At 38.6% G+C, this 144,179-nt stretch overlaps 1 protein-coding gene across 1 annotated transcript; it reads right to left on the bottom strand.

Annotated features, from left to right (window-relative positions):
- Positions 1-32,973: 32,973 nt before the first annotated feature.
- On the bottom strand, positions 32,974-122,993 carry HHIP (hedgehog interacting protein). Its single transcript, XM_080797334.1, has 13 exons — positions 122,188-122,993; positions 116,259-116,451; positions 110,236-110,392; positions 109,351-109,552; positions 65,807-65,958; positions 65,257-65,430; positions 64,450-64,593; positions 60,864-60,985; positions 58,410-58,533; positions 57,316-57,446; positions 53,987-54,068; positions 38,129-38,277; positions 32,974-35,161 (listed from the first exon to the last, which is right to left on the bottom strand). Exons 1-13 carry the CDS (start codon positions 122,464-122,466, stop codon positions 34,968-34,970), a joined length of 2,103 nt encoding a protein of 700 aa, XP_080653460.1. The 5' UTR covers positions 122,467-122,993; the 3' UTR covers positions 32,974-34,967.
- Positions 122,994-144,179: the final 21,186 nt, after the last annotated feature.

Below are 144,179 nucleotides of genomic sequence, written 5' to 3'. Positions count from 1 at the left end.
CTCTCTCTGCCTGCCTCTCTGCCTCTTGTGATCTCTCTCTGTCAAATAAATAAATAAAAATCTTAAAAAAAAAAAAGAATATTGTCTTTAGTAGACTACCAGTTATCAGGGTTTGGGTTTTTAGGTATATTTCTTCTAAGTTTCAAGAAAACTTTGTAGCTTGTCATTGGGAGCTATATCTTTTCCCAGTGCCAACTATGTGCTTTTCTTTTTGGTAGCTCTTTATTATTCATTTTAAGGATTCTGTCTCAGAAACAAACATTTAAAAAATAAACTTACCGGGGTGCCTGGGCGGCTCAGTGGGTTGAGTGTATGACTCTTGGTTTTGGCTCAGGTCATGATCTCAGGGTCCTGGGATCCAGCCCCACATCCAGCTCCACAATTGGGGGGAGTCTGCTTAAAGAATCTCTCCCTCTGCCCGCCCCACCCTGCTCATGCACACTGTCTCTTTTCCTCTCTCTCTAAAATAAATAAATAAATCTCTAAAAAAATAAGTCTATTATTTTGGAGTAGCTTTAGAATTGTGGAAAAGTTGCCAAGACAGTATGAAGAGTCCCTAAACATCGATCACCCCATTTCCCCAGTGTTAATATCTGCAATGCAATGCACATTAGACAAAACTAAGAAATCAATATTGGTATGTTGCTATTAACTGAACTCTGGACTTTGTACGGATTTTACCTGTTTTTCCACTCATGTCCTTTTTCTGTTTCAGAATCTAATTCAGCATACCATGTTGCATTTAGCCGGCTATGTTTTCTATGGGCAAGCAGAAGGTTCCACAAATTCCTTTAAGAGGCATTGCCTTTTTTCTAGAGTTCCCCTCCATATTGTTCTAGATGTAGGGTTGCACAGTGCTTAGCTAGCCTCTGCTCTTCTGACCAAGTACCGATTGCCCCCGCCATGGCGTTGGCTGGTCCTCCTTGACAGTGCCACTTACAAAACTCTTCGGGGCACTCACTCATCAGGCCGTGCTGTAATCTCACTCACAGGTTGTGGGAGTCATTGAATGTCAAAGCTGTGTGTCAGCAGAGGAGCAACGCTGCACATTCAGGCAGAGCAGTGTGTTCCACATGGGTTTGGTGGTATCGAGTAAAGGAGTCCTGAGGTCTTTGTGTATAGCTAGTGTACCTAGACCCTAAACCTGTAAGCCCCATGGAGCAAGGGATTGGTTCTGTTTGGGTCACTACTGTCTTTCCAGGTCCACCTGTCGCCTGTCCCAAAGTAGGCTCTTACTAATATTTGTTGAATGAATGAAGGAAGGAATTCATAGGAAGGTGAGAAGCTGCAGGCCTGTAGGAGCAACAGCAGAGACAGGGAACACCACGGTTGGCAACGGAAGGGCATTTGGCTCTCTCCCTCCCCACCCAGGCTGCCTTGGCAGTGAGGAGGAAGGAATCCTCCCCAGTGGGGGGCGGTTTGGAGTTCTTCAGCTGTTCCTAGTTGGAACGCTCACTTCGCTACATCACACCTGGCTATATTTCAAAGATTAATGAACAGCATCTTGTCAAATTTAATATATTGCACTTGGGGAGTTTACTTTGACGATGTAATCATAAATTCCCCGAGCTGCGAATTACACCTTAAGGACTTAAATGAAGTTCTAGTGAGAACCCAAGAAATAGGAATCACCGTAAAATGTAAAAAGTGCCGGTTTTGAGAGAAAACTGTAAATTTTCTAGGACATTAGGTTTCAAAAGAAGGATTACACAGAGACTAAACAAAGTAGAAGTCATAAAAATTTAAAGACACCACAAAACATAACAAAAATAAGATCCTTTTTAGTTATGACAGAATTCTAAAAGGAAACTTACACCAAATTATGCCACCCAAGCAGAGCCATTAATTAACCTAATGAGAAAATATGTTCCATTTCCATGGCCAAAGCATGTCAGGAAGTCTTTGACATTTTAAAATAGGAAAGAAAGAAAGAGAGAGAGAGAAAGAGACAGAGGGAGAGAGAGAGAGGGAGAGAAAGAGAAAGAAAGAAAGAAAGCAAGAAAGAAAGAAAGAAAGAGAGAGAAAAGGAAGACACTTACACCATTCTAAAAAAGTTTTAAATATTAACTTATCAGTTCAGGAAATCTGAGGTACTTTCGATAACATCCTCAATGACCCCTTGGGGAAATTTTTGCAATTGTTGCATAAATAAAATGTGGATTACAAAAGCGGTATTGGGGAAAAAGAAGTTAGAGTCAAGGGAACAATCAGGAAACTAAGGATCAAAATCTTAAGTGTAAGCTTAGCCACTGACCCTTGGGCAGAACTTCACAAGATGAATTTGAGCAATGTGGAGAGATAAAGCAATAGCCTCCCTTCAACCCTGCTTCCCCCCAAACCTACACTGACCCATGTAAAAACTAAAACAGAGCGTGAAGAGAGAAAAATCTGTATTCTGAAGCACTAACAACAACATTTCCAAAAGCCAACCCTCTTTCTGTCGCCTAGTAATTCTGCTGGTTTCATGATGAATGTTGCTTACATTACAACCAAAGTTGTTTCCTCTCAGGATTACCTTTTTTTTTTTTTTTTAAATCCCCCTTCTTCCTGAGCCCCCTCAGTGACCCAAATCTCACTACCTGCTCTGAGCCTTGAGCCTAGTTAGGAGCTCAGAGTAAGGCCTGGGCAAGTCACAGACGCTCTTTTCTTTCTCATCTGAGGAATGGAGATGATAATATCTCTCATCTATTTCTCAGAGGTTGTTTCAACGAGTAGTGAGGTCATCTGAGCAGGGTGCTTTGAGGTCTTCAGAAGAAAAGGGCTATAGCAGTCTGACATATTATTAGTCAGCGTTATTCAATTGCTACAGGCTCTTGCACTACCACAGAGTCAAGAAGGCATTAGTCAGGGGTTTATGTATTTCTCCCCAAGATTACCCTTAAAACTGAAATTGCAAAGTGGTCCCAGTTGTGAAAGTTGAAACCAGAGTAGGTATGAAAGCTCTAGGCCTGATTCAGTGGCGTCCCGGGTGGTGCTATGTGGCCTGGACAGGCTCCAGGTTTCACCTTCTCTGGTGACCTGAGAGGTAACCTGCCCTTTCACACTCTTAGAGGTGATAGGCAGTTAACAGGGTCTTGGAAGCCCTGGAAATTTTGCCTCAAGGTCTGAGGTCAGAGATGTTTTTTCCAACCTATGCAAGGAGGGCAGTCTAATTCTTGCAAGCCTACTGATCCTGCCGATCATTTCAGGAGGTCCTCCATTTGGCCTTCTCTTGAATAGAACGAATGCCTCCAGTCCACCATTTTTCAGCCTGAGAGATCACTGAGCTGTCTTTTCACCTCTCTTCAGGGAAAACCACAAGGCCCCCTGGAAATGTCCAAAGATGTGCCTAGACTCCAAGAACTCCAGTGCCCCTTGGCTTGGTGTCCATACCTGGGCATTAAGAGACTGGCTTTTGGGATTTGGGACTTGTCCCAAGATCATATTATTGAAACCGAAGATATTTAAATGATTAATTTTTTTAAATGCAAAAAATGCTGTGGATTTTTATATGGAAGTTGCATCCTGATGATGATGAAACATTTTGAAATGAATTTCAACTCTAAACTCTAGATTTGTGTTAAGTACATCAAACTTGTTGATTTCTAGAGTTGTGGATTATTAGATCAAAGTTTGGAGATAGGGGCTCAAATTCTTATGTCTACCTGAGTGAAGGAATCTGGGTGGTGCCTCACACCCCTGGGTGCATCAGAATCCCCTGCATGCCCATTAACATACTAAGGGCTGAGCTTCCCTGCTGAGATTTCAGATCCAGTAGGTGAGGACTGAGAGTTTGCATTTTTATTAAGTTTAGGTGATGCTGCTGCTGCCGGTCTGGGGGCCGTGCTTTGGGAGCCACTTTCCTGAGGGAATGGGCTGTAGAATCTGGAGTCAAAACTAGAATCTGGAGTCTAGACTCTTCTACCCCAAGTATGGTCCTGGACAAGAGCACTGGCCTCATATGGAAGCTGTTAGAAATGCAGAGTTTCAGGTCCCACTCCAGACCTATTGTATCTGACTCTGCGTTTTATAAGATGCCCAAACAATTAGTATGGATGTGAAAATGTGAGAGGTGCCACTCTTGAGACCCCTGTACATTTGTTATTATCTCGTGTCCTATGAGTTGTTCTGGATTCTCAGAATGGAAAGCTCTCTGAGTCCCGTAACTTGCAATTTGAATACAGCTCTGATCGACTATGACTCCTGAGAATGAGCTTAGCTCAGTAAAGTCTAGGTTTTTCTTGTCTCTCACTCATGTCTCATCAACAAGTGAACTGAGACCTATAAAAACAGCCAATGAACAAAATCAAATGGCCTAAGTGTACTGACAAGCTTGCTTTTACCGCAGGCACTAAAAGCAGGAGTTGAGACTCTAGTCCTCCTGAATCACGAATGAGGTGATTCCTCTGGAGCCAGAATCCCATGAAGCAGACGGGAGCTCATGGGTGTCCAGGTTTTAGCCCCATTATACAATTCTGTGGAGCAGTGATGTCGATGCTGCTCTTGGCAGGGCTAACCACAGCTCTCCCTGTGTGAAGGCAGGTGTTCAACATCAAATAACACGCCCTGGACCTGAACAATCCAGAGAAAAATGTACGTGACACTAAACAGTTATGAGAAGAACCAGTCGACCACCCGGTCCACCCTGCTCAACTTCATCCTACTCCCCTCTACCTCCCTTGTTTGCTCACAGAACTCAAACGTCTGGGACTCTTTCTACATTCCTAATGCTGTTTAAAAAACAGACTCCACAGACTGCCGAAGTCGAGGCGGGTTTATTGAAGGCCCTTAGCACCGAGGACTTCATCCAGAAGAAACCATCAAGATAAGTTAAGGACAGGATTTTGCAAGGTTAAGAATGGGGTTCGCAGGCTGCCCTTCATTAACTGTGCCGATCTGACTACTACCTCGAACATGTGGAGTGTCTTTCATGGTTTTGCATTGTTCTAGTGAGTCATTCATGCAACAGGTCTGTACTCAGTAGTAGAGTCTGTGGGGAAATACAGAAAGGAAGTTCTTTGACCGGGAAATGAGTGTGAAGATTAAAAACTAGGGTGCAAGTCTGAGAGAGTTCGAGATCAGACATCTTGGTTGCTAGGAGACCCTGGAACAGAATTTAGGGTGTCAGTCTCTGAGAGAAAAAAGACATATGTCCCAGCAATATGAGAAGCCACTGGTGATTGAGAATGTGGATGTGCTGTCTATTGAAGCCACTAGTCTCAGTTTCCAAAGGATACTGAGGCCCAGTCTTTGGATTAATGATCATATAGCAAGGGAGTTCTGGCCTGGAGGGACAGCCTTGGAACTAAGGTATCTGGACTAATGGTTTGGACTGGTGTTAATTAGTGTCTTTAAATCACCCACAGGCTTTCCAGTGCACTTAAAACCCGTACTCTTTACCAAGTACCTACAAGACCTATCCTAATTGTCTCTAACTACATCCAACCTCATTCTTCCCTTCATTTCCAGTACTTCAGGCAGGCTGATACCCATGACTATGATGAGTCCTTTCCTCTTTCAAGGTCTTGGGTTTTGCTTCTGTCTGGGGTGTCCTTTTCCAGACTCTTCACATCCTTCTGTTGAGATGGGATTTCAGTGGCCTCACTATATCAAGTAGCTCTCACTCCCCATTACTCTCTGCCATCACCCTGTTCATTTCCTTTTTAACTGTTTATCAGTTACTGTGCAACAAATCACTCCAAAACTTAGTAGCTTGCAAATGGTTGCAAAAGCAACCATTCTATTATTATATCTCTAAGTTTCTTTGGGACAGGTATCAAGGAAAGGCTTGGCTGGGTGGCTTCTGCTCGGGGTTTCTCATCCAGTTGTAGTAAGGAAGTGACTGGAACTGGAACAGTGTGGGGCCAGAGCAGTGGGCGTGGCCGGTCATCACTCCCCTTCATGTAATCTCATGGTCTCTCTAGGAAGGCTAGTTTTAGCATCTTCGTAGCATGGCGGCCTCAGGGGAATCCAATTGCTTACGTGGTGGTTGAGGCTTCAAAAGGCAAGTGTTCCTGTGAGCAAAGTGGAAGTTGTATGACCTTTTAGTAGTGATATTGAAAGTCGTACAGCCTCATTTCTACTTATTGGCCCAGGTTCAAGGACGGGGACATAAATCTCCATATCTTGATGGAGAGATGACTCTAGGAAAGCATGTGGGATGGGAGATCTTGTTGCATGCAACCTTGGAAAATATGATCTTCTGTAACACCGTTTGTTACAATATGTAATTATACTGCTTATTGTTAATTTCTCTATTATGTCTCCCTCCTTAGAATGTACATCTTTGAGGCCTGGATCTTTGTCTGTCTTTGTTATCTATTATGTCTCCCTCCTTAGAATGTGCATCTTTGAGGCCTGGATCCTTGTCTGTACGTTGCCCAAAGTGGGCTTGCTGCAATTGTTGTTTAGCTGAATTTTGAATGAATGCCCAAATGTCAGGATAAACTGATGTTTTAACTCAATTTTTTTCATGAAACAAAACACATTATTTGTGCAATGTCTTTCCTCTTGACCCACCCAATTTCTAAAGGACACAGCAATAACTACACAGCAGCAGTAAGAAGCCCCTCCTATCCCTTCTTCCTCTTAAGTCGACATTTCTCCAATGCAGTTTAGTTCAAGTTTGGAAGACACAGACAGTCTGAGGCTCCCCTGGGTTCCTTGGGCTTCCTATCCCAGAAGCCCAAGACCTAGCCCCTCATCCCAGAGATGGAGGCTCTGCTATCAAGTACATTCTTTCCCTTTAGCCTTCCACCCTATCTAATCTTTCCAGTAGCACTCCAAGTCTTCCGAGGCAGTGCAGTGGGTATGTCAAGGGGATTCTCTGCTACGGATACTTCACTGACTGATCATTGGATTACATTTTACCCAGCCAGCTAGTAAGACATTTGGCCGTTGATTGGCTGGCTTTCCATATAATGTTTTATATCTGGGTAAGGAACTATTTGCTGAACCTTTTGGGCTCCCTTTAAGTTTTTCCCCTTAATCAACTCAACTCTCACTATATATGCTGCAAGTATTTTGTTAAATTGCTTGGAAAAGAATTTGGAGACAAGTAGAAGTGAGGTTGAATAGGTCCAACCAAAGTGTTCCCAGTAGATTTGGGCAGGGGGCAGATCTCATAGGCTGCTTTCTTTGTGCACAAAATGCACTTTGTCTCCCAAAGGAAGAGTAATGATGTATCTTCACATGGTGGTTTTCAGATGAGGATTCCTTGCAAATATTAGCATTGCTGTTTTCCTTCCCCGATGAGGTAAGAAGCAAATTAGATAATGAAGTAAGCCTGGCGGTACGAAGTTCTAATCTCAAGAAGCTCCATAATCTGGTTTCCCTTCTATAGAGCATTCAGGTCGCATCTTTTTGTTAGGAAATTTGACTTCATAGAACATTAACTAAATATATTATGTTTGGAGCAGTATGACAATGCCATGGTATTATTGGCCCAGGTTACCTGCCTGCAAATAAACTTTTCTGAGTCTGGGTATGTATTTTGTTGTGGCTGTCTCTGCTTCTAGTGAGGTCGCTCATAAACACAATAATGAAAGGAAGAGTATCCATCTCTAGCTGGACTTAAAGAGACAGGCCGATCAAAGAGGCTGGAAGCAGGAGCTTATGACAGTTATGGTAATGGTGGGAAGATTGTTTTGGCTGGCCCAGGAGTCTGGTCAGTCTGGATATGGGAATGGGAATAGCAGGGAACCTTAACAATGCCCAGGGTGACAAATGATGGTGGGCTCGTTTAATGGACTAAGTGAAAAATCTCATCTGGAATTTTAATTGTGGCACAAGATCTTACCCTTCTCTCTTGACCCAGGTCCCAAACACAGGCCTTAGGTAAATAACCAAAGTGGGTTGGATTTAAGCCAAAAAATTTGCTTTGCCAGGTAAGTACTTTGAGACACAAATAATGTTGTCTTTTATGTCTGGATATTGTCTCTCCTCCCACATTCTCAGCATTTTGAGAAAGAGAAACTTGCCTTTTCACCTTTGCCTTCCCAACAGGCTCTGGACTAGTCTTTGGTAATTATCAATTGGTGCCTGGCTGTAATGTTCTTAACACCATCCTGTGATGAAATCATCATTTCCTGGCCCTAATCTCAGGTTGTATCATATACATGCAAGAGAGAATGTATACCAAGGAGACCTCCAAATTTCTTCCTCTCTCTCTCTCTCCTTCCTTTCTTTTTCTCCCTCTTCTTTCCCTTCCTCTCTCCTACCCTCCTTCTTTGATTTTCTCTCATAGAAATGTGGGGCTGGGTTATATTGTTTTTGTTTTTCTAAAACTTTGGTGATCAAACTTCCTTTTCTCCTTTTACATTGTAGTAAGTATAATACATTGATTTTGTTGTTGTTGTTGTTATCTAGTATTGTAGAGGGGATCAATTAGGGGAAGCACATTAATATGAGATCCTAAGTCAAAACAAGTGGAAGCAAAATACTTTAAAATAAGCTTCTAAGAAGCTAACAGAAACAGATCAAATCATTTCTTACAATGAAACAAGGAAGTAAGTATAGAGGCTAGTCTGCACATATGCCTGCGGTGGGAGTGGGGGTTGAAAGTGGGTAAAAAATGTAAGTTCATGTCCAGAATGATATCACAACACTTTATGAGATAAATGCTAGAGACCCCCCACATAATTGCCATGTTTGATACTCCGCATGCCTTTGAAAAATCCTGTGGACTTTGTTTTTACCAAAGTTGGTAACATAGAGAGTCTGGCTAGATAATGAGCAAACTTACCAACAAAGTATGACTGCATTGTAGTGTATTAAACTCATCATCAGAAATAAATGTTTGAAAACAACACGAGAATAAATATTATCATGAATTTGGCAGTCACATTGCGGGAGGCAACACAAATACCTAGAAATTTATAGTAATTAAGTCATTGTAATCTTAATAACTTTTTTTTAAATAGATAGACAAATTTAAGTAAACTTCAAGCACCCTCCCCCTTTTCTCCTTACCAGAAAGAAAAACAAAACAGTATCGTCTATTATGCCAAAGAGATACTGGGACAGTTTTGTCTGTCAGACTTCAAATGAATTGTATTTTTATGGGTGGAACACTATTTTTGAAGCATTTTCACAATGTTACCTTGTTCCATGGTTGCAGAAATGTAGCAGTTATCCTTATATCTATTTTATCAAATATGAAATAAGTATAAGATCACGGTGTCTTCCAAATGTTAACATTCCAGTATCTCTTGAATATGACATCGGAAAGACCACTGATCAGAGATTTCTGACCTAATGTCCACTGCTGGTCCCACAATCACACCACCATGTCATAATTTATTCTAAGTTACCCTGGGCCTCAAACTAAGAACACAGATTAATCTATATAGTCATCGTTAATTCATAGATTTCCAGTTAGAATAGCACATGATCCTGAATTACATTCTGAAGTCAAAAGAATACAAGAAGATTTGCCATAGGGGCCCGTCCACCCCCATATTCTCTTGCTGAGAATTCTCTTGCTTCAGTATTCATTTGCACATATCTACGAGAGAGTGAAGGCAACATTTAGCTTAATCCAGTAGTTTTTTTAGTCTAACAATTTGGACGTTACTTTCTTTAAAAGATTTTATTTATTTATTTGACAGAGAGAGAGACACAGCGAGAGAGGGAACAGAAGCAGGCAGAGTGGGAGAGGGAGAAGCAGGCTACTGGCAGAGCAGGGAGCCCGATGTAGGACTTGATGCCAGGACCCTGGGATCATGACCTGAGCTGAAGGCAGATGCTTAATGACTGAGCCACCCAGGTGCCCCGGAGGTTACTTTTGAAAGAGTTGGAATGTTAAACAGAATTTCCTGAAATGTTGCTACTCAAAGAGGAGTCTATGGGGCAGCAACGTTGGAATCCAAGTCTGCTTAGAATTGTAGACTCTTGGGTTCCACTTCACACACCATCTGAAGTTGAAGAAATGAGCACATCCTTTCTGAGGTTTGGTGTTCTGGAGGTTTGGTGTTCTGGAGGTTTGGTATGTGATGCCTGCTGTTCAAGGTTTTTGGCACTAGAGGGTGACATTGGGCCACAAGGCAGAGCGAGCAAGGCCTCTCGCCAGGAAGCAAACGGACATCTTAAAATGAGGTACTATTAAACATTTTTGGTCGCATGTTAATTTTCTCTAGTTACCAAATAATGACTGACTTTATTTAACATGAACTATGTGGCAAGCACTGGGCCAGACCCTTCATGTGAATGGATTCATTTAATCCTCACAGGTGCTATTATTGCCCTACCTTAAAGACAAATTGGGCTTCAGGGGGTCAGGAAATACATTCATAGTCACACAGCTGAGAAGTGTCGAGAAGCGCTGGGTAAGGCTGAGTCTGTCTGACTGTGAGTCTGGGTTCTGATCCGCCACCTGTGCTCCCCTCTCTGCTTCTCTCGACAGCCCTGCAGGGCCTGCATAATGAAATAAACAACTGCGACTCTGTTAAATAATTAAAATAGAAGAACAGAGAATTAAGTTAAAATTCTTTACATTTTTAATGCACTTTCTTTGTGAGGCAGGAGAGCACAGAGGTTATATCTACAGTCGCTAAAGTTATTCTGATCAATATGGGAGCCACTGTATTGTTCAATAGCCATGCCTGGCTGATGAGCCCTTGAAATGTGGCTACTGTGACTGAAGAAATGAATGTTTAATGTGCTTAATCCTGACTAGGTTGCCATTAAAAACTGAGACTTGATTCAGTTTGGAAGCGTTTAAGTGTGCTTGGAATAACTTAGGTATGTGAATCTTTTTCTTTTCTTTTCTTTTTTTTTTATCTGAAAGTCTTCTCATTTGCCTTTATTTTTTTTATTTTTTTATTTTTTTTCTCATTTTTTAAAAAAAAATTTATAAACATATAATGTATTTTTATCCCCAGGGGTACAGGTCTGTGAATCGCCAGGTTTACACATTTCACAGCACTCACCATAGCACATACCCTCCCCAATGTCCATAACCCCACCCCCCTCTCCCGACCCCCCTCCCCCCAGCAACCCTCAGTTTGTTTTGTGAGATTAAGAGTCACTTATGGTTTGTCTCCCTCCCAATCCCATCTTGTTTCATTTATTCTTCTCCTACCCCGCAAAACCCCCATGTTGCATCTCCACTTCCTCATATCAGGGAGATCATATGATAGTTGTCTTTCTCCGATTGACTTATTTCACTAAGCATGATACCCTCTAGTTCCATCCACGTCATCGCAAATGGCAAGATTTCATTTCTTTTGATGGCTGCATAGTATTCCATTGTGTATATATACCACCTCTTCTTTATCCATTCATCTGATGATGGACATCTAGGTTCTTTCCATAGTTTGGCTATTGTAGGCATTGCTGCTATAAACATTCGGGTGCATGTGCCCCTTTGGATCACTACGTTTGTATCTTTAGGGTAAATACCCAGTAGTGCAATTGCTGGGTCATAGGGTAGTTCTATTTTCAACTTTTTGAGGAACCTCCATGCTATTTTCCAGAGTGGTTGCACCAGCTTGCATTCCCACCAACAGTGTAGGAGGGTACCCCTTTCTCCACATCCTCACCAGCATCTGTCATTTCCTGACTTGTTAATTTTAGCCATTCTGACTGATGTGAGGTGATATCTCATTGTGGTTTTGATTTGTATTTCCCTGATGCCGAGTGATGTGGAGCCCTTTTTCATGTGTCTGTTGGCCATCTGGATGTCTTCTTTGCAGAAATGTCTGTTCATGTCCTCTGCCCATTTCTTGATTGGATTATTTGTTCTTTGGGTGTTGAGTTTGCTAAGTTCTTTACAGATTTTGGACACTAGCCCTTTATCTGATATGTCATTTGCAAATATCTTCTCCCATTCTGTCAGTTGTCTTTTGGTTTTGTTAACTGTTTCCTTTGCTGTGCTGTGTTTCCTTTGCTCTGCAAAACCAGTATTTTGGTGAGAATTTTCACATCTGTGTTCATTAAGGATATTGGCCTATAATTCTCTTTTTCGATGGGATCCTTGTCTGGTTTTGGGATCAAGGTGATGCTGGCCTCATAAAATGAGTTTGGAAGTTTTCCTTCCATTTCTATTTTTTGGAACACTTTCAGGAGAATAGGAATTAGTTCTTCTTCTTCTTCTTCTTTTTTTTTTTTAAATTTATTTATTTGACAGAGATCACAAGTAGTCAGAGAGGCAGGCAGAGAGAGGGAGGAGGAAGCAGGCTCCCTGCCAAGCAGAGAGTCCGACGTGGGACTCTCTGAGCTAAAGGCAGAGGCTTTAACCCACTGAGCCACCCAGGTACCCCAGGAATTAGTTCTTCTTTAAATGTTTGGTAGAATTCCCCTGGGAAGCCGTCTGGCCCTGGGCTTTTGTTTGTTTGGAGATTTTTGATGACTATTTCAATCTTCTTACTGTTTATGGGTCTGTTCAGGTTTTCTATTTCCTCCTGGTTCAGTTGTGGTAGTTTATATGTTTCTAGGAATGCATCCATTTCTTCCAGATTGTCAAATTTGTTGGCGTAGAGTTGCTTATAGTATGTTCTTGTAATTGTTTGTATTTCTTTGGTGTTAGTTGTGATCTCTCCTCTTTCATTCATGATTTTATTTATTTAGGTCCTTTCTCTTTTCTTTTTGGTAAGTCTGGCCAGGGGTTTATCAATCTTATTAATTCTTTCAAAGAACCAGCTCCTAGTTTCGTTGATTTGTTCTATTGTTTTTTTGTTTTCTATTTCATTGATTTCTGCTCTGATCTTTATTATTTCTCTTCTCCTGCTGGGTTTAGGCTTTCTTTGTTGTTCTTTCTCCAGCTCCTTTAGGTGTAGGGTTAGGTTGTGTATTTGAGACCTTTCTTGTTTCTTGAGAAAGGCTTGTACCGCTATATATTTTCCTCTCAGGACTGCCTTTGCTGTGTCCCACAGATTTTGAACAGTTGTGTTTTTATTATCATTTGTTTCCATGAATTTTTTCAATTCTTCTTTAATTTCCTGGTTGACCCATTCATTCTTTAGAAGGATGCTGTTTAGTCTCCATGTATTTGGGTTCTTTCCAAATTTCCTCTTGTGATTGAGTTCTAGCTTCAGAGCATTGTGGTCTGAAAATATACAGGGAATGATCCAAATCTTTTGATACCAGTTGAGACCTGATTTATGACCCAGGTTGTGATATATTCTGGAGAACGTTCCATGTGCACTAGAGAAGAATGTGTATTCTGTTGCTTTGGGATGGAATGTTCTGAATATATCTGTGATGTCCCTCTGGTCCATTGTGTCATTTAAGACCTTTATTTCCTTGTTGATCTTTTGCTTGGATGATCTGTCCATTTCAGTGAGGGGAGTGTTAAAGTCCCCTACTATTATTGTATTATTGTTGATGTGTTTCTTTGATTTTGTTATTAATTGGTTTATATAGCTGGCTGCTCCCACGTTAGGGGCATAGATATTTAAAATTGTTAGATCTTCTTGTTGGACAGACCCTTTGAGTATGATATAGTGTCCTTCCTCATCTCTTATTATAGTCTTTGGCTTAAAATCTAATTGATCTGATATAAGGATTGCCACCCCAGCTTTCTTCTGATGTCCATTAGCATGGTAAATTGTTTTCCACCCCCTCACTTTAAATTTGGAGGTATCTTCGGGTCTAAAATGAGTTTCTTGTAGGCAACATATTGATGGTTTTGTTTTTTTTTTTTATCCATTCTGATACCCTGTGTCTTTTGATTAGGGCATTTAGCCCATTAACATTCAGGGTAACTATTGAGAGATACGAATTTAGTGCCATTGTATTGCCTGTAAGGTTACTGTTACTGTATATTGTCTCTGTTCTTTTCTGATCTACTACTTTTAGGGTCTCTCTTTGCTTAGAGGACCCCTTTCAATATTTGGTGTTTGTGAATTCTTTGAGTTTTTGTTTGTCCTGGAAGCTTTTTATCTCTCCTTCTATTTTCAATGATAGTCTAGCTGGATATAGTATTCTTGGCTGCATGTTTTTCTTGTTTAGTGCTCTGAATATATCATGCCAGTTCTTTCTGGCCTGCCAGGTCTCTGTGGATAAGTCCACTGCCAATCTAATGTTTTTACCATTGTATGTTACAGACTTCATTTCCCGGGCTGCTTTCAGGATTTTCTCTTTGTCACTAAGACTTGTAAATTTTACTATTAGGTGTTAGGATGTGGACCTATTCTTATTGATTTAGAGGGAGGTTCTCTGCACCTCCTGGATTTTGATGCTTGTTCCCTTTGCAATATTAGGGAAATTCTCTCCAATAATTCTCTCCAATATACCTTCTGCTCCCCTCTCTCTTTCTTCTTCTTCTGGAATCCCAATTATTCTAATGTTTCGTCTTATGGTGTCACTTATCTCTCGAATTCTCCCCTCGTGGTCCAGTAGCTGTTGGTCCCTCTTTTGCTCAGCTTCTTTATTCTCTGTCATTTGGTCTTCTATATCACTAATTCTTTCTTCTACCTCATTTATCCTAGCAGTAAGAGCCTCCATTTTTGATTGCACCTCATTAATAGCTTTTTTTAATTTCAACTTGGTTAGATTTTAGTTCTTTTATTTCTCCAGAAAGGGCTTTTATCTCTCCAGAGAGGGTTTCTCTAATATCTTCCATGCCTTTTTTGAGCCTGGCTAGAACCTTGAGAATCGTCATTCTGAACTCTAGATCTGACATATTTCCAGTGTCTGTATTGATTAGGTCCCTAGCCTTCAGTACTGCCTCTTGGTCTTTTTTTTCTGGTGAGTTTTTCCACCTTGTCATTTTGAAGGAGCAAATAAAATACTAAAAGGGTGGCAAAGACCCCAGGAAAATGTGCTTTAATGTGCTTTAACCAAATCAGAAAAAAAATAATAAAAAAAGAAAACAAATAAAGAAAAAATATAAAAAAGAAAAAAAAATATATATATAAGATAAACTAGTTAAAAAACGTTAAAAAAGAAAAGGGTAAAAGTTAAAAAAAAATTAGCAGAAGAAAAAAAATAAAATAAAAAAAAATTATATTAACCACAAGATTAAAGAATCATGGGGAGAAAGCCATAAGTTCCGTGTTTTGCTTTCTCCTCCTCTGGAATTCTGCTGCTCTCCTTGGTAGGTGAACTTGGTCTTGGCTGGATTTCTTGTTGATCTTCTGGGGGAGGGGTCTGTTGTAGTGATTCTCAAGTGTCTTTGCCCAAGGCGGAATTGCACGTCCCTTACCAGGGGCCGGGCTAAGTAATCTGCTTAGGTTCGCTTTTGGGAGCTTTTGTCCCCTGAACGCTTTCTGTAGAGTTCCGGAGGACGGGAATAAAAATGATGGCCTCCCAATCTCTGGCCCGGAGGAGCCGAGAGCTCGGGGCCCCACTCCTCAGTGCGCCCTCAGAGAAAAGAGCCCAATCACTCCTGTCTCCTTGGCCTCTGGCCACGCTCCAAGCTCACCCAGCCTGAGACAACCCCGAGCTGAGAGCTCACTCCTCGGCTCTGTCTCTGTAGCCGGCTTCCCCAGTCTAATACCTGCAAGCTCTGTGACACTCAGACACCCCCGATCCTTCTGTGACCCTGTGGGACCTGGGGCCACCTGGCCCCACGTGGGCTTCACCCCGGTTTAGCCTCTGGAGCGATGTCCGTCAGTGGAGCAGACTTTTAAAAGTCCTGATTTAGTGCTCCATTGCTCCACCGCTTGCTGGGAGCTGGCCCCTCCCCCCACAGTCTGTCTTCCTGTCGCTTTGGATTCACTTCTCCGCAGGTCCTACCTTTCAGAAAGTGATCGATTTTCTGTTTCTAGAATTTTCTGTTTCTAGAATTGTTGCTCTTCTTCTCTTCGATTTCCCGTTGGATTTGTAGGTGTTCACAATGGTTTGATAAGCTATCTAGCTGATCTCCTGCTACCTGATATAGTCTCAGCCTGCTACTTCTCCACCATCTTGACTCCTCCCCCGTATGTGAATCTTTTTCAACTGTCAAGTCGTTTTGATAAAAATTTCATATCTGAATTAAAATGTACCCAAAAGTGTAGAATACACATGGGTTTTCAAAGACTAAGTATAAAAAAGAATACAAATATTTCCTTAATAATTTATGTATTGATTACATGTTGAAATCATATTCTGGGTACATGGAGTTATATAAAATATATTATTAAAAATAGTTTCACCTGTTTCTTATTTTACTTTTTTATCATGGCTACTAGAAAGTGTTAAGTAACACACAGGGCTCATGTCATATTCCTGTTGGACAATGCCACTCCCGGAGTCCAATTTTTGGGTTCAAATTCTCACTGCACCATTTAATAGCTACAGGAATGCTGTGTCCCTCCATGTCCTCATTTGTGAAATGGCATAAGAATACCTGCTTTGCATGGTTGCTGAGAAGGTTAAGTGAGTTAATATTTGTGAAGTGCCCACTGGGTGACAATTCTTCATGGGTCTTTTGTGTTTCTGCACATTTTGTAAGGCAGAAGCCCTGAATGCCTTTGTTCTGAACTATCTTTTCAAGGATGCCTTGAACCAGCCTTGGAAAACAGAGTAGCTTCTCCCTCTAACTCAAATATCAGATAGGTTTGCATAGTGTCCATTATAAAAGAGTTGGTGCTCCTATGGTCAAAGTTCCTTTTCTGCAGCTCAACCCGCTGCGTGTGCAAGTACCCACCTGGCCCTTTCTGTGATACTTTATGAAATTTGGGGCTCGGAAAAGTAGGTGCTGGTTATGGCTATTGTTTTGAGTAATAAACTATCCTTTGTCTCTGAACCAGGAGTGTCATATCTTCTGCCCGCATTCATGAACTTGTGGCAGGCTAATCTGTTAGCTTCTAAGTAGAGTGAAATTCTCAGAAGCTTCATAATTCTTTTTTTTTTTTTAAGACTTTATTTATTTATTTGACAGACAGAGATCCCAAGTAGGCAGAGAGGCAGGCAGAGAGAAAGGCGGAAGCAGGGTCCCCGTGGAGCAGAGAGCCCGATGCAGGGCTCCATCCCAGGACCCTCGGATCATGACCTGAGGTGAGGGCAGAGGCTTTAACCCACTGAGCCACCCAGGCACCCAAAGCTTCATAGTTCTTTATGGTACTTAGAATAGGTGCGCTATGTAAGGGTTAGATATTATTACTTTTACCTCCACTTATTTCTATTTGGTTTAGCAGAATTGCTACCATCTTATGCCTTTTGTGTCTACTTTCATTTAGGAAAAGATCTTTTCTTCACTTTTTCCTTGGGCCCCTGATATTCTTCTTGGCTGTACCTCATTGCTCCTGCCTCACAGTTACTTCAGGTTGCCTGTGGTAAAATCATCAGAACTGAATCTTATAGACAACTGATGGATTTGATTTTCTCGCTAAGTGCTGTTGGTTATTGCTCCCAAATCCTTCTCTTCCAGGAGAATTTTGTACAACTAAAAACGAAAGCACATAGTGGCACTCTCATGCCCCTGGTTCCTCTGTCTGTACTTTGGGAAGTTTGGCACATGACAAGAGGCAGCCACCATGACATCTGTCCACCAACATTCTGTGTGTATGGCACTACTTCTTCACTTATTTATACTTAGAGATGTGCATGCACATCATTACAGTGGCATAGCTTCCACACATGCATAATGGATTTTCACTGTACTATAAAACTATACCTAGAGTTAAAATTTTTACTGGTTTAGGTCAAAAGTCAATGTAAAAAATTTCAGAGCAAAGAGTATATGGTGCTCTTTAGTACTGCAATAGTACAGTATACTATTTGGAATAAGCTACAGGATCAAAACAAAACAGAGTTACAGGGAATGTGAAACATTTCAGTGTGAATTATATAATTCACCATATATGTGTGTGCGTATGTGTGTGTGTGTATATATATATATATACATATATATATATATATATGGGATTATCAAACAAATATGTCAACAAAACTTTTAAATTGAACTGTCTGAATTGCCTTTAGTTCTGGCTTTTGAAGTAACCAATATAAAAAGACACTCTAGGGGCACCTGGGTGGCTCAGTGGGTTAAGCCTCTGCCTTCGGCTTGGGTCATGATCCCAGGGTCCTGGGATCGAGCCCCACATCGGGCTCTCTGCTCAGCAGGGAGCCTGCTTCCCTTCCTCTCTCTCTGCCTACTTGTGATCTCTGTCTGTCAAATAAATAAATAAAAAATCTTAAAAAAAAAAGACACTCTATTTCATATTGGTAACTTAAATTTAAATTTAATTAAAATTTAATAAAATTAAACATTCAGTTCTTCAGGGACACCAGCCACATTTCAAATGCTGGATAGCCCCATGTGACCGGCTAGTGGCTACTGTATCAGACAGTGCAGATTTAATACCTTCCTATCATCACAGAAAGCTCTAGTGGGCAGCCCTGCTCTAAAAAGTGCATAAATATTTGAATCAGATAGTGAGTATTGTCCTTTAGTGAACAGCATTAAAAGTTGCTTCTGAGGTATTTTGACATCATTTTAGATATGTCTAGAACTCTAAGTAACATGATTGTATCTTGGTGTTAAGATAAAGGTATAAAACTGTATTTCTGAAAACTCAGTACAACATAGAAATGATTTTCTATTTTTTTCAAGTCTATATCTTCATTTAAATATATTTATAGACAGTGATATTTTCCTTTTTAAAGTGTTTTCTCTTTACAGGAGTCTTTCACAGTTTTCTGTTATTTCAACATACTATCTTGGCACAATTTCCACAGCTTAAAACTAACATATATTTTATTTATTGGACACACAGCCTTAGCAACCCAGTTCAAGTTGATTTCGAACAGATAGATGAATTCCAGCGTACATGAAAATATTGTACTTGTTTGTGTGATTATGATGCTATTGCTGAAAATGAAAACAACAGCTGTGGAAAGAACAGCGGGCAGCCCCAGCTTTGCATCATGAGGATGACTGACTGCCATGCGCAAATATTTACTCTGTGCTCTTGTGTACATTCTACTCAATGAAGCACAAGCCTGGAATTAAGATACAAGACGTTTGCTTCTTTCCCTTTTGGAGGCAGAGCCATGTTTCCACTGGGGACAGTAATACTGTTCTGTCCTTGTAGTTAAAACAGTCTATAACCCAGGCTTTAGATCTTGCCCTTCAGAGTGTGGCCCATGTACCAGCAGCACTAACATGACCTGGGAATTTATTAGAGATCTAGAATTTCAGGCCCCACCCTGGACCTACTGAATCAGAATCTGTACTTCAGCAAAGTCCCTAAGTGACTGAAGGCACACTCAACTTTGAGAAGCACCCCTTTAAGACAATGCAAAATGAGGCCTCAGGAAGTGTAATGCCATTTCTGGAACGTGATGTTATGGGTTGTATTGTGTTTCCCTCACAAAATTCTTATGTTGGCATTCTAACCCTCGGTACCTCAGTACCTCGGTACCTCAGAACGTGACTTTGTTTGGAGGTAAGGTCTTTACAGCAGTATCAAGCGAAAATGAGGCCATAAGGTGAGCCCAAATCCAATATACCTGAAACCTGGCTATAATTTTTTAAACAAAAGATACAAGATCTCCATGCTTATTTGTATGTTATGTATGTTATAGGTATGTGATATTTTTCTACCTGGCGATATTAATTTGTGAAGAGTTCTATTTGATTGGCTTAAAGAAATATAAGTGCTTATGTAAATAAATAAATAACTCCAAATATTTTTCGAGTTCACATGATCAGAGATAATCTTTGATAAATAAAAGTTCCTTTAAGTTGTTGGTTTAATATAAATAGGCATGTCTTCGGAGTTATCAGCATTAAATACAATGCCGATAAATAACTGATTCCACCTGGGTTTATTAGTCAAATAAATTCATGTCTCTCTGTTACAAAACTTGTTAGCAAGAAAATCCACTTGAGATGATGACTAACTTTGCCTAATGTCTCATAAAGTTTCTGTGGGTAATGTAAACATAATTGTTGGGAACAAATGATTAAGATAGATAAAAATGGGATAAGACTTTTTAGATGCCATAATTATGTTTTATGGTATGTGTACTTGAAAAAGTAGCTTCCACAAATCTTTTTGGTAACTTAAAACTGTCAGGTTTTGCTAAGTTAAATTAAACATGGGAATTTCATTAAATATCTGGATCATTTTCCAAGGAAGATAAAACACTAAAACATTAATCACTGAGTAGAGGTTTATCTACTTTTGGCTTCCTGTTGCAGAGAAACTAAAGATAAATTCAGGACTGTGAGTTAACCATGTCTTGTGCCACATTGACAGATTGTACGTTTCTAAAGGGCATATGCTTCTAGATATCATAAAATATATTTATAAACCTGTTGGGCCACAATTGCTTACTTCTTAGTTTTCACTAGTAATTAAGGATTCTAAGAATTAATAATTCTAATTAATATATGTAAAAATCAATTCGTAGGAACAATAAGGAGGGAAAAAAATGACTGTATATGAGGAGGAGGCAAGGAAAGTAGGGTGTGTATTGTCAGTAAGAGAATAGTAAGTTGTAGAAAGTTTGTGGAAAAGGAATCTTTGAAAAGGAATTTTAATGTATGGCCAAGCTGGCTAAGATTAAAATGAATTTATTTAAAAATCAGTTTTGATGTCAAAATACACTCATGCAAAATTAGATTTTTTTCTCTGTTAAAAGGACATTTTCTGAATCATTAGTCTGCTCTTAATGAGAAAGTGTAAGCAAAGGTTATTTACCTTTAATATAATTTATCTAACAGACAGAGATTCTATGTTTCATCTTTATCAGGTCATTGATTACTTGGAAAAGCTATATTTTCTCTATTAGAAGAGCAAACAGGGGCGCCTGGGTGGCTCAGTGGGTTAAAGCCTCTGCCTTTGGCTCAGGTCATGATCCCAGGATTCTGGGATCGAGCCCCGCAGCAGGGAGCCTGCTTCCTCCTCTCTCTCTCTGCCTGCTTCTCTGCCTACTTGCGATCTCTGTCTGTCAAATAAATAAATAAAATCTTAAAAAAAAAAAAAAGAGCAAACAAACAATCCCCCACCAGATTCTTAAATATAGAAAATGAACTGGCGGTTGCCGGAGAGTAGGTGGGGGGAGTAGAGAGATGCGTGAAAAGGTGAAGGGGATGAAGAACACACTTCTTGTGATGAGCCCTGAGTAATGCACAGAGTTGTTGAATCACTCTATTGTACACCTGAAACTACTATCGCACTGTATGTTAATTATACTTAAATTTAAAAAGAAATAAGTCTTTTTGCAGTCACGTCACCTTCTACATTTGTCTTTGAAATCTTGTGCGCACTTTGGTTAAATGAATAATAAAATATTATTTTATAATTTTCTGTGATCCTACTTTGTCAACTGTGCAGCACATTTTGATAGTTTTCCTAAATTTCCCCAAACCAAATTCCAAGTCTTTTAGACTGTGAACTAACTTGGGTTTTTTCAGAGGGTCCCTGGAATCTCAAAGGATTCATCCTCTTTCCTTGTAAAAAGGGAGATGTTAAACTAATTAGGCATATTTGATATGTTTAATTATATGGGAAAATTGTCAAATAAGAAGTAACGCTAAACTTTATTTACCTTATGTTTTTATAGGCATCTGTTAGTGTAAGTGTCCCCCAAATTATATACAATTTCTAAAATTCTCAGCATGTCCTAAAATAATGTTATCAGTCATAATTATAAAATGTGTGTTACAAAAATAAGAAAAGAATGTCTTTCACCATGTATAGGCTGTTACTATTTTATCGATGCTTTTACAAACGTATTTCATTTTGGAGTGCTTGAGTGGCTCAGTTCGTTGAGAGTCTGACTCTTGGTTTCCGCTCAGGTCGTGAGCTTATGGGTTGTGGGATCGAGCCCTAGGTCCACTCTGAGCTAAGTGGGAAGTCTGCCAGAGGATTCTCTCCCTTTTCCCCTCCCCTCACACTCTCTCTTTCTCTCCCTCTCTAAGATAAAACAAATCTTAAAAAAACAACAACAAAAAAATGTGTTTCATTTTCAGAGAAATTCATAGAAAGGACTCTGACAAGTTCTTTAGAATACAGGTCTCTGATAACTTCAGATCACTGGATTGAATTTAAGGAAACTTTTCTCAAACTATCTGTGATTTATGGCAGTTTGGTAAAATATGTCTTTGAGAGTCTATATGAAACAATGACTTTTTCCCCCCATTGGCACTTTTTAAAAAATTTTATTAACATATAATGTATTATTTGCTTCAGGGGTACAGGTCTGTGAATCACCAGTCCTACACAATTCATAGCTATCTGATACCTCAAGAATTCAGAAACTCATTGAGTACTCTTGTTTTCATGGTAATATAGCTATTTGCATCAGTCTGATAAGAACCCGTTCTTGTAGACTGGCGGCTGCCTTTTCCATGGCTAAAATTCTATTAGAAAGGATCATTCCCACGTGGAGAACCACTGCCAGCTTTGGAACTTCAGTGACTGGGGAACCCACTCTGCCGGTCAGGTACTTCAGCAAGTTTGTGTTGTTTGGCCAGTTGTAAAGCATTTTCACTGTGCTCAGCACCTTCAGCCTTCAGTACTAATGCGCCAAGGGCATGATTAAGACATCATTCACAAATCTGTAGAAACCCTTCAAATACCCTGTCTAAAAGCACCACCGCTGGTTCCTCTGAATCTCAGATCTACTTCTTCCGGAACTCCTACCCCTAAGAGGATTATATCCTCTTTTGAGATAATCACAGGGTGCCCAATGGACCCTCCTTTCATCCACAACTGATAAAAGGAGATAGTTTCAATATTGTAAAGACCAATTGCTTCTGTTGAAAATAACCATACTTCAGTAAAGCAGTCTTTCCAAAGTACACTCCCAGGAGACAAAAACATCAGACATCATAATCTACAGCCTGAGGTTTTCATCACTGGACAAGACCCCTGCAGAAAGACTCCCTCCAACCTCACTGAAAGGGACCTTACCAGGAATTGAAGCAGATGACAGCTGAGGCAGACCGCTTTCCCAAGGTGACTGAACCAAACTTGTGTACCTTTTTTGTTTTTTAATTTAGCTTTTTTTTTTCTTTTCAGACCTCTATACCTTTTCCTTGCTATTGTTTCTGACCTTATTTTCTCTTTCTTTAAGAAAATGCTTTTATTCACATTTCCCAGTCTATTACAAAAGGAGAAAACCTTGGGGCACCTGGATGGCTCAGTCGATTGGGTGTCTGACTCTCGATCTCAACTCAGGTCTTGATCTCAGGGTTGTGAGTTCAAGCCCCATGTTGGGCTCCATGCTGGGCATGGAGCCTGCTTAAAAAAAGAGAGAGAGGGGCACCTGGGTGGCTCAGTGGGTTAAAGCCTCTGCCCTCAGCTCAGGTCATGATCCCAGGGTCCTGGGATGGAGTCCCACATCGGGCTCTCTGCTCCACGGGGAACCTGCTTCCTCCTCTCTGCCTGCCTCTCTACCTGCCTCTCTACCTGCTTGTGATCACTCTCTCTGTCAAATAAATAAATAAAATATTTTTTAAAAAAAAAGAGAGAGAGAGAGAAGAAGAAACGGGGTGGGAGGAAGACTTTCTGGCTGCTGGATCTGTCACCAGAGACTCCAGTCTGTTCATGATGTCAGAGTCCTCTTGGTCTTACCTGTAACAATCTCTCTTTAACCCTCTTGCCACTGTCAATTATACCTGCACGACTATGAATGTTAACTGTTGCCTTAGGATATTACAGCTAGGTGTTCCCATACCTTGTTTCAACCTCTCCCTAGTCATTACTGTCTAGCTCAACTAAACACCTCCACTTTTGAAAATTGTAGGATATTTGGTTTCCCATGTTGTTCTCCTTGTTTAAATATGATCTATCCCCCTGCACCCAAGGTAAAAGCAAAGGCCTAACTCCTTTTTGCAAGGGTCTTTAAAAAGATCTCTTTAGGAGTGGATGATACCTCACAGAATGTCATCCCAATTCCCCTGACCCCTTGCTTAGAAGGTCAATCAGGATATTTCAGCTAATGGATCTTTCAATGACCAGACCTTAGCTGGGTCATCTGTGCTCCACCTGGCTTCCTTTTTGTCTGTGGTGGATAGCATTTTCATGGGCATATGAATGTTTAGATAGCTGGTGAATTGGAGGTCAGTGTTTATTAGGACATTTAACTGTCCCTGCTAATATCTGTAACAACTCAGAAGCCTCCCATTGGTCCTTGCATTGGCCCACCCCATGAAGCTTCTATGGCCATCTTAATCAGAAACTTCCAGGAGTCACACACTCTGCGTTTGCCTCAGTTGGGACAGCCTTCCTCCCTTGGGTCAGAGTAAGTGCCAATGAACATGTATGATTAAAAACCTCTCCCCAACATTAAGAGAGCCAGCCAATTTCACAACCAAAGCAGTAGCATACCCAACAATGATCACTTGACTCATTGGCTAAGGTAGTTTTGGACAATCTTATAGCCCTTGATTACCTATTTGCTGAAGAAAGAGGCATTTGTGCAATAGCTAATACCTCTTGTTATATCTGAATACATGCCAGTAGTGGTAGAAACACAATTATATGGGATCAAGGAACAAGGGCACTGAAAATCCAACTCTCCATGATTCTTTGGTTTGTTCAGTTGGCTACTTTCAGGTCTTATAGTCATGGTTTAGAGCCATCATATAATTTGGATTTGTCATGTTACTTTTTTTTTTGTTTTAAGATTTTATTTATTTGTTTGACAGACAGAGGGAGATCACAAGCAGGCAGAGCAGCAGGCAGAGAGAGGGGGAAGCAGGCTCCCCGCCAAGTAGAGAGCCTGATGTGGGGCTCGATCCCCAGACCCTAAGATCATGACCTGAGCTGAAGGCAGAGGCTTAACCCACTGAGCCACCCAGGTGCCCCTGCCATGTTACTTTTAATTCTTTTTGCATAATTACGTTTAAACTTTGTACCTGTTGCCTGTCAAATCTCTGCAGAAGTGATACACTAAAAATAGAATGATGTTAGTTCAGTGTTTTGAGATGATTTCCAGTGTATACAATCTAGAAAAGATATGAACTTAAGAGTGGAAAATACCTAAGAGCTCCTCCTTCTACCTTCATTGTCATTCAGATGTGGCTTCTATGGTTTCCATCACCACCTGCTTTCTCTGTAGTGTGGGACATAACTCCCAGGAAAGGTCCTTCCTGGCACCACGGTACATAGACAGACAAAAACATTTAATAAGTAAACAACCAGATACTTGAGCACTGATGCATTTGACGGAAGACCTAGATCCAAAGGGGCAAATGTGAAAATAAAGGAAACCTAATTCAAAGTCAAGTCAGGAAGCAAGGAAGAGAGTTCTCACTCATGTACCACTTGTTACAGCTTACTTTACATTCCCCAGCAAGAAGCAGCTTACTTTACATACTCCAGCAGAAAGAAGGAAGATTTTCTTATGGCCTAGCAACAACTCAGCCAATGAGAAGCCACCATAACCCCGAATTCTGCTGTCCTCCAATAGACTTTTGTTCAAAACAGTCCCTCCCTACTCCCTTCTTTCCCACAAGCCCCACTCCTTTGTTCTTTGAACTTGCCTTTGTTCATCATATTTTGCATGTCCCAAATTGTATTTCCTCTGCTATTCTCAAATAAACTAGTTTTTACTAGTTAAGTAACTGGCTATTTTATTCTTAAGGCTGACACTTCTGTATCATGAATTGTTCACTTTTTAGATGATGTCTATCAGGCATTTATGCCCTGCCTCTGACTAGAATATGGTATCTATCTGTCAGGTAGGGTGCCTATAGCAGTCTTCTTGAGAATAGAGTTCATGAAGAGAGAATAATGTTTCTGACAGATTCTGACAGCAAAATTAGACAATAAGGATCCTGGAGGGAACGGTAACCTCCCTGTAACAGTGTACTTCTTGTACACAAAGCAAATGATGGCCAGAGATTAGACAGTGTGGTAGAAATTTAGAGAGAGAGCTGTGGGAAACATGAAAGGACTAAAAAATGAACCAAGTACTTTGATTCCAAGAATACATCAGAGAAAACAACAAAGACCCACAGAAGGTAGGAGAAGAGGCTGGGACACTAGACGAAAATGAGTAAGAGTGTCTTTTCTAATTAATGAAATTAATGAAATGGGTAGTTAACAGACTTCTAAGATTTGCCAATTTCAGATCTGCAATCTACATGAATCCTGGGTTTAATAATATCTAGTAGCAATACCTGTTAGAGCTGGATGGAACCTAAGTTTCTCATTTTATGCATAAAGAAACTGAGTCGCGGTGCAGTGAGAGACTTATGTAGTGTTACCTGTCTAAATAATTAGAGACACAAGCCCAGGATCCATGTCTCACATCCCTAGCCCAGGGTTGCTGCCAATCCACCTGGCATGTATGACTTTTAGTAGCTATAGATCATAGAACACAGTGTCTATGATACTATAAATTGCTTTACATCAAGCACATGGATTTTGCATCAAGTAGTTTTAATTATAAAGCTATAAATATGTCAAAAGCATCTGACAACATCTTATTCAATTACAAGAGTGAGTTCGAGTAGTTTCTGATGTGGGCATGTTCCCAAGAAGAATGAATTTCATAGGCAGGAGTTATCCAGGCCCGCCCCCCCCGCTTCCTCCCCCTCTTTTCCTTTTTTAAATTGTTTGTTTTAAGCATTGAAAATATTGCATAGAAATCAAACATGATCAGATTATGGAAATGCAAGAGAAATATTTCATCCAAGGTGTTTTTCTTCCTTTTATCTTCTCATTTCTTCAAATGATGGTAGGATTTAATATCTAGAGGGAATTGTTTGGGACTCCAAATAGGAAAAACTGAGGTTTTTTTTCTGATGAGATACTAAGTGTAGCTGCTATTTTAAGTTGTACTTCATTTGGAAATGGTACATAAGTCTACAAAAATCTAAAAAAAAAAAAAAAAAGAGTGTAAAGAAGTAAATTCAAGGAATTATCTCTTACGTTAGTAGACTCCTGGACAAAACTTGAAGCTGATAAGTAAATTCAAGGAATTATCTCTTACGTTAGTAGACTCCTGGACAAAACTTGAAGCTGATAGTCTCTTGTTTTGTTTTGTCTCACCCTCCCCTTTTTTTTAGAAGCTCAAGTACATATGTGAAGTATGACAATTCTTTTTTTTTTTTTTTAGTATGACAATTCTTAATGGCAACTATGAGAGTAATGGCCTTTTCCATTGGTAGCTGCCTGAATAATTTAAGGGTTTGTATCAGGTTTAGAGGTAGGATTTCTCTGATTACATCTTCCTGTGATCACGTTGGGATTCAAGGCAATGATTTCTGCATGTGTTCTCCTACAGGAGATCTCATCATGTCTCTGTGTAATTCCACTATGTTATCTCTCCTCATCTGTGTCTGAAGCACTCTTTTGAACACATGTATCAGGTTCTAAAAAAGGAACAGAAACCATTTCAAGTATTCACAACAAAGGGAATTTAATGCAGGGGTTATTGATTACCCTGGTGATGGCAGAGTTCAGAAGCCAATCAAGGGAGAAGGAAGGAACCCAGAGAAATTAGCAACAGCAAGAAACACTCGAGTCTCTAGGCTGTTACCTACACATGATTATTATTTTCCTTATGGCAATTATGCAGGAGCTGCTCTAGGTCTGTCAGGGATTATGAGAGTAGAAGATATTCTCAGGAGACTTCTAATCTGGTTGGGAAGGACAGCCATGGACAGGAAACACAGGGTGAGTGAGGGCTAAGTGGTGGGGATGCATGCTAAGAACCAGAAGGGCAGTGCCCGAGGAAGACAGAACTCGGGGGCCTCCCAGGCCACTGTGAAATGAACTAAAGAATACTTTTCATGGGGTGATTTTTACATAACTTAAAACTCTAGAGACTAATCTGGCCTCACGGAGTATCTTTGAATAAGTACCTTATAACACTGTTTATTCTCTTAGAAATAATCATGTCTTATGGAGAAAGAGCTTTTCCTCTCAATGGGTCAAAGAGATGTATTTATTCAGGAAGAAAGGAGACCCAGATGAAATCGTTTTGCTCTTCTAAAGAATATTCGCAGATTTAAAATTTATGTTCACAAAACAGCATATCTGACCATATACAAAGACTCTTGCTAAGGTCCACTGAAAGCAACACGGCAAGGTCAACAAAGTTCTGGGGGTATCTGCAATCACCTTTGCTCATGTCCCACCCTTTCTACATGCTTCTTCGTTTCAATGTGGGCACTCAGCACTTTCAGGTGCTCTTGTACATTTTCCCTTAGTGAGTCTAACTGGATTAAAAGGATCAGATTTAAGTCATTTACAACATAGGATACATTTAAATCACCATAACATCCTATGGCCTTCCAAGATATATATATGCAATAACCGATCCTTAATGTTGGCATATACTTTGGGGAATAAAGTTTTAAAATTAGAACATGAAAAATGGCAAAAGGCAAGGATATTTTGAAGAAGCAGTTTGGGTACAGAATATTTAAAAATAAGCATTTATATCATTGGTATGAGTATTTGGGAAAAACTTTTAAATACTAAAAAAAGAATTTTAGAATAGCACATGTACATCAGGTCTTAAGATAAAGTTTAATACATTTGATCATGTTAAAGGACACAAACACAGCCAATCTAACCAATTTTCAGGCATGCATTTACATAAATATATTAAATTAAGAAAAGAAATTGTACACTTAAACATCCTTTTCACCTAAAAATCATTAAATCCACAGATCAACAATAAAAACCAATTCTCTGCATTTACCACTTCAAGATACAATTGTTCTATTTTAAAGATAACACAAATACACTTGTTAGAATTTATATGCATTATACATATATTATATATTACATAGATAGTGTGTATACATATGTAGTGTTTGTACAGATAGATAAATATATATACATGGGTGTGTGCACACGTACAGATACACACAGATGTACTTCAGGCCATCTGTACTATTCTTGCTGGATTCTAAGGTAGAGCTGAATTGGAGCTGGTTGGGTTTGATTATTGTCTTTTGCTTTGAACAAGTTCATCATACCCACTGGGTTCACAATCCCCCACAGTAAACGTCCTTGCCTTTTCTGTAGCACATAACCATGCTAGGCACTTCAATAAATATTTGTGGAATTAATAAATGGAAGGATAGCTGAATAATAGAGGATTGATCCATGAAAACCACATGTCATAATAACTGGGTTAAATAAATCAGATTAAATCAAATTTAGAAGGATTATCTGAGTCCATGGTTTTAGCTGTTACTCTCAGACGAACATTTATAGAAATCCCAACTAATACCTGTATTAACTGTGCTCCCTCAAACATGTACCTGCTTTCACTACTGGTTCCTACAGCTTTCCGCCTCTTAACAGAAGTTCAAACGAGGATTTGTTCTGGTATCTTCTGTGAATAAGGTTACGGACAAATTGTCCCATTTATCCACAACCCAGAGGAAAATCAACAGCTGGGAAAACTAAAACATGTTGGAGGAATGATAAAGTTAACTATTCTTTAAAACTGGACAAAGTTAATGCCAGGTAAAGCCAGGAAAGACACAGGAGTTTCTCTGCAGATTTCTTTTATGCTTATTGATGATAATAATTTGATAATTTTTTCACTTGAATTAGAAGGGTTTCTTTCAAGTTAATAGTCTTCTTTAACATGTCCTAGGGAATCAAGCCCCCCAAATTCCATAGTACATTTTTATCATTTACCTTGCTGCTACATGGTTCTTGGTGCAAAAATGTCCTGTGAATATGAGAGATGGAAAATACTTGACTTCCCATAAGGCTGTCAATTCAATTTCTCAATAGTGCTATGGAAAGAATGTATTAATAGTACTAGGTTCTACTATACATGAAATCTTCATTTATTCTAGGAAAGACATGTCTCAGATTTTAAGAATGAGGTAAAGAGAGATCCAACATACTTATTAGACAGAGGCTACACCAAACCTGACAACACATTATTTGTGTGAATGGAAACTATTGGCTAGTTGTTTTTTAGTGTAAAAGGAAATGTACAGCAATTAGTCTCTAACTGTGAAGAAAAGCTTATTTTAAATTTATCCCTTATGAATTTCCCATCATATCCATCCCATGTTAATGTTCTGCTTTTTCTATCCTATGTGCTAAAATGTGCTTTTTTAACTTAAAATATTATAGTCAATTGAGGTAACTCCCTAAACATTTGTTAATTTGCATGTATATGTATACATGTATTTTGATTTTAAGTAATATATAATCAACACATGCAAAATAATATTCCAACTGAAACTTGATGTCTAACTTTGTGATATATAATGGCATGTAACTTTAGAATTCACATTGAATTGATATCTTTTTTTTTTTTTTGGTAAGTCGGTGTGTAGTCTTGCAAGGAAATAAAAAAGCAGTAACAAACTTTAGTTCTAAGGCTTTATGTTAATGCGAGCAATCCATTATTTATTTTTTATTTTTGCAACCCACTTATATATGACCTTCACAAAAGAAAGCAAGGTAAGTGATGGGTGTCCCTTGGGCTCATATGTAACTGGAGATTTTAAGAAAGTGCTGATTTGATAAAGGAATACATCTCTTAATGACAGCTACGGAAACTACGGCTATAATTGAGAACAATAGAGCACGACAACCCTCATGCTCTCTTGAATGCAGCTTACTCTCCTAAACAGCTATTTTAAAGCAATTTCCAAAACTTACGAGAAGATATTTAAGAGAAAGAAGTGTTGAAGTTGGCTAGGATTAGTGTTTGGCAGATCTTGTGGTCATGTTTTTAGTATTTTTAATATTGAAATGCTTCTGTTCTTAGGTTTCTACCTTCTTTGACTTCGTTAATTACTGGAGGCGTGACTAATTTGGGTTAGTGTGATGAAGAGAAAGAATGTAAGATAGTAAACATTTCTTCAGGATATTCTAAAGAGGAACTTCCTGAAAGTATTGCCAGCATTCATAATAAGGGGCTCACTAACTTCCTACTGGTGATGCAGAAATACGTACATTTTTTGGGCATGAGACTTTGGTCTGATTTCTCTGCCAGTTCAAGTCTCACCCCAGAGGTGGGCAAAGAAGAGATCTGGAATAATCCTTCGCAAAACAGACTCTGTAGAAATGGTCATGCCTGAATAGGAAATAGCTACTAACTTTTCCTACTGTTAGCTCAAGCTGTTGCCTGGGATATTCTTTGTGTTTTCCCATTTGTGAATGACGGAAACATGGTGAACTGGAGCATCCAGGCTGGTAGTCATTTATGCGTTTGGTTATTTCTCTCCATAACTGTAATAGATCAATCTAGTATATTCATATTTGTCTACTGTTCATGATACAGCGTCTGAGCAAATGTGACGGTGGGAGAGGGTATTTTTTTAGGAAAATAAAGAAAAGGTCATAAGCAGGAAAATCAATAGCAACCTACTCCAGGACATCTTCATTATGGGTGCACTGAGGACGTATCTGTTCAGTCAAACCCAATAGAAATGGGAGGGAAGGAAGAGGTTAACGGAAGAAGAACACATAGGGGGTGGGTGGGAGAAGAGAAAGAGAGAGAGGCAGGGGTGGGGGTAGAGATAAATACTATAGGTACACTCTATAGAGATGTCAGAACTGTAATTTATTGATCAGCCAACTACATCTGCCTGTGGTATACCTTATTTTCCACTTAAAAATTTGGGTTTGATTTCTCTTTTCTGTTTCAAAGTTAAGACTGTTAGAGTAATAATTAAGTTTAAGTTAATGATACTTTAAAAGACCCTAAATACAGCATCTAACCTTGTGTCTTTCACCTGGTAAGCTTGTTATACAGTTTACAATTGAGAGATAAAAGCAATATCAAAAGAAACATTAAAGTTGTTAATACATTGGTATGGAATCATTTTAAAGGAAATCAATAGAGATTTCCTGCTCTGAAGTATAGAAATGAAAAAGGGAATGGTTTTCTATTTAGGTTGTATTTTTGGAATGTGTAGGTTTCTCTGTTCCTTATGATGTAGTCCATTATCTGAGAAGACTTCTGAGTATCTTTGTGATAAAATATTTTACAATAGCTACAATTCCAAGAAGAAAAGGTATGGATGGAACTTTTTATCAACACACAAGGTTTTTGTTTTGTTTTGTTTTGTTTTAACTCTTCCCTTCTTTTCAATTTAATGATGTGCCAATTCTGTTTTCTTCTCATTACCTTAAGTAACTGGCAAGAAAAAAGGTTCTATGAACCAGCACAAGAGTTTGGCAAGAGCAGTGGTAGAGAGTTTTTCTCCAAACCTTTATAACTACCCTAATAGCACTTCACATTAAATTAACACCCAAAGCTTAAGCTCCAGAATGGACAAAGGGATAATCATATACATTTTTCTATCTCTTTATTTTATTTTTATCTCACATCTCACATGAATCTACATTCATGCCAAGGACATTTTTCTCCGTTCTGATTGTGTGCCTTAAGAACCAAGTAGATGTTGCCATTTGCAAGACAAAACCATCACTTTTCCCTAACTCACGCTCAAAAGCAATTCCTACCTGCCTATGATAGAGCATTTAAGATAATTCTCCAGTCACGTAGTTTAAAAGTCTTAGTGAAAAAAAAAAAAGGCCAAAATATTGCTTTTGAAATGATCACAGAGTTTCAGATTTGCAGCTGTCAATTAGCCACTGCTCTTTACGTCTCTCCCAAGAAGAGAAAGAAATGACTCCAATGACTTCACTTCTTTGCTCAGATTTAATATCCATGGATCTCGCTATCTCCTCTTGTAGAAGATTTTGGTCTTTTATTCTAGAGACTCACAATAGAAAAGGCAGTGACACCTGGGGTACATATGCTTTTCTAAGACATCGGAAACTCTTTCACTTGGGAAAGGACTGTGTAAAAAGTCTGCGCCTGGTCAGTTTCATATAGATATTTTTAAACAGGAGGATTAATGGCAATATAACACCTTTTCTTTTGGAGAGATTCTTTTGAAGAGCTGGAAAGATTAAGTGTGTAAGAAGAAACCTCGGATTTTTCAGATTTTGCTCTATAGCAGTGTCCTTATTGTTTTCAGTGCAACTACGAACAGGAGAATGTGTAATAAAACCGCACGATTTGACAGATTTAGACAGCTGGCTCCCTTACCAGAAGTTCACATTTTGTTAATGTCACCCACGCTGAATAAGGGACGATTAGATGGTAAGGTCCATTTACAAAAATGGTTGTCAGGACATTTTTTTTTTTTTAATTGTAAAACTTTCTGTGATGGAATTCAGTAAAAGGGCTATGAAGAGAAAGCAACGGAGACAAAAGACTGCTATTAACCTCCAGATGCAGGCTACTGCAGGTTCAGGGCAAGATTTGTCACACTCTTGGGCCAATGAAGTGTTAGTGTGACTAGAAGGGACCACCCCTTTTCTGGGGTAAGAGGGCAATTTGGTCTCCATGCTCATTTAATCCGGAGACTTCTTTGAATAGACTGTCAATTGAATCTAAATTGTGCAAAATTATGCATGCACTTTTTAATGCAGGCTATTGTTCACTAAGCACTGAACCAAGGTTTCTCAACCCATTTCCATTCGGCATGAGGTCACTTGAAACTTAAGTAATCATATATGGAAGACAAGAGCAGTGTACTTAAACAACCTTTCTACATAAATGCTCAGTGTGCTTTAATTGCAAATCTCTCACCTTAAAACAATAGAGAAATACTAGTTACACGATTTTATTCTTTTTAATTGAGGCTCACATTCCTATAGGTAAGGAGCAGATTTGGAAAGTCAGCCTGTGCTGCATAATCTACGCTAGTGTACAATTTAGATTCTGGAAGAACAGATGTTTACAGGACAACTTAGAGCCGGTGTGCACATCATGAGAGATGTTTTCTCAGTAGTGCAAAGAGGCCTTATAATTTTGTTATGACCTGAATGTGGAACGCTGGCCTCGAAAACCAGTAGGAAAAATGTCTATCAGACTTTCGCTGCTTTAAATTAGAACATGGCCTCTCTTTAAAAACCTGAACAGAACATTTACAAAAAATTATTCATACATTAACCAAAGAGGATTTTCATCGAGTTCTAAAGGAACATATACATTAAAACTCATATTTGGCGAGAATTATTATTTAAAAAATTTGTACAAGTGACAGCTTACATAGCCAAGATTTGTTAAGAACAAGTGAGCTCTTCCCCAGTGAGTTTTGTTCAGTGGGAAATCTGCAACATTCTAATCACATATACACTGACAGTCTTGCTATGGTGAAAAGCACTTTACATAAGTTTAATGCTGGAATTTTATAAGGATTGGCTGTTTTCTTGCTTTTTCATCCGTCGTTAATGATTACATGTTGGCACAAGGATACATGGCTAGATTAGATCCACAGCACATTAAAGACTGTTTGCTCACTCCCCTTCTTTCCAATTAAGTTGGTGAAAAATGTAACTTTAGTATTTTACAGGACAGGGCAAAGGTGTTTCATCTAGGTGATGTCTATATTATAAAAATAAAATAAAAAATATAAATAGGTAACACAAACCCAGTGCCTATTGTTAGATACAATATATAATAAAAGCAAACCTTTTAGGAAGATTGATTTTAGAATATGCTGTTATGATTTAATTATAAAACACTTGAAAACAATCTTGAGATTAAACTAGAGTAACCAGATTTCTCGGCCAATGAGAAGGTAAGTGAGTAACATTCTGTAACTGGATACACTGATACAAATGAAGATTACAATTTTATATCAAGTCTCCCATTTGGAAATTCATCAGGGAGTTCTGAAACATTCTCTCACCTTATAATCCTTTAATATAAAAATATTGCCTTTTTTTATTAGATCCATCAGATTGCACAGTCATGTTTCAAAACTCCATTAAGTTGACTTTAGTTATTACAGACAGAAAATTCCTGGGAAGTCAAATAATCTCCTCTGGTGACATAAAAATTCCGTTATCAATTTACAATGGAATTTCTGTGTAAATTACTCCACACAAGGAAATATATACTTTTAAAACCCATCTGTTATGCAACCACACGAATAGGGGTTGTGAGTGTGTGTGTGTATGTGCCTAGGTGAACAAACGTGCCAACACACACACAGGATCTGCCCATTTCTGGAAAATTATTTTTAAATTAATAAAAGAAAATGAAATCACAGGAAGTGTGTAGCGGGATAACAGTCTTTCTTTTTAATGACAGGATAAAAAATAAATGCCCATTGGAAAGGAATATTCAAACAGTCCCAGAAACTATACAATGTAACTTGTTAGATCCAGCAAATAAGATGTCATGTCAATGATCTGATCGAGAATACCTGCCCGGGTCACTCGGCGGATGTTTCTGTCCACTTGTTCGCACTGAGGACCAAGATATCCTTTTTTACAGAGGCACTTGTTTGGTCTAACACAGACACCACCATGACGACATGCTGGCTCGCATTTTGCTGGGAGGGGAAAAAAAAAAAACAAGAAGCAATAAAATCACACTATCGTTCTGTATGTCAGAAACAGCACCGAGTAGGAGGCCAACAAATATTTGATGAGTAGGAGAAGGGAGGGGGAGGAGGAGGTAGCCAGTCACAGAATGATCCAAAAGATAATGAATACAAGAAGGAAAGCAGGTTTCCAGAGCCACGGTTATGCGGGGGCTAGAAGTCGGCAGAGAACGGAAGACATTTCCAGGGAAGCAGAGATCATGGGAAACAATTTCAATCCCTTGCGGAACTGACTCTGTTTAAAACGAGGATTTCAGCTCTTTCAAACTTCTGTTCCACTAGGGCATTTCCAACAGAGGGCCTTCCAAGTAACTCAATGTTCCCATTCCTCCGGGGCAGGACCTTAAAATGGGAAGGGCCTGGCCTGAAAGGGAGACCTAGCGGCTTCAGCATCTTTGGTGCAGTATAAAGGAACTGTCAGTTCTCAGGTTAGACGGGATCTCTCCCATGTGGACCGCCTTGGATTCTTCTTTCTCTTTGCTCCTGGGGAGCGCATTCTATGGCTTCATCTCCGATTACACTTTCTAGCCCCTGCTTGGGGCGGTGCTGTCAGCCAGGGAAGGATATTCATAGCAATCCTTTCAGGGTTACTCTATACACAGGATCTCTTCGTATAAGGATTTTTACCACTACAATGGTAAATGCAGCAGACTTCGCACCTGAGTGACTCAGTCAGCTAAATGTCTGACTCTTGGTTTTGGCTCAGATCATGGCTCCACGCTGGGTAGGGAGGCTGCTGGAGATTTCTCCCTCTCTCTCTGCCCCTGCCCCCCCCACGCCCCGCTTGCACACACTCTCTCTAAAATAAATACATAAATAAACAAATAAATTCTCTTAAAAAAAAAAGATCTACTGCTAAAATGAGATGCAGAGATAAAGTTGGTTGTATATGTTAACTGTGTTTTACTGATGGGCTAAATCTGGGATGTGCAGCAACTGTAGACAGAATTGAATTCCTTGAACATGTTTCTTTTATACTTTTAGGCGACAAGGTTATTTTAACGTTTTCAAATGCATTAATCAAAACCCAGGGGTCTGTGGCTGACAAATGAAAAGGAAAAAACAAGAGAATAACTAGAGATTTTTTTTTAATTTGTAGGAGATGAACTATGTTAGTGTATGAATAAAGCTCTTGCTTGGGTCAAAAACATCATGAATAGATTACTTTTATAAAATGGTTCTGGTTTATCATATATTCAAACTATTTAAACCAACTAGTAGAAAGATGAAAGTACTTTACTGAAATCAAACTTTATGTTATCTGAAAGAATGTCTATTTTCATCTACATCACCTATTACTATTATTATTATCTATAATGGTATGTATAATGCCACCTATATTCAAAATAATTTGTTTACCCTCAGTTTAAACATACTATTACCAGAAGGCGCTCAGTAAATTTTTGTTATCTGCTAACTTGAGGTGACTTAAGAGGTTAGGCAAAATACAAAGTAAGAAGTACAACAGAATGGACACTGTATAAAAGAAGCAGAGAGAATAAGTATCGTCAGGCATTAAAGGGAGCAGAAGAAAGATATAGTATCAAGAATTAGAATATTTGTGCATTTGAACAGTGATTCTCATTTTTGGGTCAACTATGGAAAAAGAAGACAGAGTGGGTCAATAAAAATAAATATTTGTTTTAACTGATGTAATTACTTAGAGCTTTAATTATGATAGCTCTCTCCTAGACATATAACCCTAGTATTAATCAACCAGATAGGGTTATCCCTGCTGAAGCAATTTAAGCTTAAAATGTATACTGTATGTGTGATTTTAAATGTTATCTACATTTTGTTAGACAATATATAGACAAGTTGTGGTTATAAATTTTGAAACAAATGTATGTTTAGAGTAAAGAAAAGACAACATTTAGGCATTAAAGATAATATAAAATATGAATTTGAACACATTTTCATTGTCAAGAGATACTTTAACATCTGAGATAGCAGAGATCAAGTTCTTTTGTAAGAATATGCATGTGCTGGTTGTTGTTTGCAAAAAAATGCATATGCATTTAAAAATGCACTTATCCTTATGGGAAACTTTTTCCAGTTTTACTGAGAAATAAATGGCAGGCATTTGCTGTGTAAGTTTCGGGTACACAGCATGACGGTTTGGTTTACATATCCTGTGAAATGATTTCCACAACAGATTTAGCTAACACCCATCATCTCATAGATAAAATAAAAGAAAATTTCTCCTGAAAATGCACTTTCAACACATACATCTTAAACTAGGTGTCTGAATTTATCTAATTTTCTTCACATCAGGCAGAATTTAAACATCGTTGCGTGTAATTGAGGAAATCCCTGGTTAAAGGATAGAGTAACCCTGGGATAAATCTCTTTGGCTGTCTTTGAGCAGCTGCACACCTAGTTGATGGGTCACAAGGGAGTGGGAAAAAGAATTAAAAAGTCTCATAATGTGCCTCTAGATAATTGCGTTTTCCCCTTTTATTTAATAACACCCACTGAAAAACCCTGTTTTTAGTGCACTGTAGCAAGAAAGCAAGCAGTAAAGTTAGGGAGGGCATTTATGGGGTGTCTGGAAAATGCTGGCACTTGGAGAGGGGCTTTGCAAACACTAGGTCATTGGCTGGTGTGAAATCTCAAACCTAGGACTGAGAGCCTGTACAGATGATTGAGTTGTGCTGTGTTCATTCTGTACCTTTTGAAAGGACTCAATTATTTAGAAGTCTTTTACATTTACGATTAACTTAAAGAAGTGAATTGTTTACAATAGGAACGGGAAAGATTTCATTTGCAAGTTCAGAAACAGACTAAGCGTTATTATGATAAATGGATAAGTTTTGAACCGTTGATCATTCTAGAAGAAATAACTGATATTATGTTCTTGAGTTCCCAAGGACTGTCCAATGCCTGGTCTTTCCTGGGGACAGCAGAAACACTCACCAATTCTGCAGAAGTCCCCTTCCCATCCTGGGGTGCAGCAGCACTTGCCCGTGGGGGTACAGTAGCCGTTCCGACAGAGCCGGGAACACTCCGAAGTCAGTGTCTGCGCAGGTTGTACCGTGGCTTTGCATTCTTCAGGCATTAGAGGTCTGCATCAAAAGACAACGTTTCCACGTGTACATTGGTTGAAAATCAGTATTAGGATGAAACCCAGTGATTTTGTAGCTTGCAAAGAATTTCTTTTGCTTTCTAAGGAGACCTTTCTTTTAAGCGGCTCAGAAAGATTGACAACTTTCTGAGAGTAGAAAATCCACCCCAGCGAAGCAAAATCTAACTGACCAGTTTTGAACCAGAGAATATATCAAATATTAAAAGGAACTTTATCGTGATCAAAATTCATTAAAACTGTAATTATATTGATATTTTCCATTCAGTAGCTAAACATTTCTAGCAATTAAAATTCTTAAAATAGATATATCGATATTTTAAAACATTTTCCCCAGATCTACAAAAATTATTAGGAATAGTATCTGAGATAGTTTTTGTTTGTTATTGGCATATTTGGAAATGTCACAGAGCTGAAGGCATTCATCTAAATGAGCACTTTCAGCCTAAAAAAGCTTGGGAATCCATTTTTGTTTCATTTTAGTATATGTGCTGCCGAAGCGAGCACGCCATTTTTGTTTCATTTTACATTTCTCTTGAAATACCTGTCTCAGATTGATTTTTCTTGAAGGGGTATCTGTGTGTGTGTGTGTGTACTACTGACTCAAAATTTCAACCCTTTATGCAAAAAATAATCCACATATATATACATTTTTATATATACATATGAATTTATATATATATACAGATATATTTTGTAATCTATGAATAAAAAGAATGCTATCAACAAACAGAAACAAACATCGTATCTGCTAGGTAAAAAGTCATAGACTTTAATTGCTCTACGACTTTAGAGATGCCTTCAGAAGATTCTTATGGTTCTTACTGTTTTTGACACAAGAGGTTGTCTTTCAAGCTGAGTGAGGCTGGAAGCATGGTCACAACCACTCATTACCTAATCTTGGAGAAACAACAGGCAGTGGTACTCCTCTATCAGTCACTGTGCCTGTGCCGCAGTGTGGTGAGAAGATTCTTTTCAGTTCAGGAATGTAAACAAACGCTCATCACCGCTCAACTCACCACCATTAAGATGGCCAGGGCAGTTGGACTCCTTAAGTACCGTTAACAAAGAAGGTGATAATTATAGGTCAAAGCCACTAAAAGAAGTAAATGATATAGCCTTTGGAGATAAGCCAATAATTTGGCCCTGTAGACTCCAGTTTTCTCGAGATAGGTTATCTTGTTATGTCCTTCTGGCAATATAAAGTGATAATACTTTGGGGCCTGACTTTAGGCTGTTCCTACAATGACTCAAAACCGTATTCAAAATATATAGTGACTTCTTTAGGTCCTCTCTCCAATAAACGTCTTACTCTGTGTTGAAAGTACTGTGTTTGCAAATAATGTGACAATTCAGAAAACTCCCTTAAATCTATTTAACCTCTTTTTAAAATCTAGAAGTGGTCAATTTATGGGAAAGGTCGTCAAGGCATTCTATGGACCGCGCGAATTTTCACTCAGACAACACTAATGAATAATTCCCATGTGTTCCCCAAGAGAGTCTTTCTGGGGGTAACGGTGGGGGGGTTAAGGTGGAGAAATAGTGAAATGGGTATGCCAAGGAAAGTGAGGCAATAACTTTGCCTTCCTGTTTTGTTGCTCTATGTTGTTGGCTCTAATTCTTCCTCAATGAAATTCTTACTTTGTGAAACCATGATGTCATTTTTGGTCACTAGAAGAGCTGTTTTTCAATAGCCATGAAGTTTCTTTGAGTCGATGGCATTTATTCTCTGAGGCTGTGGCATTCAGTAAACAGGTAATATTTTACTGGTAACTGAAATTCTGTTTATGCAATTTCTACTGATTACTCCCTCATTCACTGTCTTTCTCACTCATTCAATTAGCAATAATCGCGCCTCGGATAAACCTCATTGGCTACGATACTGCCACTGCGCAAAGCTTCTCACTCATTCAAAAAGAGATTCTAAACTAGGATGTGTCAAAAATACATTACATGTTGGGGCACCTGAGTGGCTCAGTTGGTTAAGTGTCCAACTCTTGGTCTCAGCTCAGGTCACGATCTTGGGGTTATGGGATTGAGCCCCGCATCAGGGGTCCACACTCATCAGGAGATTTCCTCTCCCTCTATACAACCCCACATGCTTGCTCTCTCCCTCTCTAAATAAATAAATCTTTAAAATATATATGCTTATATATAAAAATATGCATTTTTATATATTACATATGATATACATGATACGTATTTTATATATATCATGCTATATATGATGCAAAATATGCAGGCACGCAGCTCATATACTACTTGACAATATGGTTTATGGCTGAGCGGATGAATTTAAAGAGGAGAGGACATCATTTAGAGCAAGAATGTAAATTACCTGTTAAACAACCACCACCAGAAGATGTTGCCCATCTGAGGCAAAGTGTAGGGACACTGATTTGTGTGCACTGGGGAAAGGAATGAGGATGTGACAAATCAGGACCCAATAGTGAAGTAAAGTTCTTCAGGAGAGGGCATCTGCCTCTTGTGTCCTTGCTGATCCTCCAGTTAGATGCTTTGACTGTTTTTCACCAAACATTCAAATATGTGGAAACTCAGATGGGGTAGGGGTGGGTTAAGTTGTTTTTTGCCCAAGATTTAGTAAATACTTATCTAGCTGTGGATATAATTATTTCATACTTGGGCCTGTTTAGTTTATATAAAACTATGTGGCTATCATATATGAACATGATTCCCTTAAGATTTTATTTAAATACCCAGAAAATAATCCTTTTTTTCTTTAATGAAGTGGCCAACTAACATTCCTCACTTAGTATGTTAAAGAAATCCTCTCCCTCTCTTTAAACTGTTATTCTACTGGGAATCCATTAATGGAAAATTTTCATGAAAGACAGCCCCACCCCCCTTTTTTAAAGTAGGTTTTATTTTTTTTAAAAAGATTTTATTTATTTATTTGACAGAGAGAGATCACAAGTAGGCAGAGAGGCAGGCAGTGGGTGGAGGGAGGGGGGCGCTCCCTGCTGAGCAGAGAGCCAGATGTGGGGCTTGATCCCAGGACCCTGAGATCACGACCTGAGCCAAAGGCAGAGGCTTAACCCACTGAGCCACTCAGGCTTTTTATTTTTAACATGGGGCTTGAATTCATTACCCTGAGATCAAGAGGCCCACACTTTATTGACTGAGCCAGACAGGTGCTCCAAGGACAACCCATCTCTCATAGAATGTCACTTCTCTTAATGGTTGTATTCCCCTTTCTCCTTTCCCATCGCCATTGAAACGAAAGCTTTCTGAAGGCAAAAGGGACATATTCAATCCTCCTGAAGACCAGTCAGTCACTCACTCAGGCAAGTACTATGATCTTTATGGGGTAAGACAAAACAGGGTTCCAATCCTCGTGGAGACACCACGGAGCAGACAGACATTCGAACACAAAAGTCTAACGCAGTGTAACCTTTGTTACGATGTAGGTGCATGTGAAGTAACACAAGAGTACAGACAAGGAAGCAATTAGTTTAGGATTGAAAGATGTTTTACAAGATGACATTTAAACCACCAAAGTATTTTATCTCCTTCAACTACTTATATTCAGAAGAGCTAGAAAACACTACAGAAGCATTCAATAAATGTTTATTGAATGCATATAGTAGGACTATGTTTCCCTCTCTTCTCCTGTGTCCCTCCAGGCCCTAGGAAAATGTGTAGAATATGGAAGATACTTAAAAGGCTATTGAATGAATGAATACATGAGGATATGGAATTTTAAGAGAGTGCTTGTTTCTTTTCTGTGCTACTGAGTAAAGATATTAGGAATATATGGACTATTTAGGGGAATGATAGCATTAAAATCTAGCTGTTATACTTCTATATCATAAACTTAAAACCAAAAACACTTGCTATATTTCTGTCGCCTAAATTAAGTCAAGTCTTACAAAATTTTTCTAAGGCATGGTTAAATTCATTTTCAATGAAACATTTTTACATTAATCATAGTCATAGTAAATAAACAACAGACAAAGAAGTAAGCATGAGATGAAGATAGGATTGTCTTCTCCTCCAACTGGAAATTACGCCAATGTATTAAAATTCATTTTTCTGGTTATGTATCTGATAAAGTCTAACAAAGAGTTTTGGTTATCCCAACCATCCTCCTCCACTCACTCTCTGGTCTAGTGACATTTCTTCCTTCCACTGAAAAGAACAGAAAATTGCTTTACATGCAATGAGGAGAACAGAAAAGGGAATAAAACAAGTAAATGTGAACTTTTGTGGTCTCACCTTGAAATAGACCATCATATGTGTACATAATTACTACATATACACAACTACATGGCATTGAAGCAAAAATCTAGAGTATGTATTTATGTATACATATGTACATATAACATACATATATGCATATAGTGATAGGTTACCTCATTCATCATTCTTATTTTTATTGCACTGGAAAGTTGGGTGTTTTAATGTAGGTGTACTAAAATTGCTTAAATAGTTTTGTTCTTCTTTTAAACAATCACTTTCTTAACTTTTGGATTCTTATCTCTACTGAATAAAGTCCAAGATAGCTTTTAAAGTAGAAAATTTAACCAAAAGGATATTGATGTTTGTAATATGTAATATATCAAATAATAAGTAATAAGGAATATATCAAACCCATTTGTTGATAACTATCTCTATAGTCTTCAAACCTAATTTAAATCAGAAAAATACACTTTACAATCTTGACACTTGACAATGAAACAATAAGGACTAGTACCAAGAAATTGTCCAATATTCTTTAATGCATAAGGCATTGTTTCTGGAAATGTAAGATGTTTTCTTAGAAACCCACTCTGTCTGGGTTTGAGTAGAAGCATAAAGGTTGAAATACTTTCTTGAAATAAAGGAAGAAGTTGAGAAGCATAAGTGATTTGTAACATATCCTACATGATGACTTGTGACTAGCTAAAGCCAACAATGAACGTCTCCAGGTAGTGAGATTATAGATGGTTTTAATTTTATGATATTTAATTTGACAAGTGAATAAACAAATCAATAAGTGAGAAGTCCTCTGTGTACCTGGAAGGGAGCACAGGGATAATCCTGAGTCTGAGTAGGCCTGCTTTTCAGATTGAGTATGTTAGAAATCTGTCTATTGAGTTTTCCACAAAAAGTGAAGGGTCTCATTCTGAAATTTTTGTTAGGGCCCTAGATTTCAAATTCATGTCATTGTCAAACAAGGTAATAAATTGTACTAAGACTCACTTGTAAAATCCTGACTCATTAGAGGTTTCAGAAGAAGTAATCATTCTAAAGCTTCTCTTAGTCAGCCATCTGCTTAAGAGGGGAAGGTGATGTAAGAACTGTCTTATTCTTGGGCACCTGGGTGGCTCAGTCAGTTAAGCATCTGCTGTCAGCTCAGTACATGATCCCAGGGTTCTGGGGTCAAGCACCAGGCTGGGCTCCCTGCTCAGCTGGGAGTCTGCTTCTCCCTACCCACCTCCCCCGCCCCGCCCTGCTGCTATGTCTGTACATGCTCTCTCTCTATCTCTCAAATGAATAAATTTTAAAAATCTTAAAAAAACAAACAAACAAACAAACCCAAACTGTCTTATTCTTTTATCCATATTCACATTGAGACACCTGGAAAAATGTTCCTTTGCTACTGCAACCTTTGCAAAACTAGTTTTCTTGAATGCTTTTTCCTATTCTCATGTGAAAGGGAAAAGTGGTAAGTCTAAATCCTTATTACCCAAAGCATGGTACCAGACCAGAAGAACCAGCATCACACAGGAATTTCCTGGAAATACAGAGGCTGAGACCCCTCCCTAGACTTACTGAGTCTACACTCTCCCCAGTTTGTCACGTGATTCCCACATATATTCAAGTTTGAGAGGCACTATTCTAAGTCAAGGCTACCAGCCAGTAGGAATCAACGTGGCCATGAATTAGTGTGGCCAGGGGCTTCCAGGGAGAGAATGCTTTGAAACTGTATGCTTGGATGAAGTCTTCACTCCTGCACAGGCAGGCAGGCTTTGGAAGCCACCACAGATTCTCTGGTTTAATGGGTTTCCTTACTGTGAGCATTTTGATATGCAGCAATAATCCATAACCACTCCTCCTTTCACCAATACTCAGCGTGCTCTTTTACCTAGAAAAGGGTAAGGGAGTGGAGACTTCTCCTGATGGGATAGATTTTACTGTTTTCCACTTGTCTAGCCTGGGGCATAGGCATAGCCCTATCTTCGTAGAATGGCCGGTCATCTCTCACATACTCATTTCAATGCTTTTCTCCAAGGTCAATACACAAATTGATTTTTTTTTTCTTTAGTCTGAATGTTCACTAAATTCTTCTTGTTCACATAAACACTTCTTTTCAGAGTCAGTTTACCCACAAGGAGTAGAAGTTGGGATTTCACTGAATTTACAGCCTATTTTGGGACCATATATAGCCATTTTGTGCCAGCTAGTGAAACAATACATGATACAAATTCCATTTGGCTGCAAGGAATCTTATACATTCATTCAAGGATATAATACAATCATATCCAGGTAAGGGAACAGAGAAAATGGAATCATTTCTGTATAACCATGAAATATTGGTCTCATTGGGACTTCGTGGCAGTATAGATGGCAATACTTATTTCCTAACAGTATTTTTCGAGTACCATTTGAGGTACTCTTTTAACAATTATTTATTTATTTAAGTAATCTCTATACCCAACATGGGGCTTGAACCCACGACCCCAAGATCAAGAGTCACATACTCTTTGGACTGAGCCAGCCAAGCAGCCCCTATTTGAGGTAGTCTAAAGGAATACTGTTCTTGACATTATATCACAGGTAGGCTGCAGAAACATCCTTTTTAAAAAATATTTATTTATTCATTTGAGAAAAGAGAGAGAGAGCGTAAGCAAGCAAGTGGGGGGACAAGCAGAGGAAGAGAATTTCCCAGCAGACTCCCCACTGAACGTGGAGCCCCATGAGGGGCTCGATTTCACAAACCATGAGATCATGACCTGAGCTGAAACCAAGAGTCAGACAGACGCTTAACTGACTGAGCCACCCAGGCGCCCCAGAATCACCTTTATATATGTCCCAAGCAACCTTGATATTGGAGTAAAGGGAAACATAATTTAAATTCAAGGATAGTTCTGAAGTTATATACATTATGTATCATGTTAAAATTTTTAATTTGTGCTGTATATTTCTAGAATTCCAATTTAGGATGGAGAAAGCCTTATTTCCAGACATCACTTTGAACTACTACATTTCTGTACTCTACAGTATGCTGAAAATATGGGCCTGGGCCTTGGCCGTTTTTTCTGAGACAAATGTCGTCTTCATTTTGAAGTCTGCGGTTTAAATGCTGAGTATATGCTTACTTAGAAATAGTGCTGATTGACTCTAATACCTGAGCAGTTTGGGATTGAATGAGCACTGAACTCAAAGGGGGAGGAGGCAGTGATGATTTAGTGAGGGGAGCTACGGATTTGGCTATCTAGTGCTGACAAGATTCTCGAACTTTCACAAATCTTGCTTACTTTTGTTCTACATCTGAAGATGCAACCATAATAAAAGCTAGTTACACGTAGTCTGGAACTATCTTCTGGACCAGTGTTCTTTCAACTCAACAGGCCCTCTTTAGGAAAAAGCGAGTAAGGCACCCATATTTCAGGCCCTGCTAATCTCACCATCCAAACACCACCACCACAATACACAAGTATCTGAAAGGATGTGTGGATCTCCTTCATTCAGCTTTTCAGGTTAACTCAATGTATGTGTATTTCCATGGGGAAATTAGGAAATGAAAAGTTATGTATTTCCTTAAAGGGAAAACCTAGGAAAAATAATTAATGAGACTAGATGGTAATGTCACCTGCTTTTACAAACCAAAAATGGCCAATTTTACTAAATTGCCTTCAGTGTCTGTTGCATTATGTTTTTAATGTCCTAAATTCAGAAACTGGTCTACCCCCACTTATTAGTGGTGAATACAGAAAAACAGGCCTTTCCACTTTAACTCAACACACACGTTCCTGAAAAATCTTGTATGCTACAAAATCGCATACTAAAAATAATAGGGCTTATGGGAAAAATAGGGTTGGGGCAGACCACTGAAGATCGGTGCAACTTATTAAGTAAAACACTAAAACAGCAAAATCTGGTACCTAGGGGGAGAGTTTGGGCAGCCCTGTGAGCGTGGGCAGGAGATGGAGGCTGCCTCAGGTGAGTTCAGGAATACTTAAAACCAAAATGGCGGTGGAGGTGGGCCATGAACTCCTGGGGTAACGTGCCACCTGCAGAGAGCCCAGGCTGAAGGAACACCTCACTGGGGAGGAGAAACCAGTACAGATGCTTGTTTATTTTACCTCTCAGCTCAGAAACCTCCTCTGCTTTGCAACAGCCTGGCTGAGGGTTTGTTCTTTTTCTTATAATTCTGGCCATACTTGCTTGGAAAGCTACATAATTTCCATGTTATGTAGTCATCATTCTCTTTTATATGTGAGCTAATTAGTGTTGAAGAAAAGCACAGTGGAGCAGAACGGACTGGGCCAGGGAGCCAAATCATGGTGAATTTTACCTCTCACAGTATCCATATCTCTCTGGGCCATTAATTAGGCAATTTATAGTGTATAATGTTCTCACATAATTGTTTTTGTCCCAAAGTGTTATTTATCTCAAATAATATTTACGTTTTTGATAATGCATGTGATCCCCAATTAAAATAAAAATAAACTCCTTAGAGGATGGTGCTAAGTTTCCCCTTATATTCTCCCTCTATAGCACATAATACATGATCTTGAATACAGGGACAGGTACAAGATACTTGTAGACTGATTAAATCTCCTGATTTAATCTTGGAGTACTTACTTTGATATGATAAAAATAAAACCTGAAAAAAAAATGCCACTGCTTCCTAATATAAAGAAGGAAAGATGGGGCGCCTGGGTGGCTCAGATGGTTAAGTGTCTGCCTTCAGCTCAGGTCATGATCCCGGGGTCCTGGGATGGGGCCTTGCATTAGGCTCCCTGCTCAGCAGGGAGCCTGCTTCTCCCTCTTCCTCTACTGCTCTCCCTGTTTGTGTTCTCTCACCCTCTCTGTCAAATAAATAAATAAAATCTTAAAAAAAAAAAAAAAGAAGGAATATATTCTGTTCCGAATTATTGTCCAAAGGCAAGTTTGAACTTAAAAACTTAACTCATAAACCATAATTTTAGGTAAAAAATGTGAGACATGAAATAAGAAATGTTTGTAATTGGGAAAATAGACATTTTAAAAAATACTTTGAATTCATTATAATTCAAAAGACTTAAAGGCTTACAGTATTTTTTTTATAAATCACTAAATAATAATAATAATAATGATAATAATAAATCTTTTTCCCACTTAAAGCTGTAGAAGTACCAGTGTTTTAATTTTATATCAGAGGAAGGCAGAAATTTTAAAGATCACTGAATACTTTAAATGGGAAGTAAAAATTGGACACAAGCTTCTGTCCTTTAACAGAACACAAGAGGGGTGACTGGTTGGCACAGTGGGTTAAGCCTCTGCCTTCTGCTTAGGTCATGGTCGAGCCCTGCATCAGGCTTTCTGCTTAGCAGGGAGCCTGCTTCCCCCTCTCTCTCTGCCTGCCTCTCTGCCTATTTGTGATCTCCCTCTCTGTCGAATAAATAAATGAAATCTTAAAAAAAAAAAAAAACACCTTAAAAAAATAAATAAAAGCTTACAACTCCTTTAAAGAAAAAAAAAAAAAAGAACACAAGAATGTCAGTTTAAATTCTCTTTTAAGACTATTAGGGTGAAAAATTCACAAATTTTGATGTTACACTTTTTGATTCATTTGTCAAGGTTGACAAAAGCAAGTCATGTGAACTTTTAACTTGAGCACAGTGAATTAGTTTAAAAAAAAAAATACACCTTATTCAGGGTACCTGGGTGGCTTCTTGGTAGAGCAGTGACTCTTGATCTCAGGGTTGTAAGTTCAAGGCCTGTGTTAGGTGTAGAGATTACTTAAAAATAAAAATCTTAAAAAAATAATAAAAATAATTAAAAGTACACTTTCCTCTAGAAAATATCTTATTGCAAATATATGTAGCTGTTTCATGCAAGGTTAAATCTGCCTTTATCTCAAATACTGCAATATCTGATGATACACTACCTTACAATGAAAGTACAGAAAATTCAGAAGATCTGATAATATCCGACTTTTCCCATTGTCCCAGACAGGAGAGAAACATGGCAATGAAAAGAAATGCTTTTAGGAGTTTTCAACACTTAACACCTGAGTCTCATTTTGAAAAATATGTTCTTCATTATTTTTCACTTTATATCTTTTAACAAGTGGCATCGGAAAGTGGCAATTCAACCAAGTCTTCATTGCAATTTGTACAATTACTCTAGGCAGTGATATTCTAACATTCAAAATTGATAGTTTAAGAGAGACTTTAATTAGCCTAAAGCAGAACATTCCTTTGAATGCTACATGTCATATGTCACATATACAGGGAATAGGAAATATATATATATATCCTTATATGAGCTTCTTAAATGACATGGTCACTTGGGTAAAATTTTTTTCATAACTTGTTATTTAATATTTTCTATTTAATTTGAAATGGGTGATGGCTCTACACAGCAGGGTGTGCCTGAGCTGAGTTTGTTTAAATGTGTGTGCATATATACACATATGCAAATCCTGGCAAAGTAGGACTAAAATTCCAGTGTATCTGTAGGTCATTACCATACATTATGTATGCATGCTTGTTCATTCATTGGAAGCTCCTACTTTGATCCTATCCCATTCTTTGGTAACAGATCTTCAAAATTTCACATGCTATGGGGCAGCTTAGGGAGGACCGCTTAGCCACAAATGTACGGCGCATCACAACTAAGTACAGGGCATTAAGAATAAAATATAAGGGGGCAGATAAGAAAATGTCTCCGTCTTCCATTCTCGGATATGTCAAGAAATAATAACAGCGAAACGGAGAAATGCTTCCCTGTCTTTGAGACTTCAAATCCACCATGCTGAATGGATTTTTATAGGGCATATACTTGTTCATGACCTCTAGCGTTCAGAAATTCTGTCATGTTTGAAAACTAGTCCCTGGTGGAGCCCGTGTCCCTGTTAATAGCTGAAAGGTCAATGGAGCTGCTAAACAGTTTGTATTACTGTCCGGGTGGCCATGAAAACACGGCCCGCGGCAAGAGGACTTGGCAGCTGGGTCAACAGGCACTGTGGGGATTTCTCAACCTAGGGGGGCCACATGCATAAAACTTTGACTGATGAATTGGGACTCGACTGGCTTATTGGGCTAAAGCCTCTCTATTATGTGTGACTTTCTTTAGGATGGCAGAGCTGCCTGCTGGCTCCCTGAGACATATGTGAAGGATAAACAGAACCGATGTCCTCCTGTGAAGTGAGTTTTTTGGGGGGGAAAGAAAACAACAACAAGAACAACAAAAACCAATAAACAAACCACTCCTCAGCGTCTAGTATCATTAGGAGTAGGATGAAGATATTAAGAAGAGAATAAACAAAAGGCAGTAAGTAGGACCGCTGAGGGGAGGCGTGGGGAGGAGGCGCGGGGATGGGGGGTTGTGGGGAGCAGTCTTTAATACTGGATAACAGGAGTCTGATGGTGCAACATTTCTGTGAAATGACCTCCCAAGCCTGAATTTGCATTGTTAATTTATAGACCTCTCAGGGGAAGGGTCTGTGTGACTTGCTTGGATCACAGATAAGCAGTATGTTAAAATATAGAATGACTGGTTCCGTAGTAATTGAATCAATACGATTAAGAATAATTTTGTTTTACAAATTCCTGGAGAAATAACCCTGAAAACATTTCAAAATAATTTAAAAAAAAGTCATTTGGTCTCATCTGACGCAAAAATTAAAGATCTGTGGCAGCAGTGTGAAAAAAATTGCGTTAGATAAACACAAAGCTTAGAAGGTACGTGAACTGTTAGAATTGTTTAATTTCCACCCCTCAGGCACATTTATTTGATTCTGAAAAGACTGAATTAAGAGCAAGCATCTAGGGCATGATTTGGACATTTGGAAACTCAGCATCAAGAGCTCTTGAGAGCTCCACAGACACCTTTACCCCAAGGTTGGAAAGACAACCTTCAAAGCTGAGCAATCACCCGAAAAAATTCTTGAATGCAGGGAATGAATACCAACCATATTAAAGCACTTACTGTGTCTTAAATGTATGATTTAATCATCTTCAAGAGCACTCCGCAGAAATGAGGAAGGGCAGAAAGACTGATGAACTCCATTGATGGGCCAGGGGGAGGGAAGTGTGAAGGAGCTTGATGCAGACTCCCCCAATAAGGAAGATTCCAAGACAAGACCAGTTGCCTCCCTGTCCTGCCAGGATGGACTTGTTCCTAACAGTTGATGAGTCTTGGGTGGCGTGACTAAGTGAAATTACAGTTATTGCCCACCTCTCTTGTGTCCAGTGTATTCAATCTGTTTTCTGGAACTGCTGGCCAAAGGAGCTCCCCTGACCAGGGCAGGCAGGACCCCTGCTGAAGACTTTTTGGGACCCAGTGAGTTGATTCAGCAAGCTGGGTGACTGGGATTAACTTGAAGCTAACTCCACTCTCTGACAAGATGCAACTGTTTTGCTTTTGACAATACTCCTGAAGAGCGCTCACTGTTCTAACATGGAGGGAAATTCGCTCCTTCCCTACTTTTTCTTTACATGACTCCTGAGTTCTACTTAAGGAAAACGGAGTTGTAGTCTTATGGAATTTTCATTTTTTAAAATTATGAATAATGGTATTCGGTTTTTACAACAGACTATCTTGCCATCCTTTTCTGAGATGGATGCCCACTGTAAAATGATTTTGAACTTACGTAAATGATTATGTAACATAAGCCTTAGACCAGATGGTCCTTATAGACTGAGGCAGTCAGTAATGCTGTAACCTCACCTGCCTTTGCCAAAATGGCTTCAGAATATCGAAGATGGTTTTTATTTTTTTATTTTTAAAGATTTTATTTATTTATCTGATAGAGATCACAAGTAGGCAGAGAGGCAGGCAGAGAGAGAGAGAGAGAGAGAGGAGGAAGCAGGCTCCCTGCTGAGCAGAGAGCCCCATGTGGAGCTCAATCCCAGGACCCTGGGATCATGATCTGAGCCGAAGGCAAAGGCTTTAACCCACTGAGCCACTCAGGCACCCCCAAAGATGATTTTTAAATCCCTTGTCTTCTTTATATGTGAGTGTGTGTGTGCGTGTGTATAGGGAAAAACAGAAAAAAAGAAACCATACACCTATGATAAGAATGTAACTTATATGATATCTAATACAGAGCTTTTTTTTTTTTTAAGTTCATGCTGGGCATGAGCTCATGACCCTGAGATCAAGACCTGAGCTGAGACCAAGAGCTTGATACTTAACCAACTAAGCTACCCAGGCACCCCAAACATAAAAATTTTATAATTCATTGTTATTCTTTTCCAGGACCATGAGTGAAGTGCTGCGTGAAAATAGTGACTCTGAAAACATTATTCTAACGAGTCTGGAGACTCCTCCACAAGATACAATTAACCTAAGAATTTAATTTGAGTTAGATTTTTGATATAACAAGAAATGTCTATCACAAGAAATGTTTTCCTGTTGATGAGGCCCTGGCTTCAAATTCTCCCTCAAAAGTTTTGGAGAAACAATTTGGCTCTGTAGCAGACATTCTGAACACTGTCACACTAGTAATTAGTTTGTGTTTCTAAAATAATCCCGTTCACATACACTAAAGTGTCTGCTTATACAGAACTTCAACTCATCTAGGGAGAAATACTATAATAATAAACGTTGGCATCCAAATTGAAACAGCATGAGCCTCCCAACAAATGTTTATGAAAACATTTGTTTTCTTACAGTCAGCTTCATTTTGAAATTTATGTCTATGTCTGTGTACAAGGACAGTGTGTTTGGGACTCTGTTACTCCCCCCACCTTCTGAAAACCAAACACACATCTTAACCCTGGCCCCACACGTGACAGGACTCACCAGAAACAGACACTGTAATGAGAAGTCAGGCCTTTCAGGTATGTCACTCTGAGACCACCCTACTAGAGGAGGCCCCGAGATCACAAAGCCAAGGTCCCTTATGGAAACCCTGGTAATTAGACACTAATAATGGATGGAAGGTGTAAAATTGACCTCAACTCACCACCAGCAGACTAAACAATCCAGATGAAGAGAGAAAGATGTTGTGAGGAGGAGGGAGAATTCATTATAATACTACCGGGAAGCTTGTAAAAGCTTGTAAAAGCTTATCAACTTTGACAAACATAGTGGAATAATGACTATTTGGAATCGAAGGGCATGAGATCTGAGTGAAATCCCTAGACATCATTATGAATCAGGAGAATGCTGCTACTTTGTTTGATTTTTGTTCGTAACATTGTCAATTTCAACCATCACTGAAATGTCTGATATTTTTTCCATTCATTACTTTGCTTTTCACAAGGAGGGCATTTGTTTCACACCCAAGGAGAAAAAGATCTCCTACAATGCATGGATGGGTGCTTCTCTTACTGTGGAAGAAAATGTGTATTATTACACAGAGGAGGAACGTGACCAGGGTGTGACAGATATGTGATATGCTGACAGACCATTTAGAAGTGATTACTCCTCTTCATGTTCTGTAGTACCATTGTCAACTTAAACTTTTCTCAAGGAAGACAGTGTTTTGTGGTATGGGAAAAGGAGGAAAATTTCTAGTTAGTCTGTGATTTTTGGGAAAAAACCTACATCATAACTTAAAAGTAGAATGTTTAAATTGTAACTAAATTCATGCTTTTAGCAAACTTTTTAGGTTATTAGAATTCCTTCTTCTTAAAGAGACTTGAAATGTGGGGAATTAAATATGCAAATGGGCTCATGAAGATAAGTTATTACAGAGAGAATCTGAAATTCACAGCATGCTATAGCTAGAGTCTGACAACCGTGTGTTCAACAGTAGTGGTATCTGAGGATACCCTAGGTTCTATGAACAGTTATTTCTAAGCTGATGACTAATATCTTTTTGATAGTATATAATTTTAGCAGCTGTTGATAGTTCCGACGTTACCCATGAAAGGAACAACTGATATGATTCAAGATAATGCTGCTGTGATGGGTGGCTAGAAAGGAGTAGGGGGGATAAGTATATTTTTAAAAAAGATTCAACGTTCAATTCTTTCTCTTGCTGGGATAAATGACAGCATTTCTTCAGTTTCCATTTGTTTTGTCACAGAAGCCTGCACGAGAGCTGTGAGCTGCCAGATAGTTTCGAAATGAGGCTTGGATGTTGAACTGCCATTTGGCTTATCTTGATTACCTGATGAAAAAATCATACTGAACAGCTGTAATGTCTGCCAGTATGGTTCGAGTTTTCTAGAAATAACCAGAGAGTTTATTGCTTCCAACATGAAAGCTAAAGCCACAGCCCTACCTCGGGTCCTCCTCCGGCGCATAACGGAGGAAGCTAATTCCACAAACAGAAGGCTGCTCTCTGATGGCAACAAGAATGACATGACTGTGTGGACACAGCAAGGCTCGAAAGTCCAGCAGAGTCAAGTCCAGCCCTCACAGACTGGAGCTGAGGGTCCTCCCAGGACAGCACTTGACCTATATGCAAGGCCAAAGTGTTCGTCTTTGTGGACTGGTAACTGCCACTCATCATCACCAATTGAACACAGTAAAACAACTTGGAGAAACATTATTTGCCTTAAAGGTATATGAAGAGATCTCACCTTTTAGGATCTACGATTTTGTAGAGTTTTCCATTGTGAGTCTGGGTCATACTTTTACTACTTGATAGGATATAAACTTCACCTGTGAAGATAGAAATACAGTAAGTTAATTTACAGTATCACAAGGCCTTACTGCCTATTGCCTAAGCAGATATTTGATAGAAACCGGTAAGTGGATATTTTATATTTATTTATTTATTTTTAAAAAGATTTTATTTATTTATTTGACAGAAAGAGAGATCACATGTAGGCAGAGAGGCAGGTGGCGGGGTGGGGGGCAGATCAGGCTCCCCGCTGAGCAAAGAGCCCGATGTGGGGCTCGATCCCAGGACCCTGAGATCATGAGCTGAGCCGAAGGCAGCAGCTTAAACCACTGAGCCGCCCAGGTGCCCCTTATATTTATTTTTTATATCTATTTGTAGTTCTATGTGTATATGCATGTGTGGGTGTATGCGTATTTGTGTATCTGTCTGTATTATCTCCGTGCATCCTCAGGAAGATCACTTGCCTAAAGATGGTGAGAGTTTTGCAAGTCTACCTTCACAGTGCATTCAGAATCCAATCACATCTCCCCACACCCTACTACTATCCCGGAGCAAGCGGATCTCCGTTTCTCCTGGATTAGGACAGCAGCCCCCTAACTGACCCCCCCACTTCTAGCCTTGCTCTTCAATATTTAATTTCAACATACCAACCCCAGAAATTCTTTTAAAGCAAGTTAGATCATTTAATTGGATCATACTCCTTTATTTCAATACCTCCATTGACTTCTAATCTCTCCTAGAGCAAAAGTAAGTCCTGACATTGACCTGTGATGTCCCCCCTTATTGCTCTGTCTGACCTTTTATCTGCAGTGTGTCACCCTCTTGTTCCCTCCTCCCTAGTCTCGCTGGGCTCTTGGCTTTGCACACAGGAGGGACCTGCCCCTGTCTCCTACCGAAGGTCGCTGCTGTTTCAGGCTTTTCCTGTCCCAGGCTCCCGACTTCCTCAGCTTCTGTTCTAGGCTCTACCTGTCTCACAGCATTGGTCCCAAGTTGTCCTGGCTTTAAAATTCATATTTGGTTCTCATTCACGAAATAGTCCTTGATTTAGTCTCTATTTTTGTATTCTACGATACTATGGTTTTTTTTTTAAGCACACTCTACTACTTTCTTACTTCTGGAAAGGATGTTTTGGGGCTTATACTAAAAATACAGACACAATAGGAAAAAAATGAAGTTAAGAGGCATAGGAATGTAAGCAAATAAATTAATATTTATTTTGTCAAGTACTTTATGTATTTTATTTCACTTAATCCTTACAATGAACCTCCTGGTTTTATAGCTACACACACACACACACACACACACACACACACACGCACACAGAGAAAACAGACTCTTAATACTTTTTGTTTCAAAAAGTGCAAAAACCTACTCATTTTCTTATATGGCTCTTTAGTTTTTTTAATTTTCTCAAAATTTTTTGAAGTTTTATCTATTTAGGTAATCTCTACACCCAACATGGAGCTTAAACCCACAGCCCCAAGATTAAGAGTAGCACACTCCTGTTGAGCCAGCCAAGCACTCGCTTTTTTAAAAAAGGAATCCCTATACCCCACATAGGATTCAAACTCACAAACCCAAGATCAAAAGTTGGGTTGCTCTACTGACCTAACTAGCCAGGCACCATCCTCCCCCCCCCCCCAATGTGCCTCTTAATTAAAGCCAAAGAGTTTCACATTAAAGCATAATTCAGTGAAGGCGTGTTTAATTATAATTATACAGTATATACAATGCTATAGCTTCCAGACCCTAAGGATTGTACATGCTTCCTTTGTTAGTTTTGCTCCCAACATGGTATTAAGGGCAGATAGATGTTTGGGTATTTTAACCAACGGTGGTGACACTAACAGGTGATTGATGGTGAGTCATTTGCAGTAAGATCTGGGGAAATCAGAATGATTCAGTCACAGCATCTAAATATTCATCTCTAATTCTGCCACAAACCATTTAATCCTCATTTATATTTTAAAACCAGAGTTTGCCAGTGAAACTTAGATTATATAGCAGAGGATTTCAGTGAGAAAGTGTTATTTCTTTGGTTCTTTTGAGTGAGCTGGGAGATATCAAGGGAAAATTAACTGTAAATATTTTCAATTCTGGAATAAGAAAAGAAGGGATTTTAGGGCTCTTCTTTAAATCTTTACATTCCTGTAGCTCTGAAATACGTGTTAAGTCCCCTTGTTAACTTAAGTGAATGGCATGGAACTATTCCTGGTAAATTCTGCATTTGATGTATTGAAACCAAAGCTGGACTTCTAGGGAAAATATTCTGATTTAGGGGCGCCTGGGGGGCTCAGTCAGCTAAGCACCCATCTTCAGCTCAGGTCATGATCCCGGGGTCCTGGTATCAAGCCCTGCATCGGGTTCCCTCCTCAGTGGGGTGTCTTCTCCTCTGTCTCACTCTGCCTGTGGTTCCCTCTGCCTATGCACTCTCTCTCTCTCTCTCTCTTTCTGACAAATAAATAAAATTAAAAAAGAGAAGACAAGAAAATATTCTGATTTAGATGGGAAACACACTCTTCTTTCTTAAGACCTAAGATTCATCTTGGAGGCCAAAGGAGCATAGTGGCCATGGTTTATTTGGATGCTGTTCTTTAAATAGCGTCATTATGAAAGCTACATTTATCTCTATAATTTAAAATTAGGAGCATTTTCACTCTTTGATGGTATTCCAATTTCAACTTCTTTTTGCTTGTAAGCTGTGCACATTTTGATAACATACTAACAAATATGGTATAGTCCAGAAGATAATTTTTATTCTGTTGGAAAGCATAGCTACAAATTCAGGTTACCGTGTACAAACTGCATGCCCCAACGGATCAAAAAAAAAAAAAAATTAAATTAAAAATTCAGAAATAGAGGATAAGGTGAGGCTGAGATTGCAACAGATTTTTTATTTATTCCAAGAGGCATGGATAAGTGGGAAGTTTTCAGATAGAGAATAGAAACAAATGACTCAGATTTATCTGAAATATCAGTAGACATTTAAGACTTTCTCTCTTTAAGGACCCCAAAATTCTCTTTCGTTCATGCCTTCCATTTTCCTGCTCTGTTACTTTTTTATTTTTGGAGTGGAAATAAGATGTAAAGACCCCCCAGAGAAAGGTCACTGGGAGGGAATACGTAGCTGGGCCGTCTCTAATCTCCACAGTAGGTCACCCTTGCTGCGGGTTATATCGCCAGCAAATGGAGGGCAAGATTGTTACACTTATTCTTCAGAGCAAAACAAAGCTTCTTGGGCAAGGGAGTGAGAATGGAACTTCACAGAAATAGTTTGTACAGTACCTAATTCATCTTCTCCAAATCCCAATACGTGACCTGAAAAGTAACCTCTACAGGAACCACTGTTGCCCAGACAGAGTGGTTTTTCTTGCCATTGCTTGCTCACGGGACTTTGCTGGAGGGTTAAGAAATTCCTACAACAAAAAGATACCGTAAACTTACAATGAAAGTATGCTTTTGCTTAAAACTAAATAAGTTAATCAATCAAATGCTTGGAATACATTTCACAACATATAAGTGTTGTGAGATACACCTGTCTTCTAAAAGGAAAAATAATATAGCCCATAATGTGTGCGAATACTGTGAAATTCTCATGTGGGGAGAAAGTACTTAAAGATAGTATTTTGTTTGGAGGGGGGCACTAAAAGTACCTGAGTATGAGAAAAGCCCTCCCCTTCATCCAGAGAATGATACTTCCTCTCCAGGACTAGACTCCATGCTGTGCTATTAATCAGAGAGAGGGACAGGGGGTCAGTAAACTTTTCTAGTTCCTTTTAGTGACCAAGCATAGAAGCTCTGCCATATGCCTGAATGCCAGTGACTTGGGAAACAAGATTCATAATATGGGTTTCATCACTAAGAGTTCCTGAGAATTATCCACACAGTGACCTATAAAAAGGAGGCTAAAATTTAATTGTGTAGTATTCTTACTGATAGAGACAAATTAAGTTCTGTTGTTAAAAGTTCTAAAAGTCTGGCAAAAACAAAATTTCTTAGCCTTCCAATTTCCAAATAATTTGGAAAATATTTACACAAGTCATGTATAACAATAGTTTTCAAATTACTCATTGTCATGGTAAATTTATGTTAAGGATGAAGGGAAAAGCTTACAAAATATGAAAAATCCATCTGAAGACTTCTCGGTTCTTAAAAATTATTTCATGAACTTAATCAAATTTGTTTAAAAAGCATGTCTTCGGAAGTTCTTTAATTAAACCATCATACATAATGAAACAAAAAAGAAAATAATAATGTTCATGTGTGTCCCAGGCCTGATCCCCAAAGAGAGACAATCATTTGAATATTTTATGGCAGTTTGCCCCCTAATCAATGGATATGTCATCTGATACATCAAATTTTGGTATCAGGGAACCTACCCATTACGGTCCCCAAACACATAGCTTCCGTACAGTCTTTCTGACTGGCAGCCCCGGTAAACAAATCCACCAACCAAAGGACCATTACTGAATGGCTTGAATTCCAAAAGTGATGGCTCACTTTCTGGAAAGAAAGAAATATAACATTAGGTCAAATGAAACATTTTTGTGAAATAAAAGTAACAGAGGCCAAGTAATATTATCATAATGTTATTACAGTAATTTACGTTAAATCTAAAATGTGTTCCATGGTACACAAGATGAATCCTTGTTCTAGATATTTAGTAAAAATAATTAAGTCCTGTTGCTTAAATAGTATAAAATACAAAAAGCTTCCATGCAAAGCTTACTGAAATGGAAATGCTCTGCAAACGCCTGCTGTTATAATTGCCACACATACCAAATTTTCAATGAAATTAGAATCTGGATATTTTGGAAACCATGGTTATTTACTTAAGAATCAAAAGACTTAAAAAAATAATTGTTTTAAAATGGATTTTTTTTTCCGTAGAAATGCTTCTTCATATATTGAGTAAATTAAGCCAGACCTCTGTCAAGTTATATAAAATGTTTGAAAAATCATATTTTAATGAAAAGGAAAGTATAGTACATAAAGGCCTTTAAAACCACATTTGTATATTTAAAAACACTGTCACTCAAGTGATATCTTCATTTAAACTATTTTAATAGTTTTGTTTATGGAGTTCTATGGCTAACAATGTCTATTGTAGGCATTCTTCCTAATTACAAGTGTATAGTTACATATCTCAGACTTTCCATGCATGTCATTATATACTTGACTACACATACGCTAATTGCAATGGAAAAGATCTAAAGCCAGTTGCAAATTAATCTGAAAATTACTTATTATGTGCTTAATGTCAAATAAGTCATTATCAACAGGCAGTATTTTAAGCAAAAGCCTTTGTGGGAAGATGGTAATTTTAAAGTAATTCTCCCTTCCCATGTAGTTATGGTGACTGTATTATAAAAAGTAGAAAAGATTAAGTTTTAACCAGTTCAGTGAGAGGCAGCATAACCGAATGATTAAGGTCACGAACTCTGGAATCAGTGGGGCCGGCTTCAATCCAGACCTTGCCACTGTATGTTGGATGATCATTAACCTCTCTGCGTCTCAGTTGCCTCATCTGTACAATGTGGCCAATAACAGTGCCTGCCACACAGTTGTTCGGGGAATGCAAGGAGTCAGGTTGATAAAGTTACTACAGGGGCTGGCACGTAGTAAGTACAGTGGATGTGGTTATCTGGGTTTTATTTTTGTTTTCTGCTTTATTGGAGTAAATATGACAAAGTTGTAAAGCATTTAAAGCGTACACCGTGGGGATTTGCTCTATACATATGCAGTGAGAGGACTCTGGGGATGTATTTTGAAAATAGAAATGTAAGGCTATCAATATTGTAGCCAGTTGCAGCCGAACTCCAATTAATGTGATTGGAAAATTTAATTTAATCTGCATAAATATAGCCAAATTCCATCAAACCAGTGACTCATAAGATTTTTTTTCAAACCGTGTCATTCTTTGGTTTGGCTTTTATAAGTTACACACACGCACGCACGCGCACACACACACAAACACACACACACGAATGAATACCTGAAAAAAAAAATAAAGTGAAATAACTGAATATCACATGAACTAACACAGCTGCTTCGTTCCTGGTGCTAAATAAATATGTGTATTGAATGAGTAAATAGAAGGAGCAATCAATTTAATAATCTTAATCTACTGTGTTCCCTGAATCATAATAATTTTGATATATTGCTTCCTCCAAAAGGAGTAAATACTAAAACACTAAAAAGTGTTAAGTTTTCTGGCCTTCATTATTATCCAACTTAATTTTTACATGCATCTCTAAAACACTCCAGTAACCATGTTATTAAAAATAATGTCTAAACACCCCATTTTCATGACTTGGGTAAATAACGTGTTTTCACAAGGCTATTATGCTGTTTTCTCTAAAATAGGCACTTAAAAATTGCATTCTTATTTGAAACACTTACTATTTTTCTAATTGCTGGACTAGCATATAGGGTATTGAGAAATTTCTTACCTTGAACTTGTTTTTTCTGCTGTATGTAAGATGTTAAGACAAGTTCTCCTTTATATATTAAATAAATAGAAGTTATTCATTTTTGACTCTCAGATGAGCAAAATATAAACAGCTAATTTTTGAAGGTCCATTAAATTTTTGGACCTACAGAGCACACTTCAGTCCATGGGAAAGGTAATTACCCAAATGGAATTCCTAGGGCTTGTAAGCGTCACTGGACCTTTAAAAACTTGTGTAATTTACTCCCTTACCACTGTTAGGTCAGTGTTTTTATGCTTTCCCAAATGCTCCTTTTGTAGAAATCCGTTTCTCTTCAATTAATGTATTAAAATAAAACAAGGCCCTAACTAAAGCCAAATCAACAAATTATGTGCTACTTACCATAATCTTTCCCCTTTATTATCTGTAGGATTCTGGCAGATGATCTGTTCTTTCCATTGGAGTCTGAACAAAGTATTGTTAAATTGATGTTTATATCAGTGGGATGGCGATCCACAGCACATCTGCATAACAAAAGGGGGGCATCCATGATTTCTTACCAGGGTCTTTTCTAAACTCAGACTGGAGATTCCTGACATAGGAACCCCTCTGTGGGCTGGCAAGAACCCGGTGGCTATTTCCTTGGGATCCTCAACAGAAACATTCAGATTTGTTTGTTTACTCTGCTCAAGCTAAACGACCTCTGGAGAATATTTCCTAATTTTTCTTGGTATCTCTCTCTAGTATGAATGTGCACAGTGACTTAAAACATTTGTTAGTGTGTTATTAAGGACTGTCACATACAAAATGCACTGGTAAGGTATGAAAGCCAGCGGTATCATCAACTCACATCAGCAACACACAAAATAGAATTAGTTTTGGTATTAGTTTTGTGTTTTGTACATGGAACTGTTATAGTCTAAAGCTCAAGCTGCTCTAACAAAGGAAAGAAAGTGTATGCTACAATAATACAAATAAAATAAAAGAAAGCTGGTCACCACGACCACTGAAGTCTTTTACATTAACTGTGTCTTCATGTCACCCCCAGTCTGGAACTAGAATATTTCCATGACCTAAGCCATTGACTGTAAATTCTATGAGCACAGGGACCACTTCCAGCTTCTTTATCCCTGTATTTCTGTTACCCTATTCAAACCCAGGGTTATAAAAGGGGCTCAATATTTGTTAAATGTTTAAGTCCATGAGGAACTGGGCATGTGGAGTTTGGGTTGGGAAAAGAATGAAGCTGTATAATATAATTTTTGAAGTTCTCACAAATGTGGAAAACAGTGTTGCCTTGTTTTTAGGTTTCTCAACTTTGACATTATTGACATTTTGAGCCTGAGAATTCTTTGAACAGGAGACTAGTAGAGGGGAGGAGAAGGAGGGCTCTGTACTGAGCACATAGGATGTTTAGGAGCATCTCTGGCCTCCAGCCACTAGATGTCAGTAGCACGAACCCTTCCAAAAGTGTTGCTAGATGTTGCCAAATGTTCACAGGAGGCAAAATCATCCCACAAGGAATCACTGTTTTAGGTCAACAAAATGCAGTAATGACTTGACAACTGAACCAAACCATTAAATAAACTAGAAAAAAAAAACAACCTGAGAGTAAGTTCTGGGTCTTGAGAAATGTTAAGATTCATATGTAGCGATCATGTCAGCAGTATCAACAACTGTGAAACAAAAACTGGTGCATCCAAATGATCCCATTCATCATAGGGAAACTACAAGCCTGAGCTGCCAAAGATGAGTTAGCTGTTCTGTGGCAACAGTCCCTTTATTGTCCTCTTTAATTCAGTGTTTCAGAGTACAATGCCTGGCAGGGAACAGGACACAGACGTGATGTGACTTAAGGTGGAACTAAATCCATACAGACAGGGAAAGCTTTCCTGTATTGTCTTCCTTTTAAAGATGAAGAAACGACGACAAAATGTTTGACCTCTTCCTATCAAGAAAGGAGCAGATCTGGAAGGAAAGCCCAGGCTTCCCAAAGGTGGAGATGCCATCAGGCCTAGCTCTGGCTGAATATTAGGGCCACTGAGAACCACGTGACCCTTCTAACCTTTAGTTTCTTACAGAAAAAAAGAAGTTGGACAGTGAAACTCTGTAGGATACCCTATGGTAGGTACACGTCATTATATACCTGTTCAAATCCATAGACTGTACAACTCCCAGTGAACCCTAATGGAAACTCTAGACTCTGGGTGATAAGGATGTGTCAAGGTAGGTTCATGCATTGTAACAATGTCCCACTCTGGTGGTGGATGTTGCTAATGGGGAGGCTATGCCTGGTGTGGTGGTTGGGGGGTATATGGGAAATATCTATGCTCCAGGCCAGCTACCACTGAGTACTGCTGAGAGGCATAAATGAACTAAAGTGGTTGAGATACTTAGTTCAGTACTCTGCACTTAAGGTGCTTAACACAAGTCAGCTTTACTTTTAGCCAGTAATTGTCTGAATTTCCTTTCTGCTTTATTAAATCTTTCTCCGCTTGAAGTGCTCTTGGAGGGAGGCACAAGTTCCCTTTAGCCCCCTGCTGCCAGAGGAGGTAAGACTACACGGCTTAGGCGTCCTGCCATATGCAAGATCTGTAAAGCACCTCACCCTGCGTTTTTGCACGGAGGGCCCAGGACCCCCTGGAAGGTTGCACGAAAGCTCCAGTGAGACTGCCGTGACTCAGGGTGCAGGACTTCAAAGTGCTGCTTTGCGGTGGTATCTGAGAGTTCTGAGCTATAGGAATGGAATGTGACAGTTTCCTCCACATCCTGAACCCACCTTAAGTATTCCCTGTCGCACAGATTTTAAGATCTGCTGAGATGCCAAAAAGGAAATGAACTGTAGACTTGGACTTTGATGGAGGGGAGATGAAGGGCATGAGGGATTATAAAAATAAAAAGTTCAAGAAATACTCACCTTGCACATAGTGAACACTCAATAAACATTAAATAGCAATAATAACTTAGCTAGTAAATGAATGAATGTGGCCAAATATCCCATAGTATGAATAAGGGACCACAGATTGGATGAAGCTTTCATCATAGAATTGCTATAATATACTTCATAGCATTTTTAAAGCATACCCCAAATTTCTCACTCTACATACATCTTAGTACTCCTTTCTCTATAAATCATTATAGTAAACAATCAATATGAATTCCTTTAGATTTATAATTTTTTTTCAAGGGAAAAAATGTTAACGTTGAGCTCAAGTCCTTACGAACTGATACTGTACCATCATATATTAAGTAAAGCTATGATAAGACCTGTAATTTATTTAAAACCTACCATGTGTGTCAGGCACTCTACTTTGTGCTTTACTTCTAGATCTGTAATAAATCATTATAGCCTTCTTGCAAGGTAGCTATTACCATCCCCATTTAATGTGTATGGAAATGGAACACCTCTTGGTTTCAGCTCAAGTCATGATCTCAGGATCATGATCCCAGTGTATCGATCTCAGGATTGTGAGATGGCAACCCGTGTGGGGCTCGGAGTTCAGCACAGAATCTGCTTAAGACTCTTCCCCAGCCTCTGCCCCTCCTCTCTTCTCTCAAATAAATGAATCTTAAAATAAATAGAAATACATTTTAAAAAATTAATGTGTACAGAAAATTTCATTTAGAGGGGTTTAAGGAAACAATTTAGAAAGTTTATTATCTCTCTAAATTTGAAAAACTGAAGTCTTAATCATTACACTGATCCAACAGCGTTTATCCAATAATACTCCAGAAGCTTAAAGGAATTTTTCTCCATGAATTTGTTCTTTTCTGTATGTCCAATCTGCCTTCTCTATCTGCTTCACGCAGTAATAGAAGAAAAGAGTGCTCAGATAATGGGCTGGTGTGATTTCTGGAGGCGAAACCTTGGACATCACCCGTGGATGCTCTGTGCTTGGACCCCTCTTTCTTTTCCCAGTTCCCGAATCCCAGCCCGGCTTTAGAGCAGGCAGGTGGGGGGCGGGGGCGGTGCAGACTGTGTTCTCACCTGCCTGGATCGTGCAGGCCGTGTGCAAACACTTCTGGGGGCTGGTTGGTGCTGTTGAAATGCGGGTTGCTCCTCGGTATGGAGTAAGGCACGTTGCACATATCTGTGTCCACGTCCAGCCGGAGCACCGACCCTGTGAAATCACTGAGAAATTGGAGGACAAGGATCAGTGTTTTCTGCTTTTGTTACGTATTTCACCTAAACCAAATGTGGGGAGGTTGCTTTACAGTCCAAAGAATCATTCCCTCCTTTGGGACGAAAATATTAAAGTTACAAAATTCCGAATCACGGGCAACGAAACCAGGGGGCCGTTGGTTTCAGACAAGCGTCAGCTCGCCACGCAGCTGGATGGTAGCCGAGGACTGCAGCATCCACCGCGTGCCGCATTTTGCAATTGTTCTTTCTCTTTTGCCGGTCCACGCCTTTCCCGCGCCCGCCCAAGCGCCCCTGGAGCCCAGGAGTCCAGCCAGCAGGTGGCACGAGCTGCAGCGCAGAGCGTGCGGAGGGAGCGGCACGTCTCGCGGGCTGCATATCCCGCAACCCACGCGGCACTTAGGCACTTTCCAACATCCGGGAACAGCGACTTCCAAATACACCATCAGCGAAAGACGGACTTCCTCTTCATTTTATAAATGCAGACATCCATAATAGAAGTTAAATAGTTAACCAAGGCGACATAATTCAAAGACAAGTCTTTTTTTTTCTCCTTCCCAAAGACAGTTCTTAACTCACTGGTCCTCACCCCTTTCCCCCTGGACGGACACTTAAAAACATTTTAATGTCAAGGGGAACTTTCTCCTTTTTTACCTTAAACCATCCATTTCTTCCATATCATCCAGTGTGATCATCCCATCACCGAGAATGACATATAAAAAGCCGTCAGGGCCGAAGAGCAGCTGCCCTCCTAGATGCTTTCTGTGGAGTTCTGCGACTTCAAGAAATACTCTGGCTGTTCTCAAGTCAACTTGATGGGGATTTTTTCTGCATTGTAGGGAGGAAGCAACACCGTAATTGTTAAAGCTGTGAGGTGAATCCACCGTAAAGTAAACCGTACACAAATAGGGGAGGAGGCACTTAGTATGCAAATAAGGAAACATACGCTTGAAATGGATCTAATAAAAATTCCTGATAAGTGACGTTATTTTCTATGTTTTAGAAGGCGCATGTAAGCTGAAAGATAACTGAGGAAAAGTGTCAACGCTACCATTTCTCTCAGTTCTCCTTAAGGACACATACGCGGTTTCCAGCAAGGTGGAGATTGTGGCCTAATTACTGTCACCTTAACTTCTAAAATAATTAGGACGAGAAAATGAGAAAGTAAGACTGAAAAATATGTCGTGGGGCATTTTAGTGATACCTGGATACTGTGTATTCCACAACTCGAAGAATGTGGTCATGAGGCCCGATAGCCCATCGTTCTTGGTTGGTGGTGTAAGACACGTACAGCTTTCCATTTTTCTTGTAATTGGGATGGAATGCGAGGCTTAGCAGACCTCTTTCATCTCCTCCCTGCAGTCAAATGAAAAACACAAAGAATTGTGAAGTTAATTATGTTCTTTATTGTGTTTCCACTGGAACCCCAAAAGAGTCTCTTTCTTTCTTCTGGATAATCTTTGCCCCAACTCTTTTCTTTCCTTCCTTGCCTACTGCACAAAAAAGGATTATAAAACATTTCACTTTGCGGAACTCTTTAAGGGTTAGAACAAGACAATTGTCTTGTGTGGTTATCTAGGCACAAGACCCTTACCCCACTTCTGTCAAGTGCTTTGTATGTGCAATCTCGGGAGGCTAGGAAGGCAAGTTTAAGTGCTATGAAGAATTCCTTGCCGGGTTACTAGGTTGCTTGTAGTTCATAGAAGACAAATAAAAAGGTTCATAATCAGCAGTCACTTCTAATCCAAGTCTCCCAAACCTAAAACACAGTGTGGGCTGCCAACTCCCACTGTCTTGGCAATATGTTTAGAAAACAGTGAAATTGCTTGTGTAATATGTAAACCTTTGTTTTACCCTGGAGGCATCTATATCAGTTGTCACAACGATGGTGGTCTGTTCATCATAACTGGGTAATAAGCAGCCTTGGCCTATCTACATAGGAAGGAGGTATTTTTACATGTATCTTTCACAGCACAGAGCTTTTCTTTATAGAAGGATGGAGAAACAGGAGGAGGCTAAAAACCAGGGCTGGCGTGGGGGTGGGAGAAATACTAGAGAGGAAAGGGGACACTAGGAAATAAAAGAAAGATCCCAAACAACTTTCTTTGTTATTATATGAATGTCAGGGTTTGTATATGTTAGGCATGCCAAATGCTGTAACAATTAAAACATCATCATGTTCTTAAATAGAAAGGCATTTTATCTTTATTTTCTGCTAATTCAGCTTGATGAAACTCAATACGGTCGGAGCATTTGTTTTATCCCACAAGTAGCCTAGGGATTTCTATAATGAAATTAAAGTATCTGAAATTATCTAGATCAGAGTTTTAAAGTTCAAAGTCTAAAAAGCCAGTGAGCTCTTTCTCTGTAGTCTGAGGAGTTATCCAAACCGGCGCACGACGTGTCACGGAAACTATGAAGCAACTGCGGCTAGGACATCACCTTACCCACACGACTGCATTACACACCACATCTCCTGTGGCCAACAGCTGGAAGTGACCCCTTAGGCGTCTTACAGGAGGGAGATGATCTCCAGCACTGTGACTTCTTCACAAGGTCATGCTCAGTAATGGAAGCACTCTCATGCTCTTCTCCCCAAAAAGAGCACGTGTTGCTACCAAAACTAAGAGTGGGTGTGGTTTGGATTCTACATGGATTGAAGAGTTTAAAGGTCTAGGCATCAAAGCTTACTTAAAGTAAACTTTGCTTGATTTATCGCCTGGATTAGAGAAAAACTGCTTCAGATATATGCCATCCAAAGTGGAGACATCCAAACTTTAAGAGCGTGTAAATGCTAAAATGGATACAAATAGCCAGAGCACTACCAAAGCATTATTCAAGTGTCAAAAAAGTCAACCTCTTCATTTGCATGTCACAATACGCTTGGTAGGAATTTCAATGAAGACGATCTCACTGAAGGTTATGGATCTAGGACCTAATGATATGATTAATGGAAATGAACCTCTGTTTTTCAGATTACCTTATAGTGATTTTAATATTGATTGGATGTTGCTGTTTTTTAATATTTTCATTAAACAAATATTTCCTCTTACGAGACATTGAAAGCTGGGACGCATAACTAAGGTCTGACTGTAGAAAAGCATATTTAAACCTCTTTGACGGACGGATAAAAAAGCCGAGGGGTGGGATTTAGTTTGTGATTAATTCCTCTTCCGAGTGCATTTCATTTTACAGCTGTGAGTGCAGGGTAGGGACTTTGTGCCCACTTCACAAATATTTGTGTTCCAACTGTAAGAAGCTTTTGCTGAAAGTAGGTCTTTTGTAGTTTTTAATCAAATCATCTGAGATACAATTTGAGTTGGAGAGCAGCATGGCTTAGAACTTGCTAGCTGCTTTTCAGGAATTAGGAATGTAGAATTCAGGTACTGTAGAAAGATGGGGAAAGAGATTTAAATAAATCCACAAGTGACAGAAGACAATGGTTCACTTTAGAGAGTCACCTATCACATGAATGAATTTGGGGGCATCACTGGCATTTGTTGAAGTGCCAAATACAGAAAAAGAATGAGACATGTGAATGACAAGAAAATACATTTAAAATGGAATTTTAGAAAGTCCATAATTCTGAATTTTTCAGGTCATAGGATTTACATTTGTTTGACTATGACAAATGATTTCGTATTTTTAAAGTCAGCTTTGAGGTGCAAAGTAGTGATCTGGTTGGTTTAGAAACATGACTAATGATTCTTAAGTTATTCCAGAGAAATACTCACTTTCATAACTATATTGATGAAAAATTTAATGTATTAAGTAAATATACTAGAATATCTCCCGAAATTAGCTTTGTGAACTCTGTAGTGTAACATGACTCCCAAATGTTCAGAGATGGAGAAGGGGGGATATATCACCACTGTCAGGAGATTAAAGTATCTATAGGCTCACGTTTAGCTTGAATTGGCCTTCAGAGTTTTATCGTCGATTTAAAGTATGTGACTGATGAATCATGATTTACCTCTCAAATGCAAACCTACATTTGAGGTAGGGGCCATTTTTCAAGATTTATATGGAGAAACAGGTTGATTGGGCATTAACCTTTTAATTTTGGAGCAAGGTCTGCTAGAGTCTACAATACCAGAAACACCACCAGATATTTGAGGCTTCCAGGGCTCTCTGGTTGCTTCAACTATGGTTTTCACCAGGGAAGTGCCCAGACTGAGACCCTGAGCATTGGCGCCAGGAAGCAGGGCAGGCCAGCCAGACCAGCTCTCAGGGGAAAGCCCTTGGGCTAATGTTACTAACGTTACTGACTCTTCTTCCTTCCCTTTTACATCAATTATGTGTAGCTTTATGGAATCATGCACTGCTTCCAGAAATGTCAAATTATCAAATTGTTTCTAGTGAGCATCAGGGAGAATGAACCTCTAGTGATTAGTTCAGTCAAGCTGGCTGAAAAGGGAGAAAGACAATTAACAGAATGGCAAATGGGGGGCACCTGGGTGGCTCAGTGGGCTGAGCCTCTGCCTTCGGCTCAGGTCATGATCTCAGGGTCCTGGGATCGAGCCCTGCATCCGGCGCTCTGCTTGGCAGGGAGCCTGCTTCCCCCCTCTCTCTGCCTGCCTCTCTGCCTACTTGTGATCTCTGTCTGTCAAATACGTAAATAAAATCTTATTAAAAAAAAAAAAAGAATGGCAAATGGGAGAGTCATGGTTCAGGGAGACTTTGCTTTCAAAAAGACATTGACTTTTAACATTATACTTTTGGAAACATTAACCAATGTCCAAAATGCTTATCCTGACTCATGTGAAAAGGTGTAATTTATCAAAACATTCCCATTATACTCTGTACTCTATTATTTATACTGAATGCTTGATGTGCACCTTGTGCTTCTGGGAATGTACATCAGTGCTAGAAATTGGCAAGTAATTTACAAATAACACTTTAGGGTTCTCTTAGTTTGGGGCTAATGACTTTTTTTCTTTTTTTTAAAGTTCACTGACTGAAACCTCACGCAAGCATCATAGGCTACCTACCACAGGACAGTTCCTTTACCTCTGCTTAGTTTTCTCAAACTGCATCAACTTCTGGGCAGCACCACACCAAGCACAAATGACTTATCAAAATCAGATAGTTGAATGATTTGAAAATAATGTCCTCGTACACTTTGAATTGACCCATGTTTCAGAGTAAATCGTAAAACTCTCTTAAAAGACCTTAAATAAGTAATTAACTGCCATTCTAGTTATCATTCAGCTTTCAGGAGCAATTTCACAGGCTCAACAGAAAAGAGTAAAAAACCCCAAACAGAGAGTATTGATGAATTTAATGTGAGTACAAGATCAGATGTAGTCCTATAGTTTTGGGACAAAGTCTTCCCTGATGAACACATCAAAGTTCTAACCGATTGACCAAGAATATTCCTCTTCTTTGAAGAAAATGGAAATATCTATTAGAAAAAGAGAGGTAATGATAAAATTATTGTATAATATATATAATATGTAAGATAAATATTATATATATATATAAAGATTCTTTTTTTAAGAGACATTGTGGGCATGGTTTTTCATTATGATTTTTAAGGAAAACATTCCCTTCATACCTTCAAGGTGGCTAAGGTCAATTTTTTCTGATCTCTATCTTCAAAATTTGCCTTAATCTTTTCAGGGAACACTGGCTTATATATTTTAGGAAACAAGACCAGGCAGCACTGAACTACAAGCACCATTTCTCACTTCTCCTTACTTTTTCTTAGTAACCCTTTGGCAAGGGACTAGCTTCAAGTTTGGTAGTCTACAGAACGGCCTTATGGTATTGAGAAAGCAATGAAATGTAAATTAAATGAAATAATGCAGTGCTAAGTTCATGATATGCCTTGTTATATATAGTCTTTGTAAAAAAGAAGTTTGTATTTGATATTCGTTCAACAGATATTTATCAAATACCTACTATGTGCTAGGCATTTTACTTGGCACCAGGGATAAGAACAAGTCTCTGTCCCTCAAAAGCTAAGAGTATACATGAAAACAGGTAACAAAGTCAGATGACAAAGTAAGTTTTTTGTTGTTTCATTCTCACCAAACTTCTTCATGATGTTGATTTTTGGGTGTGGGGGAGGGGGAGAGTTAAACATGGCTACACTATTAGAAATGCACACAGCCCGAAAAACAAGTATTAAAGGGAGTAAATACATATTCTGGGTAACTTTGGACACACAGGCTAACTAGTATATTAGCACCCAAGGTTTCTCCACTCTAAAACTTTGTAAGGAAAAGAAAAAAAAGCTTGGCTTTATGAAATCTAAATTATATGAAGAATGTTAGGTAGGGTTTCTGCAAACAATAAGACCATCTTCCAATTTATTTTATGCATATGACACAGATGTGAATGAAGACCTCTAGTAGAATTGGTATTCTCTTAATAATAAAGGAATTTCTGAGAATTAATATAAGAATAGTGAGGTGGTATTTTTTAAATTGTCTATAAAATATATACTTTTATTAGGAGGCAGGTCTCCCTTATTGTTATTCATGTATCTATATTTTGTGTGCCTACACACCAGGAAAGGAACAAGAGAACTTGGACACCAACATGGGCTCCTCCTCATGCAACAACCTTTGCTTCTCTTAGGCTGGAAACTTTTGCTATTCCGAAATAAGGAGTAGGTTTATTTGAGAATTGTTAGTTCAAATACAATACCAGATGTATTCATTTTTCATTGTTGCCATATAAAAATTATCACTTAGTGGCTTGGAACAACACAAATCTATTATCTTAAAATCTGTAGGTTAACGTCCAACATGGGTCTCCCTGGGCTAAGATAAATGTGTCAGTAGGGCTGTGTTTCTTTCTGGAGACTCTATGGGAGAATCCATTTCCTCTTCCTTTCCAGCTTCTAGAAGCCATCTGGCACTCCTTGGTTTTTGTCCTCCTCCCTCCATCCTCAAAGCCTGTAACAGGGATGAATCCGCCTCCTGTGGCACCACTCAGATCTCTTCTGCTCCCTCTTCCCCTTTTAGGAATTTGTGATGCCACTGAGCCTACCCAGATAATCCAGAATAATCTCCCTATGTGCGGTCCAGCAACTCAGTTCCATTGCAACCGTAATTCCCCTTTGCCATGTGAAGTAACATATTTAGGGATTAGGATGAGGGCATCTTCCGGGGGGGGGGGCATTATTCTGCCTACTACACGGATATTTTAATCTTTTTTTCAAAAAGGATCCAAAGTTACTTACGACCTGAGCCATCCTAGCCATGTCCCACTGGGAGCATCCTGAAACGTGGAGCTCATCACAAGTGGAGCTCATCTATGAATTCACAGAGATATTTAGCGGAAGCTTTGTCACAGCAAGCACCCTCTCTTGGCTGTCAGTTATGAAAGAACAACCACCGCCCTCTAAGATGACATAATAACACCTTTCAGAACTGAGGAGGAGGAGAAGTAGAAGACCATCAGTTAACATGTGGACGCATATGAATTCAGTCACAAGCAGAACTGCTGTGTTAATCACAGGATGCAAAGAAGGTAAAAAGTAAATGTAGACAAACCATTTCTACAAACTAGAGGATTTCAAGCTCACTAAAACTGTATTATTTTGTTTTGTTCATAAGTTTTGAAACATACTGTAGAGTATTAGTTTCTTCACAAATCCTGGAAGAGATGAGAAGAAATGCTTTTCAGTAATTCCAAAAGTGTAACTTGGTCTCAGAAGGAGTCAGTTCCCTAAGGATCCTGAGTTAGCTTATAATATAGTTATGGTATAATGAAAAATATATTTGGTCTTTGTCCTGGGTTCCTGGTCCAGAGCTCCTAAAATGGCTGGAATTTCCTGAAAGACAGGGGTGTCTTTTGTTATTCACAATAAACCCCTGTCAACCTTACCTGAATCTATGCTAATGAAGTCACTCTTGGTGGGCCCCTGGATAGCTTTAGGATGAGGGCTGGTAGCCAGAGGAACCAAAAATGTGATTAGTGTTAGCAGACGGGAACTTTCAGCAACCCCTCCAACCTCCAGGGTGGGAAGAGAGACTGAAAGTTGAGTTCAATCACCAGCTCACATGATTTAATCAGTCACATCTAATGATTAAGTGATAAAGCCTCCATAAACCCCCTACGCAACAGGGTTCAGATAGCCTCCCAGTTGGTTAACATAATGAGGTGCTGGGAGGGTGGCATGAAGGGCCCTGTCCTCCCTCCCCCATACCTTGCCCGATGCTTCAATTCCATCGGGCTGTTCCTGAGTTGTAGACTTTATAATAAACCAGTAAAAGTTAATAAAGCAATTTCCTGAGTTCTGTGAGTTAGTAAGTTTGAGGAGAGGCTTATGGGAACCCCTGAATTCGTAGTCAGTTGGGCACAAATGTGGAGAGCCTAGGCACACTATTTGCAACTGGTCCCGGAAGTGGAGGCAGTCTTGTGGGACTGAGACTTCAATTGGTAGTGTCTGGGCTAACTCTGGATAGTTAGCATCAGAACTGAAATTACTGGACACCCAGCTGGTGCTGAATAATTGGTTGGTGTGAGAAAAAACTCTTTGATGTCAGAAAGCACTCTGAGAAAATCTGAGAGGTTTATTAGCCCATTCGCCTTGCCAGGGAGAAAGAGATCATGATCGACTCTGTTGAAGAAATTCAAGTTAAAGAGTACTTGGGGAAAATTTGGTAGTTTTCCTGTCATATACATCTTACTTAGAGATTAACATTTTTATAAAATGTCTTGTGTCATTTTATTATTCACTCTTTTTTTTTTTCACCTTAATTTTCTGAGAATGAAAGCAGCCGTAATATACTGAGGACCTATTATAACAGTCATAGTTTTCTTCTTTTCTTTTAAAATGTCCCCTATTTTTTCAGATTTGGCTTTTCTTTTAGATATGTTTTTAAGTTACTCTAATTATTCTCTTGGTTTCCTGAAAACTGAATTCTCTTCAAGGCACTCTCTTGTCTCTTCAAGGCTGCATTTTTGTTTCATCGTATTCACCTACTGTTCTAGTTCTCCAAGAAGTATATACAATTTGCAAATGTTTGCAGGACCCAAGCTCGCCTCTACCACACTCCCCTGACAAAGAAATCTGACCTGTTTCAAATGAGGTTGGAAAGCTGCAGGAGGACACCCAGCAATTCGGAGTTTTTAGGAAGTTTCTCATGAAGTATACGATTTCTGTTATGTAGCAATCGGCCCATGCCAAATCTGTTTTCAGGACTGTACATTTTGTCTTCTGAAGCCAATGTGAAAACAGACTTAAAAAGTACAAATGAGAGCTATTCTGGATAGAAACCGCTAGACCACTAGCTTTCCTCAACAATTCTCTTCCCCACTCTTTTCAAACATAAACAAAATAAATCAGTCTTGCTGGGTTTAAGTTACGACCTACACTGAGGAAAGATACTAGAAGTGGTTCTTTCTAGAAATCCAGCTTCCCAGTTGCTTCTTATTCCAAATACTAATGTTCTCTTGCTATCTCACACCTATGGGGAAGAAGCATATAAACATACTCAATTATGTACTTAAAAACTATTATGGCCCAAATATTTTATGTGTGTATGTATAAGATTTATTTTACATAAACTTTTATTTGTCAGATGGAATGAAATTTCATATTTCTATTTTCCCTTAAGCTTTTCACCTAATTGAACTATGATATTTGATACAGTATGGCATATTAGATAGTGGATTGACTTGGACCTTTTATCTTGTCCAGGCTCTGGTGAGTTGCCATAAAACCTGTAATAGATGCTGCCCAAGGAATCCACTATGATACCAGGGAATGGCTTGAACACTGGGCTCTTTTTTTCTCAATATGTGTCAAAGGATAATAGTATCTGTGGTATTCCAAAGTTCAGTTCTTTAAAACGTCTTCTCTAAAAGACAAAAAAAAATGCCTCAATAAAATTAAACTGTGTGAAACATCTATTTGAAATAACAAAATAATAAAACTACAAAAAGTATCAATTCTCCAAAACAAAATCTTGACTCTAAACACTTTTTTGAAGAAGGAAATTTTATAGAGATGTTGGAAGCATTTAGAGAAAGCCAAGCTTTTATGCTGTGTGTTTAGGCTATGTGAAAATAAATTAACAAGAGTTTGACAAAAACTACAAGAATATTCATGAGAAATTAAAAATGAATAAAGATGATAATCAAAAAGAGTTTTGTAGCTATACTAAACTTTGATATGACAACCTAGCGGTTTAATAGTTTTTGGACCTTAGATTTGAAAAAGTACACACTTCTAGACTGAACTGTAAATGGATAAAATATTAGGCAGCTACCTTGTTAGACACAGCAAAATGTCAGATATGTAAATTAGGAACTAGACCAATTCTCCACTAGACTGCAAGCTGCTTGAAGGCAGGGATCTCTGGTCTTTTTGGTGTCTTCAGAAGAATCTTACCTACATTGGAAGCCTCGTTATAAAAGGTAACATAGCGAATTCTTCCTATGTGCCAGAGACCACGCTAAGTAATTTACAAGCATTATCTTGCTTAAATTTTATAACAACTCTAGAGTTTAATACTATTTTGTCATTATCTTTATGTTCTGGATAAGGACACAGAGGCATAGAGGATTTAAGTAACTTGTCCAAAATGCACAACCAGAAGTGGCAAAGCAGAGATTGTGACTAAAGGACAAATAATGTAAACTATTATGTGACACTGCCCCACCAACTATTTCCTAAATGAAGAAATGAACAAACAATGGATAGATTGTATTTTCTCATCAGTATCCATTGTTCATGGCTTGAGGCATTACTGAAACCATCTTACTTAAATTTCCAAAGCTTTATGAGGGAATAAAATGAAGGTTATAACTCCAGTTATTTTAACATAAAGGTTGAATTAGTTTTAGGGCAATGAATATCAGTATACATTTTACAATGTATACCAGTCAGCTGATACATGACTATCTGGAAAAAAAAATCCTGATTTGTGTATATTTCCATGGTGTAAGTACTTTCAGCGTGGCCAATTTCAAAGCAGCAAGTTGATGTCACTGACTGGTATGTGAAGAGATGAGCACAATTAGCTCTCGCAAGCCCAAGACCACCAGTGTAGAATACTTCTGTTCTCCTTCGAACCTCTTTCGTTCTTTCTCTCCTTTAATATCGTGCTCCTTTCTTTTTTCTCCGGCTTTAAAATGTTAATTTACCTGTTCCTTTCAATGTGAAACACCCAAATATTTTTGTGAGTTAAGCAGGGTTTTAAAATAATTAAATAAATAATTATTTAAATATGAGGGAGGAGGAATTTCTTACTGGATTTTTATCTACTTTATTCATTATTATTATTGTTGTTGCTTTTCTTACTGGATTTTTAAGTGAAACATACATAAAAACTAAAATACCACCTAAAAATAGAACAGCATACTCAAGAATCCTTTCAGTGGGTTTATTTGGTTCTTTGATGGGGCAGGTGAAAACTTCTCAGGATCTTTCCTCCCACTCATAATGTTGCTTAGATAATCAAAGAATGTAAAATTACTTTGTAAATTCCAACATGCTATTTGAATAAAAGTTAACTATTACAATGGATAGAGAGGTAAGAGTCATCCTCAAATTCAACTGACCTATAAAATAGTAAAATTTTGGAAGGGAATGTTATTTTGAAATACAGAATGTGTAGTCCTACATTTTGATTGGATGAGGAGTACATTTAAATTATGTACGGAAAGTATTATCTGCTGTCTACCATTCAAAGAAATTTTAGACTTCAGAAAACTATAAGCATGGAAAAGCATATTTATACTTATATTTACCACTAGACTCACCACATAGCTTTGATAAAGGACATTCCATATCTCTTCAAAAGATTTAGATGATATCTATTACCAATGACTTATTAATAAATGATTTGCAAGACTGGAGGTAATCAGATTTTATCTTTGAGTTGAAACATACATTTCAATTGGCCACTGTGGGATTATTCTTTTTTTCTTAGTTAAACAAATACATACAGTGTTCATACACTCTAAGGTTAAACATGAAGTGATTTCCTTAGAAATCAACCCCAACATTTGAATGTTCTCTAATGATACTGATGCAGATTACGATGATCTTTCCTCCCTACCAAAAACAAACTTTATCTAAAAACACACTTCCAAGATTCATGATAAAACATATGCATTCTTGATACTGACAAAGCTGTGACAATGAGTCAGAACAATATTGAGTAGTACAACGCACTTATATGAAGAAAAGATGCTGAATTTGGATTCAAATTTGGATATCCAATTATAAGCTAAGGAAGAATTTAAGAATACTCAAAAAGTGTATGAGATAATGCACATCCATTCAAAAATATACATATAACCAAAGAATAAAGGAAATATTTGTATTTGGGGGACTTTCATTTTTTCCCACCTTATACAGTCTCAAGGATTCCTTCCTAGGATCATTCTTAAAGTATATTATTTTCAAAAAATTGTTAAATTGATAAACTTTGGGCAAAACTTTCTAGAAATTTCTGCAAAGTCCCCAAATTAATTTTACTTGATGAGTAGGAAAAAGAAGATGTCCTTCTATTGTTTTGCAGCTTAGAAATATCTTTCTTAGAACGACTTGGTCTATAATAAGGAAAAATAATTTTTCATTGTTTTTTAATAAAGATCTTAAGAAAGTTAATGGTTCTTATGTTTGTAAGAATAAAAGTAAATTTTTATGGAGTTATTAGGAATATTGAATCTTTAATTGGAAAACTAATGAAATAAAATGGACTAATATAATTTCATTTACCATCCTTAAAGCTAACATCTTTGACGTACAAATTTTAGTCTGACCATTTTGTTTTAAACATTAAACCTAGAAATAAAAAGCATGTTCCTTTGATAGTTTCATCTGGTCTATACCTCTGTGGCTTGAGAAGTCTTTTTTGCCTATCTGAAAATGGAAGATTCAGGGTGCTTTCAAAGAAAGAATCACAATATTAAAAATAAATGCTTAACTACAACAAAGGGTATAAAATTGTTTTTAATGAATTTGACCTCTTCCTTTTATCAAATTTGTTGTTTATGATGTGTGGCTAATATGGTGGTCATGCAGCTAAAAGCATTATCTTCAATTCATTATATGGAAATATAACACTAGGACACTTGAATTTCATAGCCATGTTTCACTGCTTTTTGCCATTAAATATTTCCCATTGTTACTCTAAGAACTCAATTGACTTATATGAGACCAAACATTAAACAATTAAGTAAGATTATTGCTTTGAAAAGAAACCTTGAAAAAAAACACCCTTCACAATTTAGACCACCAAGGAACACTAATAAATTTAAGAAAATATGAGATTTCCTCTATGTGACTTCTCTTCAAAAGTTATACAATAGATTACTGCAACTTCAAGGTCATATAAGAATTACGGTATTTTAAAAATTATTTTCTGAGTAGGGTTTGTATTTATGTAATTTTTATGTCAATTAAACTTGCAACTTATCAAAATAGCAAAATCAAATTCTTTGAATCTTTGATACTTTCATTAATCACTATCTAGCAAAATGATAAAAACACAGAATCTTGGCAACACTAAAAAACTAAAAAATGATCAATTTAAAACATATTTACATTGAAAAACCACCCCTATTCCAAAATAACAACAGCTATAAACCAACATTTAGAAAACAAACTTTTGCTACGTGTCAGATATTCAAGTTCAGCAACTCTTTTTGGTATTTAACATATTACATATTTATAATAATTCTGAATAAAAACAATTGATACATTTTTCTGAAAAATGTATGCTTGATGTTAAATTATATAAAAACTTAAAATATAAATTTTTGCAGTTCCGTGTTTTCTATGATCTGGAAAGTATGATACTATTCCATTAGGATAGAGTAAGTGTGGGAACCATATGTTATTATATGGTTTTTCAGGTACCTGAAAAATCTGAAGTCCACATTAAAGATAGGAAACTAATTATAAAATTGTAAAGAAAGACTAAAGGGAAGGCTTGAATTTCTTAAGTTCAAAAAAGAAAAAAAAAATCTGAGAACACGTACCTTGCCTCAAATACACGAAGATGAATTTTAAGGAGGACAATGTCTGACTATTCACCTTTTCCAGGAAAGTGTCACAAAAGAACAATTTTCAATGCACAGGAAGATCTGTTCCCTACAATTCTTAATATAATGCCACATTTTCTTTAAATATTTAGGGATAACAAAACGGGGGGCCAAAAGGGAGAATTTGGGGAAATTTCTGATATTCAAATTGCATGAGACTGTGTTCTTCTTCTTTTTTTTTTTTTTTAAAGATTCTATTTATTTATTTGACAGAGAGAGATCGAAAGTAGGCAGAGAGGCAGGCAGAGAGAGAGGGGGAAGCAGGCTCCCTGCTGAGCAGAGAGCCCGATGCGGGGCTCGATCCCAGGACCCTGGGATCATGATCTGAGCCGAAAGCAGAGGCTTCAACCCACTGAGCCACCCAGGTGCCTCGAGACTGTGTTCTTAGATAACTGAGGGAAGCGCCAAAGAGAGAAAGACAATGTAGAGTTTCCTAAGGTCTATAATTCAACATCTGCAGCAATTTGGACAAAACTGATGGCATGTGAATGCTTCCCATTTGAATGCACAGTTCCTGGTTCTAAATCAAATGAAGTGTTTATAAGGGTTCCACTTTCCTGATGGGCAGCACCTACCCTCTGCAACACCTGTAATGTCATTACCATTTACCTGCTCCGATGGCACAGCCCTTGCTCTCAGATTCCCAACACTCCACTCAGTCATCAGTGGTAAATATGGTAAGCCAGTTGCTTCCGTGTCATGGTGCATCAAATTCCTATCCATTCGTGTTGAAGAGCATGGGCTCACGGGTTCAGGTTGCCTGGGTTTGGAACTTGGCTCCTTCACTTGTTAGCTTTTTGACTTAGCCTCTCTGTGTCTCAGTTTAATCACCTTCGAACCAGGGACATTTCCTGTCTCCTAGGCTGTCCGGGGGTAGTTAAGGGAGAAAGCATAGATTGGGCCCCCCACGCTGTTGGTACTCAGTACATGTGAGCCACTGTTACTCTATGCCATGGCCACGGCTATTGTGTTTTAGTTGGCGAAAGAGACTTCCAACAAGTAAGCCCTCAAATAAATACATAATTAAATTTTGAAAAGGACTCTAAAAGAATAGGATGTTAGGGGAGAGCATATCAGGGGAAATCTAATTTAAAGAGGGGGGTCAGGGAAAACCTCTGTGAAGATATACATTCAAGCCAAGACTTTGGCGGGGGGGCAGAGAAGGAAAGGGGAGAAAAGTCTGAGGAAAGAAAAATAGCATCTCCCAGAGAGAAGTTTTATTGAGTATAATTCTTTGGGAAAAGAGAAATGCGAAGGAAGAGCACAAGAGTGTGGAGACTCTCCCATATTTGCTCTCTGACCATGAGAGTGTTAGGTATCTGAGGGCACACATTAGTGGAGTGGAACAAATGTGGGTTCTTCACTATGAGAGCTGGGCTTGAATCCTTGCCTTCTGACCTACGGGCTGTTTGACTCTGGGAAAGTAATAGAACACCTTTGAGCTTCAGGGTTTTTTCTACCGTAACTGAATTACAACTTCTATTCCACAAGACTTTTTTTTTTAAATGACAAATCCACAAAATGAAATTTCACCATTACTAGCACTCAGCGGGTGCATATTTGGTGCTCACAATCAGCTCTTTTCTTCCTCTTGCGAGACGGCAGAGAGGTGGGCTTGTAGTTCATGTATGAGACAGAAGGCAACAGGTATACTCTTCTTAAATGTAAGGGAGGATTGAGGTTTGAGATTATCATCAGGGATGAATCATCATTCATTCATTCATTCACTGACTATCCTGTCAGAGCTATAACCCCAAACTAAGATGTCACTCTTGAAAAGTAAAAGGTCAACTTCAAAAGAAAGCATAGGACACGTGGGTGGCTCATTTGGTTAAGCTTCCAACTCTTGCTTACAGTTCAGGTCATGATCTCAGCGTCCTGGGATCGAGCCCCATGTCAGGCTGGGTGCTCAGCATGGAGTCTGCTTCTCCCTCTCCTCTGTTCCTCCCACTGCTCTCTCTCTCTCTTTCTTTCTTTGTCTTATACATAAATAAAATCTTTAAAAACTAAAAAAGGATAATTCAATTATTCTTCCTAAGCACTTATAATTTTTTCATTTCAATAGGAAAAACTATTTTTTTTTCCATTTTGATGGTTTCAAGTGGAAAGCTGTAGTTAGATAAAATGTTTGATTTTTTTCCTCAATGGACGGTGTGTGCGACAAGTGACTGGGGGTGAAGGCTTTGAAAGAGGTACTGATACATGTGATTTTTCATGTGTTGCATTGGTAGTAAAGCTGCTTGTTTGTATGTTTTTATCATTTGAAATCAAATAAAGGAACCAATTTATAAAGGCCTTCTTATATATGGAATCTAAATTTACACAGGCTCATTCCGTTATATCAATAAAGATACTTATGTTTGTATTAATACATGATGTTTGAATATGAAAGAAGAAAATATAAACATAAACACATTAACAAAAACTATATAGATACTTCAAGAATCATCATACAGTTAAAAAAAGTAAAATTCTTGAAACAGAGGTTCATCAGCCAAATTATGGACACAAATGTGGGCAATATTAGCAAATTACTTTGTTCTCTTTTTTAAATATTTCCAGACACAAAATACATTGCTTTTTATGTTCCACCTCTAAGCCTGGATTGTGGGATTCAGGGACTCAGGAAATGTGAAATTATTTGTCAAAATTAATATGCATGATGTAAAACTGCTTAAGGATTTTCTTCTTACAACCAAAACGTAAGGTCATGTTGATGTGAATATTAGAAATCCAGGTATCTGGAAGCCCACACTTTTATATAATGATAAAGTAATCTCTTTTATTGGAAAACTGGCAATCTTTCCATCGTGTTATAAACAGCGGACTATCACAGATATATGTGAGATTGCATAGAGAAGTCTCCAATATATAGTGAATATTATTTTGTATAATACCCCACATCATTCCAGAACAGTCTAGAAGCAGGAAATGGCCCAAGACAGAACTGCCCTTATCAATGCTGGAGTAACTTTGGCATCCATCCACTGAGCTGGTTAAAACAAAGATAAAGCTAAGTTTCCTTTGAACCAAGTAATTTTCTGAGACAAATCAAAATGGAATTAAGAAAAGCACGGACAGAATAAAGGACGACTCGTTTTTCTTCTTTGGCTATGGAAGTTTTTTGTTTCTATTGCCTGTGTAAGATGATTTGAACAGCCTTTCCCCACTTCTTTCACACAGATTTGTGACAAATAAATCCAATTGTTTGACCTTGCCTCCTTAAAACAATAACAAAACTTTCTGACTCTCACCACCTAAAGAATTAGTCCAAATTATTTAACAGGGAACAAAAACCCATCACAAGACAGCCCTAATCTTCTTCTCCAGCCTCAACTTCCTGCTCTACCTCATGGTCTTCCCATTCGAGCCAGTCAACTTCCATGTTCCCTAGGCTCTCACATCCTGCTGCCGTGGCTCTCGGGTACTTGCTCTGCTTGGAATACCTTCCCCATCTAGTTGCTCTGGAGGAACCTGTTGATCTTTAAGACCCAGATCAGCTCTTCTGCAAAGTATTCTCTGTCTCCAGGGTTCAACATGCTTCTCTCTTTTCTCTTTATTACTTTTCTACATATTGCTAGAACACTACACCACTATCATTTCATTTTGTACAACACACTACCAGTCTTCCTACAGGATAAAGTGGAAGTCTTCAATGGAAGTCAAGTCTTTTTCATTATTATTTTTTAAACTGGACTCCAGCATTCAGTCCAATGACTGATATCTAAAAGGCACTCGACCATTTGTTGAGTGTATGAATAAAAGACTGTAGGACCTATAGCTCTATCTCATGTATTTTGTTTATCTTTAAGGCTTGATTTTATCAAATAAGTCATTTCAAAGGATTTATCTAGAAAAGGTATGACTTCACTTGGAATTAGTAGAACAAAAGAGCATGTTGCTAACATAGGCTATAAAATATGAGTTTAAAATTGTTTTTCGAGTTGTAGATTAAGCGAAGCAGTAGTTCAGACAAAAATAAAAGGTAATTATTTCCCATTACGAGTTTTAACAAATTTGTGCTTTACTACCATGTTGTTTTTTGGGATAAATGTGTAAAAGACAACTAATGATAATGTAGTAGTCCTAGAATCACTTCCTAGGATTAATGTCATTAGAAAACATAAGGCAAAGTATTAGCGAGCAACACTAGACAATTTGTTTTTCCTTATAACTACTTGTCTAGAGCTACAGAGCACAAACACTAATAAAAGTCAGTCATCATTATGATGTCATTCTCACAATTTCCTTAGAAATAAACTACCAAGTACAAAAAATATTTATAATGCACGACATCATCTATGTGCCTTTCCATTGCTTAAACTTTGGGTTATATTTAGTGAGGTTTCCTGTTTGTTATAAAGAACACCTTCTGGGTGAAAAAAAATACATTAATAAAAGCTTTCTGAAGTCAAACTATCTTTTCAAATTGCATATGTGCCGGTGTACTTAAACACTATGGCCCGAGACAACTGTATGACCTAATCCGGCATATTAGGAGAAGTTTTTCTCATTTTTGCAACTCAAACTCTTTGGAAGGTATTTATCTGTCACTGAAATGCTCTCAGTATCTAAAACCAGCTCGCAAATATTATCTGCTTACGGGTGTGGCATGGGCCCTAGATGACATCAATAACGCACCAAACTTTTGGGAGAAATGAGTGCTCCAATGACATCTATAGTCAGAGTTTTTGATGCTCCCACTTTATATCCATAAAATGTCATGCCCTTTACCCACATTCGATTTACGAGTAATTACATCTTGCACAGAATGGGAGACACAGGAGAACTGAGCAGTTTTGTGTGTATGAGAATGAATCCTCAGCCCTTCCCTTCCTGCATATACTTTCTTGGATGATGCATTTCCCCACTTCCCATTCTACAGGTGTTTCATCGGGCAGAGTTAATGAGTATCTACCCCTTTACATAGTCTCTTGGACATTGAACACGCTCCCCATGACGTGTGCCTTTCGGAGTGGAAAATGGACTTAGGAAAACAAAAGAACAAAAGAATCTCGGGTTTCTTCAAATACATTAGAAGGGCATAACCCTTCCCCATAAGTTCTAATATTTAGACTCTTAATTTATTTTGGCAGAAAAATCAAACTTCCCACTCACCCAGGATAGGGGAAGGCTTATCTCACCACAGGTGAAACTTTTCCCTAAGACCCGCATGAACATTTTCACCTGCTGGCCGCTTACGACGTCAAAAAAAGAATCTGTCATTAATTCTACAGAAGGGCCCTCTGTCAACCAGCATCAAGCTGGGGCTCTTCTAGCAAGCCCACTTAGCTTCCTTTACAATTTATACGGCCGAATGTCAAATCAAACATAGCTACCTTTTCTGCTTCAATAAGTTAGTCCACAGTTGACCCCTGCTTGAAAACAGGCTGCCTGGAGCAGGAACTTGAGTGTAACTCTATTAGTTTATTATGTAAGGCTCATAGAAGACATTGGCAATCAGTGCTGATTCTGGAACAAAGTTTTTTTCAAAGGTTCACAGATTGGATCTTAGTTATTGGATGAATTTTGCACAATTACTAGAGTCAGACACCAAGAATTGGAACCCTAGTTCTGCCAGTTACCAGATCTATATCTTTCGGAAGATTACTTAGCTTTTCTGAAAATGAGTTCTCTTATCTATAAAATAGGACAATAATGCCCAGATTATAGGACTATGGCAAGGACTAAATGGACGCGTGTTTTGTAACATCTCTGAAACGTCGTGGATTCCCAAAGGTGCAGCTCCATCTCTAAACCAAAGGTATGTAGAAGACCGGCTGTATCAGAGATGAATTTGCCAGACTATATTCAACCCCTTTGTGTTCAGCCGTGTCATCTGAAGGGTCTTACTTTACACTGAGTAGCTGTCCTTCTTCTCTACCCCAAAGCCCTCTACTTTTATGAAAGCGATGTTGATCGCAATGTCATGAGACAGGACACAGGAAGAGAATATTATCAGGATATTGAAGGAGCCATAAGTAGGATGACCTGCTATAGTATTCAGTTGTAGCCAGTGAATGGTAGGACTGGCTGAGTACCACAATCACATAGAACGACAAAGCTGCAGTATATTATCAAAGAATAAATCACCCTTGCCCTGAAGACTTGATCGTCTATTTTAAGCCAATCTGTCATGGGGCCTGAGAAATAAAGAGTAATGCCTTGAGCAAGCATGATTTGGAAAGAAATCCAGGTAAGCGCCTTCCTTTTCAGTGTTTACGCTTTCATCCGTATGCTGAGAGATTTTTTGTCCTTGTGACTGTTGAGGCCGGACTAACGTCTGTTGGGAGCTGCTTTGCTGAGAACGCTGTGGTCTTATGACAAGCCAGTAAGTAGCTCTACGGCCTCATTCCTTTGCCCCCTTCTCTCCACTCAGAGTCGTTTACATCTTTAATAACGTTTTAATGATAAAGATAAAGCCTACAATTTACTAGTCCAAGTTGTTACCGGAAATTTCATCTTTAATTTAATTTGGATAGGCAGAGAGCAAATGTCTTCCCAATAATCTCTTTTAAGAACATTTCCTATTTTTTTTTTGTTTTCAATATTTGAACACATCTTTCATCCCCCCCTCCCCACGTCCCCCCATTCTAACTCCAGTAGCATCTTTAATCCCAAGACACCCTACCCTTTGGAAAGATACACTTAATGCACTCAGGATCACAGATAACAAAATGTTGCATTTTAACCAGTCTTTTTCCTTGAACAACTTTTATGCTGTTTCTACTGATTTTTTTTTTTGAAACTTTGCAACATTTCCCCAAAGACTGCTTCTCACTAATTTCCTGGCTCTTAAAAAATTCCTTTCCTTCAAGTTTGGTGTCATAATAATACTTCTCAGAGCCTCCAGGGAGAATACCGAGCTTAATTATATTATGGCCACTGTAATTTGGTGGGTCAGCCACACTTACTTCCTTAACCAATTCATACGCTACTCAAGGCTAAACCAAGAGTAACCTCTCTTTATGCTTCAGCAACAAGCTGTTCCAAGAAAGCCGTTGTTTATAGTATTGAGAAACTGTTCCTCCAAGCCACATCCCAGTGTAATGTTCAGTTGGCAAAAAGAAGGTTGTATGTTGTTCAACACGGAAATCTGCCTCATTCGACCACCCAAGAGGGCAGCAGAAATAAGTCACCTAGTACAGGTGGTCTTTTATACCAAGGTCAAACAGAACTTTACTGGAAACTTTGGGTGGATTGGAAAGTCCTGGCTGAATATAGCGAACTGCATAATTTAACATGTGCTCTGGGTTTTACCGTATAAGTGAGGCTTATTGCAAGACGGATGCATGCTTCGTGACGTTTTTTCTTTATGAAACAGTGATTTTAAAAAAAAAAATGAAGCAAGATGGCTTGTGCAAGATACTGCTTCCTAATCTGGACACAAGCCTAGATCAGCCTCCTTCTCACTCCTGTTTTGTTTTTGTTTTTTTCTTTTTCTTTTATTGGCAATTGTCTGTAGTGGCAGCCACCTGCTTTTCCAGCTTTTCTTGATGACGGAAAGGAGGAGAAGAGACAAGGGAGGTAGGAGAGCAAGAGCAGGAGCCTTGGTCATTGTGTTGCTTGTATCAGGTGCAAAATATACTCAGTTAAAGTTAACTGACATTCTCTCAATTTTTAGAACATTTTTGTTTTTGGTAATTTTGTTACCATCATCAAGGTCATTTTTATACCCATTTTATGAAAGAGTTAGGAATCAGGTGAGGTAAAGTTAAGGACATTTTGTAACTTTAAAAATATAAAACTTTAGGGTGACCATTTGTCCTAGTTTGCTTGAATACAGTTCTGGTCTATGTTCTTTTTTTTTTTTTTTTTAAATTTTATTTATTTATTTTGACAGAGAGAGATCACAAGTAGGCAGAGAGGCAGGCAGAGAGAGAAGAGGAAGCAGGCTCCCTGCTGAGCAGAAAGCCCGATGTGGGGCCCGAACCCAGGACCTTGAGACCATGACCTGAGCTGAAGGCAGAGGTTTTAACCCACTGAGCCACCCAGGCGCCCCCTGGTCTATGTTCTTATAAAATCAAGAGACCCTCATTTCACTCTCAAAAGTATATGTTTGGATGACAAATTGTCATCCTTACTGTCATACGTATTTCATCTGCTAAGAACAGGCAAAGGAGGAAATTCTAAAAGTACATTTTCTTAAAAAAGATTTTTATTTATTTATTTGACACAGAGAGAGAGAGATCACAAGCAGTCAGAGAGGCAGACAGAGAGAGAGGGGAAAGCAGGCTCCCCACGGAGCAGAGAGCCTGACATGGGGCTTGATCCCAGGACTCTGAGACCATGACCTGAGCTGAAGACAGAGGCTTAACCCACTGAGCCACCCAGGTGCCCCTAAAAGTACGTTTTTAGACAAAAATATCAGTTTTGTTTAGTATATGATTCCAAAGCCTGGCATATAGGAAGATGACACTGGTATGGTCCCTGTCTCCTTGGAGGTTACGGCCTACTTGGAGAGAGAACGGCAGTATAAAATGGTTTGTGATACAGTAAAGGATGCAGCTCAAAGAATGTTCATAGGCTATTTTGTATAGAGCAGAAAGGTGGAGTTATATATAGACAATGTTGCACTGTTAATGGTAGAAAGCAGCAGTATATCCAGGGGGTCAAAATAATGCATTTGGATTTGAGATATGTATAAAAGCCACAGGTGTGCCAATGACTGATGGAAATCCAACATAAGTCCAACAACTTCCTTAGAGAAGGAAGTTGCAGAATGTAATCAAAAGCACCTGTATTTTCTTTTTACTACTCCCATACACAGAACTCTCAGAAACAGTTCTTGATAATGGTGTCCTAAAAATGCAGAACTCTAAGAAGTATAAACCATTAAAAAATTAATTTTTTAGATAGGACTAAAATGTGCATTTAGATAAATACTTTAACTTTTTAAAGATTTCCCTAATTTTGTTAAAATATTGTACAAATGATATTCTAGTCGTCTTCAAAGACTTAAAGCAATATAACTTCTCAAAGAGGAGTGTACTGAGAAAAACAGATCATCCTCTAAATTTGGGGTCAACGAACTTTTTCTTAATGGATCAAATAACAAATATTTAAGGTTTTGTGGGTCATATAGGCTCTCTCTGAGAAGTACTCAATTCCACTATTGTAGCACAAAAGGAGCCACAAATCATACATAAACAAATGGTATGGCTGTGTTCCAATAAAATTTTATTTATAAAAATAGGAAGCAGGCCAGATTTGGTCTGTAGTTTGCCAATCCCTAATCTAAGTGATTATTACCACTTAGTATGTCTTTTTTTTTTTTTAAAGATTTTATTTATTTATTTGACAGACAGAGATCACAAGTAGACAGAGAGGCAGGCAGAGAGAGAGAGGAGGAAGCAGGCTCCCTGTTGAGCAGAGAGCCCGATGTGGGACTCGATCCCAGGACCCTGAGATCAACACCTGAGCTGAAGGCAGAGCCTTAACCCACTGAGCCACCCAGGCACCCACCACATAGTGTGTCTGTGTGGCTCAGTCAGTTAAGCATCTGCCTTCAGCTTAGGTCATCTCAGGATCCTGGGATCAAGCCCCATAAGGATGTCCCTGCTCAGCGGGGAGTCGGCTCCTCCCTCTCCCTCTCTTACTTCCTACCTCCGTGCTCTCTATCTCTCAGACAAATAAATGAAAATGAAATCTTAAAAACAAAACAAAACAACAACAAAAAAAGAAAGTACAATCCTGAGATCTGAACAATGGAGCTTAATTCTAGAAGTTACTACTTTAATGTGAACTACATTACAAAACTAGAGACTTATTTCCAGTGCTCAAACCCTCTCAGGTTTCACATTTCTTTCTTTTTCTTCCTCTTTGAACCCAAAGATTCTCAAACTTTCTTACCATCAAAATCTGCATTTGAGAAAAGAGCTGAAACCTCACTAACCTAAAAAGACTAGTAAGGTTAAAAGTCAGTTTTCTCAGGGACATTTGCATTTTAAGAGATCAGACTAATAAAAATTTTTCTGTTGAACTTTGAAAAATATATTTCATACATTCTTGCTTTTGTAAATACAACAGTATTAATCATCAACAGCATTAATAGTGCTGTTTCATGTCTCTCTCCCATTAAGAAATTCCATTTTATTGAAATATCATTGGAAAGTGAATGCAATTCTCTTTTTCTATTTTGGCACTTGAGGGTTTTTTTTTTCCTTTCTTTTTAAAAAGATTTTTATTTATTTATTTGTCAGAGAGAGAAAGCACAAGCAGGGGTAGATGCAGGTTGAGAGAGAAACAGGTTCCCCACTGAGCAGGGAGCCCAAAGCAGGACTCAAGATCCCAGGACCCTGGGATCATGACCTGAGCCGAAGGCAGATGCTTAAGCAACTGAGCCACCCAGGTGTCCCAACATTTGAGGATGTTTTGAAAGAAAGAAATCTAACCCAGGGTGACTAGGTTGGCAAATAGTGCCATGTAGCCCCCGACTTTGTGTTCATGGATAAACACTACTTCCACTTATGAAGAGCACCTGAACAACAGGCATTGCCATCCTGACATGAATCCATCAGTCGTGCTGTCTAGACTTCAGGGTAGGTTATGGTATGTTCTTTCTGCCCTACAAATCTGCTGTTTCCTACCCTGCTATCAGTTTCCACTTCTTGGTAAGTCAGCCCCTAGAGTGCCCTCTATGTTCTCCACGTTTCTAATCCACTCTTCACCATCACTCAGAAACATGAACATTCTGGGAAAACTAAAAGCAAAACATCAGCCTTGTTAAATAATGAAGATTAATTTTACATCTAATTCCATGTCAGTATGACTCTGTGTGGCTAACCAACCTCAAACAAATTATTTCGTTTCTCCAGGCTCTAGTTTCCTCAACTGTAGGAAGAAAGAGCTAGGTTAAGTGCTTCCAAAGGTCCCTTCGACTTCTAAAAGTTTTATGATTTTATGACTAAAGCACATGGTGCTTAGTGACAGCTATTTTCTTTGAAGCTCAGAAGCCATTTTTGCTTAATTTTGCTTTCTGGGCTCTGTCCCTAAAAGTTGATGTTGAACCGATTGCCAGACAACGGAGACGCTAAAGCACAGTGCTATGATCTGAGAGGTCTGCGGTCTTTTCTAGGTGTTTTTGCAATCCAAAAAACTTTGAAAAGCGAAAGCTTTCTTTTAAGTTTAGTGCAAATTTATTTGCCAGCAAATAATATAGACCTGAATTGCTGAGAAGCCTTTTATAGTCTTTATGGCTTCCACTCAGTTTGCATATTCAGATGTTTTTCTGTACATTTATGACAAGGTGCTATCACGGGCCCCACCACAGTTGTCAGGTAATACGTAATAAGTGAACCATATTGATTCAGTATAAATCAGAAAATCCTAGAATTCTGAAAGCTTATCTTGTCATGTAAAGGATGGTGAGGGAGAGCAAACCCGTTATGTTTCCAAGGATGACCTGAATGTTTCAAATTTTGCATCTAAGACTAAATGATGCTTGGTATTATTTTCAAGATGCTTTCATGTATATTCCTTGATAATTCTCACCATGCATCTTTTAAGTTATTAGCTAATCAAAATATCCAACTAATAAGAAGTCCCCATTCCCTGTTACTGCTAAATGGAAATGTTATGCAACTTAGTATTTTGCAGGTCAATGTTGGGAACAATCAGACAGCCTCGTACCAAATAAATGAATAAGTAAATGGGGAGATATTTGAACCTGCTTAGAAAGTAACCCAGGCATACAAATCCAAAAGCCTTCATTCCCTCCATCTTTCTTCCTTTCTAATACTACCAACCTCTATCTGAACGTTTATAATTAATTCATCATAATCCATCAACATACAAAAAGAACATTTCTGGACTTTCCCCAGTTCCTCTGGCTTAATCTGAAGAGGTGCAATAAACATTAGCTTGATGAATGAATCCATCAATAAATGAATGACACACCTAAGGTCATCTCCCCCATTTGGAGCTGAGCCATATTACTTTTGCAGATCTACAAAGCACAGGGGAGACATTCAGTAAGTTCCTACACAAAAAACCCTTCGGAAAATAGGCTATTCCTCTGAGCTGAATTCCATAGCCCTGCTTTTTGAACAAACCAAAAGTACCTTTATTACCACCTATCTTCTGGTTAATAATCCTCTGGCTGGATCCCATCTGGACCTTCTAAGAGTGAAAGGCCAGTTTCAAAGAAAAATGCTTTCCCATCACATGACATAACCTAGTGGCAGAATGAACAGAATGATGAGGGGTCAGGGTAGTGAAATAAAGCAGAAGGGGCAAGTCATTTCAACTTTCTACATGAGCAAATCAAACATTGCTTTTAGAAGGAATGAATGTGACTGAGAATGGTATAATATGTGTTATGGAAAACAAGTAAAGTTTTTAAGTGAAGGCTAGTGAGTCCTTAGGCATGATTTTAGGCAGAGAGAACAAAAGGGAAAGTCTGTGTATGACTTATTATTATTACTTATTATTACTTATGTAATACTACTCTTACTTAAAACTCAGACATATAAGATAGAAACTATTTTTTTTCATTAAAAAGAAACTACTTTTTATTTTTGAGTGCTTATTGCATGTAGTTAGCATTAATATGAAGAACATGTTTAAATGTGAAAAGACTTCAATGAGAAAACAAATGACTATTTTAAAGATTTTCCTGTTAGAGATAAAAGTGTACACATTCTTGGGTGGAGTCAGGATCTGCACTTTTTGAACTTTTTCTTGCTTTCATTTAAGTGAATAAATAAGAACAGATTTTAATATGCATATTAAATACCTAGCAAAGGCAACCTAAGAGACTCATGTAAATATTCAAAGTATAAAAACAGTGACAATATTACTCCTTAAGTCGTTTAGAGCACATTAATCATACTATTATGAGTAAAGACAAATTAAAAACATGTCATACTTGTTTACCAAAGTTAATTAAATTGCACATAATGGAGCTTCAATGGAAAGGAAATGTGGACTTTACAGCTGTAGGATGCAAAATATTCCCAAACTATATGTTATAAAAATACAAAACTTTATCATTAAATATTTCATATTCTTTGAGCATGTTGAAGGCAGTTCCCTATATACATCTGGTGTCCTTGTAGATTTGGATGCGAACTCTATAGTGACTCACTAATAAATATGATTAATGGATGCAACTGAAATAGAAGTTTTACAGAAGCCTTTCAAAGTAGGGAGAGGACTGTGGGTTGTGTAGCTGTGTTTACTGCAGGGTCTCAGTGACCCTTGTTTGGAGCAGAGTCATATTTTGCAGCTTAGAAGGTATTAAGCCAATCTCTTGGACTCCATTGTTTCTGGTGATTCAGCAATGTTTCCTGATGCATATTTTACTGGTCCATCATTTTTAGGTATCTTGGTCTCTATGTCTTACAAATGAAAGGGGACATAAGCAAGAAACTAGTATAAAATGAACAGTAACAGAGCACCACAAAAGTAGGTAATATTGTACCTACAGAAAGCTTTAGTGGGGTTGCTTTGCAACTCTTGAATGTCCCTATGATACGACACAGATGAAAGCTCAGTAATAAAAAACACAGGGAGGAGGGCAGACCGAATTAAATACTAAGAACCTGGAGTCATTCCGAGCAGGCTTTGCTGCCCCACGAGCAGTGAATGTCCGCTGTGTGCATGAATAGCCCAGCATCCGTGCCCTCTTCCTCCAGCAAGAACACATCAACTTTCCTCCGCGGCACTATCCCTTCCATGCTTGGCTTCAGTGCTTTGGCCTACGCTGATCTCTGCCCCTAGCTCCAGAGAAGGGCGGGTGACCCATGCCTGGCCAGTCATGGCAGCACATGTTCTGAAATCCATGAGTGGCCTTGGTTACAGGACTTCTGTTGGAACTCTTAGGAAAGAGCAGCTCCTACTCCTCCGGATTTGTGGGTGAGCCTGGAGCTGCTATGGTCTGCGCCACCGAAGAAAGTCTGCCCAAGAATGAAGCTAGCACAAGGGAAAGCCCCAAGGGGAAAGCAAAGCCGAGAGTTGTTTTGTTTTGTTTTTGGATTAAGCCCGTTTGAACTGAGTTTCTTGTTTTTCTAGGATCTTCTCTCCTTGCATGCATTTTTCAATTCTTTCTACATTCAATTCTTAAATTGCCTTGCCCTCTGGATGAGGAAAATCTCCCAAATCCCCTGTAAGGGGAAGCAGAGCAGTCACAGCTCCTGAAGAAGCCAACTGGTTACCAAGAAGCACCATATGGCCGGGGTCCGGCCATCATTGTCCCTGTTGTCTACCATAGAAGGAAACTCTGAATCCTTCGCTGAGTAACACAACCCTTTACTGTCCCTCGCCCCAGTTTATATGCCTAGCCTTATCTCAATCCCCATGATGTTCCCTACCTAAAAAGCTCTTCTCTTTTCTGCCAATACCCTTTAAGATTCATTCCCCGTGTACCAGGTAATTTATTGTTTCCTGTCCCTCATTATATTTTTCTCATATCCCTATTGCTTTTCCTGCTCACCATCCATTCCTTGTGGTCAGAGCACTCTGACTTTCCTGGGGGGAGCTACCTTCCACCCTCCAGGTCCTGTGTTTTGGGTTGGGTTCCATAAATGGATCCTGTTCAGTACCTAACACATGCTACAAATTGTCTCCTGGTCCATGTTTAACGATAATTTAATAGCAAGTCTCCAGCAATGATAGTGTGGAGCAGGCTGTACTGGTTAAAATCATCAAGATACTTAAGCATATAATTTTTGATGAAGCAAAACAAAAACAAATACACAAACAAATAAAAACCACCTAGCCATATATCAGAAGGGGTAGACATGATGCCAAACAAATACTTTTGGTAGGATTAACATAAGTAAACAGCCCAAGACAGTCTGAATATTAGTGTCTTCACACATATCATCTATTTTGTTCTAACTCTTCTTTCCAAATTCGGTTCAAAATTGTGAGTTTGCCATTTTCTCAAGTAAAATCTTCTTAGAGTTATCAACAAGTTACATCGACGTTCTACTTTACTATTAGTATGTTTCCCAGATTCAAATATAAACAACTGGGAGTGGGGTGCAGGGAAGAGGACATTCTGTGCTGAGATTTTTGGAAGCACATGCCCATGTAGCCCTAACATTAGTGTTACCAATTTAGTATTGTCTCCAGCATTTAAAGTTTCCTTTCTGTCCATTGACAACCCTTTTGCCATTGAGTTTCTCTCCTGGGTGGCATTTAAGCTATATTTAAAACTTACATCTTGTTTATATATGCTCTTGAGCCAGAACCTTTGATTTACAGGAAGGAATTTGCTGATCTCTTTCCTTCCCCACTAAAAAATTACTGACGTTACAGTAATTGCATCTACGACTGTCATTGTTGATCTCTTCAAAGGGTTGATACCAAATGCAAAGCTTAGATAACTTGACTTTGCTTATGCTTTCATCCGAAATAAAAGTCAAAAAAGTTATATTCTACATTTAGTCTATGCATTTACACCTATATGCCTAAACACTGTCTGATTAGGTGTATCATTTTGGGGAAAAGCTTATCTTTAGCAATTTTTCATTCAGCCACACAGGATTCTGTTATACATATACATACATGTAAATATGTAAGTATTATATATTTTTAAAGCATGTAGTACAGTTATAGACAATAAAACTGGGCAGTGAAATACTTTTCTTGAGGGAAGAATTAAAAATACTGGCCCATTAAATGTCACCCAAAACTAATGGGAAAAGTAGAGAAATTAGACATTCATGCAACTGAAACATGAACGTCTGGGTCAACCAAGTTGTGCCCTGACCATTAATGAAAAATTAATGATCACTTTGTATTTTATAACTTATAAAAAGGCATTATTTCCCAATGTTTTCAGTCTAATATAGCCAAGCAAGGGTATATTTCTTCATCCAAAACTGAATCTAAATTCCTGTTAGATAATGTCAATGTACATAATTATCCCAAAAACACAGTAAAAACTTTCTCATGATGGAGACAACAAAAACATTAACAAGACTTATTTTCAATTATTAAACGTTTTGTGAAAAATTAAATGTATTCTGATGCAATATCATCATTCATCTTTAATAACTTATAAATTTTCAAGTGCCACAATAAATTCAAATTAGCACAATTATGGGATTAAATTTTCTACAGTGTTTTCTAACTGTCACCCAAGGCAGTCATAATTTAACTATGAGTCTGTTTTGAACTCATTTATATTTCAACCCATTAAATGTCTGGTATTTAAAATTAAGTGTAACGAATTATAGAAAGGGAAAAAATGAAATTGTAGAAACAAAAAGCTTACTGGCATGCTTCATCTGGAAGTTTAACAACAAATGTGTGGCTGAGACTAACTCATGGGTACAGAAAAGGTCTCACTTTTCATATGATATCCAACAATGTGACTAAGTGCCTCCCAGAAATTTAGAATTAGAAACGCAAAGGTTAGATAAAGTTAAAGGTCATCCCCCTACAGGCAAGAGGGGGCCAGCTCCCTACCAAGTTTCTAGCAGACCTGCTTCCCTAGGGCACATCATAAAAGTAATTTACTGACAACTCACCTTACCAGGGGTCATTGGGGGCCTCAAGTCTTCTGGAATTCACTTTTAAGAAGCATGATTAAGTGGGGACAACTACTGGCCCTAAAGTATTTATGCTGAGAACAAATGTCTGTCTGAATTAAATTCTTTGTGTGTGGTGGTTTCAGACTTAAAAAAAAGATGTGTGGCTTGATGAAAAGCACGTATATTCTATTCACCAAATTAAATCTTAGAATGAATATTGGTTAATTGATTTATTAGGTTTTAAAAAAATACTCCAGAAATCCAAACAGACAACACAGCCTAATAAAGTGGAGAATGGATTTACCAAGTTAGTTAAATCCTTTTCAATCTTCTCTAGTCCAGTTTTGTCTTATGCTGGAGGAAAAAAAGCATTCACATTATTTCAAAGAAAAATGAAAATGCCATTTAAACTGAGCCAAGAAAGTTGACTTACTTTAAAATTTTTGCAAGAAAATCGATTTCCTGGTTAAAACAAATCTCCAGCTTTTCGTGTTTTTGATAGTGTTGACATGAACTACTTGGTTTAATATTAGGTTGAGATGGCTTTTCCACATTAAAAAAAAATTACTAAAGGTTAAAAGTGTGCATTGGACAAAATTAAAGCAGATTATCTGACACTGTGTGTGGGATACAGCCCTGATCTCTACAGTGCACGGAAGCAAAGCTGGTACTTTGAATTGCACAGCACACATCTCAGTAATAACAGGGGATGAGGCATACAATTTCAAGGAACACCCACAATGAAAATTAGTCTTTCCAAACAGAGAATTGTTTTGGAAAAAGTTAGGTTAATTGGCACCATGGGATTTCTCTCAAAGAAACACTGAGCGCTGAAATCCTTACAAGTGCAAGTAAAATGATCAAGCATTACCCTTCTTCCCTTTTCAATTTTTCACATCTAGTTTATTCTATCTACAACCAAAATTAACTTCTGTAGATTCCCAGGCAGGTAGAAAAGGAGATCATGTTTTGCCAGCTGAATTTATAGCCTGAAGGACTGGTTAGTTAAGGGAGGTTCGGTTGCGAACAACAATGAAGAAACTCACTGAGTCTATCTGGGAATACTCGACTTCGGAGAGTAAATTATGGGTACTTTATGAGTCAAGTCATTATTTTATAATTTAAATAGTTAAAAATTCCCTGCAACAGCATTTACATGTCCCTCTTAGGAGAGGTCCGTAGTTTTGTATTCTGTCATCACTTTGATTCTCTTGACTTCAAGATACCTGGAATTGTCTTCTTGTATGCTAAATCCGAGTATAATAATACTTTAAAAAAATAATCCTCTGACCCCTTTCCCCACTTAAATTTGCATTTCCCAGGAGGTATGTGTGCCTGTGCGTGTGCACACATACAGTATTTGACTGTGGTTACTATTTTCAGGAATTATCACTTACAACTGGTGTAGAGTAAGCCCTCTTCTCTATATTACCACAATTGATATTTTCCTGTCATTTACAGCCTTTTGCTGGAACCCATTAATGTCCTGTGTTGTTAATGTACCAAGTTTGAAAATTTGCTCTTTAAACCTATAGGAAGGGAGGTATAAATTCAGTAAACAGCGTATGTAAAAATGTTTATATTTAATAGGGTAATTTTTTTTCAAGATTTTTTATTTATTTTTTAGAGAGAAAGAGTGAGCTTGAGTGGTGGGGGTGGGGGAGGGAGAGGGAGAATCTTAAACACAGTATGGAGCCTGACGTAGGGCTCGATCTAACGACCTTGAGGTCATGATCTGAGCTGAAATCAAGAGTCAGAGGGTTAACCAACTGAGCCATCCAGGTGCCCTAATAGGGTAAATTTCTAAATATTTCTCCAAGTATGGACGCACCAAAAGTTGGAACTGAAAGGAACCTCACCTATCATTGATTCCTTCATTTATAGGTGAGAAATTAAAGCTTGAGTAGTCAATGACTGACCCATGGGCACAAAGCACATTTGCAGCAGAGCTGGTGCTAGAAGTCAGTACTCTATATCTCTGCTTTACCTATACCCCTATATCCCTGCTCCCTCCCTTGTCACTCCTGGTCTACTCTCAACGAGGCTGCTGCTGATCTTGTTTCAACAGTTCATCAGATCATGTCACTCTTCTGTTCAAAATCCTCCAGTGATTCCCCATTCCACTTGAAGTAAAAGCCAAAGACCTTCAAACATGTTAAGTTCCTACATTAAACAACGCATGCTTCCCATCCTGACCGACACACAGATGCGCAACTCCGTGACCTGACCTCCTAGGACTAATTTTCTCTTCCTTCCCTCAGCTCCGGACTGGTCTTCTCCTCAGCCCACTTTAAGGTCATAATCTGTCTTCACCTACAGACTTGTTGGTTTGAAAACTTACCATCCTATTATCCCTACACCCTAAAGACATTCTCTTGCCATTATAAACTGAAACCTGAAGTCTCGCTTCATGCTGAGTTACGTAGCTTTTAAAAGTTTAACCAGAGTAACGATGACCACACAGAAAGGTGAGGGCACTTACTGGCCAGTGTGGTAGGATGCCCAGTAAGCTTTGCACTAGCAGACGCTGATGGGGTTTCTGCACCAGGACAAAGGAGAACAAAAAAAAAAAAAAAAAAAAAAAAAAAAATCAGAGGGGCACCTGGGTGGCTCAGTGGGTTAAGTCCTCTGCCTTTGGCTCAGGTCATGATTCCGGTGTCCTGGGATCGAGCCCTGCATCGGGCTCTCTGCTCAGCAGGGAGCCTGCTTCCTCCTCTCTCTCTGCCTGCCTCTCTGCCTACTTGTGATCTCTGTCAAATAAATAAATTTAAAAAAAAAATCAGGATAAAGCAAAGTAAGCCCCACACTCTCCAAGCCTGGGCAAGCAAAAAGCCTCTAGTGCCTGAGTCACACCGATGGCTTCTCTTTCCTATCATTCCCATGGAAACAGTTGGAGACTTGCATTGCTTTCTATTTCACGGAATTTGGGGCTAAAGAGGACCCATTGAGCCAAGTCCCCTGACTTCAAAGTTGAGGATGCAGAGAGCCCAGAAGGTTAAGCAGACTGCTCCAAGTTCCATAACTGGCAAAACTGGTACCCTGGTCTTGGCAGTGGATGAGTGCTATTGCCACACAGTGAGGTGGCATATGACAGGGATATAACACAGTAGGGATCAAAGGTGTTGAAAATTGATGCTGTCACCAGAGGTTTTCCTTAGTAGTGCCTGTAATAATTATTTACAAGGGAAGAAACTTACTGAGTCAGTCATGTCCAAAAGTTGTGTTTTGTTTTTGTTTGTTTCTGTGTAGAAGTTTTATATGAATTGACTTTAAATCAAAGCCAAAAACTTAAAATAGACACACACCCACACACCTACACCCTCCCACCCACACACACTCATACACAAGCTTCCTTGGACAAGGAGATATTGTCTTTAGGTTGCAATTAAGGAGCTATGCCAGCTATTGGATAAATCTTTTTCAAGCTAGCCACATTACTGCGAGTCACAAAATCCTAAGATCAGCCCCAGGTGACACGCACGGAGACCCTGGGTGTAAATACATTATTAATGTCATGGGGTTAATTAGATCTTCTAAACCCCTGGAGATTTAAACAGAAGTTTAAATAGTGGTTAAAAGGGTGGGGGGGGGGGACCCACAGCAGACTGGATAAGAGAGAATGAGCTACATGGCTTTTGCAACCTCAGGTCATAGGCTTGAGTCCAGTCTAAGGTTGGAACTGATAACTTACGACAGATGTTTGGTGACCTGTATGTGAGAGGGAAGTCAGTTCAAGCTTTGTTTTACCTTTTCTGGACAGATGTGTTCACGTCCATCCAACAAAGATGTTTGAACTGTGAGAGCCTCATCATCAATTCTTTCAGAGAATGCCCAAGATTGAATGGGAATTAAATTTGGTTATCTTTTTATCCTTTTTAGAGTAATGTTTTCCTCATTTTTTCTATCCTCAAGAGTCTTCCATGGTCACTGTGTACACTGTTTTTTCTTTCTTTTAGGTGTTTTTTTGAACAGTTTCAAACTTTTGGCTAATGGTTCTTAGAACAGATGTGTTTTCCCTATCTAGAAATAGCCAGAGATCGGATGTAATTTTATTTAAGTTTGTGATACACTTGGATCAAAGGTGCTTTAGGATAGGAGGCTGGTTTAGAAATACCTTATTAATTTTTTTTTAAGAGTAAAGAATTTAGCTACTCTTAAAGAGAAAGCCAGAATATTTGATATTTAGATGTTTGAAAGGAATCATCTTTTCTGAAGAATTTTTTAACAATATGTAAATTTTTAAGATCCTTTTGTCATAATGTTTTATTTTTATATGAGCTTCAGTTTATTGGATTCAGTTGACAATCAAATTAAATGATGGTAATTGCTAGCAATGATGGAAATAAATTCATTGATCTCTTTTTCTGTTCCTGTTCTACAATGTGTATGATAGAGTAATTGGCACATATTTTATCTTAAATAACTATTTTTTACAGATTTTCTGTGCTTTGAAATTTAGGCATGTGGAATTACACATTATTTTAAAATGAGTGAGTGGATGACCTTAAAATTAAATTATACATGTCATGTACAGATAGAGTAAAATAGAAATTCATTGACTAAAGGATTCAAATTTTACCTCCCTTTTGATGGTAATTCCTGAGAGCCATTGTGACCACAAGTGTTGTCACCTAGTATCACAAAGTCATAGAAAATTAGATGGTTTAGAAAAAGATTTTCTCAAGCTTTTCTCATTATAATATATTATAGAATAGCCTCAATAAATAGCACTTTATTTTTCAAAGCATATTTTGACAAGCAAAGTCCAAAGCTGATTTAATATCAAGGTAGTGATTCAGTTTTTAAAAACACTTTAAAGGGGGCACCTGGGTAGCTCAGTCAGTTGTGCATCCAACTCTTGATTACGGCTCAGGTCATGATCTCGGGGTCATGAGATTGAGCCCCATATCGGGCTCCGGACTGGGCATGGAGACTGCTTAAGACTGACTCTTTCCCTTTCCCTCTGCCCCTCCACTGCACCCCCCTCTTAAATAAATAAATAAATAAATAAAGAATAAATATATGTCCTCTGTTCTTGTCACTTCAACATTTTGATAGTTGAACGTAATCGCAGACTTTACAGACTTAAAAATGACTAAAAGTCAATTGATGAATACTACCAAGAAGTAAGTTAAAATGTATTGCACTAATTGACTATATATTTATTGTATATGATTATTATATCGTATAAATAAATCTATATATATATTAGATAAATGTAAAAATTCAAGAAGTCTGTTAAAAGCAGAATGCTACGTAAACAAGAGGGAGATAGTTGAGGTCATTCCATTTGTATATTCTCGCACCTGATCCCCAACACATTTCACTGATGTCTGTGGTTGCTCTTGTTTAACTTTGGTGTTTTCCTTTAAAGTTCTCTCTTCCCTGACTTCATGGTACGTTTTACTCATCTGCTATTAAAAAACAAACAAGAAAAATTGTGGAGCAGTATGCTATGTCATGACATTACAAGTAACTTCGTAGCAACTCTGCCCAAGTGCTTCCCTCCCAAATCCCGAGAATCTACATCTGTGCTTTGAGCAATAGTTGCGAGTGGGCAAAAATATGAGCCTTCTTAGTTTTCTGTCCCAGTATATTTCCTTTGCAAATCCTACAATTTATTAACTGTACAGCAGATTGACACAAACCATGTTCCAAAATAAACACACAAAAAGACCTTCATTACTATAATATCCAGGTTGAGAGAAACTACTATGGCAGCACAGAAATTCTAGTGAGAGGCTGCGGCCATGCTCGGGGGTCGCCGCACCGTGCTTCGTCATCCTTAGGCACGTGCTCTGAGAACCCCCAGGAAGGGATTTTTGCATTACGAGGCAGGTACCAACGCCATCCACCTACTGTCAAGAGCTGATGTTGCAAAAGTGAAGGTTTTGTCTGTCTCTAGTTACACACTGAAATAAAAGTATTTCTAGCTTTTTCTTTTTGAACTAAAGAAAACTCACACACATACATCAATATAACTTTGTTTCCCTGGGTCTGCCATGTAATTTTGGTGCAAAGGCTAACACTATCCCACAATTTCCGTAAGTTACCATTCAATTCTATATTAAGGGGGCTGTTACACACCAGGGCATCCAGTTAACAGTGGACCCTGGAGCTTGTGAGTCATTCTGGGGGCTGGTCTTGTCTTCCCTCCTCCCCCCCCCCCTTTTCATGATAGATGATAGGAGCTAAAACTTTCAAAGCATTTCAGATTCATGTGAGATTGTACATGTGAAGTGTGGGGTGCAACCTTTTATTATCTCTGTTCTGCAGATGAAAAAACTAAGACTAGAGAGACTACCTCACTTGCCTAAGGCCAAATCACCAGCTCAGGGTGTGGATGCAGTGACGGGAACACAAGTTTGTATGCTTGACGCTGGATCTAGGCTGTCAGCTTGCTCACTGTCCTACTGGGACGAACATCTCCCATCACCAATCTCAGCTTCTTTTTTTAGTTTAGTTTTTTGTTTTGTTTTGTTTTGTTTTTTATTTGACAGAGAGAGAGATCACAAGTAGGCAGAGAGGCAGGCAGAGAAGCAGGCTCCCCGCTGAGCAGAGAACCAGATGCGGGGCTCGATCCCAGGACCCTGGGATCGTGACCTGAGCTGAAGGCAGAGGCTTTAACCCACTGAGCCACCCAGGCACCCCCAATCTCAGCTTCTTGAACATACTTCTGTCTTTCCTCCTGAGCAGTTAGCTGACTAAAGTCAGAGAGCAGCAGAGCACAGGGGTTTCAGAGCATGGCATCAGATAACTGTCTTGGAAATCTGACTCTCGTGCTTGCTAGTTGTGTTAGCCTGGGCAGTTTGCCTAACTTTGGGACTCAGTCTCTTCATCTGTGAAATGGGATATTAATACATTCCTCACAGGGTTACTGTCAGAATTACAGGGGTCATCTATGTTGTGGCTTAACAAAGTAAGAGCTTAAAAAAATGGCGGCTATGATTAGTAAGAATGAAGACTGCAGGATACTTGCTAACAACACAGCTTGCTTGAGGTCTGTAGTTTTGAGAAAGAAAAGCTATTCAATGGCTTTAAAAGGGAGCACTATGCTCCCTTCTACCACTTGCAGGTAATTTTGTGATGCCTGCTATTTTCTTTTCTTTCGATAAGACAGCTCCTGGGAAGCAATGACAGGTGGTATCAACAATCGCTCTTCTCTCTTCTCTTTCTAGTCAGATACTCTGAGGTGGTGGCAGCCACATTCAGACAGATGATTTTTACAAGTGGCAGAGTCTTTCTCTAGGGTCCAGACTTCTTAGTTTTCCCCTTGTTTTAATGATTACCATAGACTTCTGAGATTTATAGGCTCTATTTCCTCTGCCCTTCAAGTCTTAGATAAATATAAAGACATTAATGTAAGAACTTTCCTCACCTCCGCTGTGACTTATGGGACCTAAAATGGAGGAGAAGGCGGGCCTTTCTCTGCTCAGCTGGAGGGACATTACATCTGCCGCTTCAGTTTCTGCCTCAGTAAAAAACATGATGCACAATGGAAAATAATTTATAGATTAAACTGGCTTACTGGCATACACCACATATATATGCACATCTATATTTATTCAAATGTTTTATCAATGGGATTGCGAATGCCAAAATAAACACATAAGAACACCAGAAATGAAAACTAACTTAAGCCAAACAAAAAACGACACTGATTATTTCTCATCACCAAGGGACTTTTTGCTTTACATTAAGATAATTGCTCCGTGGACATTCCTAGTAGATTTGAAATGAGATTCAACTTATTTAAAAATTAAAAACTACATGATTCAGAGAGTATAGGGCATTTTGATGTAAAGTGTCTGTGACACTCAAAGAAAAATAGTTGGGCTTAATACCATGTCATTACTACCTTGATATGAAAAAATAACTGTGGCCCAAATTTTACTTGCAGATGTGCATTTTGCTTACATTTTAACTTAATAGTTTGGAACCAGAATGTTAAACCACAAAGAAAGGGAAGGCATTAAAAAGTTTTTATTTGGGGGCAGACTATTTAATTAACTTTCTAACCACTTTCAGAATGAAGTTGTCTCATAGTTATTCCACCACTCAAAGCAATTCTCTTCGAATGCAGTAATTTGATTGGCCCAAAACTTCAAAAATGCCACATATACACTTGGGTGTTTTAGGATGGTGATTCTTCTATTGCAATATTTACCAAAGATATTTTACAGCTTTCTTTCAAGATAACACAGGCTTTCTTCCAACTTAAAATATGCTTAAAAGTGGACTTCTAATGATTTTCTGAGAAAGTATTTGACACAAGGTCGAATCATCGACATACGCATTTGCGTGCATGCTATATACCCACTACTACTTTTGATAAGCAAATTTCTTTTTCTTCTGCTCTGACTTATTTCACTAGAGCAAAAATATACTAGCATTTCATGGGCTGCCATAAGACAGCAAGTTGAAGGCAGAGGAAAACACAAAAGGTTAGGTCTCTGACAAACTTCAGAGAAGTAGGACATCCACCCCAATGGGTTGATGAGCCCTTGGATTTCATTAAACTTTCGATGCTCATAATTATGTGTGTGATTTACAAGCATGTGAAATCAGAGGCTGCCCCACTGGGGCTTGCCCCGGCACACCCTGCGTCCTCCTCCTCATACTCCCCTGGCTCCCGGGCGCCTGGGCCACTGTCTCTCAAGAGTCCCACCTCAATGGGCTCAGTCACCCGGACAATCAGCAGCTTTCAGCCTTATGTCCTCTCCTCCCCTGGTAAAAGGATTGCTTCAAAAAGCATCTTTTGAAATGAGGATCCAAGTAGATAGAAAGGGACAGGAGTCCAGTCACACTTGTTCCAATGATAGACAAGTCTTTCGGCTTTGTCTGCTGCACGCTGCTAGCCCAGAGGGCTGCTGTGGGTGTGAGCCTCTCCGTCTTCTGGCCGCTCATGAGAACTGAGTGGCAGAGAAAGCTGTGTGCTGGTTTCAAGAGGCCACCCTGTGGGTAACAGGTGCAGAGTTGTGCTTCCTGCACACACACAAAGCTAAGGCTGACTTTCAGATCCTTGGTAGTCAGAAGTGTGGTAAAATTGTGCTAGAATAACTTTTGGTGTCCTTGTCATTCTTACAGGGGTCTACAATATAAACACAAACTACATATTTTAGGAACAGGGATGACAGTTTGTCAACTAGCTGAATACCAGGTTCCAAAAGGAACAAAAATGGGAAAAATTTATAGGCAAAGAAATTGTCCAATTAGAATTGTTGAGATTTTACAACATTCTTTTTCAAAACTTTATATCAAGAATCTTATATGGTGCAAGAATGAACTCATCTTCTCCCTCAAAGTGGACAAGTAATACTTATAGGCCAAGGACGTGACAAATGACAGCTAATATTCAACCATTTGCTCCCCGTGGACATTTCAGTAATAGTACTTGGGCATAGTCTGGGCAGGGAAATGTGTCTCATTCAATGTGAAACTGACCCAGGCGTTTAGTTCCATCTAGATCGGGGGCTCTCAAATTGGCTACACGTTGAAATTGCTTGGGAAAGCTTTAAAATCATACCAATACCGAGGTTCCCATCCCAGATAGTGCAACTTAATTTGGGCAGCAGAATTTTTGAAAGGTGGTTTCAGGCAATTATACTGTGCAGCCATTCCTGAGAACCACTGGCTTGTCACTCCCAAGGACTTCAGAAAGATGAAGCTGATTCGGGCACTTCCCAGAAGGTCTGACTCAGAATTCAGCTATAAACTCAATTTAAAGATTTCAAACTACCAGTATCTCTCTCTCTCTCTCTTTTTTTTTAAGATTTTTATTTATTTATTTGACAGATAGAGATCACAAGTAGGCAGAGAGGCAGGCAGAGAGAGAGGAAGGGAAGCAGGCTCCCCGCTGAGCAGAGAGCCCGATGTGGGGCTGGATCCCAGGACCCTGAGATCATGAGCTGAGCTGAAGGCAGAGGCTTCAACCCACTGAGCCACCCAGGCACCCCTCAAACTACCAGTATCTTAAAGAAGTTTTTACCCAGGGAGAGAGTATGATTTTTAAAATTTCTCCCTTTGGGATTAAACAACAACAACAACCACAAACAAAGCATGTGCACACTCATACACACACATACACACCCACAAATGAAGATTTTAAAGACTGCTCACCAGTTGAACACTTGGATCATTCTTCAGTGTATTAGTGGTTAGCTTATACAGTGCACTACAATAAAAAATCTATGAAATCACTACATACTTTTAAAACAGTTTTCTGACTCACTCTTCACTTGGCAATTTCACAAAGCTCAGTCTTCTAGGATTTGAACTGTTGTGAATGGAATCATCTCTTCCCAAACAAATGACAGTTTAAATTCACAGGGCATGAGAATTTATTCCATTCATCCAACTCAACAATGTATTTCCTATAGCAAAGACAAGTCATTTCTTTAGCTTGTGTTTTGCATTTTTGCATATAACTTGGGTTGGACAGACATAGACAATTACACGTACTGAAATCTCCCACAATATAGGCAGCACAATATGGGTGTTTAAAAATAAGACACCCTATTTTTAGCTTCAGACAGGACCACTTAGGGAAGAGTTGTCTAAGTTCCCTGGATGACTGGCTGTGTTGATGGCACTTCTCTGAAGTAGCTTTAGGGATCAGGGCTGCTAAAGGTTTGAGGGCACCAACCATGTTCTGCTTCTTGCCACAAAAATGTCAATCCTTTACCAGGTGACAGAAATTCCTGTTGATTCTTAATTGACAATTAGCAGAAACGGAATTCCAGATTCCCTTACAGCAAGCACTAGCTTTCAGAAACTCTTGTAATCAGGAATTCCTCTTTATGTTTGTTTTAATATACTCAGACTGATCATTAATTAATATCATGGGGGGATCTTCACTGTGGTTTGTCTTGTTTTCATTTCAAACATATGAAGGTTAGGTTGAGTATGCATTATTATTATTATTATTATTTAAAGACTTTATTTATTTGACAGAGAGTGAGATCACAAGTAGGCAGAGAGGCAGGCAGAGAGAGAGGGGGAAGCAGGCTCCCCGCTGAGCAGAGAGCCCAATGCGGGGCTCGATCCCAGGACCCTGGCATCATGACCTGAGCCAAAGGCTGACGCTTAACGCACTGAGCCACCCAGGCGCCCCGAGTATACATTATTAATTTCTGTGATCTGAGTATTGCAATCAACACTTTAGTCAGTTAATAAAGCTTTATGCCTTCTCTTAGAACTTTAAAATTGAAAGCATAGAAAGTGATATACATAATAATTTATGAAAATGCTATTTGTATTATTTACATAAAATGATTGTTGACAAACACAGAATTCTGCCATGAATGCACTAATTATTCATATATCAAGAAGCCTGAAAAAATTACTGTGAAATAGATGTGAAAATTTTTTTACTTCAGAAGTCTCTAAGGGGCATATCACAAAAATCAATGGTATGATCAACTCATGAACGTGTTGGCATCCGCCCCATCATACCAACAGCGGCCTCTTCTAATACTTCCAATTCATGACTTGCGAGGGAAGTTCCACAGAGCCTAAGGTAAAGGACAGTTGTAGCATCACCTACCTGAGGTAACAAGGCTGTGGTCTCATTACTGGCTATACAGTATACACTCGACTCTGCCATGATAGGTTCCTATCTTATTGACATCACTAGTCCCAAACTCCAAAAGAATTCAAATATTGCACTTTTAAAAATATGTTATATTATGTATTCTACAAAGGTAGAATCATGGATTTTTGAAGTTTATTTTAAGCCCTGTAAGGCCTGGAACTGTCGTAGGAAATAAGGGACAATGAGGGTTCTACAGAATTTTCCAGAGGCTTGCAGAACATACCTACTGCAGAATCATGGCACTGTCATAATCTGGCTTATACAATTTTATTGCGTGATGAAATATCTCCAGGTCAGAGAAGATAAACTTTCGTTCACTATCCCAATGAATGGGCGTAAGAGGAAACAGACGCACTCTGAAGGAACCCCAAGAAAAGGCTGTCATTCCTTAGGCAGGTAAACTGAAGTAGAAATGAGAACATCAGTTCTTCACTTCTCTTACAACAAAACTGAGCCCATTTCTTACATCTACATTTTATCATGCTTTATCTTTTTAATACCAATATTTTTATTCAAATATTTAAAAGCTGTATGTTATTCTTTCAAATACTTGAAAATATATTCTAAAGCCATTGGCAATGTGTATCAGGGTTTATGTCCTTCATCTCAGTAATGCTCTTTCTGTGAAGGGACATTAAGGAAGTCATGCATGATCAGGTTAAATAATACACAGGAGAATGATAAATCACATTACTTGCACTGATAAAAAGAAAATACCGGAGTCACTCTAAATGTCTCATAATTAGGAAATGGAATACCCAGAAGAGACAAAAACTAAGTTTTTGAGAGAAGTTTTAAAATCTGGTAACATACTTAAGACATACTCGTATGTCAAAAAAAGAAAGCTAAAAAGATGTGTATACGATTGGATTTCAATTTTATTTTAAAGCCGCTTGAGAGAAAAGCAAAAAGAAAACATGTTCTTGTATGTTTCCACATTTATTAATATGGACCTAAATTACCTTTGCAGTCAGGATAAATTCATCTAATTTTATTATAAAAGCTGGAAGTATATCAAAATGTTAGTAGTGGCATTCTTTAACTGATGAGATTATAGGTGATGATTCTTAAAATACATTCCCCAATTTTTTTCTTTCATAAAGAGTACATATAACTTTCACAGTAAGAAAAATACACTGCAGGGCGCCTGGGTGGCTCAGTGGGTTAAGCCTCTGCCTTTGGCTCATGTCATGATCCCAGAGTCCTGGGATCAAGCCCCGCATTGGGCTCTCTGCCTAGCAGGGAGCCTGCTTCCTCCTCTCTATCTGCCTGCCTCTCTGTCTACTTGTGATCTCTGTCTGTCAAATAAATAAATAAAATCTTTAAAAAGAAATACACCGCTAGTGAGTAATGTATGTGCTGCTGGATCTTAATTCTTTGCTCTTTAGGTACCATTGGCAGTGAATTATCAGAACACATTTCAAAATGTACTTATTAAAGTCTTATGTGCAAAACACTAATGCTTCATTTTAAGAGAATTGTGGTGATTTTGTTGTGAATTCTAATGAAAACTTTTATTGGGAGAAAGTTGAGACTACTGAGTTAAACAGATTTTCCAAATGATCTGTGTGTTGGTGCTGAAGCCCTTTTCCATAAATGATCATATGTATCATAAAGTACTTCTCTTATGCAGGATTTCTTGGTGACAGAGTCACAACACACACCTGAATTTGGGTGCTACCAACAACATGGAATATAGAATCTCTGTATTCTAGCCGAATCAGCCTAATTATTTTAGATGACAGGTAATGAATCGACATCAGGAATGTACCTATTTTTTCCCGACTTATTTCTTCTGGTTTTGATGTCCGTACCTTTGAATAGAGCTCAACAAAGCAAGGAGGAGTTCATTTCTATATGAGTAGAAGAATGTACATCCTCCTTTGACTTTTCTCCCCAGGTAAGAAATACAAAAGACAACCAGTTCTTCTCAAATCGCACTGCTACTTTGTTTCATTCTAAATTAGTCATGAGCTATTGAATGTGCCTCAATTTTAAAATGCCAGTTTACTTTACAGCTTCGTACTGCTAATAATATAACATATTATGCTCTTGTCAAACTTGACAGTAATTTTATGTATATACTAGGACATTATCTAACATGAGAATTCAAACTGGAGAAGTGAGAGAAGGCGGCATATGCATATGTAATATAAAAAGGGCCAATTATCGATGAAAACATTTGACTTACCTGTAAAAACATTGTACAAGGAAGTCACGGTAAAGGTAGCATTTTTTATGACAGACGCAAAAACAGATGCAGTAAACGAATGCTTTGCTGTTGCCAAAATAACCAAAGACCTCTTTGTTTCTACCAGCAAGTGCTGATACACAATTCTAAGTATTATGCCTAGTAAACAACATTTAAACACATACTTTATAAAACCAGGTATTATTTTCAATGTGTAAATTACACAAGGAAAGCATGTCAAGATATCAACCTGATGGCACTGCTTAAGAGTCACCAAAGAACATTAAAAAGGTCATGTCACTGTCCCCAATCAGTTGTCGTAAATTACTGTCCCCTTAGGTTGTCTCCTTACATTCTCCTTAAACTTTCTTTCTTTTTATTACAAATACTTTCAGTGAGAGTGAGAACACTAAAATAAAATCAACATAGCCAGAGCAAAGAGAAATAAAATTTAAAAAGCCAACCTTTATTCCACTTTGAACAAGTTTGTGAATGTCCAAATAAGGCTCCTTGAAAATTTCTCCTTCAGGGGTAAGTATCTTCACGTAACCTTCTTTTTCCAGAATGAAGAGACGGTGCGAGCCATCCCCACTATGCAGGGCGCCGACAGGCTGGCGCAGCCCACTCACAACCTCCTGAATACAGAAGCAGTTGTGTTTGTGCTTTCTAAACAAATTAAAGAAAACCAGTAAGCTTTTCTTGAGGTGAAGGAGGTAAAGGATGTACTTGCATCCTTTTCAAAATCTATTTCCTCTAGGAATCAATGGTTTTGAGAATCATGACGTGCTGTTAGCCCAAAAGTCGCCATATGATTCTTTTAAGTTCTTTTCAGTGGAACAAATAGCCTTCTACCAAAAAAAGCCAAAGAGAGAATCAAAATAAAAATTTTACATATTTTAAAATTTCACGAGCTCATCATTTTATCTTTCAGTGACTCTAATTAAAATTAGCTTTACTCACAATAATTAAGCCTTACAGAAAGGCCCTCAGAGAGAAAGTTCTGAGATCTATTTATAAAACTCTGATTTGCTAATAAGAATTGCGCTATTTCCATATGCTAACAACAGCCATAAAGGTCAAGTTTAAAACTATAATCATGAAATTCACATGAATCACAGAGAGGCCAAACTCATAATAAAAGATTAGTAGTCTAAGCATTCAAGGCATTTAAGCAAATATGATATTAGAGAAGCAAACTACCAAAAAGAAAAAAAAAAAGCATCTGGAGGAGAAAGCTGCTGGAATCAAACACAGACAGTTGATTCACTATCAAAACCACAAAACTGGTCAGTTGGTTTTTTGCTTTTGTTTTTGTTTTTTAAGATTAAAGAGCATTTATCTTTATGAACCTGCTGATCTCTTCCACTTTGTCATATTCTTCCATCTGGTCCAAGTAGTTAGATGCTGGTCCTCTGATTTGTTTTCTTGGAAAATCTGGAAAGCATAACCCACCATCTTTTCTTGCATAGTAAAAACAAAACTCTTCAGCAGTAGTTTGAAGGAAACCTTTAAAAAAATGCAGAAAGACTCATTAGAAATATTTAGCATCACAGTAAAAATGCCCTATTTGAAAGATAAAATATGGGAAACATTTTTTAGAAAGTATATGAATATTCTAGGAAAATAATAAAAAGAAAGGACCACGTTTGGCTTGGGATTTCCTTTTTTTTTTTTTAACCAAAATTTAAGAATTTCTGTTAAAGTGAAATAATATGGCATGGGATATCTTAAAAGACTCATACGGAATACACAGAATACAAATCCAGCATTAATCTTATTGCACTGACCCTTTGCAAGCTTCCTCATTTACCATATGTTGTACTTGTAAGTTTATCCCATCACTGGTCAGCACTTTTCCCCCCTACCGTAACAAATAACATCCTAAGAAGAACACACTAGAGTCAAGAAAGAAACAGACCATCAGGTGCCTATTTGGGTCATTTTACAATCTTTTTCTCTTGTCACACACATGTGATTCAATAATAAATCTACTGAATATCACAAGGCCCTTATATGCCGTAATAAACGACTGACTCACTGTGACGGTGTTAAGAACAGAGCCTCCATCTTCAAATACGTATGTGCCTTTTTCCTACGCATCGCTTACAGAAAATAATGCTTATCTTGTAATATAAGAACTATATTTAAACTATCCCTTCAGTTTTCTCAATCAGATGCCACCCTCACTGAAAAAAAAATATGACAAGTCAAAACAAAAATGCAAAACAGACTTACTTAAAGGGATCTGAAAGATGTTTTCTCTTCTTTTACCGATTGAGAATTTTTTTTATCAAATAAAAAGTTATATTTACTAAAGGAGAGGAGACTTTATGACAAAAAAAGAATTTTGACATTATTTTCACAATTTGAGTAAATAAGGTATTTTTTGGTGGGGGGGGCACATGACTAAGATTCCTTCCATATTCTGATTACTTCTGCTTTCAAAATATGATGTTGTTACCAGAGTCAACCTTATATGATGTCCTAACTTCCTGCTGCAGGTCTCATATCTTTAACTACACATGATGCTTTGATTTTTACCTAACAATTTAGATTATTGTACACATAACAGCTTTGTGATGAAGGTACCTTGTAACTTGGCTGATGTTTAGAAGCTGTATAATGGATTCAGGTTTGGAAGGATTTCTAAGAACAAGAACTGGGGACAACAGAGTGAGACTTATCCGTGGAACGTGAAAGACTAAAGGTCTATTTTCTAGGAGCTTGACTTAGGTCCCCTCAAACTTAAAACTAATCTTAGAATTCTGAGAGTCCTGATGTACATTTTGACCTAACTTTTGGGTAAAATGTATCATCCCTAAATTTCTGAGACAGACTCTTCAAGACCAGTACGTGACCAGGCTGTTAGGAAACATCTTCTCCTTGGAAATCAGGCAAGTGAGAGCAGATGTCCTTGGGAGTGTGTGTGTGTGTGCGTGTGTGTGTGTGTGTGTGTGTGTGTAGGGGTGGGGTAAGGGTGAGACTGAAAGGAGGCATGGCAGCTGGGAGGGGTGCTTCATGGGAGGGGCAAGGCAGCTGGAAGGAGGTTATCTTTCTTTGAAAAAAAATTCAGGGATTAGAAATTGGGGAGAGGAATGAAGGCTGCAGCATTTACTCTTCTTCAGTGATTCACTGTTTACAAAAGATAACTTTTCTCCTTCGTTCTTTCCTGGCTAAGCACATAGATGAAAACTGCTCAGTAGTGCTGAACAAGACTGTTTGATGTAAAAAGAGAAGAAAACCGCATTGCTAAAGCAAACTTTTTGCAGTTTTGGGCTCGATCTTTTTCTGGGGAGACACACACACACGCACACACACAGCTCCCATCAGGCATCAAGATCTCCATGCCAATATTATGCACGCAGGAATACTGTCATACTATGGATATATTTATAACTGAATGTATAAATGAGAAATTTTGCTTTAATATGATTTTTGCCTGCAAGATCACATAAAAATTTCAAAGTGAAATTGATAAGAAATTTCAAGTTTGCTTTTTACGAAATATCTCCATCCAGGATTACTGTCTGCAAACCAATACCATCTTAAGAGAAAATTAACAAACAATGCTGATGGCTGATTCCATTCTATAAGGTTATTAGCTGGGGACCAACGTGGGAGTGACAAATCATTTTCAAACGTAACACCTGAAGATTAAAGAGTATAGATTCATAAGCCCTAGGGCTCCAGACGTGTTCTCTTACCAAATTAAAACAAAAATGGAATTAACAATGAATTACTACTAGCTTTTTACAGAATCTACGCAAACTGAGTAAGGGTGAAGGAGGGAGCCAACTCAAAAGACACATAAAAAATACGGACATTTTCCTCCTAATGACAATATTGGAATTGCAACATCTTATACTTTTGTTAATAGTTTACCTTAAATGATCTGATTTTGTGGACAGTGATGAGTAGGATATATTTTCCTGTGAATAGCTAAAAGGGACCTGGTTTCAGGACACTGGGTTTACATTTGTTTATTGTCAGGGAAGATGTAATTTACCAAATGGTACCCTTCTATTTGGGACAATACCCTGAGCGGCATTTTACTGAAGGTGGGTGTTTAGTTCACCTTGGATCATCATAGTATGATCAAGTCTACTGATGATGGAAATATGTGGATTTTTCCAGCAGTGGCATTTTAAAAATTCCTGATAATTTATCAAATACCCTGCACCTGTAACTATTCTCCTGGGTCACGATGAATCCAGTCCTACTATACCACAAAGCAACATACTGATGTAAATAAATATTCTCTGTGGAACGTTCTAAGCTCTAGCTTTCCTCTTGGCCATGTATGCTAGAGAAAAGATACTTTTCTTCATTATGTGTGCTGTTCACCATGATAAGGAAAAAAACAAAACACAAGAAAAACCACTGTCAGTGAGGCCTGCCCTTGACAGCATTTTCTAATAGAGGTAGTGGATTTTGACGTATCCATCCATTCCGTCTGGTTTGCTCTCCCAGGGACTAATAAGCCACATGTGTAAGGTATCTGACTGGGGTCAGGACTGGCTATGGACTACAGAGACTCAGTGGAATCAAACCCTTGACCTTGGCCTCATTAGCAACAGGATTAAACCAATTGAACTAATTGTATACAGACAGTTCGCGCTAAATAAACTACGGCTGAAGAGAGGACGGCCTGAGAGTGAGAAAAAATATACCATGATACTCGTGGTAACAAGTGTAAAGGAGGAAACAAGGCCACTACACATGCATTTCCACCCTTTCCACAGAGTGTGCTATGTTCACTGCGGGAACAGCGAAGTATCACCCTGCTCGTCATATGGCAGGCAGAGAAGAGGGCCGCTGGTGTGAGCAGGGAGCGCCTGTGTGCCTGTGTGGGTGTTTGTTTTTCTTTTATTTTCAAATGCAGTTTTGCTCTTTTTATGAGTTTTAAGAATTTACTTCCTTAAGTCAATTCACAACTGGAGAATATTATGATTAATAAAACACTAGTGTATCCCCACTACCGTCTTTTCACGTTTCTTATGTTTTGAATATAGGCAGACCATGAATATTTCTGAATTACAGTTTCTAAAGCACAGTTATCTTCTGGATGTGCTTGGATTCCAAGGTGACTGGTGCTTTCTTAAACTTATGAAGGTGAAACAGAGGGATAGAGCATTTCTGTTTATTTCTTGACCTACTGGGCAATGGGGGGAAAATGAAGATGGCTTTGAGTTGGTTTTTTTTTTTTCCCTTCTCTCAACCCCTTTCGGCATGTGCCCTAGTGGTGGATTTTCAAGTTTTTCATGTGCAGCAAGATGAGGTTATTAATGAGGAAAGTCAAATATATTGACTTCTTATAAGAAAGAATCACAAAGTATCTCTTTCCTGCAGTTATGAACTCTAGAGGATAGTAAACCATGTCATTCTATAGACTTAAGAAGGTGAAAATGTTAAAAATTTGTTCTGAGGGAAATTTCTGAAAAATAAGTGTTCCAGAACCGTAAGGAGCCTTCTGCGTTGGGGCAAGGGCTGAGCGGGGGGAGTCCCATCTTATCTATCATACTTTAGAAAATGGTCAGTTCTGTGCCCTGGATCAGTCTGGAAACAAATTGGTTAACATAAATTAACACAAAGAGTGTGTTATTACAACTCACTTTGGGGACCAGTCTTTAGAATGATTATTAGCTTCTGACAGATGCAGGGGAAGTCCCCTCTGCCTGTTGCTGGAGCCTGTAGCCTGTCCCTGGAAAGCACCCTTGCTTCCCTACCCACCACTGGAGTGGAGCTTTCATCTGGTTGTCTTTCAAGGCAGCCTGGGTGGCCCCCAAAAGCACTTGACATCTTGATGCTCTTCGGCAGTTTTACATGTACACAAACTTTGTAGAAACATAAATTTGTCATTCGTCACCACATATGTTGATCTGGGGAGCGAGGTGCTTGCAGGTCTAGCTCCTGAGCTATTTGCAGCACTCTCTCTCTTTTGCTGGATGTTGCTCTCTGTTGTTTGTTTTAGAAGCTAAAATAACTCACATCTATAGAGACCTTAGGGCTGAGTCCTTAAATCCAGCACCGTTGTATTTATCTCAGGTAGATAAAGGTGGACGAAAATGGTAAGTGCCCATATTACTTTTCAGTTTATATTGGTAAAGGCAACCCTTCAAGACTTGAGATTTGCAGCAAACCTTCATGGTACCTAATCTGTTATCGCTTCTTTGCGGGACATCTAGGCAACCGTGACCTGTTCTACTCTGCCTTGGGGAATGTGATAAAGGGGAAGAAACAGCTGGTTCAAGAAAAGCCTTTCAGACATGGTAGTAGTTTACAAAGACAATAATAATATTTTCTCACGAATGGGTTTAGATACATGTATGGTACACCAAAGGAAGCAAGCAATCCTAGTCAAAATGTTTTCTTAGGTTAGTAAGAGAGCTCTATTAAAAAAAAAAAATAAAGAATGTACACTTTTCTGGGTCAGAGAAAAATGTAAAATATGCATAGCAATTAAAAACGTTCTCCAAGCGCATCCTACAGTTCTTAAAACTTGTCTTTTCCTTCAATGCCGTTTAGTTTTATAAACTGTTAGCTTCAGTAGATTTGTTTGTGTGTGACTCTGCCTAACTAAACAGAATCTGTCTCGTTAAATTCTTTTGTATCTCTGTGTTGATTCTTCCAACTGAAGCAACAACAGCCAAAGTTTACAAACTTTGGATGGTAAAAGTAACCAAGGTCCAAGAATCTATTTGTTTTTTAGGGTCCAAAATAGGGTAGTGAGCAGGTATATTTGTGACACTGTCAGCCTACGAACTTCTATATCTGTCCTATCACTTCCTTGCCACACAACTTCGGTTAAGGCATTTAACCTCTGTTGAGGCTCAGTTATCCTTATTGGTCAAATGGGGATGACTCCACTTTTCTTTCCTGCAGTACAGAGTTTGTGAGGAGCAAATTCGCATTATATGTGAAGGTGCTGTGTAAGGTGTTACTTTGGATTTCTAATGATTCTTTATTTAAGGAAATAAGACCTTAAGAGTCTGTGGGCAATCTGCACTTTGGTATCAGCTAGGTAGAAAAGGAAGCTGTCTTAATACTGATGCTGGTGGATGAAAAAGACATCAAGAAATCTGTACGGATAATCCAATGCCTGTAAAGACCACCAACTGTATTATCGATTTAGCAAATGTAAACCATGTCAACAAAACCAACATACTGTTTGTAGACCGGAATGACAGTAAGCCTTTTAGCAGCAATTCTGAAAGTTTACAAATTTGTCAAGGTTAACCGTGAGGTAAAAATAGGTTTTTGGGTAGGCGAGATAAATTTTACCCTCTCAGAAGCGAGCATTTCAGAACAGGTATCTTATAAGGATATTCTGCAGTAGTTTATTTAATTTGCCCCCCCCCCTTTTTGTTTTTACCTGGAATATGGCCTCGGCAAGTATAAAAGAATTCTTTGCAATAGTCTTTGCAGAGCAGGGGAAGTGCAAGGTCTCTTTCCAAGGCTTCTCTTTCAGGTGAGTGGAACAGGCTCTGGGAATGTGGAGAGCAAAGTGCACATTTGATTTCCTCCAGTAACTTCCCACATTCTGTGTTGTTGGTAACAGAAAATATCTGCAAGTCATAAATCAGAAACAAACTTCTCTTTAGTCACGTGAAGTTAGGTTCAGTTATGTTCTTTGTAATCCTATAAGTAGACTCGTGTAACTTAGCCACAGCGGTTGTCTGAAAAGAATTACCATGTCACAAATACAGAATGCTTTTAATAAGGATCTAAGTAGAGTCTCTTGGGCTGAGATGGGGGAGCAGAGGGCAAGGATGCACAAAAGTGCTTCCTACTTGTGCAGATCAAAGACTGTTTATCTTTTGGGTATGAAAAACTAAATGACAATAGTACTGAGACCCTTTAACCCTTTATCATTTTACTCTGTGTCAAAGTGTACAGTGACTGATATTTACTCTAAATACCTTTATCCTCTAAATCCTCTAAATACATTTATCCAACTGTATGTAAAGCAGAATTTTCAAAGACATGGTTATTTGCGTCTCAGGTAAAAATGTAGTTCACTCCTGATATTCCTAAAATGATATTCTCAGGGATATTACTGGAATTACATTTCTCTAATTTCAGTTAATTTTCAATCTACAGATTGCATAGGGAAAGTTTCCTACAGTGGGGGAAATACCTTCTTTTCATGTTGTATAAAAATAATATCTGAAGCTGAACTGGTTTAAGACCAATTTTTATTATTCATTTTATCTTAGCCAGGAAAAACTTTCTAACTAGCTCCTCAGGTATGTTATATGCATGAATAAACACAGGAGTTTAATAAAAGTGCTTTTGTATAGGATTTAGTGAGTTTTAGTAAAAAAAAAAAAAAGAAGAAGACTTTCTCTTTATTTATATAGTATTACATCTTTTATTTCAGACTTTTATCTTTATTTATACAGTATTACATCTTTTATTTCAGTAAGACTAATTCAGGAGTTACTGATTCACGGAGGTTAGTAATTTGTCAATGAAATTGGTCTTGGTGTCTAGTACTAACTTAAAAAAAAACTGACTTCAGGAGCTCCTCCAATAGACATGGAAGACAATACCAGCACAATATTCGAGACATGAAATGTAGTGCTGTCTAAATTAAGTATTGATTTTTCATAACAAAAAATACCATAATGGGAATAAATTTCATACCTTTTCTGTTTATATAACTACATTTATGCCTAATTATTTCTTTCAGATCATTGTTTAAAGCAAATACTTCATTCACAAGGAAGTTCTAATTTGAGTAAATGGCATGGCTTCTGTTTTTTTATGATAAAGATATTCTAGATGATCATGAAATTTGGACCTGAGAAAACAAAGTGACTAAAAAGTACCATTGAATATAAGCATGATAAAACTTCAGCATGCAGTAATTAAAAGTTCCATAGAAGTTACCTTTTTTCAAAAAAACTATATATATTTTGCAATGTGTTGTAACTATCTACAGCATTCAGAAAAGTTATTATTAATCACAATTATCTTTACATTTTGATTTTTATCAATGTATTTAAATGACAATTACTTAAATGGTTAAAGTTTTCTGAAAGGAAACATACACCAGACATTTAGAATTTGCATTCCAAGAATGTTTTAAAAATGTCTTTTATTGTCCATAATCTGGCAGACCTCACCAGATCTATTCAATATTAATACTGTTCAACTTTGTTCTGTTTGCTTATCGTACAGCAGGGCACTAAGAACAAAACAACTGCAGGAGCTGAAGTCACCTTTTTTGCTGGCTGAAAAAGTGGAATATAATTACCTTTAGTTTTATGGAGAATATGCATGCTTCCATTTTTTTATAGCTGAAACAAAATGATCCCCATACACCCTCCCAGCTGCTGTCCAGGAAGAGCTTGATTTTAGTGCCTAAAGAATTTTGTCTTTTACAATTTTTGGAATGTGCTCTGGCCACAAGATCTCTCATCAAAAGTTTCAGAAATAGGATTCAATAAATTATCTGAAATCGAGTATAATGTTATTCTCTGTAAAGTTTCATGCTGTTCCGGCCCAGCAGGATGGTAACATTTTGCTCTGTGTGAGGTCTGCAGTGTAAATACCTATTTGAAGATAGATAGAGCCATCATTCTGGCTTTGGTTTCAATGAACCAATAGTCTTACTGAAGTCAATTAAACGGACTCAGTCCAAGCTGCAACACTGTTTTAGACAGATGAGTCCTGGTGTGTGTAGGGTAGTTTTTCTTCTTTTTTTGCCTATGTGCTTGTGTCCATATAGGTCCTTAACTTTATGTCTGACAAGGTCATCAATCTTAAGAAGAAATTTAAGCTAATTTCCTGTTTCGATTTTTAAAAGCCATCTATGAAACCATCAAATTATAGTGGTTTAAACTAAATATACTTTGAAAGTCATGTAAAACTTCGAAACATTATTACAGCATGCTTAGTAATGATTGTGGCTGTTGCTGACTAATTTATAACATCTGGCAGGTCATCCTTTAATCTTGAGCCACAAGAAAGTAAAATCCATAGAAGAAAGGTAAGATAAATACTGGAATACACACAGTGGAGCGTGGCCTACAACTATAGCTTATCAACAAACGGTAAAATGGGTGACAGAGACCTTCTGTATTTCTCTTTATTTATCAAGTAACTGAACAAAGAGGATAAAAAGGCACCCACATGGGTTCGATGAGCAGACAAAAGGAGAAAATACATGACAGTATATTAAGATGTCGCCTTAAGATCACTTGGTACACAAAAAGTTATTTCTAAAAATCATATGCCTACAAGGTTGTTCAGCTGTTGGCTAGAACACATGCGTCTCTGGACTATAGTGCTGGATTATGTCATTAAAGAGTTCAGTTTCAATTTTAGGCTAATATGTAAATAGATCATTGTACTAAGGCAGCTGTTAAAGGGACCCCAGGATGAGTTATTTGTTTAGTTGGATGTGTTCAACAATAGCCTTTGTCCCTGAAAGAGCCAGAGCAAACAAATGATTGTAAAAGGGCACACTTGAAAACAATTACTTTTCACCCATTCCTTGACAGCTTTGGCTGTGAAACCACCCAAGGTAGAGAGAGCTTCTAAGCCTCTGTGGCTACAAGTTAAGTTTTAGAAATGGGGGTATTTCAGTTGGCTGCGGATTCAATTTGGCTAATGGGAATTAGATCCTTTTAGCATGTTGTATTTAGGAGCTGCGAAAAAATATTGCCAAGACAATGTGACTTCCTAAATTTTGGCAGTATTTATTTATAACGGTAGTTAATAATCTCGTTACAATACACGAGATTACTAAACTGTACTAAAGAATTAAAATATGAAAGCATAATACCATGGCCAAAGGATTGAACTCAATCTTAGTTCATTACATTAAAAAAATGTGTTAGTTTGTAAATTTGATTTAATTGCACAGTTGAGCATGCTTAATATTCCTACCTTGTTTGCTACTATCTATGAAGTTTCTTCCTGTAGGAGGAAGCTATGCCTGTAGTTTTTTGAAAAGTTGCACAAATCCTTCTTGTTTTTTTTTTTTTTTTTTCATAAACAAAAACGGGTCCATTCAAATAGCCATCATCTCTCCTGTACACACATTATGAAATAAGACCCTAACATATATTATAAGCCAGAAAGGCTTAGGGGAAAACAGGGAAGCACTGAAGTTTATTATAAAATAACATGTTTTAAAAACTATTAAAACTTGAGAACTAACATAGGTCAAGAATGCACATGCACAGCTATATCACTACTCTGTTTTGAACAATTTGAGTATTGTTGGTTTATAAAGCCCTTGTAATGGAACCAGCAAAGTCTAGTGTACCAAATTTAATTCAGACACATTTTCCAAATGAGTAGGGGTTTGTTGGAGATTGGAAGCACGTAAAACAGAAAGGAATGTGGATAGCTAACGTGGCAGATTTCTTCCTAAAGAATGATTTCTTAAAAAAAAATTTATATAACTCCTCTTAAGGGTTATGACTCCCCTCAGTTCCTCCCCCCACTCCTCCAACTCCCCACTCTATTTGGTTAACAAAGTTTTCATTTCTCATGTTCCTGGAAGAGTTCAGTATTGCAGGGGTCTGCAGATCATTGGTATATTCTTAGTGTACATTGCACACAGAGAGACTTAATGGCAAATATTTCTAAGCCCTTCTATGAATTTCCTGGTTCTTCTAGTCTCCTGGTAAAACCCTGCATATAATGTGAATGTAGCTTTTTTTTTTTTTTTTGTAATTTAATTCAATTACCATACAGGAGCTTAATGACATTGTTTTGAATAAAATGCTGGAATATCTGTTCCCTGAATCTCAGACTACTGCTGCATATGGTAAGAATAAAGAGAGAGTTGCAGCTGAAAACCTGCAGCAAGACAGTTCTCACTCATCTGGGAATAGAGGGAGTTGGACAAATGCTCCCTCAAAAGGCATGAACATTTGGACAGAGCTGGGGACTGAAAGAGAATGATGTTCTCTAGTTTCACCCATTAGTGAACCAACTAACAAACACAATGGTGTTGTTGTTATTCTTTTGCCATAAGCAACAGGACTCTGTGTGTGGGCAGCAGTTTAGTGGGGAGGAGGATAAGTCGACCCCTTTTTGTCCTATTGATTTTTTCCTATTTGCATGACTTGAGCAAATTAAATGATGCAATATGGCTTTTTGTTACAAAACAAAGTGAGAGATACCACCCAGACACATATGTTGATTCGTAGGAGCTGTTTACATGAGAATAGAGTGAAATCTACCGTGAACTGAGCATAAAAATTAGATTCAGCCTGGGTATTTTTTTTTTTTTTTTAATGCCTGGGCCAGCAAGACTGAAGCACAAGTTTTCCAAGAGTCTCTCAGACCTTGACAACTGCAGTGTTGTAACAGAGGAATTCTTAATTAAACCTAAAATGGAGAAAGGAAGGGGGAGCAAAGACACCTGATTGTTTATTTCACGTGCAGGGATTGTTAATGACGTGATCCCCCGCCTGCCTAGCAGTACAGTAGAGAGCACACGTTGCTGCATCCCATGACAAGAAAGATGTTGCAAACTCAAAAATAAGCTTGCCTTTACACTCAACTAACACTCTTTCATATTTGTTTAAACTTAAGAACACAAGGGAAGTGTAAATGACATTACTCCTAAAACCAATTTCTAGAGAAGATGTTCCTAGACAACTCACTGCCATGGAAAGCCCGAATTTACAATGTTTCAAAACATTACGAACCGAGGCGGAGAGAATAGTGTCAGTTTTCTGAGACAAATATGCCCCAGTAAAATCTTTCGCCAGTCTTTTGGGTTCTCAACGGGAGTACCAGGAGTTCCTTTTCGCAGCTTAACTATTGTAATGCAAGACAACCCCCTCTGACGGGGCTGGGGCTCATAAACCAACCATGCTTCAACATCCTTTACGATTCAATCCTCTCCCTAGCCGAGCACGTGGAGAAAACTGCACAAATCTTGTTACCCTAGAAAAATAAACCGGAAACCACAGCCACCTTAATTTACAGTTTCACCGCAGCCAATGCCCGATTCGATCCAAAACACACTGCTAATCGCGATTCTTTTAAAATATTTACCCAGCCCAGAATGCGGGTACCACAGAAGCTTCTCTTTTCTGAGACCGGCAGTTTTGCACAGCATCCCGACCGCGGACTCTTGGGGGCGGGAGAGCTATCTGCGCACCCCAGAGAAACACACGACCAAATCACACTAGCACTTCAGAAAAGTTATCGAAAGGAACTCTCCGAACAAGTTTCGCCCTCCTCACAGCCACCAGCATTTCTGGAGCCGCGGGGAACCCCCACCTACCCAAGACGTCAGTCTCGCATCTGTGAGGCGGGTGCGTGCTTACCTTGTTATCCAGGCGCCCCAACCCTGGGCTGTCACTCCGCAGGCAGCAGGACAGCCGAGGGTAGAAGCCACCGCACAGCATCTCTCCCCCACTCAGCAGCTCCAGCTGGGACATCATCCGCCTATCTCTCCTTTTCAGGCGCTTCGGGGGGTTCCCATTTAGGCACCTTCTCCTCCTCGCTCCGCTCCCTTCACTTCTTTCCCCAAACTTAGCATCTCCTTCAAAGAAGCCCAGAGCCACGGCCAGAAGCAGCAGCTTAAAGGAGAGCATCTTCAGCATCGTCTGCCCCGAGCGGCAGGGGCTCGGCGCAGGAGGATGGGGGTGGTGGGGGGGGGGGGACGCCACTGCCCAGCAGGGGCACTAGGGCGCAGCTCCAGGAGGAGGCTGCGGGGGACACTCGAGAGGCAGAGAGTGGTGGCGGGGGCGAAAATATGTGGAGCGATGCAACTTTGCAAAAAATAAAAAGACAAGGCGCTGGGTCCAATGCCTTAGGGGAGTCCGAGGAGCGAGATAAAGTTGTCCGGATGACACCGTTTGCAGTTGCGCGAGTGTCAGTTGGGTTAGGGGCTTCCTGCTGCGGCTGGGAAATGGGAGGAGAAGGAGTTGGAAAAGGAGGAGGAAGAAGAGGAGGAGAAGACGGCCACAGAGGTTCACTTGTCCGTGTAACGGGAGTTGTTTAGGTGAGACAGTAGCAGGAACAGAAACGGCGGCGGCAGCGGCGGGGCAGGCGCGGGCAGGGCCAGCGCTGGGCTCTAGATGATGCTGAGGTCTCCTCTGCCGGCGGCTGCAGCTTCTCACACAGCCTCTCATGTTTCGCTCCCTCTTTTCTTCTTCTTTTTAACTAGCGCGCGGGGAGGTGCTGCCACCGCGCGCCCCTTGACGTCACCGCTCCTTGCGCGCCCCCGCCCGGGCCGGGCCGGGCCGGGGGCGGGAGGGAGGGGAGGGGGCGGCCCCAGCGCGAGCGCGTCCCCCCGGGCCCGACGGCCTCGCGGCTGCGGCGGGGAGGGGCCGCAGCCCGCGGCAGCAGACGGAGCGGGGGAGGGCCCGGTGGAGCCCTCGGAGCCAGCCTCGAGGGCGCGGGACAGAGCGCGCCCGCCTCGCCGAGGTGCCCGGCTGGGGGCGTCTATGGCCCAGGTCCTTCGGCCCGCGGGTCCGGAGAGACTGAGATTGCTCGCTGGCTCCTCTCTCCTCCCCTCAGCCCCTCTGCACTACCCCTGGGTAAAAGAGGCCAAGCCCAGAGTCGGAGAGCAAGTGAGTAAAAGTGGGCCGCGGGGGGTGAGAAGGGAGGGGCCCCTTCCAGGCCTCCCCCCAGCCCTCGGCCCGCCCCTCTCCGCGGGCGGGGGAGGATGCACGGAGTGGGCTGGAGTTGGCGGTAGGTAGTATTTCGGTCCCTTTCCCGTCTCCCGGCCGCACGGATTCCCCTGTTCCCCGGTGATTTCCAACGTGAAACTCGAGTCGGTAAAGCTCTTCCCTGGGGTCTGATTTAGAGGCGGGGGGACAACTCAAACGCTGAGAGCCGCTGAGTAGGTTAAGACGGTTTGAAGACTGTTGGAGAAGTACCCATCCTTGCTCCCATCCTTGCTGAAGGTGCTGCGCGCTCCCGAAGTGGCACAAGCGCGTGTGCGTGCGTGAGGTGGGGTGCCGGGTCCCCCAGCCTGGAGGGCGGGCCCCGGACTCCCCTTTCCAGGGACCCACCTGTGCCCTGGAAATCATCTGGGCCCGGCCCGCACCTCCCCGGGACGGAGGAGCGCAGGTTCCTCCCCGCCAGGTGGAGGAAACTGGCCGCGAAATCAGCGTTCATTTTTAAGGGCGGGGGGGGGGGGTAGTAGATCCTGGGGAGATTTCCCCGGGGGTGTAAAGAGGCTACAGAGGCTACAGAGGCGTTAGTTCTGGAGGAAGAATTAGTAGCAGGGTTTCGGGCGTGCAGAAGCGGCATGCCCAATGTATCCCGTGTACCTAGATATTAACCTTTCCCCCAGGTAGACAAAGTCTGTGTAAAAATGTTTCTAAAAAGATCTTTACGTTGTCAAGAGTGGTGACTTGACGTTTACGGGATCCCCGCAAGTTGGCGTGAGAAAGAACCTATAAGGGACTGCACGCAGAACGTGCTTTCTGCCCATTTGAGTATTTTTAACAGGGGAGCAGATTTTCTGTTAGGATTTTGAAGAGGAGATAAGGCAGATTTCCCATTTTGGCAATGAAAGAATGTTCCCCATATTTGGATTTGCTTCACTTCTCGGACATAAACTTCTCCAAGCTAACGTGAAAGTTGGTGGAGGTGGACAGCGGATTAAACGAATTACTGTTATTAAAGTGGCCGCAGTGGCTAGATAAGGCTTCTCCTTGCCCCTTTCGATTTCTGGACCCTAATTTACTAGTGGAGTGAGGATTTTCCCCAAAGAGGTGACCGATTAGAATAACTGAAAAAAATCTGTGGCGATATTTGGTCCAGTACCGAGCTCAGTGTAGGTCGGGGATGGCATGCTTACCATTTCTCTCAGGGGCTGTTGTATACGCATGATTTTTTAATGTGTGTGATCGCAGATGCTACTTCTGATCCCACAGACTGCTTTATCTGACGTTCTTCCTGCATTGAGGACTTTTAATATAAAATAAATCATAGAGCTATAAGGACTTAAGACTTAAAACTCTCATTTAATAAACAGGAGAAGACAGATTCCATCCAGATTAAGTCACTTGCACAATCTCACTTAATTAGGTAGCCCTACAACCAGGACTCAGGGATCCCATCTACCTTGTTTTCCACTATCCAATCCTTTGGATAGTGGAAACTGGTTATCCAAATAACCAGTTTTATGTTTAATTTCCAAAATAAAAATCATTTAAAAATTATATTTCAGTGGTTTGAGCTCCCACTCCAAATGATGAATTCATCTTAGTAGTTTTGGAACAGGCCTTCCTTCCTTATGTTTTGTACTTCGAGACAAGGACATTGAAAAGTTAATTTTAGTTTTAAAAAATTATGTGGCTCTTAAAATCTGTGACCCTATGTTTTAAGAAATAGATTTATAAAAGATTACTGAAATGATATAAACATGTTCTTTCTTGATACATGGGAGCTAGAATTGATCCCGTATGTTGTTAGTCATGACAGTCAATAAATCGGATCACTGATGAAATAGTGGAGTTTATTCTCAGTGCCACTGATATAATTTCCAAAAAGTCACTAAGCCGTGCTATAAAAGGGAACTAACTTCTGATTCGTCTTCTTTTTTTTTTTTTTTCCAGAGGAAAATTGCACAGCTCACCTAGAGCCAGCTTGACAGCATAATTTTTAAGACTCAAGAATCAGCATTGGTTTATTTAAGATTAAGCCTTGAAAGTCCACTTGGACGTGGCACACCATGTACACACTTGGACATGGGAATGATCTTCCGTCAAGGAGATCTCTCTCTTCAGAGAAGTGGTTCCAAGAAGAAGAGACCCCCTATCTGACCAAACTCAGCCAGACAAATTTAATCAGTGTTTTTGAGCCAGGAGTAAAGCTGTACAACGCTGGCCTGATCATCCCTTTCTGCTTGCATCCCCACTGAGCAGCCCCCTGCAGGATGGCCACCTACAAGCAGGTTATGCTTTGTACCAGGGCACCTGGCTCGGACAGCCAACGAGAGCTGAAATCCTGCCAGGCTCCACTCACCAAGCCAGGTTTTTGGGTCCGTGGTTGTGTCTACTCAGACGATGTGGCTCCTTTCCTAAGTTGTACCAATGCACCCTGTATGGGCGAGGGGCAGTTCTGACCATCCCCATACCATATCCCAGTTCTACCTAGGATTCCTTACCTCAGATGAAATGAAGATTCTCATGAACAGATTAGGTTTGTTGTAAAAGATGAAATATTTGACCCAAATTGAAATTAATTTCATAGATAAAGCTCAAAATATTACTATGGATGTGAATTATGTTTGTGCATATTTACATATGTATGTATATACTGCTGTGGATATGAAATATGTTTGTATGTATTTATATATATCTACATATAGTTATGTGGATACACATTTTTATGTATCAGAAATTAGCACAACTTAAACTTAGTAAATGTTGGAATTAAAACTATTTTGGGTATCGGAGTCAGTTTTATATATGAATTTCTGGTCTCGTCGCAGAAATATATACTGTTATATTTCAACAAATATATATTAAGTGCTAGGCACTGTGGTGAGCAGTATGTATACAGTAATGACAAATAATACTTCTGCTTCTAGGTAGTTTATTATCTAGCAAGGAGGACAAATGATAAGGTCACAGAATAACTTATGATTTTGTAAATTGTGCTAAGGGCTGTGAAAAACATGCCAAGACAGAGAATAACAAGGAACGCTTATTTCAGATTAAGTGACTGGAAAAAGTCTGTCTGTGAACATGACATTTCAGTTGAGACCTGAGCTCAGTTGGAACGAGTTTATGGTGTAACTCCACCCTAACGTTTAAAGTAGAGAAGCATTTGAATTCAGACTAGAATATGAGACATTTAAGGGAAGGCACAGAATAAAGAGGTAAATAAGGAGAGAGGTTAAATTAATAGTGTAGTTTATAAACTAGGTAACTAATGAAGTTATATTCATGTATTTGTCCTTTCCTTTTGCAAATACCTAATTCTCATTGATCTTTGTCTCTCTCTTTAAATCCTTGGTTTTTACTCAACTTCTAGGGCTTATTGTAGTTTGAATGGACATGATAATGGCCATTGCATCTTACCTAACCAGCACTTAGGTGTGATGTTTTTGTTTTCATTTGTGCATTGTTGGTAACTATCTTTCATTCATGGGAGTTAAATATCCATGAGGTTTTAAGCTCTATGAGGGCAGGAATTATATTTCCTTCTTGTTTGGCTCCCCCAGCATAGAGTCTTAATTTCATACTCACCATTCTACGCATAGAGTGCCCTACACCAGCCTCATCACGCAATGACCAGTCTGTCCATAAATTCTGCTGACTGCCCAGTGTTGCTTGACTTGATACTTTTAAAGTTTAAAATGGAGAAAATGTTTGCATTGTAAAAAAATTTCAATTGTTAAACAGAAGGGAACACACAACTTAAGTGCCCATGGTGAAAGAATCTCAGGAGATGCTGCTACAAAGTGTGGCTCCACGGAGGAAAGGCAGCCAACAAAGCCAAAGAAGAATCACACATCTTTAAAATGAAGACTCATTATAGTTCAAGCGTAGGGCTGCTGGTAAGGGTTTTGCTGCAGTTATTCAGTCTTCCTTTCAAAAGTTGGCACTTATGTGCCAGACCCTGGGCACTGAGGACACAGTAGTAACAATGATTCTCTCCTGGAGCTTGCCCTGCTGCTGGAGGAGGCTGTAGATAACAAATGGATACAAAGTCTGCCAGGAGCTGATCCGTGCTATAGAGGAAAGGGATTATGGGGAAGGAGAAGGCAGGAGTTGTGAGAAATAATACTTTTGTATACATTGTCAGCAAAGATGTCTCCAGAGGTATGGGCAGAGACTTAAAGTAGTAAGCCACATGCATGCAGTTGTCTACAAGCATAGGGAACAGCAAGTCAAAGGCCATGAAGCAAGCATGCTTGGTATGTTTTAGGATTAGCAAAGAGACCAGTGTGGCTGGAACAGAGTGGGTGACAGAGGAAATGACGAGAAATGCTGGCGGAGAAGTAGCCAGGGGCAGGGCACAGATTGCATAGGATTTTGTAAGCTATGTTTCAGATTTTGGCTTTCACTCTGAATGAATGATTATCACTGGGGGTTCTTGCCAAAAGTGAAGAAACTACCAGTTATTTCCTATATCCACAGAGTGAATTAAATATAAAGCATTGGTTAAATGGGTGTCAGGAAACTGAAAAAAGCAGAAAGGGAACACTGAAGTAAAACACTAACGGCAGGGAGCTGCTCCCATCCGTAGGGACTGAGGAACAAACGAGGAATTGGTGTTACCAGAACTAGAAGCTGACTGAGAGCCTCCAGGCACCTCAGAGAGGGGTGCAGCCCAGCTTAGGGTGGGTACTCTCCAGCATGGTGAAATGAAGTTGATTATGGGAGTGCTAGAAGAAAGCTGGAGACGGGAACCACGTGCCACTGATATGATGTATTTGTTTTCTAAGGCTGCCATTACAAAGTACCATAAACAAGGTGGTTTAAAACAACAGAAATGTACTCCCTCGCAGCTCTGGAGGCTGTGAGTCTGAAATCGAAGTGTCCGCAGGGTTGGTTCCTTCTGAGGGATATGAGAGAGGATCTTTTCTGTTCATTTCCTAGTTCTGGTAGGCCCAGGAGTTCCTTTCCTTGGTTTGTAGATGGACTTCCCTTTATGTCTTCATATCATACCCCTATGTCCATATCTGTCTATGTGTCCATATTTCTCCTTCATATAAAGACACCAACCCTTGGATTAAGGTCCACCTCATCTTGATCAACTGCAAAGACTTCATTTTCAAATAAGGTCACATTCATAGGTACTGAGGATTAGAACTTTAATTTCTTTTTTTTTTTTTAATTTTTAAATTTTTTTTTATAAACATATACTGTTTTATTAGCCCCAGGGGTACAGGTCTGTGAATCGCCAGGTTTGCACACTTCACAGCACTCATCATAGCACATACCCTCCCCAATTGAACTTTAATTTCTTTTGGGGGCACTATTTAATGCATAACACAAGGTAAGGAGTCATTGCTAGGGTGATGCAGATAAGAACAGCAAGATAAAAAGAGGGAACAAGTCCCTTCTGCCATCCTTTTGCCTCCTATCCTCACATGCAGTCGAATAGCAGTGTGTCACTTCTGACTCCCCCCAAACTTAGCTACTGATACAGCCTATTATTGACTGGAAACCTGACCTAAAACATAAACATTCAATTAGCACATATTTTGTATGTTATATGTATTATATGCTGTGCTAGAGAAAAGAAAATGTTATTGAGAAGATCATGAACAAGAGAACAGATAATACTGTACTGCTTTTATTGAAGAAAATCTGCACATAAGTGGACCTGCACAGTTTCAACCCATGTTGTTCAAGGGTCAACTGCATTGCATTGTTATCCTTTCATTCTATAGAATCTGTAGTAATGTCATCTCTCTCACTTCTGACATTGATAATTTGTGTCTTCTGCCTTGCTTCTTGGATCCATCTGGCTCAAAGTTTATCAATTTTATTGTTTTTCTCAAAGAACCAGATTTTGGGTTCATTGATTTTCTCTATTGTTTTTTATTTAGTTGACTTCCCCTTTGATCTTTATTGTTTACTCTGTTTTGCTTACTTTGGGTTTCATTTGCTCTGATTTTGCTCATTGCTTAAGATGGAAGCTGAGGTCATTAATTTGGGATCTCTCTCTTTCTCTAATGTAGGCCCTTAGCACTATATATTTTCCCTTTTGTTCTGCTTTAGCCACATTCTACAAATTTTGAAATGCTATATTTTCAGTTTCAATCAATTCAAAATACTTTCTAATTTTTCCTTTGACTTCTTTGATTCAGAGGTTTATTTGAAGTGTTTTATTTAGTTTTCAAATACTTGGGGATATTTTTGAGGCCTTTCTCTCGTTGATTCTAATTCAATTACATTGTAGCCAGACAGTATAAGGTGAATGAACTGATTCTTTAAAAAAAAAAAACTCTGATACTTTTTATAGGTAGGAAATGGCCCATTTGGGTAAACATTCTGTGTGAAATTGAAACAATGTATATTTTGGGTGGGGTGTTCCCTAAGTGTTGATCAGGTTGATTTGGTAGATAGTGTTGTTCAGTCTTCTATCACTTGACTAGTTTTCTGTCTACTTGTTCTGTCAGTTATTGAGAGACAGAAATAATGACATCTCTGACCTTAGGTAAGGACTTTTCTGTTTCTTTTTACAGTCCTATCAGTCTTTGTTTCATGTATTTTCAAGTTCTGTTAATTGGCTGTGTAAACATTAAGGACGGTTATGTCTTCCTGATAAATTGTCTATTTTGTCATTATGAAATGTTCTTCTTTATCCTTGGGAATGATCTTTGCTCTAATATCTATTTTGTTACTAATATAACCACTCTTTTTTCCTTTTGATTAGTGTTAACAGATTTTTGTCCATGCTATTTTTAATTTATTTCTGTCTTTATATTTAAAGTGCATTTATTGTAGGTAGCATATAGTTAGTTGGGTTTTGTTTATTTTTGCCAATATGACAAGCTATGACTTTTAACTGAAATATTCAGGCCCTTTACATTTGGTGTAAGTACTGATCCAGTTTGGTTTAAAGTCCTTTACCTTACTATTTGTTCTTTTATTTATTCTGTCTATTCTTTATTTGCTTGTTATTCTTTTTCTCCTTTTTAAGATTATTTTTATTCTATTCTCTGTTAATGGCTGATTAGCTATAATTTTTTATTTTTTGTATGTGTTTACTATAGTGTTTGGAATATCTTTAGTTTACATAGTTTATCTTAAGTTAATATTATACCATTTTATGTATAAGAATTGTTTAGACAGATGCCTATTTTATTAGGGAGATATGAAAATAAGAATAAAAGTTTTTTATTTCCATACACATACCATTTCCAGTGTTCTTCATTCCTTAGTATAGATCCAGATTTATATCTGGTATGATTTTCCTTCTGCCTGAAGAACATGTGTTAACAGTTTTTGTAGTAAGGGCCTGATTGTGATTTTATTTTTATTTTTGGAATGTCTGGAAAAGTCGTTCTTGTGCCTTGGTTTTTGAGAGACATTTTTTGCTGGGTATAGAATTTTAGGTTGACAGTTCCATCTCCCACTGCGAGTACTTTAAAGATGTTGCTCTATTGTCTTAATTATATTTTTGCAATAAGAACTTGTTCTTGTTCTTATTTCATTTTTGTTTTTGTTGTTGTTGCTATTGTTTTGTCTTTTTTTTTCCCCTCTGGTTACTTGTCACATTTTCCCCTTTTTAGTGGATTTAGGTCCTTTAATTTTAACATAACTTCGTGAGGTTTTCTTCATGATTCTTGTGTTTGGAATTTGTTGAGATTCTTGGATTTGTGGGTCTATAGTTCTCATCAAATTTAGAAAAAATTTTGTCCATTATATCTTCCAATATCCACGCCCTCTTCAAGGATTATAAATACATGTCTATTAGGCCAGTTGTGTTCTACAGGTTACTGAAGCTCTCTTTATTTTATTTTATAGTCTTTATTCTCTCTGTACCTTTTTTTAGATAGATGCTATATATTTAAGTTTGCTAGTCTTTAATTCTACAATGTCTAAATTGCTGTTTATCCTATCTCAGGTATTTTTTTATTTCAAGCATTATATTTTTCATCTCCAAAAGTTCAGTTTGGGCCTTTTTAAAAATCTTTCAAGTTTGTATTTTACCTCCTCAGTCCTTCCTCTACATTCTTGATCATATGGAATATAGTTGCAGTAACTGTTTTGATGTCCTTGTTTGACAATTCTATCATCTATGCCAGTTCTGGGACTGTGTTTATTTACTGGTCTTTATTGCAGTTTATATTACCCAACTTCTTTGCATTTTTTTAATTTAATTCCAAACATTGTGATTTTTACCTTGTTAGATGCTTAATATTCCTATAAATATTCCTGAGCTTTGCTCTGAAGTGCAGTTAAATGACTTGGTAATCATTTTTTTTTTTTTTTTAACTTGCTTTTAAGCATCGTTATGTAAAATCAGAATTATCTTTAATCTAAGGCTAATTTTCTCCACTACTGAAGTGATATCATTGTAAATGTTCTTCCTGATTTTCCTTTCATTATGAGGTTTTCCTCTGTGGCTGTTTGGAACATGAACTATTCTTGGACCTGTCTAAGTTCTGTGTATTTGCTCCTTTCAAGTGGTTCTGTCCCTTTCTTACGCAAGTTGTCTGTAGTCATATGCTACTAAAAACTCAACTGAAAGCTTGAGGGGTGTTTTCTGTGGGTCTCCATAGCTCTCTTTCTGTGCAGCTGTCTCCTCTCTGGGACTTGGCTTTTTGAACTCCACCTCTCAGCCTCTCTAGACTCCATGTGTCTCTTCTGTCAACTCAAGGTTACTGCCTGGTTCTGTTTGGATTCCCCTCCCTGCACCACAGCCTGGAAAATCTGTCTGGGCTGTATGCTGGGACAGTCTTGGGATTACCTTGCTTGTTTTCCCTCTCTCGGGGTCAACATTTTCTACTTACTTAGCTTATATACAATGCCTGAATATCTTGTCCAGTGTTTTAGTTTTCATGGTTATAACATTATAATATTAACTGTTTAGTTGTTTCAGGTGGTGTGGTGAATCTGCTCCCTGTTACTCCATCTCAGCTATAGCAGGCATCCTACAGTATCTTTTTTTTTTTTTTTTTTTTTTTGGTGAGAAAGTTTTTGATGATGAATTCAATTTCTTTAAGGATTCAGGAAACAATAGTAACCAAGCCAATGGGGGTATTCATTTCAGTTTCTTATTGCCAGCCTATGTTCATGTCTTCCTGCCTCCTTAGACCAATAGCTTCGTAAAATCTATACCTTCATGAAGTAGTTGGCAAGAGTTTGTTTTAGTCTTTTTCCATTTTTGCTCTTTATTTAGGTAATGATCCTAACTACATTTCCCCTTCTACGCATCCTTTTGTTTTCAGACCCATGTCAGACCTTCTTCCTGGCTTTGCTATTACCCTGGGGGAACCTGACTCTCAGAATGTTTTTCCCTCATGCTCCAACAGTAACAGTTACTTATTTTGTTTATGCTAAACAGTGTGTTAAATTTATTTAGAAAATACACACAAAAAAACCCTTCTTCTACTTTTATTTTTTTGGCCTAGAGGGTAACACCTGGCTGCTCTGTATTCTGAATATAAGGATGGGGAAATAGAAGCAGACTTTCAATACATGCTCCTGTTTTCAGACCTCTGTTGTACTCTGCTGCTCATCACACCTGGTGTCCCTGAGTCAATAACCCCTCGCAAGCTCTGAAAGGCAGAATGCCTCTGTCTGTGGCTGCAAATTCTTCGTATTTATTCTGAGCTGTGTCTTTTCCTAGTCTGCTTCACCTCTCTCATTTTCCACCTCACAGAGCTCTGTTGAAATAGTTCATCCATTGATAAACTCCCTCATGTCCTTCTCCCTGCTCTGTAAGGGGTAACCCTTAAAAGGGAAGGGGTAACCCTTCCCTTTTAAACTGATATATTCTGATTTTAATGGGGTCTGAAGAATGAGGGGAAATTAATTCTTATGCTCAGTTCGTAATCTTGAATCTTCATGGATTGCTATTTAGTTACTAAACCTAAGAATTAATTTCTGGAACTTACATTTAATTCTTTAATTGACACTACTGACCAATTCCTTTCCCTGAAGCTGGTCTTTCCTTATTTTACTAACTCTAATCTCAACTGATTTTCCTCCTATTTATCTGGATACTAATCCTTAGTTTTCACTTCCTTTCTACATCTCTTTACATGTTTTTATACCCTAGACATATTCTTTTTTTTTTTTTAAAGATTTCATTTATTTATTTGACACAGAGAGACCACAAGTAGGCAGAGAGGCAGGCAGAGAGAGAGGAGGAAGCAGACTCCCTGCTGAGCAGAGAGCCCGATGCAGGGCTCAATCCCAGGACCCCGGGATCATGACCTGAGCGGAAGGCAGAGGCTTTAACCCACTGAGCCACCCAGGTGCCCCCTAGACTTATATTCTTGACCTTCTTCTCTGCTTAGTATTCCTATTGAACACTTGTACTTTGATATCTGCCTGGTATTTCAAACTCAGCATACCCCAAAACAAACTTGTCAATGTCCCTTCTAAATCTGTTCCTCACTTATACCTCCTGCCTTGATGAACGGTACTTCCATACTTCTAATCACCAAGCCAGAAATTTAGAAGCCATCTGTCCTCCCCCTTTCAGATATAATTGGCTGTCATGTCCTGCCTGTAACATCTCCAAAGTATTCACTTCTTTCTATCCTCTCAGCTTCTCCTTCTTTTATTTCTCTTATTCTTAATTTTTATTATAGGAAAATTTAAACATAGTAAAATGTACCTATCACTCAGTTTCAACAATTACCAACATTTGTCTAATCTTGTTTCATCTCTATTCCCTTCTTATTTTGTCCTTTCACTGGATTATTTTGAAACAAGTTCCAGGTGTCATATCATTCATCAGTAAAAACTTCAGTATTCATTTGTATGAGGAGAATAGTTTTAAAACATGGGCACAACTTTATCATCATAAAATAATAGCAATTCCTTAATAATATATTTATATATCCAGTAAATATTTATATTTTCTTAGTTATCTCATAATTTCTTGTTTTTACAGTAGATTGGCTCAAATCTGGAACTAAGCAAGAACCGCACATTGCATTTGGTTGATATTTCTTAATTGAGTCTCATTTAGTTTAGAGGTTCTTCCTACTTTTTGTTTTTACTTTCCATTTGTTTGCTGAATGAATCAGGTCATTATCCTATAGAATTTCCCACATTGTGGATTTTTATGATTGTATCCTCATGGTTTCTTTAAAGTTCTTTATCACTGTATTTTCTATAAACTCATATTTAGATCGAGAAGCTTGATTAGAATTTTTGTGAGAATGCTCTATAGATGGTTCCTATTTCATTATCTCAGGGGGCATATAATACACAAATTTCTGGTGGCTTAGTGTGTTATACTAATCCAGCCATCAAAAAAAAAAATCCCTATAACCTTTCATCTAGTGGTTTTAACAGCTATTGATGAGTATTGCCTAGGTCCATTATTTATCAAGATCCTATCATTTCTTTCAAAAGATTTTATTTTTATTTGTTTGGCAGACAGAGATCACAAGTAGGCAGAGTGGCAGGCAGAGAGAGGGGAAGCAGGCTCCCCGCTGAGCAGAGAGCCCTATGCGGGGCTCAATCCCAGGACCTGGAGATCATGAGCTGAAGGCAGAGGCTTTAGCCCACTGAGCCACCCAGGTGCCCCAAGAGCCTATCATTTCTTACCAGATTTACTGCAACAATTTCTTAAGATTTCCACACCTAGTGCTCACTTCGGCAGCACATATACTAAAATTGGAAGGATACAGAGAAGATTAGCATGGCCCCTGTGCTAGGATGACACGCAAATTTGTGATGCATTCCATATTTTTTATCAAAATGACTAGGAGGAGGAATGCCCAACAGAAGAAAAATTCAGAGGCTGGGCCTTCTGCAACAGAGCTAATGGCTGTTGATATAGACAACATGTTGGAAAGGGAATTCAGGCTAACAATTATCCAGGCAATAGCTAGGTTGGAGAAAGCCATGGGTGGACAAAATGGAATTGATTAGGGCAGAACTGAAAGCCACCAGGGATGATGTTCAAAATGTTCTCAATGAGTTACAATCTAATCTAAATTCTCTAAAAGCTAGGGTAACTGAGACAGAAGATAGAATTAGTGATCTGGAGGACAAACAGATAGAGAGAAAGGATCAGGAGGAAGACTGGAACAAACATCTTAGAAGCCATGAAAACAGAATTAGGGAAATAAATGACACCATGAAATGTTCCAACATCAGAATTATTGGAATCCCTGAAGGGGAGGAGAAAGAAAGAAGTCTAGAAGATATAGTGAAACAAATTCTCCATGAAAATTTTCCCAATCTCGCGAATGAAACCAGCGTTCATGTACTAGAGGCAGAACGGTTTCCCCCCAAGATTATAGATTCTCAAAAGTCCTTGAGGCACCTGATAGTAAAAATGAGGAATCATAATTGTAGACAGGCTCTCTTGAAGTCAGCTAGGACAAAGAAGCTCCTTACATACAGAGAAAAGCCCATCAGAATAACATCAGACCTGTCCATAGAAACCTGGCAAGCCAGAAAGGGCTGGCAAGATATATTCAGGGCACTAAATGAGAAGAACATGCAGACAAGAATACTTTATCCAGCAAGACTGACATTCAAAATGGATGGAGAGATAAAGAGTTTCCAAGACCGGCAAGGCTAAAAAGAGTATGCGACCACCAAGCCGACACTGCAGGAAATATTAAGGGGGCTTCTGTAAAAGAGGAAAAATCCTAAGAATATCATTGAACAGAAATATGGAGACAACCTACAGAAAGAAAGATTTCAAAGGTAACACGATGTCAATAAAAACATATCTAATCAATAATCGCTCTCAATGTGAATGGCCTAAATGCGCCCATAAAACGACACAGGGTTGCAGATTGGATAAAACGACAGGACCCATCCATATGTTGTCTACAAGAGACCCATTTTGAACCTAAAGATACACCCAGACTGAAAGTGAAGGGATGGAGAAGCATCTTTCATGCCAACAGGCCTCAAAAGAAGGCTGGGGTAGCGATTCTCAGATCAGATAAATTAGATTTTAAACTAAAGACTGTAGTCAGAGATACAGAAGGACACTACATAATTTTTAAAGGGATTATCCACCAAGATGATATAACAATTGTAAATATCTATGCCCCCAATATGGGAGCAGCCAATTACATAAGAAAACTATTAATCAAGATAAAGAGTCATATTGATATGAATACATTAATAGTAGGGGATCTTAACATACCTCTCTCAGAAGTAGACAGATCATCGAAGCAGAAAATCAATAAAGAAACAAGAGCATTGAATGACACATTGGACCAGATGGACCTCATAGATATATACAGAACATTCCACCCTAAAACAACAGAATACTCATTCTTCTCAAGTGCACATGGAACCTTCTCCATAATAGACCATATAATGGGTCACAAACCAGGGCTCAACTGATACCAAAAGACTGAGATTATTCCCTGCATATTCTTAAATCACAATGCTTTGAAACTGGAGCTCAATCACAAGGAAAAGTTTGGAAGGAACTCAAACACCTGGAAGCTAAAGACCACCTTGCTTAAGAATACTTGGATCAACCAGGAGATCAAAGAAGAACTTAAACAATTCACGGAAACCAACAAGAATGAAGAAACTTCAGTTCAAAACCTATGGGATACAGCAAAGGCGATCTTAAGGGGGAAATAATAGCCATCCAAGCCTCTCTCAAAAAAATTGGAAAATCCAGAATACACCAGCTGTCTCTACACCTTAAAGAACAGGAGAATCAACAAAAAATCAAACCAACTCCACACACAAGAAGGGAAATAATCAAGATTAGAACAGAGATCAATGAGATAGAAACTAGAGATACAGTAGAACATATCAATGAAACTAGAAGCTGGTTTTTTGAAAGAATCAATAAGATTGATAAACCATTGGCCACACTAATCCAAAAGAAAAGAGAGAAAGCTCAAATTAATAAAATTATGAATGAAAAGGGAGCGATCACAACTAACACCAAGGAAATAGAAACAATCATCAGAAGTTATTATCAACAGTTATATGCCAATAAGTTAAGCAACCTAGATGAAATGGATGCATTCCTGGAAAACTATAAACTCCCAAAATTGAACCAGGAAGAAATTGACAACCTGAATAGACCAATATCTAGTAATGAGATTGAAGCAGTGATCAAAAACCTCCCAAAAAACAAGAGCCCAGGACCTGACGGATTCTCTGGGGAATTCTACCAAACTTTCAAAGAAGAAATAACACCCATTCTCCTGAAGCTGTTTCAAAAAATTGAAACAGAAGGAAAACTTCCAGACTCCTTTTATGAAGCCAGCATTACCCTGATCCCCAAACCAGGCAAAGACCACACCAAAAAGGAGAATTTCAGACCAATATCACTGATGAATATGGATGCTAAGATTCTCAACAAGATCCTAGCAAATAGGATCCAACAGCACATTAAAAAGATTATCCACCTTGACCAGGTGGGATTCATCCCTCGGTTACAAGGATGGCTCAACATTCGCAAATCAATCAATGTGATAGAACAAATCAATAAGAGAAGAGAGAAGAACCACATGGTCCTCTCAATTGATACAGAAAAAGCATTTGACAAAATCCAGCATCCGTTCCTGATTAAAACGCTTCAAAGTATAGGGATAGAGGGAACATTCTTGAACTTCATAAAATCTATCTATGAAAAACCCACAGCAAATATCATCCTCAATGGGAAAACGCTCGCAGTCTTCCCGTTGAGATCAGGAACACGACAAGGATGCCCACTCTCACCACTCTTGTTCAACATAGCATTAGAAGTCCTAGCAACAGCAATCAGACAACAAAGAGAAATAAAAGGTATCCAAATTGGCAATGAAGAAGTCAAACTCTCTCTCTTCGCAGATGACATGATTCTTTATATGGAATACCCAAAAGACTCCACCCCCAAACTACTAGAACTCATACAGCAATTCAGTAACGTGGCAGGATACAAAGTCAATGTACAGAAATCAGTGGCTTTCTTATACACTAACAATGAAAATACAGAAAGGGAAATTAGAGAATCAATTCCATTTACTATAGCACCAAGAACCCTAAGATACCTGGGAATAAACCTAACCAAAGAGGTAAAGGATCTGTACTTGAGGAACTACAGAACACTCATGAAAGAAATTGAAGAAGACAAAAAAAGATGGAAGACCATTCCATGCTCTTGGATCGGAAGAATAAACATTGTTAAAATGTCTATACTGCCTAGAGCAATCTATACTTTTAATGCCATTCCGATCAAAATTCCACCAGTATTTTTCAAAGAACTGGAGCAAATAATCCTAAAATTTGGATGGAATCAGAAGAGACCCCGAAATGCTAAGGAAATGTTGAAAAACAAAAATAAAACTGACAGCATCACGTTACCTGATTTCAAGCTTTATTACAAAGCTGTGATCACCAAGTCAGCATGGTACTGGCACAAAAACAGACACAAAGACCAGTGGAACAGAGTGGAGAGACCAGATATGGACCCTCAACTCTAAGGTCAAATAATCTTCGACAAAGCAGGAAAAAATACACAGTGGAAAAAAGACAGTCTCTTCAATAAATGGTGCCAGGAAAATTGGACAGCTACATGTAGAAGAATGAAACTCGACCATTCTCTTACACCGTACACAAAGATAAACTCGAAATGGATAAAAGACCTCAACGTGAGACAGGAATCCATCAGAATCCTAGAGGAGAACATAGGCAGTAACCTCTTCAATATCAGCCACAGCAACTTCTTTCAAGACATGTCTCCAAAGGCAAAGGAAACAAAAGCAAAAATGAACTTTTGGGACTTCATCAAGATCAAAAGTTTCTGCACAGCAAAGGAAACAGTCAACAAAACAAAGAGGCAACCCACGGAATGGGAGAAGATATTTGCAAATGACAGTACAGACAAAAGCTTGACATCCAGGATCTATAAAGAACTCCTCAAACTCAACATACACAAAACAGATAATCATGTCAAAAAATGGGCAGAAGAGATGAACAGACACTTCTCCAATGAAGACATACAAATGGCTATCAGACACATGAAAAAATGTTCATCCTCACTAGCCATTAGGGAGATTCAAATTAAAACCACATTGAGATACCACCTTACACCAGTTAGAATGGCCAAAATTAGCAAGATAGGAAACAACATGTATCGGAGAGGATGTGGAGAAAGGGGAACCCTCTTCTACAGTTGGTGGCAATGCAAGTTGGTGCAGCCACTTTGGAGAACAGTGTGGAGATTCCTCAGGAAATTAAAAATAGAGCTTCCCTATGACCCTGCAATTGCACTGCTGGGTATTTACCCCAAAGATACAGATGTAGTGAAAAGAAGGGCCATCTGTACCCCAATGTTTATAGCAGCAATGGCCATGGTCGCCAAACTGTGGAAAGAACCAAGATGCCCTTCAATGGACGAATGGATAAGGAAGATGTGGTCCATATACACTATGGAGTATTATGCCTCCATCAGAAAGGATGAATACCCAACTTTTGTAGCAACATGGACAGGACTGGAAGAGATTATAATGAGTGAAATAAGTCAAGCAGAGAGAGTCAACTATCATATGATTTCACTTATTTGTGGAGCATAACAAATAACATGGAGGACATGAGGAGATGGAGAGATGGAAGTTGAGGGAAATTGGAAGGGGAGATGAACCATGAGAGACTATGGGCTCTGAAAAACAAGCTGAGGGTTTTGCAGGGGCAGTGGGCGGGAGGTTGGGGGAACCAGGTGGTGGGTATTATGGAGGGCACGTATTGCATGGAGCACTGGGTGTGGTATATAAACAATGAATTCTGTTACGCTGAAAAGAAAAAAAAAAGATTTCCACACCTATAATTTCTTTTTTTAATATATACATATATTTTTTAAATTTTATTTATTTATTGGACAGAGAGAGATAGATCACAAGTAGGCAGAGAGGCAGTTAGAGAGAGAGAAGGAAGCAGGCTCCCCGCTGAGCAGAGAGCCCGACGTGGGGCTCGATCCCAGGACCCTGAGATCATGACCTGAGCCGAAGGCAGAGGCTTAACCCGCTGAGCCACCCAGGCGCCCCCACACCCATAATTTCTTTCCCTAACTTGACCTCATTATATCATTGCCACTAAATGGATTTTTGTATATTGCAAATAATTTCATATGATTCCCTGGGTAAAATTCTTCAGTAGAATTTTAGTGAATTCAGAATAGAATCTAAAATCTGTAGTAAGATATACAAAAGCCTTTACCTCTGGTCCCTGTTCCACTTATATTCCATTTATATTTAATTTATCCATAATTCATTATAGTTATTTTGTTATATATAACTCATTGTAAAACAACTTTCAAAAACCACATATTAATTAGGCCTTACTGCTTATACATTACATATTATATTTCCTTATTCAGTTCAACTGACTAAAATTTTATTGCTATATCTAAATTCTGTAAGAGCAGGAACACCAATTGGCAGATGATATTTCCATGAGTTTCTTTACAAATAGCTGACCTTTACTAAATATGTACAATTGGTCCTTAATCATGTCTGAGTCACTGATGGAATAATGGAATCATGTCTGGATCAGATGGATTCCATCTGCAACATTCACTGCACTTAGCCACAGCTACAGGAACTGTGATCTGCCATTATCACCTAGCCTCTTTCATGTAGCCAGCTCCACATCTAAAATGTGCTTGAGTCTCCGGTGACTTTGCTGATGTGCCTTTGAAAATCCTCCATTCACTGATTTGCTCTCTGCTCATTGACTGGAGTAGGTTTCAGTGAGAAGGACTAAATTAGAGTGGAGATCCCTGGGTGCCTGAGGGAGTTTCTTGTGTAGAAACAGGAGTTTTTTGTGTGTGTGTAGATTTCTCATGATGGCTAGCAGTTGTGTCTCTTGGAGTTAAGTGTTATCGATTCAAACTTACTTTTAAAAAGTAGCTTTATTTAATAGCAGTGACTTAAAACTGTTATTTTTACGGTATATGCTAGGGTTTTTCTTTAGTAAATGTCAATTTCTTGTAATACCTGAATCAGCTGCAGTGGTATAATTTGCTAATACGTTTTACTTCTATGGAATTGGAAGGGTGAGCTAATGGGACCAGAGGGTGTTCAGAAATGGTACTTAATTATAAAATAATGGAAAATAGTCTACATCATGAAATTACCTCATAAACAGAATGATTACAACTAAGATGATTCAGTAATTAATGATTACATCAAGGAAATTAACTTATTTGTATCTTAGCCCTACGTAAATGATGTGAGAAAGTATATAATACTTTAACTATGTAGACAATTAATAAAATATGGAAGACATTATAAATTCACAGAATTGAAAGCCCACACAGCTATAGAACTAATTATTTTTGTGTGTACTAGGTGTTTTGGAAACTAAGCATTAATTTTCTGGCTTTGATTCATATCAAGACCACCCTGTAGCAAAATTTAATTCCTCAATGAGTATCTATTTATCATTTAGCTAAATGTTTGGCAACTGAGCCACCAAAACAACATATGCAAATGAACGTTTACTAATGATTGAATGAAAACATGCTCTATTTCTAGATATGTTTAATTGAAGAATAATATAAAAATACTCAGACTTACTTATTCAAAACAGGCTACCTCAATCAAGATGAAGAACTAATCTTCAAAGATATTAAGCTGTGTACAATTTTGTCAGTTTGACAATCTGGCAAAACATTTCTTTGGAAATATGAAAGATATGTCCAATATGAATCTAATTAAATCAAACTTAAATATATGATCATTTAAACATTTTCAAAAAAACATTTAAAATATTATTTATCTTATAAATAATTGTCCTGGAGAAAATTTATGTTACAGAAACTTTTATTGTGTAGTTTAAAATGTGGATTTGCAGTAGTCTTGTGGTTATTGGTCTGGATGGGGACAGATACATCTGTAAAAGAATGTTCTGACTAAAATGAAAAGTTGGCATTTAAATTTTAGGGCCAAAGAAATCATTACATCTAAGGCAACAATACATCAAAATTTGATAGAATGTGATATAGTTAAAAAATTATTTGTGTGGGGTGGTTTGAGACCACAAATTTGGCCTTATTCTAAAATTCATGAATTGCACATATACTTTTATTTTCAAAATGAGTGGTTCACTCATCAAAGAAATTCTTCAGTTCTTTGTTGGAAATGTGTCTAAATTTTATGTCCTGGCCAAGGGCATAAAGTTCTGCAAAATTTTCATTTCTTAATAATTATAAACACCTGGGCATTTTGTAGACATTACAGATATTTTTACATGCACAAATTTAGAATAAATGTTGGATAAGAAAGAAAGCTTTCTAACTTTAAAATCTATTTGTATTTCATAAGACCATAGGTTCCACAAGATTCAATCTTTTGGTGTTTTGGTTTGTTTACCTTACATAAAATGTGATTTTTCTATTTAAAATATCTGAACTATATACTCTCAAATATCAACTAGTTTTTGAAATATGTTTGGATATTTTAAGTGTAAATTAACCCAAATGTCAGGATTTCATATCCTTTAAAACAGATGATTTTTTTTTTTTTCCTTTTTTGGTAAAGGAATGGAGAATTGTGGGTTTATTCTCGGGAGCATGAGTTTAAAACATACTAAGCTAGCCCTTATTTTCCAATGAAAAATAATCCTATTTTAATTACCAAATGTACATTTTTATTGCTTTTAAAGAATAGCTTAACATGATTTATATGTACCTGAGGAAGAATAATTTTATTTTCATCCTGAAAAAGTGAGTGGCTCTGCTTGTGAAACCAACCCAAAGGCTAGCACTACACATGGAGATAGTCCTAAAATGAAGTCTTTGTTCACAGGTAAATAAACTTTTAAAGGTGTGTCAGAGAAATAAATAGATAAATAAATAAATAAATAAATAAAGGTGTGTTGATCTTGTAAAGTACAGATATTAATTTAGTGTCTCTTTAGGAAAAACTTAGATTGTATTTCTGAAGTTCAGTGTTGCATTCTGTACATTTTTAATCCAGGCTTATCTCATTTCTTTAAAACCTAGGATTTTCCTCTTTCTTCATCTCTGGTGGGACATAATGGAATTTTCCATTTCTTTTGTGCTATTCTATTTATACAGATCAGTGGTATTTACAGATATTGATTCTTGTAAGAGCTTTCTCTCTTTAACCACCTATGTGACATTGCTGTCTGGTCTTTGAATCTGTTTGATCAATCACTCTTGTGAAATGAAAGTTTCTTGAATGGAAGAGCTATCCTTGAGTAGTACTTATGCCAGGTGCAGCAGTGTGTTTTGCATCTATCACCTCATTTCATCATTGTAGCATCTCTACACTGAAATACATTTATATAAAAGAAACAAAAACCCAGTGACCTGAGGAAGATTTCCCATGCCGTGTAGCTGGTAAATCACAGAGCTATGGTACAAACGGACATGTCCAAAGACCATATTCAGTCAGTTCACTATAGTGCTTCCAAAAGAGCTGGCCCCTGTGATGATGATTTTATACCAAACACAGAGGTTCCAGTATGGGGGTTATCTTCTCATTATTAATGTGAGAACATCTTTTTGTATGTGCACTGCCAAGAATTCTCGGTACTTGCTTTCATCATGGGTTTTTAAAGTCTGAAGCTTGTTGCATATGTAAGTTCTTGGTTATTGTGAAACAAATTACACAACCTCTCTCTCTGATTCTCCTTATTTCCACTGATCCTTTTCAGTCACTTCATCTCCTCTACCTCCCCTGGAGATAACAGTCTGTGCTTTGTCATCA

This window comes from Martes martes (assembly GCF_963455335.1).
Source record: "Martes martes genome assembly, chromosome: 2".
In the NCBI taxonomy this organism is placed as follows: domain Eukaryota; kingdom Metazoa; phylum Chordata; class Mammalia; order Carnivora; family Mustelidae; genus Martes; species Martes martes.
The sequence above is the reverse complement of the archived record's forward strand: the minus strand, read 5'-3'. Positions and strand labels throughout refer to the sequence as shown.

Excerpts from the sequence above, each read along its gene's own strand:
- HHIP (XM_080797334.1), bottom strand. The coding sequence starts at position 122,466 with ATGCTGAAGATGCTCTCCTTTAAGCTGCTGCTTCTGGCCGTGGCTCTG. Across the intron at positions 64,594-65,256 it reads GAAGAAATGGATGGTTTAAG|TGATTTCACAGGGTCGGTGC; the intron begins GTAAAAAAGGAG and ends CCAATTTCTCAG. Across the intron at positions 60,986-64,449 it reads GGCCTGCACGATCCAGGCAG|ATGTGCTGTGGATCGCCATC; the intron begins GTGAGAACACAG and ends TTTGTTATGCAG.